We start from the raw sequence: 144,179 nt of genomic DNA, 5'->3' as shown, positions 1-144,179 counted from the left end.
CATTAACAGTGTGTTTATTATAACCCACCATATGGGTTGTCAGTTTGGTTTATATTCCATAATGAGGATGAGCCTGATTTTTGTTACCATGTTTGTCACAAGACTACCTGTAGATCTACAACTGAATGCCATATACTATATCACAATCTGGTGGCTAACAACATGTTAATTCAATCCATGATAATGTTCACACTTTTAAGAAAAAACATCTTACTTGTGCCAATAAGTGGTATTGGTTTGCTTAATCTGGAGAGATGCAGTCTAAAAATTCAAATGTTATTGACTTACAGCATTGTAACTACCAGTTTATCTTTAGACTGTTCAGTATTCCTTCCACAGTATCAGTTCAATGAGTACAATTAACCATTCTATCATGTCAACGAATTGTATACATTAGGCCTCTAACCTGTCTGCCTGGTTGAAAATGATTGTCTATTGAGATGTTGCCTTGGAAATAATTACAAGGGATGTGGTTTTAGAAAAATAGTCAGAAGGATGAGAAAAATAGTTGCGCCAAAGACCAACTCAGAAACATCACCCAATCCAAGTTCTGCAAAATATAGTGAAAGAAGTTTATTGACAGGTAATACTGGTATTTGACAGGTATACTGGTATATATTTCACATACATTTGTTAGACTCTTCTGTTTTACTTTATATAAGACTGTAAGTATGACGGTGTTTTGGGAAAGGAAAATGTAGAATCGCATAAAACGTAATAGTATTGTTCTGTAACAAGTCTGGATTCCGTATATACACTGTATTCTCCACCTCCAATAGACTCGTACTTATGCTATTGTAGCTTTGTATTGATTTCCACTGTTTGTCTTGCCGGTCACGCTTGATATATTGTGATGTCAGTGCGCTCGTGCCGAAGAACCAGTTTGCAGGCAACAAGGAGCCCAAAAAAAAAGAACACACGCCAGCCTGTGCCCACCGTCACAGTGACTAAACAATAACACACGGAGGGAGAGAGACTGTGGTGTCATGATCCCAAAGAGCGCCCACCATGACCCTATCAATCACTCATCCAAACCAGTCAAATAGTGACTGCTTTGAAGGGCAAAATGGTGCATGAAGCTATATACCAGCCAATGGTTGACAGTACATTTCAAACATGATATTGATGTAGCCCCTGGCTCCCTCCAATGCAGGGCCGTGTTCATTAAGCACCAAAAGAAGAAGAAAAACTGACTGAAACAGGGAGGGACTACCTCGACTTATGAAATACACGACCCTGGTGTCCATACAGAGCAGAGAAGGGGAACCGGAGATCTCTCTCTCCTATGGAGGAATATCTCTCTCACCAACCCCTCCCTTTACTTATATAGCCTGCACTGAAGTGGAACTCTGGATATACTTAGACATGTCGGTAGGCTATATTTTTACGCACTTAGTCAAAAAGCAATAACTAATGAATTATGTATGTCACTGAAAATGTTGAATTTCTGTACATAAATAATAACTTTACTGGTGAGCTTTTTGAGTTGTTTAGTTAGCCTTGGAGCCCAAAGATAAAACCCATGTTTTCATTGCTAAAGCAGAGTCATGTCACACTTTCAGACTTAGATCAAATATGGCAAAAACATGAAAGTATTTTGAGGTACACTTGATATAGCTTGATGTTTGCACTTTTGGGACAATTTCATTGGCTCTTCTGTACCAGGCAAACTAAATCAAGTGCAGCTTAAGTATTTAAACGTTTTTTACTTACATATTTCACCCAGGTCTGATCACTTTGACTGACGAGTTTGTTTCAGTCATTGGCGATAAACAGTATTAGTCTTTCACAGTCCTGGAAAGGATGAATATTTACTGTTAGGGTTTTTACTGTGCTTGTGTTTTTGTTTATTTTTTATAGACTGTCAGCTGCTTTCATTCTTTAACAGTTTTGTTTTGTTCTTTACTGTAAAATTGTGTATGTAAAAAACATGTACATGTGGAAAAAATATTGTATAATAAAAGCTAGAGGACAATACTATTATTACTATTATCATTACTACTGCTATTATCAACATTATTACAAATTATTCAACATTATTTTGGAACATTACATTCTATTTTCTCTATGAATCTGTTCAGGTTTCTATACTTGTGGATGGTATGTGAATTGTGAACAAACTGTATAATACACAAAGCCTCTTGCTTGTCTGGTTCCCACTTTATCTGCCCACATCTTTCCCTTCTAACACCCCATTCTTTCCTCTGCCTCTGGTTGGGCTGCTAATGGGCAAATAACCCCTCTCTCCAGATACGAGGTGTCATATTTCTATGCCATATCCCTTTCCCATCTATTGATCACTGGGCTTCAGATATCACCCTAGAGAAAATGGGAGAGAGAAATAGAGGCTTTGTCACTGTCCAGGGAGCACGTGGTGGGTCTATGTCATCATGTCAGACAGAGATAGTGTTTTCTACACTGGTCATAAGGACTCTCTCTTTCTCTGCCCTCTCTTATCGTTAATCCTGCATCCATCTGCCTGAGATTGAGCGAAAAGGAAGGGGGAAGGGAGAGACATTGGTAAGTGATATTTGATAATGGTATTATATTATGACACCTGATTTCTAGCTGTGCACTGTGCATTCTCTTGGCATTGTTCTGTGAGGGGGTGAAGGAGAGAGACAAGGAGGGAAGGAAGGAGGGAGGAAAGAGAAGCTGTCAGGTTAGCGGAAGTCTTTCTGACACACTTGGCTGGGCTGAGGAGTTTCCTGGTGGGAACAGCAGGTTCAGGTAATTATAGTCGAGATGGATGAGTGGAGTGCAGGAGGATTCCACCCCTCCTCCTCTGCCCGCCCTGGGACTCCTCCCACAGCTTCCCTCTTCTCTGACCACTCAAAAGTATTTCTTGGGTCAAAGATACTGGCTTCAATGTTGTAAAGACCAAGGTCCGTATTCACAAAGCGAGACGCTGATTTAGGATCAGTTTTGCCTTAGATCTTTATGAATAAGATTACATGGACAGAGGAACTTAGATCAGCAATCTTACTATAGGAGCGCTGTGTGAATACAGCCCCAGAACAGTAACCAGTTGTAGACAGTGTTAATTACCAATCCCTATGGTAATATGAAACCCTACTGCTCATTCTATTGTTCTCAGACCTCATTTTAATATAATTATTCCAGCACAGGGTGATCCCGCACCAAGCTACATCAAAGTGCAATGGTACAATAATACTGACTCAATCTGTGTCTGGTTGAGTGTGGGACCCAAACAACTGATTAAACTTTGAGTATTTTATTTTTATTTAAACCTTTATTTAACTAGGCAAGTCAGTTAAGAACAAATTCTTATTTACAATGACGGCCTACCCTGGCCAAACCCTCACGATGCTGGGCCAATTGTGTGTCGCTCTATGGGACTCCCAATCACACCGGTTGTGATACAGCCTGGAATTGAACCAGGGTCTGTAGTGATGCATCTAGCACTGATATGCAGTGCCTGAGACTGCTGCGCCACTCGGGAGCCCTAGTTTCCATAAAACAATTGATTATGCAAATACTTTATTTCAGCAAACTAAATGATCATAATGATAATACCCATATAACACTGCTGCCCACTATAACTAACATATATATTGTAGCGGTTTCAGGGGTTGTGTGGTGGATGGACGGTATATGCCTGCAATGTTTCTGTGTTTTCTGGCTGCCAGGACCACGGACAGCAATGGGAAGTATTCCCTAGAGCCAGGACCATGGATAGCTCAGGGGAAACTGCCAGATTACAGCAAAACAACCACACCTGTCTCCAGTTGTAATTAGGCTAAAAGGCAGACAGGTGAAACCAATCAGGGCCTCTACTTAACCGCTCCCTGGGTTTGCTTTCTTCGTCTTTCTTTGACCCTGGCAGGTGAACGAGGAGGAGGCTATTGGAGAGACGGAGAGAAGGAGGTTTACAGGAATAAAGGAACTGAAGATTTCAACATGGAGGGAACCCCGAAGACCAAGAGTGGAGGCTCTTCCACTGGCGACGACATATTTACTTTGTTTGTTTGAGTTTTGTATATCAGGAACACTGCCGGTACCAGATAAATAAATAAATAAATAAAGCGTGTTAACCCTTCACGTGGACTGGTGGTGGTGTGTGTTTGTATCTGTAAACCCTGCATTACCAAGATCATAGTGCCGAAACCGCCACAATATACAATTTGGAGTATTGCATTGAGATTTAATGTATATTAAACATATTGATATCTCAGTGCAGGCTCTGTATACAGTGCAGTTGGAAAATATTCAGACCCCTTGACTTTTTCCACATTGTTACATTACAGCCTTATTCTAAAATGGATTAAATAAACAAAAATCCTCATCAATCTACACACAACAGGTTACTTTTTTGTTGCAAATGTATTAAATAAACATACCTCATATACATAAGTATTCAGACTATTTGTTATGAGACTTGAAATTGAGCTCGGATGCATCCTGTTTCCATTGATCATCCTTGAGATGCTTCTACAACTTGATTGGAGTCCACCTGTGGTAAATTCAATTGATTGGACATGATTTGGAAAGGCGCGCACACCGGTCTATATAAAGGTCCCACAGTTGTCAGAGCAAAACCCAAGCCACGAGGTCGAAGGAATTGTTCGTAGAGCTCAGACAGGATTGTGTCAAGGCACAGATCTTGGCAAGGGTACCAAAAAAGATTCTGCAGAATTGAAGGTCCCCAAGAACACAGTGGCCTCCATCATTCTTAAATGGAAGAAGTTTGGAACCACCAAGACTCTTCCTAGAGTTGGCAGCCCTGCCAACCTGAGCAATCTGGGGAGAAAGGCCTTGGTCAGGGAGGTGACCAAGAATCTGTTGGTCACTCTGACAGCTCCACATAGGAACTCTGGAGATGGGAGAACCTTTCAGAAGGACAACAACCCTACGCACACAGCCAAGACAATACGGAGTGGCTTTGGGACAAGTCTCAATGTACTTGAGTGGCCCAGCCAGAGCCTGGTCTTGAACCCGATCTAACATTTCTAGAGAGACCTGAAAATAGCTGTGCAGCAACGCTCCCCATCCAACCTGACAGAGTTTGGAGGATCTGCAGAGATTAATGGGAGAAACTCCCCAAATACAGGTGTGCCAAGCTTGTAGCCCCATACCCACGTAGACTCGAGGCTGTAATCTTTGCCGAAGGTGCTTCAACAGAGTACTGAGTAAAGGGTCTGAATACTTAGGCAAATGTACATTTCAATTTCTGTAAAAATGTTTAAAAAACGTTTTGCTTTGTCATGAGGTATTGTGTGTAGATTGATTTATTTATTTTTTTATCCATTTTAGAATACGTCTAATGTAACATTAGAAAAATAAAAGTCAATGGGTCTGAATACTTTCCAAATGCACTGTAATTTGAACTTGATTGAAGGGGCAATCTGCAGTTTAAACACAAAGTGGCCAGCCAGCCACAGTTTTAGGTAAACAGCTTAGGGGTGGGACTGGAGAAATGTAACCAGTCAAATTCATTGACAGGACTAGATGCAATAACTGACCATCCATGAGATCAAAATTATAGTTTACATTTTTTTATTGCAATGTTAAACAATATAGTAAAACAAGCTTATATTTTTGGTTTCGATAGGGTTAAACAGTTGCGCTAAGCCCATGAGGCATTTCTAAGTTATATTCTTCAATAAGCCTCAGGGTGGAGGAGACTGATGGTATGAGGAGCTGAGAGAGAGGGAGAGTACGACACCCTGAACAGAACTCCAGCAGCAGCAGGAGGAGAGAGAACAGGGGGAGAGTACGAAGCGCTGAAGGTGAAGGAAGAGAGGTGTACGTCACCTTGGGTGACGAGGGGGCTAAAGATAGGGATGGGGAGATGAGGTTGTATGACGTTTTGAAAAAGTCAGAAGATGGGGGGGGGGGGGGGGGGCAGAATCTGTACCATACTTTGGGGGCAGAAGGGGGTAAAGAGTGAAAGAGGGTATGAAGCATTGAATAAGGCTTAAAAGGGGGAAGCTGACATACCAGAGAGCAGTAGGCCTACATCTGAGACAATAGAAAGTCATGTCAGGACAATCGGAATCACGCCTGAAACCCCACCTCTTTAAGGAATACCTAGGATAGGATAAAGTAATCCTTCTAACCCCCCCCCCCCCCCCCCCGTTAAAATATTTAGATGCACTATTGTAAAGTGGTTGTTCCACTGGATATCATAAGGTGAATGCACCAATTTGTAAGTCGCTCTGGATAAGAGCGTCTGCTAAATGACTTAAATGTAATGTAAATGTAGATGACATAGTGCCCACAAAATGTGATTTTTCACTTAAGTTTACATGTACCAAATAGAAATCTAAATTTCAATGTGTTTCCATCGCATTTTCAAATTGACCTATAGTTTTGCATTTCAATTGACCCGTTAGTTTTGTCACAAAAAATGTTGTGTTAAATAGCAAATCTGCCTACTCTGGTCTTGGCACGCACGCTCTAGACCAGCAGCTCGCAGATACAGTGCGGGTAGACTGTGCGGGTAGGGTAGTCTACATGATGAAATAATTGAGAGCGAAAATATTTTTATTTGTCAAACAGCAGTCAAGCATCGATCATCATGTCACCAGAATAAGACCCTCGATATAAACTGGAAAGGAGCATCAAGATCACCGTGCCCTTTCACCACCCTGTGAAGTTCATCATACCTTATTTCATCTGTAGCCTAATAAAATGCATGGTTTGCTGAGTCGTACTGGGAGCACCACACACCATATCATTGCGTAACTCCACATCTACTTCGATATGATGGTTATTATATCAATACTCCGTGTGTGTACAGTACCAGTTAAAAGTTTGGACACTCTACATTGTAGAATAATAGTGAAGACGACAAAACTATGAAATCACACATATGGAATCATGTAGTAAACAAAAAAGTGTTAAATCAAAATATATTTTTGATTTGAGATTCTTCAAAGAAGCCACCCTTTGCCTTGATGACAGCTTTGCACACTCTTGGCATTCTCTCATCCAGCTTCATGAGGTAGTCACCTGGAATGCATTTCAATTAACAGGTGTGCTTGTTAAAAGTTAGTGGAATTTCTTTCCTTCTTAATCCGTTTGAGCCAATCAGTTGTGTTGTGACAAGGTAGGGGTGGTATACATCGGGTGACATTTCAAGATGGCATAGCAGTGGGGATGTCTGTTTTGATTTTCTTGTCCCGTCCCTTGTATATATCGTTTTTCCTCGTGTATGTATATATATATATATTATTTTTTAATCTAATTTTCCATCTATGGACTGAACATACTCGCCTGCAACCCGCCTCACCCAATGTGGTATGGATCTACTATTTTTACACTTTTGAACCGGAACCCCGTTCAGAAGCTAGCCAGCTAACTAGCTACTAGCAAGTAGTCAGTTAGCCACCGTCAACCCGGACTGCCAGCATCCGCCCAGGCAACTCCTGCCAGCCTGCACAGCGTGATGTCTACCCAGAGCATATCAGGCTACTTTTCTCTACCACATCCCCGGATTCCTACCGCAAGCTCGGAAACCTTTACTCCGGATCATCGCAGCTAGCTAGCTGCTATCCGAGTGGCTACTCCTTTCTAACGTCTCTGTCCCGAAGCAAGCACCAGTTAGCCTGGAGCTAGCCTCGAACTAGGCCCATCTCCCAGCTAGCCGAAGAGATTCCATCAAGCAATTCCTGGGCTTCAATTACCTCTTTTGCCAATTGGCCTGGACCCTCTGCTGCCGACACGGAGCCCTAACGATCCATCACGACTGGTCTACTGATGAAACCGTCCGAGGAGGTTTCTGTCCCGAAGCAAGCACCAGTTAGCCTGGAGCTAGCCTCAAGCTTGGCCCTTCTCCCGGCTAGCTGAAGAATTCCATCAGATAATTCCTGGGCTTCAATACCTCTTCTGCCAATTGGCCTGGAACCTTTGCTGCCGACACGGAGCCCCGCCGATCCATCACGACTGGTCTGCCGACGTAACCGTCCGAGGGGCTTTCAACAGACTCTCCCGTTGCGACGTTCCCCTGAGGCCCATCTGCTAGCCTGCTGCTAGCTCCGGCCTGCTAGCTGTTTGAATCGCCGTGCCTCCAACTCGCCTAGCTACTCACTGGACCCTATGATCACTCGACTACACATGCCTCTCCCTAATGTCAATATGCCTTGTCTATTGCTGTTTTGGTCAGTAATGTTTTTCTTACTTCACTGTAGAGCCTCCAGCCCTGCTCAATATGCCTTAGCTAGCCCCTATGTTCCACCCCCACACATGCGGAGACAAAACCTCTCATCGTCACTCAATTCCTAGGCTTACCTCCACTGTACTCACATCCTACCATACCCTCATCTGTACATTATGCCTTGAATCTATACTTCCTCGCCCAGAAACCTGCTCCTTTAACTCTCTGTTCCAAACTCAATAGACGACCAGTTCTTTTAGCCTTTAGCCGCACTCTTATCTTACTCCTCCTATGTTCCTCTGGTGATGTAGAGGTTAACCCAGGCCCTGCAGCCCCCAGCATCACTCCCATTCCCCAGGCGCTCTCATTTGTTAACTTCCGTAACCGTAAAAGCATTGGTTTCATGCATGTTAACATTAGAAGCCTCCTCCCTAAGTTTGTTTTATTCACTGCTTTAGCACACTCCACCCACGTGTCTGAATCCTGGCTTAGGAAGGCCACCAAAAATCCTGTAATTTCTATCCCTAACTATAACATTTTCTGACAAGATAGAACTGCCAAAGGGGGTGGAGTTGCAATCTACTGCAGAGATAGCATGCAGAGTTCTGTCATACTATCCACGTCTGTGCCCAAACTCTGCCAATCACCGCATTCTTATCGGCAGACTCAACAGCCTTGGCTTTTCAAATGACCGCCTCACCTGGTTCACCAACTACTGCTCTGATAGAGTTCAGTGTGTCAAATCAGAGGGCTTGTTGTCCGGACCTCTGGCAGTCTCTGTGGGGGTGCCACAGGGTTCAATTCTTGGGCTGACTCTTTTCTCTGTATATACCAATGATGTCGCTCTTGCTGCTGGTGATTCTCTGATCCACTGTTAGGTGACACCATTCTGTTTACATCTGGACCTTCTTTGGACACTGTGCTAACAAACCTCCAAACAAGGTTCAATGCCATACAACACTCCTTCCGTTGCCTCCAACTGCTATTAAATGCTAGTAAAACTAAGTGCATGCTCTTCAACCGATTGCTCCCCGCACCCTCCCGCCCAACTAGCATCACTACTCCTGACAGTTCTGACCTAGAATATGTGGACAACTACAAATATCTAGGTGTCTGGTTAGACTGTAAACTCTCCTTCCAGACTCACATTAAGCATCTCCAATCCAAAATTTAATCTAGAATCGACTTCCTATTGAGCAACAAAGCCTCCTTCACTCATGCCACCAAACTTACCCTCGTAAAACTGACTATCCTACCGATCCTTGACTTCGGCGATGTCATTTACAAAATAGCCCCCAAAACTCTACTCAGCAAACTGGATATAGTCTATCACAGTGCCATCCGTTTTATCACCAAAGCCCCATATACTACCCACCACTGCGATCTGTATGCTCTCGTTGGCTGGCCCTAACTACATATCCACCGCCAAACCCACTGGCTCCAGTTCATCTATAAGTCTTTGCTAGGTAAAGGCACGCCTTATCTCAGTTCACTGGTCACCATAGCAACACCCACCCGTAGCACGCGCTTCAGCAGGTATATTGCACGGGTCATCCCCAAAGTCAACACTTCCTTTGGCCGCCTTTCCTTCCAGTTCTCTGCTGCCAATGACTGGAACGAATTGCAAAATCTCTTAAGCTGGAATCTTATATCTCCCTCTCTAACTTTAAGCATCAGCTGTCAGAGCAGCTTACCAATCACTGTATCTGTACACAGCCAATCTGTAAATAGCACACCCGACTACCTCATCCCCATATTATTACTTACCCTCTTGCTCTATTGCACCCCAGTATCTCTACTTGCACATCATCTTCTGCATGTCTATCACTCCAGTATTAATGCTATATTGGAATTATTTTCACCTCTAGGGCATATTTATTGCCTACCTCCCTACTCTTCTACATTTGCACACACTGTACATAGATTTTTCTATTTTTATTTTATTTTGTGTTATTGACTGTACGTTTGTTTATGTGTTGTTTTTGTCGCATTGCTTATCTTGATCAGGTCGCAGTTGTAAATGAGAACTTGTTCTCAACTAGCCTACCTGGTGAAATATATATATATATTTTTTAAATACAGAAAATATCAAATCAAAATCAAATCAAATTTATTTATATAGTCCTTCGTACATCAGCTGATATCTCAAAGTGCTGTACAGAAAACCAGCCTAAAACCCCAAACAGCAAGCAATGCATGTGAAAGAAGCACGGTGGCTAGGAAAAACTCCCTAGAAAGGCCAAAAACCTAGGAAGAAACCTAGAGAGGAACCAGGCTATGAGGGGTGGCCAGTCCTCTTCTGGCTGTGCAGGGTGGATATTATAACAGAACATGGTCAAGATGTTAAAATGTTCATATATGACCAGCATGGTCAAATAATAATAATCATAGTAGTTGTCGAGGGTGCAACAAGCACGTCCGGTGAACAGGTCAGGGTTCCATAGCCGCAGGCAGAACAGTTGAAACTGGAGCAGCAGCACGGCCAGGTGGACTGGGGACAGCAAGGAGTCATCATGCCAGGTACTCCTGAGGCATGGTCCTAGGGCGCAGGTCCTCCGAGAGAAAGACAGAAAGAGAGAAAGAGAGAATTAGAGAGAGCATATTTAAATTCACACAGGACACCGGATAAGACAAGAGAAATACTCCAGATGTAACAGACTGACCCTAGCCCCCCGACACAAACTACTGCAGCATAAATACTGGAGGCTGAGACAGGAGGGATCAGAAGACACTGTGGCCCCATCCGATGATACCCCCGGACAGGGCCAAACAGGCAGGATATAACCCCACCCACTTTGGCAAAGCACAGCCCCCACACCACTAGAGGGATGTCTCCAACCACCAACTTACCGTCCTAAGACAAGGCCGAGTATAGCCCACAACGATCTCCGCCATGGCACAACCCAAGGGGGGGGGGTGCGCCAACCCAGACAGGAAGACCACGTCAGTGACTCAACCCACTCAAGTGACGCACCCCTCCCATGGACGGCATGGAAGAACACCAGTAAGCCAGTGACTCAGCCCCTGTAATAGGGTTAGAGGGAGAGAATCCCAGTGGAAAGAGGGGAACCGGCAAGGCAGAGACAGCAAGGGCGGTTCGTTGCTCCAGCCTTTCCGTTCACCTTCACACTCCTGGGCCAGACTATACTTAATCATAGGACCTACTGAAGAGATAAGTCTTCAGTAAAGACTTAAAGGTTGAGACTGAGTCTGCGTCTCTCACATTGGTAGGCAGACCATTCCATAAAAATGGAGCTCTATAGGAGAAAGCCCTACCTCCAGCCGTTTGCTTAGAAATTCTAGGGACAATTAGGAGGCCTGCGTCTTGTGACCGTAGCGTACGTGTAGGTATGTCCGGCAGGACCAAATCGGAAAGATAGGTAGGAGCAAGCCCATGTAATGCTTTGTAGGTAGCAGTAAAACCTTGAAATCAGCCCTTGCCTTAACAGGAAGCCAGTGTAGGGAGGCTAGCACTGGAGTAATATGATCAAATTTTTTGGTTCTAGTCAGGATTCTAGCAGCCGTATTTAGCACTAACTGAAGTTTGTTTAGTGCTTTATCTGGGTAGCCGGAAAGTAGAGCATTGCAGTAGTCCAGCCTAGAAGTAACAAAAGCATGGATTAATTTTTCTGCATCATTTTTGGACAGAAAGTTTCTGATTTTTGCAATGTTACGTAGATGGAAAAAAGCTGTCCTTGAAACAGTCTTGATATGTTCTTCAAAAGAGAGATCAGGGTCCAGAGTAACGCCGAGGTCCTTCACAGTTTTATTTGAGACGACAGTACAAAAATCCAGATTAATTGTCAGATTCAACAGAAGATCTCTTTGTTTCTTGGGACCTAGAACAAGCATCTCTGTTTTGTCCGAGTTTAAAAGTAGAAAGTTTGCAGCCATCCACTTCTTTATGTCTGAAACACAGGCTTCTAGCGAGGGCAATTTTGGGGCCTCACCATGTTTCATTGAAATGTACAGCTGTGTGTCGTCCGCATAGCAGTAAAATTTAACATTATGTTTTCGAATGACATCCCCAAGAGGTAAAATACATAGTGAAAACAATAGTGGTCCTAAAATGGAACCTTGAGGAACACCGAAATTTACAATTGATTTGTCAGAGGACAAAGCATTCACAGAGACAAACTGATATCTTTCCGACAGATAAGATCTAAACCAGGCCAGAACTTGTCCATGTAGACCAATTTGGGTTTCCAATCTCTCCAAAAGAATGTGGTGATCGATGGTATCAAAAGCGGCACTAAGATCTAGGAGCACGAGGACAGATGCAGAGCCTCGGTCTGACGTCATTAAAAGGTCATTTACCACCTTCACAAGTGCAGTCTCAGTGCTATGATGGGGTCTAAAACCAGACTGAAGCGTTTCGTATACATTGTTTGTCTTCAGGAAGGCAGTGAGTTGTTGTGCAACAGCTTTTTCTAACATTTTTGAGAGGAATGGAAGATTCGATATAGGCCGATAGTTTTTTATAATTTCTGGGTCAAGATTCGGCTTTTTCAAGAGAGGCTTTATTACTGCCACTTTTAGTGAGCTTGGTACACATCCGGTGGATAGAGAGCCGTTTATTATGTTCAACATAGGAGGGCCAAGCACAGGAAGCAGCTCTTTCAGTAGTTTAGTTGGAATAGGGTCCAGTATGCAGCTTGAGGGTTTAGAGGCCATGATTATTTTCATCATTGTTTCAAGAGATATAGTACTAAAACACTTTAGTATCTCCCTTGATCCTAGGTCCTGGCAGAGTTGTGCAGACTCAGGACAATGGAGCTTTGGAGGAATACCCAGATTTAAAGAGGAGTCCGTAATTTCCTTTCTAATGATCATGATCTTTTCCTCAAAGAAGTTCATAAATGTATTACTGCTGAAGTGAAAGCCATCCTCCATTTGCGAATGCTGCTTTTTAGTTAGCTTTGCGACAGTATCAAAAAGAAATTTCGTATTGTTCTTATTTTCCTCAATTAAGTTGGAAAAATAGGATGATCGAGCAGCAGTGAGGGCTCTTCGATACTGCACAGTACTGTCTTTCCAAGCTAGTCGGAAGACTTCCAGTTTGGTGTGGCGCCATTTCCGTTCCAATTTTCTGGAAGCTTGCTTCAGAGCTCGTGTATTTTCTGTATACCAGGGAGCTAGTTTCTTATGACAGATGTTTTTAATTTTTAGGGGTGCAACTGCATCTAGGGTATTGCGCAAGGTTAAATTGAGTTCCTCGGTTAGGTGGTTAACTGAAAATAGCCCTATTTGGTAAAAGACCAAGTCCATATTATGGCAAGAACAGCTCAAATAAGCAAAGAGAAACGACAGTCCATCATTACTTTCAGACATGAAGGTCAGTCAATGCGAAAAAAATTCAAGAATGTTTCTTAAAGTGCAGTCGCAAAAACCATCAAGCGCTATGATGAAACTGGCTCTCATGAGGACCGCCACAGGAAAGGAAGACCCAGAGTTACCTCTTCTGCAGAGGATAAGGTCATTAGAATTACCAGCCTCAGAAATTGCAGCCCAAATCAATGCTTCACAGAGTTCAAGTAACGGACACATCTCAACATCACCTGTTCAGAGGAGACTGCGTGAATTTTTTAAATATTTTTTAATTGAACCTTTATTTAACTAGGCAAGTAAGTTAAGAACAAATTCTTATTAACAATGATGGCCTACACCGGCCAAACTCAGACGACGCTGGGCCAATTGTGCGCCGCCCTAAGGGACTCCCAATCACAGCCGGTTGTGATATAGTCTGGATTCGAACCAGGTTGTCTGTAGTGACGCCTCTAGCTGAGATGCAGTGCCTTAGACCACTGTGCCACTTGGGAGCCCAAGTGAATCAGGCCTTCATGGGTGAATTTCTGCAAAGAAACCACAACAAAAGGACATCAATAGGAAGAAGTGGCTTGTTTGGGCTAAGAAACACGAGCAATGGTCACTAGACCGGTGGAAATCCATCCTTTGGTCTGAAGAGTCCCAATTTGAGATTTTTGGTTCCAACCGCCGTGTCTTTGTGAGACGCAGAGTAGGTGAACGGATGATCTCCGCATGTGTGGTTCACACCGCGAAGCATGGAGGAGGTGTAATGGTGTGGGAGTGACACTGTCAGTGATTTATTTAGAATTCAAGGCACACTTAACCAGCATGGCTACCACGGCATTCTGCAGGGATCTGCCATCCCATCTAGTTTGCACTTAGTGGGACTATCATTTGTTTTTCAACAGGACAATAACTCAACACATCTCCAGGATGTGTAAGGGCTATTTTACCAAGGAGAGTGATGGAGTGCTGCATCAGATGACCTGTCCTCCACAATCACCCGACTTCAACCCAATTAAGATGGTTTGGGATGAGTTGGACCGCAGAGTGAAGAAAAATCAGCCAGCAAGTGCACAGCATATGTGGGAACTCCTTCAAGACTGTTGGATAAGCATTCCAGGTGAAGCTGGTTGAGAGAATGCCAAGTGTGCAAAGCTGTCATCAAGGTAAAGTGTGGCTACTTTGAAGAATCTCAAATATAAAACAACAATTCAAATGACATTGCAGCCACCAATGGTGTTGTTTTACCTGAGGTCCTGATGGTGATGTGGATGATCCTCTGGTTAGTCTCGTCATTACACCAGACCCAGACCATGGTGTCGCGCTGTCGATAGGTGTGAAAGGCCAGCTCTGCGAGGTTGTAGATGGAAAGCTTTCTGTGGAGTTTTTCCGCGTTCATAACAACTGGGAACTCTGAATCTCTGATGGATGTAACAGGAAACCTGTTAGATCACCATGCACTGCAAAATCACCATGGCTTTGGATACAGAGAACATCAATACATTAACATCAACACGCCAGAGGATATACCCATTGGACTTGTGGCTCTGCTGGGATGTTACCTCTTAGATTTTTTGATTCTGCTTTGCCACTAAAATCATAATAAACAATGAGAACTAAAATATTGTGTAATTGTTATTGTTATGCATATTATTATTATTATTAATAATATGAATAATAATAATAATAGGGGGTAGTTAACCGCAAATTAACCCCAAAAGGTTCTTCAAAAGGTTCTTCCAGGATCCATTAAAAGGAGTTCTTTGAAGAACCCTTTAAAAGGGTTTTTCGAAGAACTTATAGGGGTTCTCCCAGAGTTTCAATTTGAAGAACCCCTAAAGGATACTCCAGGAACCTTTTATCTTTTAGAGTGCATTAAATTCATACCCTCCTCCACCTGCAGCTCCAGAACTACTGAGCCCTCCCTGTTGATGACGGGCTGCCTCGACTTGGACACAATGGCAGGCTGAAGGTAGTCTGTGCTGCATTCTTTTTTGAGTCCAGAGTAGGTTGACATTGGGTGGAGGGTTCAAAAGTAAAGGAAGGGGAGAGGTTGAGCATGGAAACAATTAAAAATGTATATGTGACACCACTGCATTTAACACAGCAAAAGTATAGTGAATTGACCACCCACAAATATAGGCCTACCCACAAAAAAACCCACAAATATACTTTATATTAAAAGCATTTGCCATATATGTGAGTTTATGAATTCTCCTTTTTAATGAGAGATCTGACCTTCATAATCAAGTCTCTATAGCCACAGGTGTATGTCTACCTAAACCCCTTGATTTAAACTACCCACATTTTTTGCCACTAAGTTGAAATGATATGTCAATGAAGCTTATGCATTTGGAAATTGGCATGGTATATTTACCCAGAACTGAGATGGTGAAGCTGTTACTCTTCTGTCCATTGCTCTCACAGAGTCTCTACTCTGGGGATACACTTAAACTGAGCTGTGACAACAGCACAGGTACGATAAAATGGTTCTTCAACAACAATGGGGTTCAAGAGCAAGACAGCCAGACATGCTCCATGTCTGGCTGTCTTGCTCTTGAACCCCATTTTTGTTAAATAAATATTTCATAGTACCTGTGCTGTTGTCACCGCTCAGCTTAATTGTGTCCCCAGAGTAGACTAGCTTGACTGAGGGGGATATAGAAACTGAAAAGAGATAAAGAGGAGAGAGAACAATTAGAGGAGAGGCTTTTGTCTCTTCGTGCAAATAGGAATTCTCACAATATTTGGCAGATTACAGCTGGCTACTGTAAATTGGAGTTACAGTGAAGTGGCCAACTGCAGTCTCAGAGGTTAGGTTTATGCTGCCATCTAGCGGTATATTACAAACAGCGGCATTTGAGACGTCACACTTGAGAAGTGATATGAAAATTGCCATGGTGGTTAAATTATCTGTGGGATTTCACTTAGTGACAGGGAATCAACTAAGGAACTAATATCTCGTGGACAGACTACGTAAAGCATTTTAGTTCTGGGCTCACCAAGATTACTCAAGAAGTAGCCTAATTACAAGGCAATTTTAAAGATGCATTGTGAAGGCGAGAGAGGAACAGGGATATATGATTCATTCCGTAATTGGTTCAAGTCATGTATTGTCCCTCTGCGCAAAGAACTCTGTCCAACACTCTAGCGTTTATGTATTGTAAGGTTAAGAGTAGCTATGATTCCATTAACTTTTGCAGCGATTTTTTTGCTGTTGTTATTGACATTTAGAAAGTTCGCATAGAAAAGAGATGCGACATTTGCCTGCTAAGGTAGGTGCGTTTCCATGTAGATATCTTGTGTCGATAAAAACAGCTGGACGTAATGACGTCAAACCTGGTCTTCGCTGAAAAATAACTGATAAGCGCCAATAAAATAAAAAAAAATGATAAGCGCCACTGCACGGTAGGGAGATGATGAGGAGCAAGCAGTGTCAGTTTGCTCCTGGCTCTTATTTGATATAAACATTTGTTGTCAATTTGATTTTAAAGGGATAGTTCGAGATTTCTGTCAATTAAGTCCTTTTTCTTCTTAACTTTTCTACTCATTCGCTTCTGTTAAATTAATACAGGGGAAACACTGCAGACAACCAGAAATGCAAGGCGAAGCAATTCAGGCATTCTTGATAGTCAGGACAATCCTTGTCCTGCAGTACAGTAAGCAACTAGGCTTTTATGGTGCAGACATTCATATGGCCTATTGTTAGCTTCAGTCATGTCATGTGACCTGGCCAACATCCAAATGTGTTTGATGGATCAGTGGAAAAGAGCAGGAATAGGCTTTTGTAGGCTAGCTATATCTTCCACTGGTGTGACTGTAGTCGGCATTCAAAGATTATCCAACTTGAATAAACACTTGGAGGTAAGGATGACAGCAGTGGTGTAGCCTATGGGCGAGGCAATATAGCTATCACTTATTATTGATATCTATACTGAACAAAAATATAAATGCAACATGCAACAGTTTCAAAGATTTTACTGAGTAACAGTTCATATAAGGAAATCAGTCAATTTAAATTCATTAGGCCCTAATCTATGGAATTCACATAAAAAAGGTAGGGGTGTGGATCAGAAAAGCAGTCAGTGTCTGGTGTGACAACCATTTGCCTCATGCAGTGCAACTCATCTCCTTCGCCCAGAGTTGATCAGGCTGTTGATTGTGGCCTGTAGAATGTTGTCCCACTCATCTTCAATGGCTGTGAGAAGTTTCTGGATATTGGCGGGAACTAGAACACGCTGTCGTACACGTCGACCCAGAGCATCCCGAACATGTTCAGTGGGTGACATGTCTGGTGAGTATGCAGGCAATGGAAGAACTAAGACATTTTCAGCTTCCAGGAATTGTTTACAGATCCTTGCGACATGAGGCTGTGCATTATCAAATCAAATTAAATTGTATTTGTCACATGCAACGAATACAACCTTACCATAAAATGCTTACTTACAAGCCCTTAACCAATACTTAAGTTCAAGAAATAGAGCAAAAAAAAATATTTACGAAATAAACGAATGTATAAAATAAAAAGTAACACAATAAAATAACAATAACGAGGCTATAGACAGGGGTTGCCCATACCGAGTCAATGTGCGGGGTACAGGTTAGTCGAGGTAATTTGTACAGGTAGGGGTAGGTAGGGGTAAAGTGACTATGTATAGATAATAAACAAAATCATGCTGAAACATGAGGTGATGGCGGCGGATGAAAGGCATGGCAATGGGCTTCAGGATCTCGTCACGGTATCTCTGTGCATTCAAATGCAATTGTGTTTATTGTCCGTAGCTTATGCCTGCCCATACCATAACCCCACCGCCACCATGGGGCACTCTGTTTACAACATTGACACCAGCAAACCGCTCGCCCACACGACGCCATACATACACATGGTCTTCGGTTGTGAGGCCTGTTGGACGTACTGCCAAATTCTCTAAAACGAAGTTAGAGGTGGCTAGAGGTGGAACATTAAATTCTCTGGCAACAGCTCTGGTGGACATTCCTACAGTCAGCATGCCAATTGCACGCTCCCTCAACTTGAGACATCTGTGGCATTGTATTGTGTGACAAAACTGCACATTTTAGAGTGGCCTTTTATTGTCCCCAGCACATTGTCCCCAGCTCGTCTCTTACAAAAGCTTTCCAGAACTTGCAAACTGCTTTTTATACTGTTCAACATACCTTGTGTCAATTGAAGCTTATCCTCAATACTGACAAACTAAACTAATGGTGTTTTCTAAAGCAAGAAATTGACCTCTGAACCTTCCACCTATTACTACCTGTCAGGGCAATGAGATTGAGACTGTAACCTCACATAAATATCTTGGAATTTTAATTGATGACGGCCTCTCTTTTAAATTGCATATTCAACAACTTACAAAAGAATTGAAGCTGAAATTGGGATTTTATTTTAGGAATAAGGCCTGTTTTTCTTTTGAAGCCAGGAGGCTAGTATCAGCTACATTTATGCCTTTACTAGACTATGGGGATATTTGATATATTTTATATATGCTTCCTCTCAGTGTTTGAGATCAATTGACACCCTTTACCATGGCACTTTGAGATTTATTTTAAACTGCAAAACCCTTACGCACCACTGCACTTTGTATACCAGGGTTGGCTGGCCTTCTCTAGTCACTCATAGGCTCAGTCACTGGTATACTTTTATTTACAAAGCCATTTGGGGTTTACTACCTTTTTATTTGGGCATTTTTATTGTTCAGAAATGTGGTGGGTCGTCTCTTCATTCGCTGGACTTTATCCTGCTAACTGTTCCAAATATCCTAACTGAATTTGGTAAAAGGGCTTTTATGTACTCTGCTCCATCGTCTTGGAACGCCTTGCAAAACACTTTTAAACTGGAAGAACTTGTCCCGATTGGTATTTTTAAATCACTGATGAATGATCTTGAGACTGATTCCCTGACCTGTCAATGTTTTTAATTTGCTGTTTTTGATTTTGTTATGCTCTTGTGAATTCTATGGTTTTTACTAGATTACTTGTAGTTTTTCATGTTGTTTGTCTGTGATTTTTGTAATGACTTGGTGCTGCCTATCTTGGCCAGGACGCTCTTGAAAAATAGATTTTAAATCTCAATGAGCCCTACCTGGTTAAATAAAGGTTAAACATTTTTTTTTTTAAGTGCACCTGTGTAATGATCATTTCTTGGATATTTTATTTCAGTTCATGAAACATGGGACAAACACTTTATCTTGCTTTCATATTTTTGCTCAGTGTACATAACACATTGATGTGAATCACACTGCTGCTCTCTCATTTAAATATTTGCGCCTTATGGATTGTATTTGTTGTGGATGGCTTTTCACAAATGTATATGTATTTGAACCCAATAATGGTTGAATTGAAGTTTAAGCTGCCTATCAATCATTGCTTTTGCGACCATTGGACAGACAGTGAAAAATGTTCACTTGCAACAGCTGCATAGTGCGGACCCCAGCCTATTGAATACAAGTTTGAGGAACTTCCTCCATTCTAAACTTCTCTATGGTATTGTGCTCCATACTGTCAAAAACAAGTTTAATTTAAGAAGACCACAAGTGGGGCTTTTATTGCTTAATCGGGCTGATAAAATAAAAAATCAGAATGTTTAATGGACGCATGCTCAAATTTGCACACTTTTGATAGACTTAAACAGCTGCAAATGATCGAAATATGAAAGTGTCACCAGCAAAAAGGCAAACAATAGGCCTATAGCAAATGCAGCATATGGCAAACATTTTTCACATGCAAATAGCACGTTTTGGTAGTGCTCAAAGCATGCCATTCCATGAGAGCAGCATTTCTTTTTCAACTTGAAGCAATGAGTGTCACAGTTGTCGTTGGTAAAGGAGGACCAAAATGCAGCAGGTATGTGTATGCTCATCTTGACGTTTTAATAAACTCAGAATGAACGTACAAAAAGAACGAACGATCAACAAAACAGTCTGGCAAGGCACAAGGCTAAACACAGAACAATCTCCCACAAATGACAAACACACCCTAATATATGGGACTCTCAATCAAAGGCAAATAGACAACACCTGCCTTCAACTGAGAGTCCCAACCCCAATTAACCAAACATAGAAACAGACTCACTAGACTAAACATAGAATACATGAATATCAGACAGTGCCCAACAAACCCCGGAAAACTTAAATCAAATGCCCCTTCAACAAACACACCACCCCGAACCACATAAAACGAATACCCTCTGCTACGTCCTGACCAAACTACAATGACAATTAACCCTTATACTGGCCAGGACGTGACAATGAGCCCAATCAATCCTCCATGACAACAAGATAAACAACAGAGTAGCTAGGCTAACAAGTCCTTAGCTGACTAAACTCCACTCCATGTTAGTCAGCTAATAAGACCGTAGTTTTTAGGTTATGCTCAGGCAAAACATCTACACTATATTTCCAAGTCCTGTTCTTGAAGATCTAGGGGTATTAAATTAATCGGAATGACTGGAAATCTGACGGACTTTGGTTTTTAATGTAAAGATATAGCCTAATCATATTATTATCTGTAGTATAAAGCAATGGGTTAGAAGAAGCCTACATAACCAACCCATATAATGCATTTATGGCCAGCTATATAAACTCTTAACATTGATTTATCTTGCAATAGATGTTGTTAAATGGGTAGATTTGTGTCTTCTTCTAATGCCTCTTAAGGGGAAAGTCATCTAAAAGTAACAAAGTTATCAGATTACGTTACTGAGTTTGGGTAATCCAAAAATTACGTTAGTGATAACAATTTTGGCCAGGTAATTAGTAACTGCAATGGATTACATTTAGAAAGTAACTTACCCAACCTGCTGGTAATTTACCGAAGTTACCGGAATCTTTAGTAATTTAGGTAATTAACGGAAGATCTATCGTAAAGTTGGTAATTTATACTTGAATATAATTTTTTTCTTCTTATATAGTATTCATTTATTATATTAGTTTCCATATTTTCCATGCGTTTCTAGTAGATAGACCATATGGTCGGAAAGAAAATAGCCTAATTAATGAAAAAAGCGTCTAATGACATTATTTTCTCTGTAACTCTTCCAACTATTTACGTTTTTCACAACTGCCACCAGTTTGACGCCAAAACATTGAAAACAAATACATATTGAATAGTAAAATAAAGAAAAGTTTGTAAAAAAAATGTTATATAAAGGATTTTTAATGCTGAAACTCTCATATTAAACACCGGTAGTCACTAAGTTGTTGTTTAATTAGGATAATGTTTTACACGCTTGTCATTAATTATTATTATTTTTTAAATCATCTTATTGAATTATTTATATATTTTGCATGTGAAAAGCTTTAAGGGTCATCTTATCATCTGATGACCTACTGTAATCATTGATGGAAGTGATAGAAGATGATAGCTTTTCACAGCCATTCAGTGTAATTTATTTTAGGCAAAACGTGTCTTCATCTTCTGAAACTTTTGTGTTGGAGGGTTGCGAGACAACTGGTTAGTATAACCCAATGTCTTGGGGAGAAATAAAAATGCAGTCAATGAAAGATGTTGTCATGCCCTTAGTCCACTAGATGACAGGAATTGAGTAACTTAAGTGCCTGTAAGCAAGTTGTATGCTTCTCAGTTATTCAGTCTTGATAAATGATTACCCCGGTCCATTGGTGCACATGCAGCTAATCTTCTTTCAATTACTCATTCATCTTCTTTCAATTACTCATAAGTGTCACTAGAGTTCACTACTGTGTTATTTTTCACAAAATAAGTTGTATAGTTTCTTCCATAAACCAGATGGCACTGTGATTTGAGGTCAAGGCTGAGTGTAGAAATGATCAACCTGGACACATATATCCTTTCTGCTCTCCTTTGTCACTGAAGAAATGCAATTAAACCGTATGGTGGCAATTGCTTCCATGACATGTGTTTGTAATGATTGATTGATAAGTCAAAAGCACTTTTATATTATAACTTACTATGTATTGTCCCCACATAATGAATCCTATTCTTTCCATTTCGTTCCATGAACTATACAGTGCCTTCGGAAAGTATTCAGACCCCTTGATTTTTTCCACATTTTGTGAAGTTACAGCTTTATTCTAAAATTGATAAAATAGTTTTTTTTACTAATCAATCTACACACAATACCCCATAATGACAAAGCAAAAACTGAAATATCACATTTACATAAGAACTCAGACCCTTTACTCAGTACTTTGTTGAAGCACCTTTGGCAGCGATGATAGCCTCGAGTCTTCTTGGGTATGACGCAACAAGCTTGGCACACCTGTATTTGGCGAGTTTCTCCCATTCTCTACAGATCCTCTCAATCTCTGTCAGGTTGGATAGGGATCATTGCTGCACAGCTATTTTCAGGTCTCTCCAGAGATGTTCGATCGGGTTCATGTCCGGGCTCTGGCTGGGCCTCTCAATGACATTCAGAGACTTGTCCCGGAGCCACTCCTGCGTTGTCTTGGCTGTGTGCTTAGGGTCATTGTCCTGTTGGAAGGTAAACCTTCGCCCCAGTCTGAGGTCCTGATCGCTCTGGAGCAGGTTTTAATCAAGGATCTCTCTGTACTTTGCACAGCTCATCTTTCCCTCGATCCTGTCCCTGCCCCTGAAAAATATCCCCACAGCATGATGCTGCCACCACCATGCTTCACCTTAGGGATGGTGCCAGGTTTCCTCCAGACGTGATGCTTGGCGTTCAGGTCAAAAAGTTCAATCTTGGTTTCATCAAACCAGAGAATCTTGTTTCTCATGGTCTGAGTGTCTTTAGGTGCCGTTTGGCAAACTCCAAGCGGGCTGTCATTTGCCTTTTACCGAGGAGTGGCTTCCGTCTGGCCACTGTACCATAAAGGCCTGATTGTTGGAGTGCTGCTGAGATGGTTGTCGTTCTGGAAGGTTCTCCCATCTCCACAGAGGAACTCTAGAGCTCTGTCAGAGTGACCATCGGCTTCTTGGTCACCTCCCTGACCAAGGCCCTTCTCCCCCGATTGCTCAGGCTGGCCGGGCGGCCAGCTCTAGGAAGAGTCTTGGTGGTTCCAAACTTCTTCCATTTAAGAATGATGGAGGCCACTGTGTTCTTGGGGACCTTCAATGCTGCAAAAATGTTTTGGTACCCTTCTCCAGATCTGTGCCTTGACACAATTTTGTCTCTGAGCTCTATGGACAATTCCTTCGACCTCATGGCTTGGTTTTTGCTCTGACATGCACTGTCAACTGTAGTACCTTATATAGACAGGTGTGTGCCTTTCCAAATCATGTCCAATCAATTGAATTTATCACAGGTGGACTCCAATCAAGTTGTAGAAACATCTCAAGGATGATCAATGGAAAAAGTATGCACCAGAGCTCATTTTCGAGTCTCATAGCAAAGAGACTGAATACTTAAGTAAATAAGGTATTTCTGTTTTTTTTTTTTATTACATTTGCAAATAATTCAAAAAACCTGTTAACGCTTTGTCATTACTGGATATTGTCTGTAGATTGCTGAGGATTTTTTAAATATATATTTAATCCCTTTCAGAATAAGGGGTCTGAATACTTTCCAAATGCACTGTATATACAACAGTATATAAGCTCACTCTTCCTTTCATCCCATTCATTAAATAATTTTCTCCTCTCCCTTTACACACACACACACACACACACACACACACACACACACACACACACACACACACACACACACACACACACACACACACACACACACACACACACACACACACACACACACACACACACAATCCCTACTCTCTCCTCCATCTGCCCATGACCCACTTTTTCTCCTTCCCATTGGGATGTGAATGGTTAACTCAGAAGGCAAGAGGAAAGCTTGTCTTTCAGTATCAGGACATAGAACAGCAAAACCAGAGAGCGCACCAATGTAGGACTGGAGTGTAGTGTATTAAAGAGAAGCAGTGTGCCATCGCAGTATGTGGGTAAAAAAGCTAAATATGATGTGGCTGTCCATGGTTCTGATTTCTGTGTTCGTGTGTGCGCATTTGTGCAAGTAGAAAAACATCTTGACTCACCTGTTAATTGAAATGCATTCCAGGTGACTACCTCATGAAGCTGGTTGAGAGAATGCCAAGAGTGTGCAAAGCTGTCATCAAGGCAAAGGGTGGCTACTTTGAAGAATCTCAAATATTAAATATATTTTGATTTGTTTAACACTTTTGGTTACTAAATGATTCCATATGTGTGTTTTCATAGTTTTGATGTCTTAACTATTATTCTACAATGTAGAAAATAGAAAAAATGAAGAAAAACCCTTGAATGAGTAGGTGTGTCCAAACTTTTGACTGTACATATTGAGCTTCCATCCTCTCAGGTGACAGGCACAACAATGTATAAATGAATGGTTGGATTAGAATCGCGGTTATAATCGTTGGCCAGTACAGAGAATTAAGTAAAACCACAAGTCCAAATCACTATCTCCATCCATGGATAATTTAGGAAAGGTCCAATTATAGCTAGCTGGCTAGCTAGCCACCGGAGGACAACGACACAATGAGATGCAACAATTCAAGTTTTCCTGTCAATGACGTATGCTCTCACGCCAAATCCATGCTGGCTTCCCTTGCCACTTTTTTTTGGAGTGCCAGGCAGGACCCTTCAGAGTTGAGCTCGCTCAATTTAGCTCAATGTTGATTGGCACATTTTTTTATACTTTTTTGTCAAGGGAGGCCAGATGCCTGCTGGCTTTCCTTGCCTTCAATGCTACCGGCGGCAAAATGTCCTACTCGTTTGGACCAGACAGTATCAGATAGATGGCCTGCACGTAGAGAGAGAGAGAGGAGCTCCTTTCTCCTGTGAGATACATTCAGCCTCTTGAGAATTGAAGGACAATTATGAAACACAGAGATGAAAGATACATTCATTATTGTTATTTATTTTCTTTTTACATTTTTGGGGGAAGCCTGGCTTCCATTGGCGTCAATGAATACACGCCACTGCCTGTAAGTAGGCTACCAGTGCGGCAAGTGCCACTGGCTGCTGGTAAGCTTTCTTGACTATATTTATTTTTGCCAACATATGGTAAACCTTTGTTTAACCAGCTAAACAGCTGCTCTTAGCGAACATGTTTGGAATGACCTTTCTAGCTAATAGGCTATGGTACACTTCCTCTTCCAATTATAATGTGGGGAGGTCAAAGTAATGAAAAACTATCTACCAAATCGATTTATTTCAAAATGTTGATTACTTCTCCATGCCACAATCATCCACCTGATGATAAGACAAGACTTGTCCATTTTTTTGCTAACGTATGATGGTGGAGTTAGTACTGAATATTGAATTACTTTGGAAGCCGGGTTGTGTCTGTAAGAACCACAAATGCCATGTTTAGAGTCTTAATAAGAGGTCAATGTATTTCTTGTTTAAACAGAACTCCAGCAGGACTTAATTACTGCATTTTTTTCTTTGATCTTGAGAAAGAGGGCCTGTCCAAAGGAAGCTGGACAACAGACCATGAACAGCACACTAACGAGTAGGCTGGATCTGCGTTGGATGTGTTTCCATTAACATGAAAGGAAAGATTCACCCATTTTGAATGTTATATCATATCACTGTGCGATGTTCTATCGATTCCCAGGGTCATTTCATGTTTATCTGAGCTAGTCCCTAGATCGCTGGTTTTTGTAGGAGGGGGTCCCTGGGCAAGAAAAGATTGAAGACCCCTCCTATATTGTATTTGTGCATCTCTGAGTGATGTTCTGTCGATTCTCCGGGGTCATTTAATGTTTTCATGTGTATCTGAGCTATTCACCGTACTACCACAATCAATCATATTGAGGGTAATCAATTATAAATTGTTTATCTGGTGTCGCTTGTGGCTTGAAGGCCAATCATGCAGATGATTTACATTTACATGTAGGATACATCAGTAAATTGGTACCTGCTTTTTCCAGCTACCTTTCTTTCAGCTGCCAGCCTGTCTTACACTCTGGGTCAACACAAATAGGAAGTGGAGATCAGCAGTATGTGACACATCCTTACCTCCATAAACCCTGTCCCATTGAGATGTGAACGTTAGTTACGACAGTGTACCTCTCCCAACACCTTGCACTGCAGCGATCACTTGAAGCTTCCGATTCCTCACCAATGTGATGAGAGAGGGTGAGAGAGAATAACCTTTGAATTTGGTCATTAGAGAGAGTCTTGGAGGCTGTGATTCTGATCCCCACTGAACATCAAAGAGACCAGGAGAGAGATGACCTGAATCTGGCTGCTGTCAGTGTTAGACGGTGTCAGTGGTAGATAGACCACAGGAGGGGAGAAGGGTGGCATAATAATAATATCATGAGAGAAGAATGTGTGTGAGAGAGGGGTGGAGGCAGGGAGGGAGAATGGCAAGCGACAAGGAGAAGGAGAGCGTGTTAAGAGGGAGGTTGAATATTGGGGGACGAGGGAATATGAGAGCGTATGTGAGTGAGAGGGAGTGGGATAAAAAGACAGAAAAGAGAGTAACAGGAGTAGCTAGAGTAAGTAAGTGGAACATAAAGAGAAAGGGAGGAGAGTGATGGAGTGAGATCAACCTACCAGCTGTAGAGAGAGCGAGCAGGGCTGTTTGAATGAGCCACGGTGGTGAGGGAGAGTGTGTGTGTGTGTGTGTGCGAGGGAGAGATAGATAGAGCTATTGAGGGGGTAGGGTAGGTGAAAGGGTGTGTGTTTGAGAGAGAGAGAGGTTGTCAGACCCCCCTCGAAGTAGAGGCTGCTGCTCAGTGCAGTTGCTCTGGGTCCCATTGATACCCATTTGTAGAGTGCGAAGAGCTGAAAATGTAATTTTGAAAGGAGAAAAAAACATGTTTTCTTTTTTTTCTCTTTCCTTATTTTTCCTTCTGGATCTTTACTCATCTCCAATCTGGTCCTCCTTGCTCTCTTTGTGGTTGTATGAAGGAGGTCACTGCGGATACAAAGTAACGGATCGCAGTCCAAACAATACTGTAAAAGGTATTTATGCTTTAGTTTTTTTGTTTGTTATATACTGATGTATTGTTTTAAAGAATGTTTAATAGAGTAACGTTAGGAGTTAACTCAGAAGAGTAACTGAATGGAGAGCAGGTTTTGGTGATTGGGGACCGACCAAGATAAGTGACAGAAAAGGTGTCTGAAAGTCAAAGGCACAGTAATCAATAGGAAAGGGGCGATCATTTGGTGACAGAGACCCACTGTGCAAAAAGACAAACATAAGATAACATTTAGAAGCAAGCTTGGATATACACGAGTGGTGTAGTCTCGGCGATCAAATCAAATCAGTCTCAGTAGTCTCAGTGATTGCATGTTTCAAACAGAGAGGGGTGTGAGCTGGAAAGTCGCAGTGTTCTTCAGAGAAGAAAGTGAGAGAGAACAGCGCTGGTATCCGTGTTGTAGAGAGCAGAGGGGTGTGTATTACAGAGTGATGGTGAAGAGGTCTAATTCACATGTTTTATGGAGATAGGGAGTGGGATAGGTGCAAAGTGGGACAGTACAGGGATTACATGATCACAGAGGCTTCTTCAAAGCCAACACTCGTGTAATTGGGCGTATCACTTAAGAGTAGATTAGTATTACTCAAGAAATAGATGATAGAACAGATTTGTCATAGATAAATTGTGCCTTCTATACACTGTTTCCATGTGATTTCCATGAAATTATTGTACAGTATGTAGCCAAAAGCTTGTACAGTTGTTAGGTAGTCTAGTTCAACCCCTGAGGTATTCAATAGAAGAAGCTTAAGGTGCCTACAACTTGAATTGAGTTGCGTTTCTGTGAATAATTGCTCGATACGTATGAACGTCGAGCATGAACAAACGGAGAACGAATCACCACAAGGTAGAGTCAGACGAATGGGCAATGATTGTCAGAAGTTTATTCTGAAAGGGGCTTTTATCACCTGAGGACACATTGAAGCGTGATTACAACAATATTAGGCCTATGTATTTTTGTTTTAATCGCATGCAGTACCATAGTCAGACCATGTTGCATGCGCTACCTACTTCTTACAGAGCAATAGAGAGAGGGTGGGGGGAGAGTGAGTGCATACACATTTCGGGAAGGCAATCTGCAAAGCTGCCCCTGTTGATTTCACGGGTGTATGAACTATTATGTAACAAAGTTATAAAATGTGTTGCATCTTGCTGGGCGAGTTCAGTAGCCTGACCACCTATCCACATCGCTCCAGCCAAATGCCACGCCCACTAGCGTTTCTTCTCAATGTCTGGGTTTGCTTTCTTCCCTGACGTCTTGTAGAATGTGAACATATTCTTACCGTTCGGATATGTCCCAGACACCGACGTGTTGGGCCAGAGCCGGCGCCAGAGCCATCATTGGCTTTGCTTAATCCAATTGGCTAGAGACAATCCCATCGCAGTCAAATTTGTTTTGTACAACGCCCCTGATTTTGACGTCAGCACAAATGACTTCTAGGATGGCAGTTTCCGACTGAATGTATGGAGCAATCTATAGAGCAGCGGAATTACATTCATGTGAGTCGCCAGGCAAAGAGTTCAGAGTGAGGAAATAGAAAGGTGAGGAGAATCATCGCAGAGCTCAACACCCAATATCACACACTTCCTGTTCTGATGCTTGTCAACAAAGTTGAGTTTTATTTCTAACTCGAGTTCTTACTATGCTATAAGCTGTCTCCAGACAGCACCACTGAATGAAGTCAAGTCATATGCGAGTGGCACAGGTTATTATATGATAGAAGATGTGCTATGCATCAATGTTGTAAGACATGCTCATGAGCTGAGCAGAAGACTTTGATCTTATAGATAAGGAAAGTAATTGGCTGTGCCTGCCTCCCTCTAGACTTACAGTGAACATTATACCGGTACATGGTATAATGCACAACTAGCAGTCTTGCTATTGACGCGAATAGCATATTTTTCTATGGAAAAACTGGACCCCAGGGAATTAATTTACAGAACAAAAAATGCAGTTTGGAGGAGAATGATTACACCAAGATTAATGACTTCCTTACAATCACAGAACAATTTATCAACATGAATTTGAATGCAACAAAGACAGTGACATGATCAAACCCGTAATGAGATGAAATGAACATAAATAATGTGTGCGTGTTCAAAGAAAATAGGATTCATGTAAAGCATGACAATGAAAGAAAGCATTCATGTAAGCCACAATGCTTGGAGGTTCATTGGGTGCTTTTCTACTCAACAGAACTGGGAGATGTCCCTTTGTATCCCTACTATCATCTCTGGATAAAGGAGAGGAATGGAGAGGTCACTGTGTAGCAGATTTAACTCTGGTGTTTGCTGCAGTATCTCTCCAGGGTTTAGTATGGAGAGTTTGGAAGACAAGAGGGAGACATGTTGAGAATGGTTTTGTGGCAGCGATTCTCCTACAAGATATAAAGAGGGCGAATTGCAAGCTACTGCACAGTAAGATGCAGCATTTACAATACAATATAGGTTAATTCGCACCCATGTGGAAATCATAACTGGGCTGCAGCAGATGGGACACACACACACACACACACACACACACACACACACACACACACACACACACACACACACACACACACACACCACACACACAGTAGTTGTGTACATAACTAGAGAAACACATTATTAGAGTGAAACACTTATGATGACTCAAGTTAAACGTCCTATATGCTCTGTTGGTTAAGTGCCATCAATTAAAAGCCTTGAGAAATACTTTTTTAGATAAAAAAAGAAAAGCTATCCTTAGATAAAAATGTTTAATGAGCTTTCGATTGTTGCTTACTGTAGCGAGCATAACAGCCTCCCAGAACGACACTCATTAAGAAGGTGGAACACAACAAAATAGCTGTTCCACCTGACTCAGCAATGCTTTCATATTACATAGGACAGCCCCTAGAGTAAAGATGTAGACTAGAGGACAAGCCAGCAAAGCTGGAGCTGGTAAACTGCTACATAACCATCATAATAGAGCACTCTGAAAAATGTATTTTCTTCAAAAACTGACTCATACAATATCAGTTTAAAATGCTGTTATATTCCAATAACAAAGCCATAATGTAGGTTTAATGATACCAGAGTATTATTCTCTAGTAATTTTGTTCCCCTTCGGCTAAAACACCACAATTCCTAGCTAATGATTCCACTGTAATAACAGCCTTTAAAAACTAGTCAAACACAGAGCCAGATGAAAAGCAATCATTGGTGGCCTATACTCCATGTATCGAACATTTGCCTCATAGTCAATAAATACAGAAGTGACCGTCTCCAAAACTAATCCAGTGTTTTCCTTATAATTCTTTTCAACAGTGGTGGCAAAGTTAGCGTGAGGTGGTGGGCTTGGCAATTGGCGCAGTCTCCAACCAACATTTTTAAAGGCCCTCCTCTTGGCCGCAGATGTTTTTGAAATATGTATTTTTAAGCTAATTTCCTGCAATTCGACACAATTCTTCACATTTTGCCATTGGCCTGAGAGAATATTTGCAGTTTTAATGCTAATTTCCTACACATTTCCTAATTTCCTGCTATCTGAGCAGGACGGTAACCAGGGTTTGAGTCTTAGTGAGTACCAGAAGGAGCTTTGAGAGTTCAACTCATTTACATTTCTATACAATTAACAAACTTTAAAATGCTATTTGGAGAACAGCAAAGATGACCCCAGCCATTATCACCTTGGCTCCTGTAGGTTCATTCACCTCAGTCGTTCTACGAACACATAGCCTATTAGTTATACAATTGTAATATTATGCCCCTGAAAGTGAGGAAATATGAGAAATGATTCACACGGACATGTAGCATCAGCGACGAAACAAAAACGTATTACATTTTTAGAACTGTATTGTTTGCGTTTCAATTTTTTAAGTTCCTAACTTGTTTGTTAAGATTTGTACAGATTTTCTAAGGGGACCCGACCCCAAGTTTGGGAACCGCTGTACTAACCTCTCCCTCTGCTTGTTTTCTTTCTCTCTTGCTCTGCTCTGCTTCCTTCTGCATGCAATGCAACCTGCCTCAGCTTCACCGCTGAGCGCCACGTCACTGTCTGTCTCAGACTCTCAGTAGGCTACTCTCTGTAAAACAAAGTTATTATCGGAACTTAGTAGCATATTTTTTTTCTCCTGCTGAGGTAGGCTCCGTTTAACATTAGCTTCTAACTTCATCCTTATAACTGGCTAAGTAATACTATCCAGAGCCCTTCAATGTTACTGCAATCCTTTGGGTGGTGGACCATTCTTGATACAAACCGGAAACTGTGGAGCATGGAAAAAACTCAGCAGTATTGCAGTTCTTGACACACTCGAACCGGTGTGCCTGGCACCTACTACCATACACCGTTCCAAGGCACTTCAATCTTTTGTCCTGCCCATTCAACCTCTGAATGGCACATATACACAATCCATGTCTCAATTGTCTCAAGGCTTATAAAACCTTCTTTAACCTGTCTCCTCCCCTTCATCTACACTGATTGAAGTGACATCAATAAGGGATCATAGCATTCACCTAGATTTGCCTGGTCAGTCTATTTCATGGAAAGACCAGGTGTTCCTAATGTTCAACATTTTTTTCAATTACCAAACCTCCAGACCTCTGTGTCCTCATACAGTGAGGGAAAAAAGTATTTGATCCCCTGCTGATTTTGTACGTTTGCCCACTGACAAAGAAATTATCAGTCTATAATTTTAATGGTAGGTTTATTTGAACAGTGAGAGACAGAATAACAAACAAAAAAATCCAGAAAAACGCATGTCAAAAATGTTATAAATTGATTTGCATTTTAATGAGGGAAATAAGTATTTGACCCCCTCTCAATCAGAAAGATTTCTGGCTCCCAGGTGTCTTTTATACAGGTAACGAGCTGAGATTAGGAGCACACTCTTAAAGGGAGTGATCCTAATCTCAGCTTGTTACCTGTATAAAAGACACCTGTCCACAGAAGCAATCAATCAATCAGATTCCAAACTCTCCACCATGGCCATGACCAAAGAGCTCTCCAAGGATGTCAGGGACAAGATTGTAGACCTACACAAGGCTGGAATGGGCTACAAGACCGTGAAGGACTGAAATCCTGCAGCGCCCGCAAGGTCCCCCTGCTCAAGAAAGCACATATACATGCCCGTCTGAAGTTTGCCAATGAACATCTGCATGATTCAGAGGACAACTGGTGAAAGTGTTGTGGTCAGATGAGACCAAAATGGAGCTCTTTGGCATCAACTCAACTCGTCGTGTTTGGAGGAGGAGGAATGCTGCCTATGACCCCAAGAACACCATCCCCACTGTCAAACATGGAGGTGGAAACATTATGCTTTGGGGGTGTTTTTCTGCTAAGGGGGCAGGACAACTTCACCGCATCAAAGGGACGATGGACGGGGCCATGTACCGTCAAATCTTGGGTGAGAACCTCCTTCCCTCAGCCAGGGCATTGAAAATGGGTCGTGGATGGGTATTCCAGCATGACAATGACCCAAAACACATGGCCAAGGCAACAAAGGAGTGGCTCAAGAAGAAGCACATTAAGGTCCTGGAGTGGCCTAGCCAGTCTCCAGACCATAATCCCATAGAAAATTTGTGGAGGGAGCGGAAGATTCGAGTTGCCAAACGTCAGCCTCGAAACCTTAATGACTTGGAGAAGATCTGCAAAGAGGAGTGGGACAAAATCCCTCCTGAGATGTGTGCAAACCTGGTGGCCAACTACAAGAAACGTCTGACCTCTGTGATTGCCAACAAGGGTTTTGCCACCAAGTACTAAGTCATGTTTTGCAGAGGGGTCAAATACTTATTTCCCTCATTAAAATGCAAATCATTTTATAACATTTTTGACATGCGATTTTCTGGATTTTTGTTGTTGTTATTCTGTCTCTCACTGTTCAAATAAACCTAACCATTAAAATTATAGACTGATAATTTCTTTGTCAGTGGGCAAACGTACAAAATCAGCAGGGGATCAAATATTTTTTTCCCTCACTGTATGTAGTAACAGCCATGATCAGGCCCTGGGGCTGTGCCGCAAGAGGGCAGAGTTAGCCGTTTGAGAGAGTGGTGAATGTGCTACTAAAAAGGCAAATCTGGGAGGCAAATCCGGAGGACGCCGGCGAACATAATGAACAAACCACTGTTCATGATTCCACTCGTTCGCAAAGAGGCAGGCTTGATTAGAACTGTTAGATAAAGAATATTAAGCATTCTAAACTTTGATCAACGCAGGGAGCACTATTTAGATGTTGACCCGTAATTCATTTTCTTTATGTGTACAAAGTATATATTTGTGTTATATTTTTTTTAAATCAAATTAGAAACAATTACCAAGGTCTGGACCTTGTTGTCCTCATACTGTCTTTATATCTGGTTTAAATCGTTTAAGTTTAGGGAAAGGAAAGGGGGATACCTAGTCAGTTGTACTGAATGCATTCAACTGAAATGTCTCTTCTGCGTTTAACCCAACCCCTCTGAATCAGAGAGGTGCGGGGTACTGCCGTAATCGACATGACACTGAAAACATTTCATATAAAAAAGGTGATCATTTTTTGGGGAGTGGCCTGCTTTCCCCTAAATGATTATAAGGGAAACACTGTAATTGTGTTACATTAGTGAGTTACAGAACAAACCTTAACAAGAGCCGATAATCACGTCTCACACTCATACCTCTCTCTGGCATCATCATAGTCCCCCTGTTTTAAGCTATATCTGACAACATTTATTAGGATCTTGTATGCCTCAGTTCCTCAAAAATGCATACAGAACCCTTTGTGCTAACAGGCAGAGGCTACATACAGTTGAAGTCGGAAGTTTACATACACCTTAGCCAAATACATTTAAACTGAGTTTTTCAACATTTCTGACATTTAGTCCTAGTAAAAATCCCCTGTCTTAGGTCAGTTAGGATCACCACTTTATTTTAAGAATGTGAAATGTCAGAATAATAGTAGAGATAATGATTTATTTCAGCTTTTATTTCTTTCATCACAGTCTCAGGGGGTCAGAAGTTTACATACACTCAATTAGTATTTGGTAGCATTGCCTTTAAATTGCTTAACTTGGGTCAAACGTTTCGCGTAGCCTTCCACATGCTTCCCACAATAAGTTGGGTGAATTTTGGCCCATTCCTCCTGACAGAGCTGGTGTAACTGAGTCAGGTTTGTAGGCCTCCTTGCTCGCACACGCTTTTTCACTTCTGCCCACACATTTTCTATAGGATTGAGGTCAGGGCTTTGTGATGGCCTCTCCAATTCCTTGACTTTGTTGTCCTTAAGCCATTTTGACACAATTTTGGAAGCATGCTTGGGGCCATTCTCCATTTGAAAGACCCATTAGCTGTCACAATCATCGAAAGGATTGGACCAAGGCGCAGCGTGTAGAGTGCTCATCTTCTTTTATTTTTTTAAAGAGAACACTTAAACAAACGACAAACGACAGCTCCATAAGGTACTAACTATACGAAAAATAACCACCCACAAAACCCAAAGGAAAACAGGCTGCCTAAGTATGGCTTCCAATCAGAGACAACGAAAGACACCTGCCTCTGATTGGAAACCATACTCGGCCAAACCTGGAAAACGAAATATAGAAAATGAAAACTAGAACACATTCCCCTGGAAACAAACAAACCCCAAACACACAAAACAACCCCCCTGCCACGCCCTGACCATTCTACTATGGCAAATGACCCTTTTCACTGATCAGGACGTGACATTTGCGACCAAGCTTTAACTTCCTGGCTGATGTTGCTTCAATATATCCACATCATTTTCCTCCCTCATGATGCCATCTATTTTGTGAAGTGTACCAGTCCCTCCTGCAGCAAACCACCCCCACAACATGATGCTGCCACCTCCGTGCTTCACAGTTGGGATGGTGTTCTTCGGCTTGCAAGCCTCCCCCTTTTTCCTCCAAACGTGAAGATTGTCATTATGGCCAAATAGTTATATTTTTGTTTCACCAGACCAGAGGACATTTCTCCAAAAAGTACAATCTTTGTCCCCATGTGCAGTTGCAAACCGTAGTCTGCCTTTTTTATGGCGGTTTTGGAGCAGTGGCTTCTTCCTTGCTGAGCAGCCTTTCAGGTTATGTCGATATAGGACTCGTTTCACTGTGGATATAGATAATTTTGTACCCGTTTCCTCCAGCATCTTCACAAGGTCCTTTGCTGTTGTTCTGGGATTGATTTGCACTTTTCGCACCAAAGTACGTTCATCTCTAGGGGACAGAACGCGTCTCCTTCCTGAGCGGTATGGCGGCTGCGTGGTCCCATGGTGTTTATACTTTCATACTATTGTTTGTACAGATGAACGTGGTACCTTCAGGCGTTTGGAAATTGCTCCCAAGGAGGTCTTGGCTTATTTCTTTTGATTTTCCCATGATGTCAAGCAAAGAGGCACTGAGTTTGAAAGTAGTTCTTGAAATACATCCACAGGTACACCTCCAATTGACTGAAATTATGTCAATTAGCCTATCAGAAGCTTCTAAAGCCAGGACATCATTTTCTGGAATTTTTCAAGCTGTTTAATGGCACAGTCAACTTAGTGTATGTAAACTTCTGACCCACTGGAATTGTGATACAGTGAATTACAAGTGAAATAATCTGTCTGTAAACAATTTTTGGAAAAATGACTTGTGTCATGCACAAAGTAGACGTCCTAACCGACTTGCCAAAACTATAGTTTGTTAACAAGAAATTTGTGGTGGTTGAAAAACTCGTTTTAATGACTCCAACCTAAGTGTATGTAACCTTTTGACTTCAACTGTACACTATATACACAAAAGTATGTGGACACCCCTTCAAATTAGTGGTTTCTGCCATTTCAGCCACACCCGTTGCTGACAAGTATATAAAATCAAGCACACAGCCATGCAATCTCCATAGTCACATTGGTAGTACTGTAGAATGGCCTTATTGAAGACCTCAGTGACTTTCAACTTGGCACTGTCATAGAATGCCACCTTTCCAACAAGTCACTTCGTCAAATTTCTGCCCTGCTAGAGCTAGCACGGTCAATTTTAAGTGCTGTAATAGTGATGTGGAAATGTCTAGGAGCAACACCGTCTCAGCCGCAAAGCAGTAGGCCACACAAGCTCACAGAACGGGAACGCCGAGTGCTGAAGCATGTAGCGTGTAAAAATCAACTGTTCTCAGTTGCAACACTCACTACTGAGTTCCAAACTGCCTCTGGAAGCAACACCAGCACAATAACTGTTCGTTGGGAGCTTCATGATGGGTTTCCATGGCCGAGCAGCCGCACACAAGATCAAAATGCGATTGCCAGCGCCAGCTGTAGGGGTGTAAAGCTTGCCGCCATTGAACTCTGGGGCAATGGAAAGGCCTTCTCTGGAGTGATGAATCACGCTTCACCATCTGGCAGTCCGATGGACGAATCTGGGTTTGGCGGATGCCAGGAGAATGCTACCTGCCCAAATGCATAGTGCCAGCTGTAAAGTTTGGTGGAGTAGGAATAATGGTCTGGGGGTGTTTTTCATGGTTCTGGCTATGCCCCTTAATTCCAGTGAAGGGAAATCTTAACGCTACAACATACAGTGACATTCTAGATGATTCTGTACTTCCAACTTTGTGGCAACAGTTTGTGGAAGGCTCTTTCCTGTTTCAGCATGACAATTACCCCATACACAAAGCGAGGTCCATACAGAAATGGTTTGTCAAGATCAGTGTGGAAGAACTTGACTGGCCTGTACAGAGCCCTGACCTCAACCTCATCGAACACCTTTGAGATGAATTGGAACACTGACTGCGAGTCAGGCCTAATCGCTCAACATCAGTGCCCAACCTCACTAATGCTCTTGTGGCTGAATGGAAACAAGTCCCCACAACAATGTTCCAACAGTGTAAAGCCTTCCCAGGAGAGTGGAGGCTGTTATAGCAGCAAACAGGGGACCAACTCCATATTAATGCCCATGATTTTGGAATGAGATGTTCAACGAGCAGGTGTCCACATGCTTTTTGTCATGTGGTGTATTAAGTGAGTCTGTCACTCAGATTCATTGAATATATGGCCATGATGATCCATAATCAAAACGAACCGGATAAGGGTTATTTTCTTTCCTTTCTCTCAACCTGAGTTTTTTTTTCATGCTGCTATTGTCCATTGCCTGCTTTTCTAGGGCTTTAGGCCTCGGATCTTTAGTGAAGAATATGCGATGATGTCTGAAGAGTAAAACGTGCCCTTGGAATATACACATGATAATGGGTACACTGGGATGAACTGTTGTGTAGAGACATATATATTTCCACTGCCCCTCTGTGTTTCTGTGTTTCCGCTGTGGATGTGAAACAGTAGGAATCCTGCAGCAGAGATCCCTTTGATGTTCAAATGCTCTTTCATGGCATTTTAATGCACTCTGTCAAAGCGTGCCAGCCATGTGTATATACTGTATATACTACCACCCCACCCAACAAATGTTTTTCATTGGAAAATAATGGATTTTTCCAAATGGAAAGCCCCAGAGATTGATTCGTTCATCTAATTTCTTGAGGGAACATTTGATGACGGCATTGGTTTGTTATAAGATCACATTACAGCGTCTGCAGTCTGCACAATATTACTAGAAAAATGTATGCTATGCATTTTATTTAAAAGTTGTAATTATAAATGTAACAAAGTAATCAGCTGGAAAGCTCAAGAACAACATTTTGGTAGAAAAAGAGCTTTCAACAATATCACTGGGGACATTACAGCTAAAATGTGCCCTGCACAGTAGGCTACCCACCCTCCCCACCAAGTATAGCCTAGCCCGGGCAGGCAAGGCACTCAACACACATTCCACCTGACCCATTTATACCCAGTCTGGTGGGGAAGGAGAGAGCGCCGCTTTTGATCTGCACCAGACCACTGCCAGCCAGATTAAGTGGTCTGACACCTTAGCTGCTTTCTAGCTACACTCAGGACAGAGGAGTCTGTCTGTGAGTGTGATTCTGAGCTATCTGTATTTGAAACCTTGTCAGCCTTTCTCTAACCTTTTGAGGATAGCTAGATGTTTCCAGAAAAGGATGGCCCTTGGTGAAGTGGAGTTGGAGGATGGGGAGGCTTCAGAGTAGATCAAAGAGTTGGGAATTGTTTACCGAGGAGTGTAGGCTCGGGATAATTATTTTAATCAACCACTTAATTAATGATAAGATGTCTGTTTGAGTAACAGTTTGATTATCATCTAACATTCTGTTTGATTAATGAAACACAATTGTTTTGGAGAGGCGATCATTTAATTTTCCTGTGAAATGACGGTAAGCGAATCATGGTAGAGGATGGTGAATTATACTATTATTATGTGTTCTTATCTAATTTGAAAATTAATTAAGGCAGCAGAAATTTATTTTTGACCAACATTTAATTGTATTTACCTGCAAAACCTGAAAATTGATACATTTTAGACGGTTGACTGTCTCACATCTCAACAATAATATAATTTTTGCATCAAGTGCTTCTTTGGTTTATTAGGAACCAGAAGTCAGAAACATAGCTAGCATACAACATGGCCCTCAAGGAGTTAAAATTTACTTCCCTGAGTGTTTGCGGTCTTCCTGTATTGAGTACCGCCCTTTAGAAATGATCTACTGAAGTTTAGCTCCTCCTCCCCATCTTCTCTCATGGGAGTAGCTATATAGGTAAGCGCTCTGATAACTCTGACCACTCCCCACTTCAATGGCCAATGATCCACTCGTAGGTACCTCCCATATAACTTATCAAAGCCCCCTTTCTCATTAGAAGTGTTAATTCTGTCAGTCTCTCTGATGTGGTAATAGACCTACGGCACATTCCTAAATGTCTCATGCTTAAGTAGAGGGGACTATCAGAGTGAAAGAGGTTGAAGGATGGAGATCTAGTGAAAGAGAGGGATATGGAGGACAGAACTTGGCCGCTCTACTTTCGTAGGACTCAAAAGTGGGACAATCTGTTCCTTGGATACTCTCCAATTCTAGTTTCTGGGGACCAATACACTGAAAATATATCTATACTCACGCTCTGTCCTACATAGAGAGAGAGTGAGGGAGAGGAGAGAGAGAGAGCGAGAGCGCGAGTGTGAGAGAGAGTGGAACGCGTCTTTAAGGCCTAAAAAATGCTCTGCGCTGTGACCGTATTTATGACCATTCCCTTGAGATCGACCCAAAAAAGGAGAAAACCCTAGATCTAGACTTAGACTTAACTCAAATGTGACATGCCAGTTACTGATCGACCATCTGTCTATGTAGAGAGGAGTGTTGCTAACAGGTGTAAGATATAATGTCTGACAGCACACATGTGCATGATATAGCATGTAGTTGTGGTGTATTCTGGTGTTGACTTGTAAGGCAATGTTAAACTATCTTTCAAGATTTGTTTTATTTATCATGTATTGTACAATTTTTTTACACAGCTACTGAGGGGGGGGGGTCAGATGTCAATGCCAGCCCAAAGTCATGGTGACTTTGTTGCAAGTGATGAGATCTAGATCCTATCCTCCAACGCAAAGAGGAAAAGAAAGATGGAAGAAAAAGATATCATTAAACCTTTCTCGAAATCTATCCATCCATCCATCTTTGCTTCCTGGGCACTGAAAGAGGGCAATTTATCTCTGTCCTCGTTATCATGATTAATCCTCCTCTGATCTTCCTCTTATTTTCAACTCCTTCTCTCTCCTCTTGGCTTCTACACACCTCAGTGAACCCATATGTTCAGTTCCCCCATATCACAGTCAAATACCCTGTTTCGGCCCCATGCCCTTTCTCCAGGTTTCCACCAGGGTTTCTGGTGCTGATCTGAGTTCAGACCTGTAGGCCCTAATTTTCAGATCATTCAGCTTTTCCTCTCCCCAACTTCAGTGTCTGTCTTTCAAAAACACCATCTTCAGATGGTGCTAAGCTCTCACTGTTTTCAATCCATTGGGGCCCTCCACGTACTATTAGTCATGCAAGCCAACAAGTGTGATGTCAGTTTTTTAAATCAGAAGGGAGCTTTATCCTTGTATTGGGAGGTTCATGAGGCTTCAGTAGCTATTGTGGTGTAAATGTAGCTCAAACCTGTGATATAGGCCTATTTCACTTACCAACTCTTACGTTCCTTGGTTGCTAACCAGTTCTTTCTCTCACACCCTGCTCATCCAAACACTCTTATATCCCAGGGCTCTTCAACTGTCTTTTGACACCTTTCCAATCCCCCCAATTGTTCTCTCTCTCTTTCTCCCTCTATCTGATTACTCTGCTTTATGCTAAATACATCTCTTTCTCTTTCTCTCTCATGTATTCCCCCTGTGCTTTCTCTCCCCAATTAGTTTGTTCTTTGACGCTCCATTGGCCTGTCTACCCTCTGCCTGTCCTTCTTCTCTTATCTCTTCCAGTGCAGACTCGCAAGTTCTTAAATATTTAATGAGACAATGTACATAAATCAGCCCTCTCCGTCCACCCTGGTTAATTGTGTGATGGTGTTAACCTCCTAAAGCCTTGTAAGCGTTAGGCTAACATGCTGCGGTTTAGCAACGTGCGAATTATAGAAGCCATCACCGTTAATACGAGGCTTGGTTCGGGAATGGCGGATCTAATGCCGCCAACAACAACTAGAGTTTACGATGAACGGTAGCTTAATATTGCATGAGAGTTAGTTTGGGTTGGATTGTTTTGGTTCATTTCATAGGTAGTTTCCTGCATTTCTAAGCTACTGGTACAGGTTATTTGCCTGGAGTGTACACTTTTATTCAACATTTTTGTTGAATAAAATATAAATGCAACCTGTGTTAAACCCATGTTTCATGAGCTGAAATAAAAGATCCTAGAAATGTTCCATACACACAAAAAACGCATTTCTCTCAAATTTTGTGCACAAATTTGTTTACTGTCAATCCCTGTTAGTGAGCATTTGCCGTTTGCCAAGATAATCCATCCATATCAAGAAGCTAATTAAAAAGCATGATCATTACACAGGTGCACCTTGTGATGGGGACAATAAAAAGGCCACTCTAAAATGTGCAGTTTTGGCACACAACATAATGCCACAGATGTGTCAAGTTTTGAGGGAGCGGGCAATTGGCATGCTGACTGCAGGAATGTCCAACAGAGCTGTTGCCAGATAATTGAATGTTAATTTCTCTATCATAAGCCGCCTACTTCGTTATAGAAAATTTGGCAGTACGTCCAACCGGCCTGACATCCGCAGACCACATGTAACCATGCCAGCGAAGGACCTCCACATCCGGCTTCTTCATCTGTGGGATCGTTTAAGACCAGCCACCCGGACAGCTGATGAAACTGAGGAGTATTTCTATCTGTCATTAAGCCATTTTGTGGGGAAATCTCATTCTGATTGGCTGGGCCTGGCTCCCCACTGGGTGGGCCTATGCCCTCCAATGCCCACCCATGGCTGTGAGCCTGCCCAGTCATGTGAAATCCATAGATTAGGGCCTAATTTATTTATTTAAAATTACTGATTTCCTTATATGAACTGTAACTCAGTAAAACCGTTGAAATTGTTGCATGTTGCGTTAATATTTTTGATCAGTATACATACAGTGGGTATAGAAAGTCACCACCCCCTTTCAAAATGTTCACATTTTCTTGCCTTACAGCCTGAAATGAAAACACATCAAATCATTTATTTTCCAGCTTTATTTACACACATTAACCCACAATATCAAAGTAAAAAAATACAAATAAAAAAACTGAAAATGAATTACAATTAAAACAGTAAAATACCCTATTTGGATAAGTGAACACCCCCCTGAGTTAATTCTTGGTGGAAGCACTTTTGCTTGAATTACAGACATGAGTCTCTTTGAAAACGCGTCTACTAAATTTGCACACCTAGACTGTGCAATATTTGCCCATTCTTCCTTGCAGAATTGTTCAAGCTGAGTCAAAATGCATGGTGACCGCTCATGGACTGCACTCTTCAAGTCATTCTCTATGGGATTTAGTTCGGGGCTCTGACTAGGCCACTGAAGGACATTCACCTTCTTGTCCTTCAGCCTCTGTACGGTTGCTTTGGCGTTGTGCTTTGGGTCATTGTCATGTTGAAACGTGAACCATCTTCCCATTTTCAACTTCCTGGCAGAGAGTTGCAGGTTCTCTTCAAGAATCTGGCGATATTTTGCACTGTCCATTTTCCCTTCTATCCTGACAAGTGCTCCAGTCCCTGCTGAAGAGAAACACCCCACAACAGGATGCTGCCACTGCCGTGCTTTACAGTAGGCTTGGTGTTCTTTGGGTGGAAAGATGTATTGGATTGTCGCCAGACATGTGGTTTTGTGTTCAGGCCAAAAAGTTCAATTTTGACCACAGCACCTTTTGACACATTGCCTCAGAATCTACAATGTGCTTTTTGGCAAAGCTCAAACAAGACTTGATGTGGCTTTTTTTGAGGAGTGTTTTTTTTTCTTACCACCCTCCCATAGAGGTCAGATTTGTGGAGCGCTTGTGATATTGTGGTCACATGCACACATTGACCAGTCTTTGCCATAAAGGCCTGAAGCTCCTTCAAAGTCACTTGGCTTCTTGGTAGCCTCTGATCAGTCTCCTCCTTGCCCGGTCATCCAGTTTGGAGGGGCGGCCTGATCTATGCAGGTTCTGGGTGGTGCCATACGCCTTCCACTAATTAATAATGGTCTTAACTGTGCTCCAAGGGATAGACAAAGGCTTTGAAATGTTTTTATATCCATCCCCTAACTTTTGCCTTTCCACAACTTTATCTCGTACTGTAGATCTTTTGAAAGTACCTTTCTGCCCATAGTGGATTCTTTGCTTTGAATTGCACTACCAAGCAGAAGACTCCTCTATGAACAACTGCTTTTATTCTGAACTAATCAAAGTCACTACAATGGATCACAGATGGAATACAATTAGCTTGTTTTGTGATCTGGAAGGTGGTTGGTTATACCTCAGCAAGTTTGCAATTGCAATTTTAAGGGGCACTTATCCAAATAGGGTATTTTACAGTTTTAATTTGAATACATTTTCAGATATTATTATATATATTTTTTTACTTGGATATTGTGGGATACTGTGTGTAAATAAAGCCAGAATAGGTGAATATTTTGAAAGTGGGTGGTGACCCACTGTATTTGATAGATTATTTATTTGATTTAGTACATATACTGTGGCCCTTGCAATGTTTTTCATTGAGCCCCCCTCTCTAGTGTACACTCAACAAAAATATAAACGCAACAATTTCAAAGATTTTACTGAGTTACATTTGATATAAGGAAATCAGTCAATTGAAATAAATTCATTAGTCCTTAATCTATGGATTTCAAATGACTGGGAATACAGATAAGCATACGTTGGTCACAGATACCATAAGAAAACCAGTCAGTATCTGGTGCGATCACCATTTGCGTCATGCAGTGCAACACATCTCTTTCGCATAGAGTTGATCAGGCTGTTGATTCTGGCCTGTGGAATGTTGTCCCACTCCTCTTCAATGGCTGTGTGAAATTGCTGGATATTGGCGGGAACTGGAAAACACGCTGTCGTACATGTCGATCCAGAGCATCCCAAACATGCTCAATGGGTGACATGTCTGGTAAGTATGCAGGCCATAGAAGAACTGGGACATTTTCAGCTTCCAGGGATTGTGTACAGATCTTTGCAACATGGGGCGCTGCATTATCATGAGGTGATGGCGGCAGATGAATGGCACGATAATGGGCCTCAGGTTCTCATCGCGGAATCTCTGTGCATTACATTTTCCATAGATAAAATCCAATAGTTTTTGTTGTCCGTAGCTTATGCCTGCCCACCGCCACCATGGGGAACTCTGTTCACAACATTGACATCAGCAAACCACTCGCCCACAGTACACCATACATGCTGTCTGCCATCTGCCAGTTGAAACCAGGATTAATCCGCGAAGAGCACACTTCTCCAGCATGCCAGTGGCCATCAAAAGTGAGCATTTGCCCACTGAAGTCGGTTACGACGCCGAACTGCAGTCAGGGCAAGACCCTGGTGAGGACGACAAGCACCCAGATGAGCTTCTCTGAGATGGTTTCAGACAGTTTTTGCAGAAATTATTTGGTTGTGCAAACCCACAGTTTCATCAGCTGTCTGGGTGGCTGGTCTCAGATGATCCCACAGGTGAAGAAGCCAGATGTGGAGGTCCTGGGCTTGCGAGGTTACACGTGGTCTGTGGTTGTGACGCCGGTTGGATGTACTGCCAAATTCTCTAAAACGACATTGGAGGCGGCTAATGGTAGAGAAATCAACATTCAATTTTCTGGCTACAGCTCTGGTGGACATTCCTGCAGTCAGCATGCCAAATATACGCTCCCTCAAAACTTGACACATCTGTGGCATTGTGTTGTGTGAAAAAACTGCACATTTTAGAGTGACCTTTTATTGTCCCTACACAAGGTGCACCTGTGCAAGGATCATGCTGTTTAATCAGCTTCTTGAAAAGCCACATGTGTCAGGTGGATGGATTATCTTGGCAAAGGAGAAATGCTTAAAAACAGGGATGTAAACAAATTTGTGCACAAAGTTTGAGAGAAATAAGCTTTTTGTGCGCATGGAACATTTCTGGGATATTTTATTTCAGCTCGTGAAACATGGGACCAACACCTTACATGTTGCGTTTATATTTTTGTTCAGTGCATTCGGAAAGTATTCAGTATTGACTTTTTCCATATTTTGTTACGTTACAGCCTTATTCTAAAATTGATGGAATTATTTATTTTCCTCATCAATCTACACACAATACCCCATAATGACAAAGCGAAAACAGGTTTTTAGAAATGTTTGCAAATTTAAAAAAAATTAAGAATATAAATACTTTATTTACATAAGTATTCAGACCCTTTGCTATGAGATTCGAAAAGTTTTACTCCGGTGCATCTTGTTTCCATTGATCATCCTTGAGATGTTTCTTGATTCACCTAAGTCCACCTGTGGAAAATTCGACATGATTTGGAAAGGCACACACCTGTCTATAGAAGGTCCCACAGTTGACAGTGCATGTCAGAGCAAAAACCAAGCTATGAGGTCGAAGGTATTGTCCGTAGAGCTCTGAGACTGGATTGTGTCGAGGCACAGATCTGGGGAAGAGTATCAAAACATTTATGCAGCACTGAAGGTCCCCCAAGAACACAGTGGCCTCCATCATTCTTAAATGAAAGAAGTTTGGAACCACCCATACTCTTCCTAGAGCTGGCCGCCTTGTCAAACTGAGCAATCGGGGGAGAAGGGCCTTGGTCAGGGAGGTGACCAAGAACCCAATGGTCACTTTGATAGATCTCCAAAGTTCCTCTGTGGAGATGGGACAAACTTCCAGAGGGACAACAATCTCTGCAGTACTCCACCAATCAGGCCTTTATGGTAGAGTGGCCAGATGGAAGCCACTCCTCAGTAAAAATTATAGCCTGCTTGGAGTTTTCCAAAGGGCACCTAAAGGACTCTCAGACCAACGAAGATTGAACTCCTTGTCCTGAATGCCAAGCGTCATGTCTGGAGGAAAACTGGCACCATCCCTACGGTGAAGCATGGTGGTGGCAGCATCATGCTGTGGGGAGGGACTGGGAGACCAGTCAGGATCGAGGGAACGGAGCAAAGTACAGAGAGATCCTTGCTGAAAACCTGCTCCAGAGCGCTCAGGACCTCAGACTGGGGCGAAGGTTCACCTTCTAACAGGACAAACGACCCTAAGCACCAAATAAAGACAACACAGGAGTGGCTTCGGGACAAGTCTCTGAATGTCCTTGAGTGGCCCAGCCAGAGCCCGGACTTGAACACGATTCAACATCTCTGGAGAGACCTGAAAATAGCTGTGAGCGACGTTCCCCGTCCAACCTGACAGAGCTTGAGAGGATCTGCAAAGAATGGGATAAACTCCGAAATACAGGTGTGCCAAGCTTGTAGCGGCATACCCAAGAAGACTGAAGGCTGTAATCGCTGCCAAAAGTGCTTCAACAAAGTACTAAGTAAAGGGTCTGGATACTTAGGTAAATGTGATATTTCAGTTTTTTATTTATAATAAATTTGCAAAAAATGTCTCATCTTGTTTTTGCTTTGTCATTATGGGGTATTGTGTGTAGATTCATGAGGAAAAAAAAAAATAATTTAATCCATTTTAGAGTAAGGCTGTAACGTAACAAAATGTGGAAAACGTCAAGGGGTCTTACCACCTCCCGAATGCACTGTATGTGTGCTTACTGAAGTGGTTTGTGACACATTTCCTTCTGCCCCTCACCACCATTCTCCAGCCGGCCGCTCATCTCCCTGGCATGCCAGCCTCACTTCCTCTGACAGACCGTTGCTCATGGTGAAGTGGCCATCCTTGTCACTTACTGGCTCCTTGGGAATCACTTTCCCCACATGCTCAACCCTCTTTTTCACTCGCTTACTTTACACCACAACTGTTCAATGGGCGTGCTTCCTGTTTGGGCTCTGAGACATGAACAGACCTTATTGATTTGCATGCATCAAACATACTTCCAGCAACTGGCATTCAATGGTGCTGACACACAAACCCTAGACCCTATTTACCCTATTCATCAAATCAAATCAAATGTATTTATATAGCCCTTCTTACATGTACAGAAACCCAGCCTAAAACCCCAAACAGCAAGCAATGCAGGTGTAGAAGCATGGTGGCTAGGAAAAACTCCCTAGAAAGGCCAAAACCTAAGAAGAAACCTAGAGAGGAACCAGGCTATGAGGGGTGGCCAGTCCTCTTCTGGCTGTGCCGGGTGGAGATTATAACAGCACATGGCCAAGATGTTCAAATGTTCATAAATGACCAGCATGGTCAAATAATAATATTCACAGTTGTCGAGGGTGTAACAAGTCAGCACCTCAAGAGTAAATGTCAGTTAGCTTTTCATAGCTGATCATTGAGAGTATCTCTACCGCTCCTGCTGTCTCTAGAGAGTTGAAAACAGCAGTTCTGGGACAGGTAGCACGTCCGGTGAACAGGTCAGGTTTCCATAGCCGCAGGCAGAGCAGTTGAAAATGGAGCAGCAGCACGGCCAGGTGGACTGGGGACAGCAAGGAGTCATCATGTCAGGTAGTCCTGAGGCATGGTCCTAGGGCTCAGGTCCTCCGAGAGAGAGAAAGAGAGAAAGAGAGAATTAGAGAGAGCATACTTAAATTCACACAGGACACCGGATAAGACAGGAGAAATACTCCAGATATAACAGACTGACCCTAGCCCCCGACACATAAACTACTGCAGCATAAATACTGGAGGCTGAGACAGGAGGGGTCAGGAGACACTGTGGCCCCATCCAATGATACCCCCGGACAGGGCCAAACAGGAAGGATATAACCCCACCCACTTTGCCAGAGCACAGCCCCCCACACCACTAGAGGGATATATTCAACCACCAACTTACCGTCCTGAGACAAGGCCGAGTATAGCCCACAACGATCTCCGCCATGGCACAACCCAAGGGGGGGCGCCAACCAAGACAGGAAGACCACGTCAGTGACTCAACCCACTCAAGTGACGCACCCCTCCGAGGGACGGCATGGAAGAGCACCAGTAAGCCAGTGACTCAGCCCCTGTAATAGGGTTAGAGGCAGAGAATCCCAGTGGAGAGAGGGGAACCGGCCAGGCAGAGACAGCAAGGGCGGTTCGTTGCTCCAGAGCCTTTCCGTTCACCTTCACACTCCTGGGCCTGACTACACTCAATCATAGGACCCACTGAAGAGATGAGTCTTCAGTAAAGACTTAAAGGTTGAGACTGAGTCTGCATCTCTCACATGGGTAGGCAGACTATTCCAGCTCTATAGGAGAAAGCCCTGCCTCCAGCTGTTTGCTTAGAAATTCTAGGGACAATTAGGAGGCCTGCGTCTTGTGACCGTAGCGTACGTGTAGGTATGTACGGCAGGACCAAATCGGAAAGATAGGTAGGAGCAAGCCCATGTAATGCTTTGTAAGTTAGCAGTAAGACCTTGAAATCAGCCCTTGCCTTAACAGGAAGCCAGTGTAGCGAGGCTAACACTGGAGTAATATGAATAGATCTTTTGGTTCTAGTCAGGATTCTAGCAGCCGTATTTAGCACTAACTGAAGTTTATTTAGTGCTTTATCCGGGTAGCCGGAAAGTAGAGCATTGCAGTAGTCCAACCTAGAAGTAACGTAAGTAAGGATGGATTCATTTTTCTGCATCGTTTGTGGACAGAAAGTTTCTGATTTTTGCAATGTTACGTAGATGGAAAAAAGCTGCCCTTGAAACAGTCTTGATATGTTCTTCAAAAGAGAGATCAGGGTCCAGAGTAACGCCGAGGTCCTTCACAGTTTTATTTGAGACGACTGTACAACCATCAAGATTAATTGTCAGATTTAACAGAAGATCTCTTTGTTTCTTGGGACCTAGAACAAGCACTCTGTTTTGTCCGAGTTTAAAAGTAGAACATTTGCAGCCTTCCACTTCCTTATGTCTGAAACACAGGCTTCTAGCGAGGGCAATTTTGGAGCTTCACCATGTTTCATTGAAATGTACAGCTGTGTGTCATCTGCATAGCAGTAAAATTTAACATTATGTTTTCGAATGACATCCCCAAGAGGTAAAATTTATAGTGAAAACAATAGTGGTCCTAAAACGGAACCTTGAGGAACACCGAAATTTACAGTTGATTTGTCAGAGGACAAACCATTCACAGAGACAAACTGATATCTTTCCGACAGATAAGATCTAAACCAGGCCAGAACTTGTCCGTGTAGAGCAATTTGGGTTTCCAATCTCTCCAAAAGAATGTGGTGATTGATGGTATCAAAAGCAGCACTAAGATCTAGGAGCACGAGGACAGATGCAGAGCCTCGGTCTGACATCATTAAAAGGTCATTTACCACCTTCAGAAGTGCAGTCTCAGTGCTATGATGGGGTCTAAAACCAGACTGAAGCGTTTCGTATACATTGTTTATCTTCAGGAAGGAAGTGAGTTGCTGCGCAACAGCTTTTTCTAAAATTTTTGAGAGGAATGGAAGATTATAGGCCGATTAGTTTTTTTATATTTTCTGGGTCAAGGTTTGGCTTTTTCAAGAGAGGCTTTATTACTGCCACTTTTAGTGAGTTTGGCACACATCCGGTGGATAGAGAGCCATTTATTATGTTCAACATAGGAGGGCCAAGCACAGGAAGCAGCTCTTTCAGTAGTTTAGTTGGAATAGGGTCCAGTATGCAGCTTGAAGGTTTAGAGGCCATGATTATTTTCATCATTGTGTCAAGAGATATAGTACTAAAACACTTGAGTGTCTCCCTTGATCCTAGGTCCTGGCAGAGTTGTGCAGACTCAGGACAACGGAGCTTTGGAGGAATACGCAGATTTAAAGAGGAGTCCGTAATTTGCTTTCTAATGATCATGATCTTTTCCTCAAAGAAGTTCATGAATTTATTACTGCTGAAGTGAAAGCCATCCTCTCTTGGGGAATGCTGCTTTTTAGTTAACTTTGCAACAGTATCAAAAATAAATTTTGGATTGTTCTTATTTTCCTCAATTAAGTTGGAAAAATAGGATGATCGAGCAGCAGTGAGGGCTCTTCGATACTGCACGGTACTGTCTTTCCAAGCTAATCGGAAGACTTCCAGTTTGGTGTGGCGCCATTTCCGTTCCAATTTTCTGGAAGCTTGCTTCAGAGTTCATGTATTTTCTGTATACCAGGGAGCTAGTTTCTTATGACAAATGTTTTTAGTTTTTAGGGGTGCAACTGCATCTAGGGTATTGCGCAAAGTTAAATTGAGTTCCTCAGTTAGGTGGTTAACTGATTTTTGTCCTCTGATGTCCTTGGGAAGGCAGAGGGAGTCTGGAAGGGCATCAAGGAATCTTTGGGTTGTCTGAGAATTTATAGCATGACTTTTGATGCTCCTTGGTTGGGGTCTGAGCAGATTATTTGTTGCGATTGCAAACGTAATAAAATGGTGGTCCGATAGTCCAGGATTATGAGGAAAAACATTAAGATCCACAACATTTATTCCATCGTAAATAAATCGTAAATGTTAGCAACACCTCCACCTTTGCGGGATGCACGATTATGCTTGCCATTTTCCCTATGTGAGTGATGTGTCTGCACTTTTGTCATGTCTGTAATTCTTTCAAAATCCTGTGTATTTCCAGAAGCAGGTTGTCTATCCTTGTTGTGCCTGCTACTAGAGTCTAAAATGAATACTATCTCTGTGGTCTCGTGATGTTTTATTGAGCTCTGTCTGTCGGTCTGGATCTACAAATTTACATCTATGTAGGTTTCACCGCCTTCATTTTCATAATTTTTTTATTTTATACATTTTTACAAAAGTGAAGCCGCTCCAAAAACACAAACCAATTCCAACCACAAAACTGCCAATGGGGCAGTGGGGAATCCCAACGTCATCCACCATCATTCAGACAGTTTTTGGACATGATCTAACTCTGCATGATGTCAGGCCCTGTAGCCAGACTATGCCACGTAGAGAAACCAGAACAAAGCATATGGAGAAAACCAGAACATTGCATTTCTCAGTCAAATGCTCATGAAAGGGAAGCCATATTAAATTGTGCAAGTCTTGCTGTTATCATTTTGTTTTACCAGAGAAAACAGTGCTACTTTAACAATGGTGCTCAATGCTCTTGACCATTTGGGATAGTAAATGGCATGTCCTCTCTCTCCTGCAATGAACTTGCAAATATTCATAGAGTTGATATATAGGCCGTCTTTCATCAGCCCTATTCCATATATTTCCGGCAGCACATGGACGATGTGTACCAGCACTCACAGGCTATGTGAGAAACCAATGTCACCAATAAGTTATTACTTCTATTGCATAAGGCTACACTACTGTTCATATGGCTATGCTACTGTTATTATTGCTATGCTACTGTTCATATGGCTACGCTACTGTTCATGCCAAATGCTAAATATTTTTATATTTTTGACTTATTTCTCACAGTTTGAGAAATGTGTTAATTTGCTATTTAGTTAACCCCTTTCTCTCCCTCTCTCCTCCACAGCATGTTTTTGGGGGTGAAAACGATGTCGCACGGGACAACCATGTCACGTTGCAACAATAGCAGTGTCACCCGGCCCTCTCTGCAGTGACCCTGCACAGCAAACGATGCTGGGAAATAACAAACACTATTATCCTGGGGAGGACGACAAGGATGGGGAGGATGAGGAAGAGGAAGAGGAGCAGGGACAAGATAACAAAAAGGGGGATGGTAGAGAGAAGGAGAACGGAGGGATGGAAGGGCTCGCGGAGATTGAGATGAAGGGAGGCAGACAATCACGCGAAGGTAAAGGGGAGGGAGGTAAACCCTCAGCCATTGTGGTTGGAAGGCAGAGAGGAGACCGGACACTGAGGCCAGACAATCCAGGAAATAGAGGCATCCCTTATACGTCCAATCAGGCCCCTCATAAGCAGCAGCAGCAGTATCACCCAGCCCCATCCACTCAGACCCAGAAAAGACGTGCTCACATGGAGCGCAGTATGACCACAGTGGCACCCATAGAGGACACTCGACTGACCATGATGGTGTTCCGCATTGGAATCCCTGACATCAAACAGACAGTAGGTGCATGTTTCACGGTACTGCTAAGTACAAGTATGTCAAGCTGCTATTATATACTTCTTACGTTACTATCATAACATACATTCAGTGTAACAGCCAAGCCCAGGCTAGAGATAAACCCTGAGAGGGAACCATACTCAATTCAGAACAACCATCTCTGTCACATACAGTGCCTTCAGAAGGTACTCATACCTCTTGACTTCCACATTCCACATTTTGTTGTGTTATAACCTGAATTCAAAATGGATTAAATATGTTTTTGTTCTCACACAAAATACCCCATAACGCCAAAGTGAAAAATGTATTGATAATGAAATACATAAATATCTAATTAGAGTCAATACTTTGTGGAAGCACCTTTGGCAGCAATTACAGCTGTGCACACCTGGATTGATCAATATTTGCTCAATATTCTTTAAAACATTCTTCCAGCTCTGTCAAGTTGACTGTTGATCATTGCTAGACAGATATTTTCAAGTCTTGCCATAGATTTTCAAGCCGATTTAAGTCAAAACTGTAACCAGGCCACTCAGGAATATTCAATGTCCTCTTGGTAAGCAACTCCAGTGTAGATTTGGCCTTGTGATTTAGTTTATTGTCTTGCTGAAAGGTAAATTAATCTCCCAAGCAGTGTTCGAATAATACTAACCGCACTAACTGTACTGTTGTGATGTAAATTGAGTATGTAGTATATTTATTGGTCATAGTATGGATATAGTTAGTTTGCCAAAAGTTACTGGATGTTGTACAAAATTTTCCAAAATATGAAGTATACAAGCAGTGGACACTATTGCTGTGCTTTTAGAGCACAAAATGCAATTCTTCAGAAAATGGGCATGGCTTCACAACATTATCAAATTTGAATAAAATGGTGGAAAATATGCAGCGAGAGCGGATACAAATTCGTTGCTTTAACTAATTATGACAAATGTTAAGAAAATGTTGAGCCATGTAATAAAGTAATGACTTTCAAATAAGTTTAATTGCATGTTATGTTGGCTGACAATTTGTTAGCTACGCTATCCTTACGAACCGCATAGCATATTTGTCACGATTCCCACCGACGGTGGCGCCCCCTCCTGCTTGGGTGGCGCTCGGCGGTCGTCGTCACCGGCCTATTAGCTGCCACCGATTCCCTTTTGCTTTTCCCTTTTTTTATTTTGTGACACCTGTGGTCAATTAGCCATTAGAGGGGCTATTTAGTTTAGCTGGCCCGTGTCACGTCCTGGCCAGTATAAGGTTAATTGTTTTTGTAGTTTGGTCAGGACGTGGCAGAGGGTATTTGTTTTATGTGGTTCGGGGTGGTGTGTTTGTGTAAAGGGTGTTTGATTTAGTATTTCTGGGTTTTTGGTTGATGGTCTATGTGGTTGTATTCTATGGTTAGTCTGGTGTGTGTGTTTCTATGTTTGGTTAATTGGGGTTGGGACTCTCAGTTGAAGGCAGGTGTTGTCTATCTGCCTTTGATTGAGAGTCCCATATATTAGGGTGTGTTTGTGTGTGTGATTTGTGGGTGATTATTCTGTGTATAGCCTTGTGCCTTACCAGACTGTTTATTTGTCGAGTGTTCGTTTTTTGTGTTTTGTTATTTTGTATGTTCATTTTTGAGATTAATTAAAAATCAAGATGAGCATTCACCGACAACAACCGTGACAGAATCACCCACCACTCAAGGACCAAGCAGCAGAAGAAGGAGCAGAGGGAATTCGAGTTGGACTGGCGGGAGAAATGGACCTGGGAGGAAGTTCTGGACGGGGCCGGACCTTGGCACCAGGCTGGGGATTATCGACGCCCGCAGTGGGAAATTGAGGCAGCCAAGGCGGAGAGGCGGTGGTACGAGGCCAAGTACGCGCTGAAGGAGAAGCACGAGAGGCACCCCCAAGAAATTTTTTTGGGGGGGCACACGGGTAGTTTGGCTAGGCGTAAGAAGAGCCGGAAGCCAGCTACCCGTGGTTATATGGAGGAGCGTATGGGGTGGAGAGCGCTATGTTTCGCTGAGGAGCGCACTATCTCACCCATACGCACGCACAGTCCGGTGCGCGTTATTCCAGCCCCTCGCAGGTGCCGTGCTAGAGCGGGCATCCAGCCTGGTAGGAGGATGCCTGCGCAGCGCATCTGGTCGCCGGTACGCCTCCGAGGACCAGGCTACCCAACTCCCGCTCTACGCACGGCTACCATCAGGCCCCTGCACAGCCCAGTCTGCCCTGTACGAGCACCCCGCTCGTACAGGGCTACTAGTTCCATCCAGCCAAGACGGGTTGTGCAGGAGGTAAGATCGAGACCGACTGTGCGCCTCCATAGCCCTGGGTTTCCAGCTCCTGTCTCTCGTGCGGACCCGGAAGTGCGTCAACCCAGTCCGACTCGTCCTGTTCCCGCTCCCCGCACTAGCCTGGAGGTGCGTGTACATAATCTGGTAAGCCCAGTACCAGCACCACGCACCAGGCTACAAGTGCGTCAACCCAGCCTCGCCAGTCAACAGTCATCGTCAGAGCTGCCCGCCAGTCAACAGTCATCGTCAGAGCTGCCCGCCAGTCAACAGTCATCGTCAGAGCTGCCCGCCAGTCAACAGTCATCGTCAGAGCTGCCCGCCAGTCAACAGTCATCGTCAGAGCTGCCCGCCAGTCAACAGTCATCGTCAGAGCTGCCCGCCAGTCAACAGTCATCGTCAGAGCTGCCCGCCAGTCAACAGTCATCGTCAGAGCTGCCCGCCAGTCAACAGTCGCCAGAGAGGTCAGACTGCGCTGAACTGCCGGAGTGGCCAGACTGCGCTGAACTGCCGGAGTGGCCAGACTGCGCTGAACTGCCGGAGTGGCCAGACTGCGCTGAACTGCCGGAGTGGTCAGACTGCGCTGAACTGCCGGAGTGGTCAGACTGCGCTGAACTGCCGGAGTGGCCAGACTGCGCTGAACTGCCGGAGTGGCCAGACTGCGCTGAACTGCCGGAGTGGCCAGACTGCCCTGAACTGCCGGAGTGGCTAGACTGCCCTGAACTGCCGGAGTGGCCAGACTGCCCTGAACTGCCGGAGTGGCCAGACTGCCCTGAACTGCCGGAGTGGCCAGACTGCCCTGAACTGCCGGAGTGGCCAGACTGCCCTGAACTGCCGGAGTGGCCCGAGTGGCCAGACTGTCCCGAATTGCCAGACTGCCCAGACTGTCCCGAATTGCCAGACTGCCCAGACTGTCCCGAATTGCCAGACTGCCCAGACTGTCCCGAATTGCCAGACTGCCCAGACTGTCCCGAATTGCCAGACTGCCCAGACTGTCCCGAACTGCCAGACTGCCCCGACTGCCCCCCGGCGATGCCAGACTGGTCCGACTTCCCCTCGGCGATGCCAGAGTGGCCCGACAGCCTGGAACGGCCGGAACCAGAGCCACCTCCAGAAATAGGTGGGTTGGGGAGGGGGGGTGTAGCACAGTGCCGTCGTTGACGGCAGCCACCCTCCCTTCCCTCCCTTTAGAAAAGGGGAATTTTTTTTTTGGTGTTGCTTGGGGTTATTTTTTAAGGTGCTTCTGGGGTAGCACCTTTAAGGGGGGGGTACTGTCACGTCCTGGCCAGTATAAGGTTAATTGTTTTTGTAGTTTGGTCAGGACGTGGCAGAGGGTATTTGTTTTATGTGGTTCGGGGTGGTGTGTTTGTGTAAAGGGTGTTTGATTTAGTATTTCTGGGTTTTTGGTTGATGGTCTATGTGGTTGTATTCTATGGTTAGTCTGGTGTGTGTGTTTCTATGTTTGGTTAATTGGGGTTGGGACTCTCAGTTGAAGGCAGGTGTTGTCTATCTGCCTTTGATTGAGAGTCCCATATATTAGGGTGTGTTTGTGTGTGTGATTTGTGGGTGATTATTCTGTGTATAGCCTTGTGCCTTACCAGACTGTTTATTTGTCGAGTGTTCGTTTTTTGTGTTTTGTTATTTTGTATGTTCATTTTTGAGATTAATTAAAAATCAAGATGAGCATTCACGTACCTGCTGCGTTTTGGTCCACATTTTCTGATGACGATTTCGCATTATCGTCAGAAGACGAAGACAACTGTGACAGCCCGCTCCTGTTCGTGCGGGATTAATGATTGTTTCTTGTCAGACGGCTTATGTTCGTGTCGACGTTGTTTGACGCCGTATGTATTTTCTCCCCTGTGTGTGGGAACATTTGTTTTTTTGTGTGAGTGTATAGTAAAAACACCACTACCCTGTGTTCGCTGCTTCCTGCGCCTCATTCCTCCTCCACGATTACCAAGCCGTAACAATATTATTACAGCAGTATGTACCAATATGTTAGCTAGCTACCTAACGTTAGTTGGCTACTGATACTTGCCAATCGAACTTGCCAGTATATTAACTATATACTATCTAACCTACTACCCAACGTTTATTGACTTATTAGTGATTATTTGTGCGTTCTCAATGGACATAGACAGAATTAACAATCTACTCCGATTTCAGAGCACTCTCTTCTGAGTGTGCCAGAGCGCATAATAACTGATGAATTTACGAACGCTCAATATGAATATGGCCTGAGTCAGTAAACGTCAGCAAAAAGCAAAAAGCGTTATTAAGTTGTTGCCAGCAGCACAGGTACAGTCACCAAAGCTCTGGATAACATGAAAACAGACTAACCACCTCTGCTAGGGCGAGTAAAATGATCAGTGAGGTGTTTTCTTATTTGTGTCTGGAAGTATCTTGCAAGTTAGCCAGTTAGCTTGGGTGCTTGACTGCCATTGTGAAGTCAGAGCGCTTTGATCAACCCTACTCCTCGGCCAGACTGTCCAGTATGTGCTCTGAATGCTCTAAGAGCGAAACGCTCTGAATTTACAAATGGACAATCTGACAACGCTCTGGATTTACGAGCGCACTCTGGCACTCCAGATAGGATTTACGAACACCCCGAAATCATAAGATGTCTAGCTAGTAATTTGTTATGCTAACAAGCCAGCAACAGCATCAACTTCTGGTAGACAGGCGAAGCTCAAGTAAGCTCAACTGAAAGGATACCGTTTGTTTGCAGTATACTAAAATGAACTAATAGTATACAGAATGTAAACTCAGCAAAAAAAGAAACGTCCTCTCACTGTAAACTGCATTTATTTTCAGAAAACTTAACATGTGTAAATATTTGTATGAACATAACAAGATTCAACAACTGAGACATAATCTGAACCAGTTCCACAGACATGTGACTAACAGAAATGGAATAATGTGTCCCTGAACAAAGAGGGGTCAAAATCAAAAGTAACAGTCAGTATCTGGTGTAGCCACCAGCTGCATTAAGTACTGCAGTGCATCTCCTCCTCATGGACTGCACCAGATTTGCCAGTTCTTGCTGTAAGATGTTATGCCACTCTTCCACCAAGGCACCTGCAAGTTCCCGGACATTTCTGGGGGGAATGGCCCTAGCCCTCACCCTCCGATCCAACAGGTCCCAGACGTGCTCAATGGGATTGAGATCCGGGCTCTTCGCTGGCCATGGCAGAACACTGACATTCCTGTCTTGCAGGAAATCACGCACAGAATGAGCAGTATGGCTGATGGCATTGTCATGCTGGAGGGTCATGTCAGGATGAGCCTTCAGGAAGGGTACCACATGAGGGAGGAGGATGTCTTCCCTGTAGCACACAGCGTTGAGATTGCCTGCAATGACAACAAGCTCAGTCCGATGATGCTGTGACACACCGCCCCAGACCACCCTCCACCTCCAAATCGATCCCGCTCCAGAGTACAGGCCTCGGTGTAATGCTCACTCCTTCGACAATAAACACGAATCCGACCATCACCCCTGGTGAGACAAAACCGCGACTCGTCAGTGAAGAGCACTTTTTGCCAGTCCTGTTTGGTCCAATGACGGTGGGTTTGTGCCCATAGGCAACGTTGTTGCTGGTGAGGTCTGGTGAGGACCTGCCTTACAACAGGCCTACAAGCCCTCAGTCCAGCCTCTCTCCTCCTATTGCGGACAGTGTGAGCACTGATGGAGGGATTGTGCGTTCCTGGTGTAACTCGGGCAGTTGTTGTTGCCATCCTGTACCTGTCCCGCAGGTGTGCTGTTCAGATGTACCGATCCTGTGCAGGTGTTGTTACACATGGTCTGCCACTGCGAGGACGATCAGCTGTCCGTCCTGTCTCCCTGTAGCGCTGTCTTAGGCGTCTCACAGTAAGGACATTGCAATTTATTGCCCTGGCCACATCTGCAGTCCTCATGCCTCCTTGCAGCATGCTTAAGGCACATTCACGCAGATGAGCAGGGACACTGGGCATCTTTCTTTTGCTGTTTTTCAGAGTCAGTTGAAAGGCCTCTTAGTGTCCTAAGTTTTCATAACTGTGACCTTATTTGCCTACCGTCTGTAAGCTGTTAGTGTCTTAACGACCATTCCACAGGTGCATGTTCATTAATTGTTTATGGTTCATTGAACAAGCATGGGAAACAGAGTTTAAACCCTTTACAATGAAGATGTGTGAAATTATTTGGATTTTTATGAGTTATCTTTGAAAGACAGGGTCCTGAAAAACAGGGTCCTGTTTCTTTTTTTGTTGAGTTTAGTATATACTCATTAAGTATGTAGTATACAGTATGTTAGTATGGGTATTTGAACACAGCTCCAGTGTCTGTTGGGAACAAACTGAGCCAAGTTTTCTTCTAGGATTTGCCTGTGCTTATAGCTGTATTGTGTTTATTTTTATCCTAAAAGAAACCTCCCTAGTCCTTGCCGATGACAAGCATACCCATAACATGATGCAGCCACTGCAATGCTTGGAAATATGAAAAGTGCTACTCAGTGATGTGTTGTGTTGGATTTTCCCCAAACATGACGCTTTGTATTCTGGACAAAAAGTGAATTTCTTTTCCACATTTTTTGCAGTGTTACTTAAGTGTCTTGTTGCAAACAGGCTTCCGTCTTTTCACTCTGTCATTTAGGTTAGTATTGTTGAATAACTACAATGTTATTGATCCATCCTCAGTTTTCTCATATCACAACCATTGAACTCTGTAACTGTTTTAAAATCACCATTGGCAACATGGTGAAATCCCTGAGCAGTTTCCTTCCTCTCCGGCAACTGAGTTAGGAAAGACGCCTGTATCTTTGTAGTGACTGGGTGTATTAATACACCATCCAAAGTGTAATTATTAATTTCACCATGCTCAAAATGATATTCTATGTCTGCTTTTAAAATGTTTACCCATCTACCAATAGTTGCCCTTCTTTGCGAGGCACTTGATTACCTCCCTGGTCTTTGTGGTTTAATTTGTGTTTGAAAATTCACTGCTCAACTGAGAGACCTTACAGTTAATTGTATACTGCTCAAGAAAATAAAGGGAACACTTAAACAACACATCCTAGATCTGAATGAAAGAAATAATCTTATTAAATACTTTTTTCTTTACATAGTTGAATGTGCTGACAACAAAATCACACAAAAATAATCAATGGAAATCCAATTTATCAACCCATGGAGGTCTGGATTTACATTTACATTTACATTTAAGTCATTTAGCAGATGCTCTTATCCAGAGCGACTCACAAATTGGTGCATTCACCTTATGATATCCAGTGGAACAACCATTTTACAATAGTGCATCTAAATATTTTAAGGGGGGGGGGGGGGGGGGGTTAGAAGGATTACTTTATCCTATCCTAGGTATTCCTTAAAGAGGTGGGGTTTCAGGTGTCTCCGGAAGGTGGTGATTGACTCCGCTGTCCTGGCATCGTGAGGGAGCTTGTTCCACCATAGGTGTGCCAGAGCAGCGAACAGTTTTGACTGGGCTGAGCGGGAACTGTGCTTCCGCAGAGGTAGGGGGGGCAGCAGGCCAGAGGTGGATGAACGCAGTGCCCTTGTTTGGATGTAGGGCCTGATCAGAGCCAGAAGGTACGGAGGTGCCGTTCCCCTCACAGCTCCGTAGGCAAGCACCATGGTCTTGTAGCGGATGCGAGCTTCAACTGGAAGCCAGTGGAGAGAGCGGAGGAGCGGGGTGACATGAGAGAACTTGGGAAGGTTGAACACCAGACGGGCTGCGGCGTTCTGGATGAGTTGTAGGGGTTTAATGGCACAGGCAGGGAGCCCAGCCAACAGCGAGTTGCAGTAATCCAGACGGGAGATGACAAGTGCCTGGATTAGGACCTGCGCCGCTTCCTGTGTGAGGCAGGGTCGTACTCTGCGAATGTTGTAGAGCATGAACCTACAGGATCGGGTCACCACCTTGATGTTAGTGGAGAACGACAGGGTGTTGTCCAGGGTCACGCCAAGGTTCTTAGCACTCTGGGAGGAGGACACAATGGAGTTGTCAACCGTGATGGCGAGATCATGGAACGGGCAGTCCTTCCCCGGGAGGAAGAGCAGCTCCGTCTTGCCGAGGTTCAGCTTGAGGTGGTGATCCGTCATCCACACTGATATGTCTGCCAGACATGCAGAGATGCAATTCGCCACCTGGTTATCAGAAGGGGTAAAGGAGAAGATTAATTGTATGTCGTCTGCATAGCAATGATAGGAGAGACCATGTGAGGATATGACAGAGCCAAGTGACTTGTTGTATTGTGAGAATAGGAGAGGGCCTAGAACAGAGCCCTGGGGGACACCAGTGGTGAGAGCACGTGGTGCGGAGACAGATTCTCGCCACGCCACCTGATAGGAGCGACCTGTCACGTAGGACGCAATCCAAGCGTGGGCCGCGCCGGAGATGCCCAACTCGGAGAGGGTGGAGAGGAGGATCTGATGGTTCACAGTATCAAAGGCAGCAGATAGGTCTAGAAGGATGAGAGCAGAGGAGAGAGAGTTACCTTTAGCAGTGCGGAGATCCTCCGTGACACAGAGAAGAGCAGTCTCAGTTGAATGACCAGTCTTGAAACCTGACTGATTTGGATCAAGAAGGTCATTCTAAGAGAGATAGCAGGAGAGCTGGCCAAGGACGGCACGTTCAAGAGTTTTGGAGAGAAAAGAAAGAAGGGATACTGGTCTGTAGTTGTTGACATCGGAGGGATCGAGTATAGGTTTATTCAGAAGGGGTGCAACTCTCGCTCTCTTGAAGACGGAAGGGACGTAGCCAGCGGTCAAGGATGAGTTGATGAGCGAGGTGAGGTAAGGGAGAAGGTCTCCGGAAATGGTCTGGAGAAGAGAGGAGGGGATAGGGTCAAAAGGGCAGGTTGTTGGGCGGCCGGCCGTCACAAGACGTGAGATTTCATCTGGAGAGAGAGGGGAGAAAGAGGTCAAAGCACAGGGTAGGGCAGTGTGAGCAGGACCAGCGGTGTCGTTTGTTATAGCAAACGAGGATCGGATGTCGCCGACCTTCTTTTCAAAATGGTTGACGAAGTCATCCGCAGAGAGGGAGGAGGGGGGGAGGGGGGGAGGATTCAGGAGGGAGGAGAAGGTGGCAAAGAGCTTCCTAGGGTTAGAGGCAGATGCTTGGAATTTAGAGTGGTAGAAAGTGGCTTTAGCAGCAGAGACAGAAGAGGAGAATGTAGAGAGGAGGGAGTGAAAGGATGCCAGGTCTGCAGGGAGGCGAGTTTGCCTCCATTTCCGCTCGGCTGCCCGGAGCCCTGTTCTGTGAGTTCGCAATGAGTCGTCGAGCCACGGAGCAGGAGGGGAGGACCGAGCCGGCCTGGAGGATAGGGGACATAGAGAGTCAAAGGATGCAGAAAGGGAGGAGAGGAGGGTTTAGGAGGCAGAATCAGGAGATAGGTTGGAGAAGGTTTGAGCAGAGGGAAGAGATGATAGGATGGAAGAGGAGAGAGTAGCGGGAGAGAGAGAGCGAAGGTTGCGACGGCGCAATACCATCTGAGTAGGGGCAGAGTGAGAAGTGTTGGATGAGAGCGAGAGGGAAAAGGATACAAGGTAGTGGTCAGAGACTTGGAGGGGAGTTGCAATGAGATTAGTGGAAGAACAGCATCTAGTGAAGATGAGGTCAAGCGTATTGCCTGCCTTGTGAGTAGGGGGGGACGGTGAGAGGGTGAGGTCAAAAGAGGAGAGGAGTGGAAAGAAGGAGGCAGAGAGGAATGAGTCAAAGGTTGACGTGGGGAGGTTAATGTCACCCAGAATTGTGAGAGGTGAGCCATCCTCAGGAAAGGAACTTATCAAGGCGTCAAGCTCATTGATGAACTCTCCAAGGGAACCTGGAGGGCGATAAATGATAAGGATGTTAAGCTTGAAAGGGCTGGTAACTGTGACAGCATGGAATTCAAAGGAGGCGATAGACAGATGGGTCAGGGGAGAAAGAGAGAATGTCCACTTGGGAGAGATGAGGATTCCAGTGCCACCACCCCGCTGGCCAGATGCTCTCGGGGTATGCGAGAACACGTGGGCAGACGAGGAGAGAGCAGTAGGAGTAGCAGTGTTATCTGTGGTAATCCATGTTTCCGTCAGCGCCAAGAAGTCGAGGGACTGGAGGGTAGCATAGGCTGAGATGAACTCTGCCTTGTTGGCCGCACACCGGCAGTTCCAGAGGCTGCTGGAGACCTGGAACTCCACGTGGGTCGTGCGCGCTGGGACCACCAGGTTAGAGTGGCAGCGGCCACGCGGTGTGAAGTGTTTGTATGGCCTGTGCAGAGGGGAGAGAACAGGGATAGACAGACACATAGTTGACAGGCTACAGAAGAGGCTACGCTAATGCAAAGGAGATTGGAATGACAAGTGGACTACACGTCTCGAATGTTCAGAAAGTTAAGCTTACGTTGCAAAAATCTTATTGACTAAAATGATTAAAATGATACAGTACTGCTGGCTGGTGAAGTAGACTAGCTAGCAGTGGCTGCGTTGTTGACTTTGTTTGAAAGTGTAGCTGGCTAGGTAACCTCGATAGTTTCAGTGCTACACCTTATCGTGATACAAAGGCAACTATGTAGCTAGCTAACATAACACTAATCACGACGTTCCTTTGTAATGTATTTAGTTTCTACAATGCTGCTCGTCGGTAATAGTTGGCTAGCCTCTCTAGGGTAGGGGGCAGTATTTGCACGGCCGGATAAAAAACGTACCCGATTTAATCTGGTTATTACTACTGCCCAGAAACTAGAATATGCATATAATTGTTTGATTTGGATAGAAAACACCCTAAAGTTTCTAAAACAGTTTGAATGGTGTCTGTGAGTATAACAGAACTCATATGGCAGGCAAAAACCTGAGAAGATTCCTTACAGGAAGTGCCCTCTCTGACCATTTCTTGGCCTTCTACACTCTCTTTATTGAAAACTGAGGATCTCTGCTGTAACGTGACACTTCCTACGGCTCCCATAGGCTCTCAGAAGGCGGCAGAACGTTGAATGATGACTTTGCAGCCCATTGCTGAAAAACAGTAGCGCATTTGGTAAGTGGTCGATCAGAGAACAATGAGACTGGTGCGCGCGTGCACGAGAAGAGTCCATTTTAGATTTTTAGTCTTTGAACGAAAACAGGGTTTCCCGGTCGGAATATTATCGCTTTTTTACGAGAAAAATGGCATAAAAATTGATTTTAAACAGCGGTTGACATGCTTCGAAGTACGGTAATGGAATATTTAGAATTTTTTTGTCACGAAACGCGCCGGGCGCGTCACCCTTCGTCACCCTTCGGATAGTGTCTTGAACGCACGAACAAAACAGAGGATATTTGAACATAACTATGGATTATTTTGAACCAAACCAACATTTGTTATTGAAGTAGAAGTCCTGGGAGTGCATTCTGACGAAGAACAGCAAAGGTAATCCAATTTTTCTTATAGTAAATCTGAGTTTGGTGAGTGCCAAACTTGGTGGGTGTCAAAATAGCTAGCCCGTGATGGCGAGCTATCTACTCAGAATATTGCAAAATGTGCTTTTGCCGAAAAGCTATTTTAAAATCGGACATAGCAATTGCATAAAGGAGTTCTGTATCTATAATTCTTAAAATAATTGTTATGTTTTTTGTGAACGTTTATCGTGAGTAATTTAGTAAATTCACCGGAAGTTTGCGGTGGGTATGCTAGTTCTGAACGTCACATGCTAATGTAAAAAGCTGGTTTTTGATATAAATATGAACTTGATTGAACAAAACATGCATGTATTGCTTTCGTTGTAAAGCCTTTTTGAAATCGGACAGTGTGGTTAGATTAACGAGAGTCTTGTCTTTAAAATGGTGTAAAATAGTCATATGTTTGAGAAATTGAAGTAATAGCATTTCTAAGGTATTTGAATATCGCGCCACGGGATTCCACTGGCTGTTGAGTAGGTGGGACGATTTCGTCCCACATACACTAGAGAGGCTAGGTTTGGAAATGGCGTCGCGGGGGACGAAAATAGCTGGCTAGCTAACCTCGATAATTACTCTAAACTACACAATTATCAAACTATGACAAAGACAACTTATTGACTAAAATGACTAAAATGATACAGTACTGCTGGCTGGTGAAGTAGGCTAGCTAGCAGTGGCTGCGTTGTTGACTTTGTTTGAGAGTGTAGCTGGCTAGGTAACCTCGGTAGTTTCAGTGCTACACCTTATCATGATACAAAGGCAACAAAGGCAACTATGTAGCTAGCTAACACACTCAAAATTAAAGTGGAAAACCACACTACAGGCTGATCCAACTTTGATGTAATGTCCTTAAAACAAGCCAAAATGAGTCTCAGTAGTGTGTGTGGCCTCCACGTGCCTGTATGACCTCCCTACAACGCCTGGGCATGCTCCTGATGAGGTGGCGGATGGTCTCCTGAGGGATCTCCTCCCAGACCTGGACTAAAGCATCCGCCAACTCCTGGACAGTCTGTGTTGCAACGTGGCGTTGGTGGATGGAGCGAGACATGATGTCCCAGATGTGCTCAATTGGATTCAGGTCTGGGGAACGGGCGGGCCAGTCCATAGCATCAATGCCTTCCTCTTGCAGGAACTGCTGACACACTCCAGCCACATGAGGTCTAGCATTGTCTTGCATTAGGAGGAACCCAGGGCCAACCGCACCAGCATATGGTCTCACAAGGGGTCTGAGGATCTCATCTCGGTACCTAATGGCAGTCAGGCTACCTCTGGCGAGCACATGGAGGGCTGTGCGGCCCCCCAAAGAAATGCCACCCCACACCATGACTGACCCACCGCCAAACCGGTCATGCTGGAGGATGTTGCAGGCAGCAGAACGTTCTCCACGGCGTCTCCAGACTCTGTCACGTCTGTCACATGTGCTCAGTGTGAATTCAATTCAATCAAGTTCATATTTATATCAAAAACCAGCTTTTTACATTTGCATGTGACTAGCATGTGACTAGCATTCCGACCGAACACTGCCGGTGAATTTACTAAATTACTCACGATAAACGTTCACAAAAAACATAACAATTATTTTAAGAATTATAGATACAGAACTCGTCTATGCACTCGATATGTCCGATTTTAAAATAGCTTTTCGGTGAAAGCACATTTTGCAATATTCTAAGTAGATAGCCCGGTATCACAGGGCTAGCTATTTAGACACCCAGCAAGTTTAGCACTCACCAAAGTCAGATTTACTATAAGAAAAATGTTATTACCTTTGCTGTTCTTCGTCAGAATGCACTCCCAGGACTTCTACTTCAATAACAAATGTTGGTTTGGTCCCAAATAATCCATTGTTATATCCAAATAGCGGCGTTTTGTTCGTGCGTTCAAGACACTATCCGAAAGGGTAAATAAGGGTGACGAGCATGGCGCATTTCGTGACAAAAAGATTCTAAATATTCCATTACCGTACTTCGAAGCATGTCAACCGCTGTTTAAAATCAATTTTTATGCCATTTTTCTCGTAAAAAAGCGATAATATTCCGACCGGGAAAGCGTGTATATGTACAAAGAGAGAGAAAATAAAAACATCTCGTGCCCTCGTGCACGAGCCTGAGTCTCAGAGTACTCTGACCAGCCACTATCCAAACGCGATAATGTGTTTCAGCCTGGGGCTGCCTCGATATCATTCAGCTTTTTCCCGGCCTTTGAGAGCCTATGGGAGCCGTAGGAAGTGTCACGTTACAGCAAAGATCCTCAGTCTTCAATAAAAAGAGCCAAGATGAACAACAACTTGTCAGACAGGCCACTTCCTGTTTAGAATCTTCTCAGGTTTTTGCCTGCCATATGAGTTCTGTTATACTCACAGACACCATTCAAACAGTTTTAGAAATTTCAGGGTGTTTTCTATCCAAAGCCAATAATTATATGCATATTCTAGTTACTGGGCAGGAGTAGTAACCAGATTAAATCGGGTACGTTTTTTTATCCGGCCGTGTCAATACTGCCCCCTAGCCCTAACAGGTTAAGTGTTCCCTTTATTTTTTTGAGCAGTATATATATATATGTATATGTGTGGGGTACAGAGATGAGGTAGTTATTCAAAAATAATGTTAAACACTATTATTGCACACAAAGTGAGTCCATGCAACTTATTATGTAACGTGTTCAGCATATTTTAACTCCTGAACTTATTTAGGCTTGCCATAAAAAAGGGTTTGAATACTTAATGAATCAAGACATTTCAGCTTTTAATTGTTTATTCATTTCTAAATGTTTCTACTAACAAAATTCCACTTTGACATCATGGGGCATTCCGTGTAGATCAGTGACATAAAATCTCAATTTAATCAATCTTAAATTCAAGCTGTAACAATAAAACGTGGAAAAAGTAAAAGGGTGTGAATACTTTCTGAAGGCACTTTAAGTTATCTATACATGAAGAACAAAAATCTATGGAGACTTAACTCACTTAATAATCCAACGTAATTGACAGCCTAAAGCCATTCATTATGATCAAAATTACAGTGTTCTCTCTTCTCACTAAAGTTAGCAATGATTTGCCCTTTCAGATGCTTTCTTGGTATTGCATAGGTAGGTGACATTGTGGGTGAGAATTGGCTAACCAATCAGTCCGTATAGCGGCATTTCAGTTGAAAATGTGTGCCCTATGCTAACCCTTCTCCTGTTATGAATCTTCTCTGTACTCCAATTCCCAGAACATTCCCAACTGTTCTACATGTCAGCTAATCTGCCCTCAATATAACAGTAATTGTTAATTATCTAATAGGGTTTTAATGAGTTTGGAGAGGACTGGGAAGTGAGCAGCAGTGTGAAAGGCGTAAACACCAAGAGGGCATTTGGTGTCTTGGTCTGAGAGCACTTTCACCAACGGGTACCTAGACCGCCCACTACCCACCCCAACAAACACTTACAGTACCTCGCACAGGATGTATAATTGTTTGAAATGAAAGGAGGATGGAGAGAATGAGGGAGTGTAGTGCATACTGTAGGCTGAAAGCGCGAGAGAGAGGAGAGAGGGAGAGAGAGAAGCACAGGATATTAGAAAGGGAGAGGCAAATACAGGGGGATCGAGATCAGGTCACACACAAAATACATCTGTCCATTGATCAGTATGGTCATTGAACAATGCTATGTTCAATGTAATGAGGACAGCTGCTGAGAGCATCCCAGAAAATCCTGTAGGAAACCACAGAATGATCGGGAGGAAGTGTCACACTCATACAGTGCCTTTCAGAAAGTATTCATACTTATTACATATTTTGTTGTGTTACAGCCTGAATTCAAAATGGATTAAATAGATGTTTGTCTCACCCATCTACACACAATTCCTAATAATGACAAAGTGAAAACATGTTTTTATAATTTTTTGCTAAATAAATGCAAAAATATGAAAGTTACATAACTATTCACACCCCTGAATCAATACTTTGTAGAAGCAACTTTGGCAGCGATTACAGCTGTGAGTCTTTTGGGGTAAGTCTCTAAGAGCTTTACACACCTGGATTGTACAATATTTGCCCATTAATCTTTAGAAAACTATTCAAGCTCTGTCAAGTTGATTGTTGATCATTGCTAGACAGCCATTTTCAAGTCTTGCCATAGATTTTCATTCCGATTTAAGTCAAAACTGTAACTCGGCCACTCATGAACATTCAATGTTGTCTTGGTAAGCAACTCCAGTGTAGATTTGTACTTGTTTTTTTACATTATTGTCCTGCTGAAAGGTGAATTCATCTCCCAGTGTCTGTAGGAAAGCAAACTGAACTAGCTTTTCCTCTAGGAATTTACCTGTGCTTATAGCTGTATTCCATTTATTTTTATCCTAAAAAACTCCCAACTCCTTGCCGATGACAAGCATACCCATAACATGATGCAGCCACCACCATGCTTGAAAATATGAAGTGGTACTCCGTGATGTTTTGGATTGGCCCAAACGTGACGCTTTGTATTCTGGACAAAAAGTAAAACAAATTGCCACATTTTATGCAGTATTACTTACGTGCCTTTTTGCAAATAGGATGCATGTTTTGGAATGATTTTATTCTGTACAGGCTTTCTTCTTTTCACTCTGTCATTTGGGTTAGTATTGTGGGATAACTACAATATTGTTGATCCATCCTCAGTTTTCTCATATCACAACCATTCAACTCTGTAACTGTTTTAAAATCACCATCGGCCTCATGGTGAAATCTCTGAGCAGTTAACTTCCTCTCTGGCAACTGAATTAGGAAGGACACCTGTATCTTTTGTAATGACTGGGAGTATTGATATACCATCTAAAGTGTAATTAATAACTTCACCATGCTCAAACGGATATTCAGAGTCTGCTTATTTTATTTTTACACATACCAATCGGTGCCCTTCTTTGCGAGCCATTAAAAACCCTCCCTGGTCTTTGTGGTTGAATCTGTGCTTGAAATTCACTACTCGTTTCACTACTAAGATCCCTATCTTACAGATAATTGTACATATGGGTTATAGAGATGGAGTTGTCATTCAAAAGTCATGTTAACCACTATTAATGAACACGGAATGAGTCCATGCAACTTATTATGTGATTTGTTAAACACATTTTTACTCCTGAACTTATTTAGGATTGCCATAACAAAGGGGTTGAATACTTATTGACTCAAGACATTTCAGCTTTTAATTGTTTATTCATTTGAAAAATGTTATACAAATAAAATTCCAGTTTGATATTATGGGGTATTGTGTGTAGATCAGTGGCACAACATGTCTATTTAATCCATTTTAAATTCAGGCTGTAACACAACAAAATGTGGAAAAAGTAAAGGGGTGTGAATACTTTCTGAAGGCACTGTATATTACATTAGGACGACTCTCTCCAAGGGATTACACACACACACACACACACACACACACACACACACACACACACACACACACACACACACACACACACACACACACACACACACACACACACACACACACACACACACACACACACACACACCCCCCCCTCATATGGTTTGCCTCCCAGGGAATACCAAGGCATTGCTACGGCAACGGGTGCCTTGCTCCTCTAATGAACTGGTTGCCATGCCAATGCTGTTGGCTACAGTATCAAATGTAGAAGCAGAGGGGGAGAGGAGGGAGACAAGGAACTATGCTGAACTATACAATTTTATTTACAGATCATAAGCATGGGACAATAGCTCTGTGTGTATCTCACTAACCCCCTACTACTATACACACATGAAATTCCAAGACAAACATTGCAAAGGAATTGTCGTTCCAAGAAAAAAAACGACATTGGGAATAAATAATATAGAAGTGCTGCATATAAAAACATTAAAGACATTGTCCATTGTGACCAGAAAGCCTCTAGTGTATCAAGCACAGACATGTGTGGGGGGAAAAGCTCTTTATCCTCCAAAGAAGTTTAAAAAGAAAATCTCTATTTCTCATTGATTGCAATGCAGGTCTAGGCTTATGGCATAGGCAGATAATTGGTTTAGATGAGAGAGCGAGTGTTGAGTATTTTGTGTCTTGAGTCTTGTTAACGACACTGAAGAAAAATAGCAAATCAGTCATTTTAAATAAATTCATTAGGCCCTAATCTATGGATTTCACATGACTAGGAATACAGATATGCATCTGTTGGTCACAGATGGCACGACAATGGGACTCAGGATCTCATCACAGTATCTCTGTGCAATGAAATGGTCATCAATAAAATGCAATTGTGTTCATTGTCCGTAGCTTATGCCTGCCCATACCATAAACCCACCACCACCATGGGGAACTCTGTTCATAATATTGACATCAGCAAACAACTCGCCCACATGACTTCATACTGCCATCACCGGGATTCATCTCTAAAGAGCACACTTCTCCAACATGCCATCGAAGGTGAGCATATGCCCACTGAAATTGGTTTCGACGCCGAACTGCAGTCAGGTCAAGACCCAGGTGAGGACGACGAGCATGCAGAAGAGCTTTCCTGAGATGCTTTCTGACAGTTTGTGCAGAAATTCTTCGGTTGTGCAAACCCACAGTTCCACCAGCTGTCCTGGTGGCTGGTCTCAGATGATCCCACAAAAGAAGAATCCGGATGTGGAGGTCCTGGGCTGGCGTGGTTACACGTGGTGTGCGATTCGAGGCCGGTTGGACGTACTGCCAAATTCTCCAAAACAACGTTGGAGGCGGCTTATGGTAGACAAATTAACTTTCAATTCTCTGGCAGCAAGTCTGGTGGACATTCCTGCAGTCAGCATGCCAATTGCACGCTCCCTCAAAACTTGAGACGTCTGTGGCATTGTGTTGCGTGACAAAACTGCACATTTTAGAGTGGTCTTTTATTGTTCCAGCACAAGGTGCACCTGTGTAATGATCATGCCGTTTAATCAGCTTCTTGATATGCCACACCTGTCAGGTGGATGGATTATCTTGGCAAAAGAGAAATGCTCACTAACAGGCATGGGAAAAGATTATTGCACAACATTTGAGAGAAATAAGCTTTTTGTGTATATGGAACATTTCTGGGATCTCTTAGTTCAGCTCAAGAAATGTTCAGTGTTCATAGTTAATTCAATGTATTCAAATGAGTCGGAATGGTGATAGCGAATCAGTAGCTTTACAGTTAATGAGCACAGTTTGATGTTCAAAAGTTAGTAGGCCTATGCTAGCTCAGTTAGATTATACATTTATTTCAAGAAGCATATGCATGATTATTGTCAGCTTTAAATGAGACCAGTAAAGTGCCATCGATAGAAAGGTGAAACCAGTTTTCATAAAGTACTACCTCTACTTTTAATACAAAAACTTGTCAATCATGAGCCATAAATACAGCCTCAATGTCACCACATTTTAGTTAATTAACTGTAATTATGCTTTAGATTTGGATCACAAATTGTTTGCCAAGCTAATTATACACCTTTCAGTAAAATCAAATGGCATTTAAAATGTAGAACACACCTTTCACCCACTCCTTACTTCCATCCAACACACACACACACACACACACACACACACACACACACACACACACACACACACACACACACACACACACACACACACACACACACACACACACACACACACACACACACACACACACACACACACACACACACACACACACACACACACACACCAACTTGAAAACAATACATTCATGATCTCCCTCTTATCAACTGTTCACTGTGCTGTCTTGTCTCTCGTCTCCTCCCTCTGTCAGAGGTGTCTGCAGTTTGACCCTGACTTCACAGTTTGGAGCGCCAAGCAGGAGGTCATCTGTTCGCTGAGCGAGCCACTGTGGGACGTCTATAACTATGGCCTCTTTCAGCCCGCCGGAGACGGATGCGATGCCATGTTCCTGGAGGAGGAGCGCTGCCTCCGAAACTACCCACAGTCCTTTGAGAAAGGGGTGCCTTACCTGGAGGTATTTTGATGGAAGACACTGGGAAAACGTTTTTAGATAGTGATGCAGTAAAAATATGTTTATCCCATTTAGCCTTTTCAGGAAGATCATTTAAAAAGTCACTTTGACTAATGGGCTGCCCACAAGTCTGATTTCCATTTTTTTTTTAATGCGTGTTTTTGACCTCCACCATAACCACAACCACCTTGTAGGAGCAAAACAGATTTCTTATATATTTAACATACATCTCGTTTTTAGTGGGTTTGCAGTGCATGGATGTGACTTAGATTTTTCACTGTGGAGCTTCACATACTATAAAAGTCATATACAGCAGAGTGATACCCATACGCTGATATTATGATGCCCTCTGGTGGTGCATCTTTTGCAAGTGTTCAGGGTGGGGTTCCAAATATGCAACAGATCAGGGTTAGGGTTGATTCCAGAGGCACTACAGTGTTTAGATTAGGCCAAGTTGGTGCCAGGAATATGAAAATAAATGTGGTTCTTATCCTTCAGATGGTTTTAAAGATTTAAATAAATGTTTTACCATGAATCTTTTCTGTTTTACAGTTTAGGTACAAGACCAGGGTATACAAACAGACAAACCTGGATGAAAAACTACTTACAAAATTGCACACCAAGGTACTTCCTATTTTGTTATAACATTCTTATGTCCCTTTTGTAGGTGAAACATATTTGTACAACTATACTAATTCATTTTCCTAGCTAACAACAAACGTTACCACAACATTAGAGAACGATCCCTTAAGAGTCTCATTAGGTCATTAACTTACGTTTTCATAGGAATCTTCCTGTGATGTGCAAGGAATGTTTCCAAGGGACCATTCCCTTAATGTCAATTTGAACCAGAATGTGGTTACCATGTTCTCAGAACTTAAGATATGAATGTTCTAGAAACGTTTCATTGGAACGTTGCAAGAACATTCGTGTCCAGTTTTCTGTGGTTTAGGAGAATATTCCATCAACGTTGCACCAAACATACACAGAACATGGTTTCCATGTTCTCAGAACATAAGATGTTAATGTTCTAGACACGTTTTATGGGAACGTTGCAAATTCCATCAACGTCCTACCAAACATACACAAAAAATAAGCACATGGCCTAGAGATATCCCTTATTGGGACAGTATTTAGGGAATTCGTCATTGATGCTGGTGTCCTGGGTTTGAGACCTGCTAGGGGATTCACCCTACTCTCACATTCTTCGCAATGCAAATGTTAATGTCATTATTGCTGTTTTGAATTGCATTTATCAGACATTTTGATTGTTTGTATGGACATTTTGTTACACTTGGACATATTATTTATGTATCTTTGTTGATTATCATAATGTGTATAGATTTCTCCTCTTTCACTAATTTCTGGAACTTTGGCTACCAGCTCTGTCAGGTTTGATGTGATGTTTCTAGATGAAGAGATCAATGCTGCCTTTTCAGAGTTAGCATTTTACTAAAATGTTGTTCTCTTTCTCCTCGATTTAACTCAAAATAATGGGTGCATTTGCACAAGGAAAACGTTAAGCAGGGTAACAACACAGCTGCCATCATTCTTTGATTTTCGGCTTTACAATAGTCTATTGGAAACGAGTTAGCCTACAGCATTAATTCCAATTCCAAGGCTTTAAAAAATATAACACACCGGCAAAGGGGGATACCTAGTCAGTTGTCCAACTGAATGTATTCAAATGAAATGTGTCTTCCGCATTTAACCCAACCCCTCTGAATCAGAGAGGTGCAGGGGGCTGCCTTAATCCACATCCATGACTTTGGCACCCTGGGAACAGTGTTTTGCTCTGGGGAATTGCCTTGCTCTGGGGCAGAATGACTGATTTTTACCTTGTCAGCTCAGGGGTTCGATCCAGCAACCTTCCGGTTACTGGCCCAACGCTCTAACCACTAGGCTACCAAAAGATATGCTTCTGAAAGTAATATACGGGTTACTTGAAAACATAACTGTAATACTATTACAATATTTGAAACCAGTAACTCATTATTTTACTCCGTTAATCATACAAGTAAGTAAGTAATATATTACCCTAACACAGTTCCCAAGTGATTCTGTTGCAATTTGTCTATTTTTCCACATTAAAACCTGGAGATAGAACTTTGTGTTGTGTATTGTTTTGGTATAACTGACATCATCATTGCTTAGCTGGCAAATGTGAGAAAGTACAGACAGGCTACTGTAAATATGCACATTTCTCATATTCTGAGAATATGACAGCCATGTACTAGGTATGTTTCTATCAGCGGCAACACCGCTTTTTTGGCTGGAGGGTTGATGCAAAAGCATCCTTGGTTGACAACCTTTGAAGTTGTTTTGGGGGGGGGGGGGGGGGGGGGTGGGGGCTTAGGGGATAAGTGGTGGGGGGTGGGAAAATGATAAGCAACCTCGGTTGGGAGCCATGCTTTTTCGGGTGGGGGGCAGATAGAGATGTGGGGGGCAAGAGGATGGAGGGCGGGTGGGGGAATTGAAAACATGGTTTGGGGGGTACAACAGAAAAATATATTTGGAAATTAATATGTGATATTTTTTTATTTAACCTTTATTGAACTAGGCAAGTCAGTTAAGAACAAATTCTTATTTACAATGACAGCCTACTCCAGCCCAATTGTGCACCGCCCTATGGGACTCCCAATCACAGCCAGATGTGATGCAGCCTGGATTTAAACCAGGTACTGCAGTGACTCCTCTTGCACTGAGGTGCAATGTCTTAGACCACTGCACCACTCAGGAGCCCAAATGAAATTGAATGAATCTTGAAAATATATTAATTTGAAGATTGTACCTGTAAAACCACCCAACAAAAAATATGACAAAATAAATATACATTTGGTCACAAAAAAAGAAACAACACTACGACCTGGGCCGTGTTTCAGCAACAAATTAGCAATGTTCCAGATACACACATTTGTTCTACATGGAATATGGGATGAGATTTCAACAATGTCATAGCTCAGCATCTCAAAGAGAATCTATGTAGAATTTTCAATGAGAAACACATTTTAATTAGATCCTTATAGGTGTGTTGTAACTGTTGCCAAATAATGACATTAACATATTGCTAAGAACGTGAGAGTAGGGTGACTCCCCTAGCGGGTTTTTAACATAGGCCACCAGCACCAATGACAAACACCCTAACCACTGTCCCAATAAGGGATTTATTGGGCATGTGCTTATTGATCCAGTATAGTTAAGCCCTGTCCAGAGGAAACCCTAAACCCTCCTCCTTAGGCATTTGTGTAGATCTAAAACAACTTGATAGGTGTGAGCAATATGGTGAATGCACTTTGAAGTAAATTGCAGCTCTGTTAAAAGTACAAACAAAATACATTTGTATTGATCATAGTGATTCAGGAGTGTAATTAAAACAGGTTAATATGCCCCACCAACAATATACAACTATACAGAAAGCCCTTAAATTGTTAAAATAATTAAATAAAATCAAAGAAGAGAGAATAGTCAAATTAACTGAAAACTGACACAGACATGGTGGCATAGCAGTAAGTGCTGAATGCCGTGAACCAAGAGGCTGTGAGTTCAGAGCCCAGATTGAGGACATGTTGTATAATAATGACTGTATAAATAAACATCCAAAATGTAATCATGTGTGTTAAAAATGTAAGTCGAAAGCAGTATGTTAAAAGCACTGTGTGTGTATTCCGAACCTTGCCAATAGACAAAAAGAGCTGTGAATGGATCAGGGGTTCACTAGTCAGGGCCTTGATGGGCTTGGCAATAGTAACAAAGCAATGCTAATGAAAAATGTTTTTTTGGAGAACATTTCTTTGGGACTATCAGGCGGTGTCCTGACAACTGATACACGTTCCTATGAAACGTGTCTAGTACATTAATATGTTATGCAGTTTCTAAACGGTTCACCAGATACGGAGGAAAATACCCTCAAATTAAATCTGACCGTCTACACTTTAATCCAGGGGTTAGAACTCGTTCAGGGAACAGAACTGAAAAACGTAAAATAACAACATGTTTCAAGGAACAGAAACAGAACCTGCAACAAAAGTGATCCATACTGTTCTGGAACAGCACCATTCTTTAAAAAGCATGGGAACCAGTTAATAATGTTATTTTACATTTTTTGTAGTCACACAACAAAACACAATAAAGTGCCTATGCAAAGCCCTCACTCTGTCACTCAAACTTATTCCAGTGTCTGCCTGCAAGCTGAAAATCTTTCAGCTTCTCCCCCCCCCAAACCATAGTCTACTGTACTGACATTAAAAGCTTGATTCAGAAGATAGGGAGAGCGATTTTTAATTAGCTAGAAAATAATATGCTAGTTATCACGTTTCACATTGGATTTATTAACTACAAAAAGGTAAGACGTGTTTTTAATTCTGGTGTCGCTCTGCACACACAAGCTTCTTAGCTAGTTAGCTCAAGCTTGTTAGCTAGCTAGCTCAAAGGACATTCAAAATTCCTACATTAGAAGCCGCTCCTCCTACGTATAATTCTGTGGACCTAATTCAGATAATGCATGTCATAACAAGATGCCCACCTGCAAAATTTCAGTCACATCTTGCACCATAGGCTACACTTGTCTGTCCATCACGCATTTAAGCAACTAGTTTGCCTGCTCTATCCACACTGATTGGTTAAGTAATTTAGTGAGGTAAATGTAAAAAATGGTTGATTTCACAGGTTAAAAAAGGAACAGAAAGGAACGAAATAAACCGGTACTGTCTTGAAGTTCCAACCGGTTCAGAACTTTATTTTGTTGGTCGGAACAGTAGAACGAAACAAAAAAATAGTGGTTCTGTTCAGATCTAAATTATTGGAAAATAATTAAACCCCTGCTTTAACCTCATTGTCATTGTATCATTTCAAATCCAAAGTGTTGGAGTACAGAGCCAAAACGACAATAATTGTCACTGTCCCAATACTTTTAGATCTCACTGTACTGTAGATATAACGTTCCCCTAACTAATAGAAAACTTGACACTCAAACATTAGGGGAACATTACAGTTAACATTACAAAAACGTTCTCTCTCCCTAGATTTGTTAGTTGGGTTTATGACAGACAAATGTTTATATTGGCCAGTAAACCTCTTACCTTCCAGGTGAGTCTGAAAAAGTTCATGGACTACATTGCAAGTGGATCAATAGATAAGATGTCAAAAGTCCTGGAAAAAGGTCTCGACCCAAACTACCATGACCCTGACAACGGAGGTGAGTTGAACACTAGCTTGATAGGGTTGCCACTGCATGACTTTGACACTGTTTTCAGTCAAATGTCAAATTATAATTTCAGATATTGACAGCCCCCTTGATCTCAAACACTTTCTCTGCTCCCCCCCTTTCTCCTTGTTCCTCCATTTCCCGCCTCCTTCCTCTCTCTCTCTCCATCTTCTTCAGAATCCCCACTGTCTGTGGCGGTGCAGTCTGGAATGACAGTGGAGGGGATCAGGGTGCTCGTTCAGGGTGGGGCCCATGTGGACTTTAGAACCAGAGATGGACTGACAGCTGTACACAAGGCTGTCAGGGTACACAATCACGTTGCACTGCTGGTAACTAGGACTCCACACACACACGCACACACACACACACACACAAAATAAACATGCATTTAATAAACATGTCTTTTCCCCCTCCTTGCTAGGCTCTTCTGTCCCTGGGAGCATCTCCTAACTATAAAGACCGATGTAGCCTGACCCCGCTGTACCACTCAGTGCTGATAGGTGGCGACACCTCCTGCTGCGAGACCCTACTTTATTACAGGGCCAGACTGGGAGTGAGGGATGAGAATGGCTGGGAGGAGTCTCACCAGGTATCCGTCTGGCTGTCTGTCCGGCTGCCTATCTCAAGGGCGGGGGTTGATATTGTTTTGGACTGTGTGTTGTAAATATGTCAGTGTTTGACTTTGACTTCAATCATATCTGAAATATCATATTTTTATGTGTATTTATCATTTTTGTGTATTTTTGTCTTCTGTGTATTATCATACGTTGGTATAGTACATTAGGTTTTTAGCATACTTTCAGTCTCCTGTCCTGTCCATGTCTTAAACATTTCACCCCTCGTTTTGCACTCTCCTTTCTCCTCCATTGAGAGACACCTTCTCGCTGGTCTCTTTCCATTATTTCCCTTTCTTCCTCTCTTCCTTTCTCTCCATAGCTCAGGGATGAAGAGGAATTTGGAATGCAAGAAATACACAAGGTACTGATCATCTAATCCATGAATAGTTCCATTCAAGTTGTGAAGTTGGGGGAAGAGTGACTCTTAGGATCATGACCTTGCATGACCTTCCATGGTCTCAAAGGGGTAAAAAAAAGGAAGAAAGCAGAGTTGAGTTATTTCTTCCTGAAACGGTGATCCTTCACAATTCAGTACATTCATCTCATGTAACTGTTGAGTCCAATGCGGATAAACATTAGACACCATCTCGTGCTGACATCTTCTATCTCTGCGTCATTCACTCACTATCTCAGTGCGCTGCTGTACACCAGTGTGGTGTGATTCTATTTTACTTTAGTTCATGTTAACTTATGTAGTGTCCTGTGTTTTGTTACTTCTCAAATTTTTTGTTGTGTTATTTTAAGTGCAAATAAAGAAAGCGGAAACCGTTAAGGGGAAGGTCAAAAGCTTATTTTTATTGTTTTAATTTCTTACTTTGATCTTTATTTCGCAATGGTTCAGAAATTCATCACTTCTATCTTTTATTCTGTTTATCTTTTAATGTGTCACAATTTTATGAATAAGCACAGTAATTGCATATTTTCAATTGATTGTGAAGTGATGACCCTTTTATAGCCCCTCAGATTCTCCTTTGCTAATAATTTTAATCTTTAGATACTTTCTTTACACCCCCTCCTCCCAAGGCCTGCCAGAATGGTTTTGCCCAGCACTTGGAGCACCTTCTGTTCTATGGGGCAGATACCACTTCTCAGAATGCCTCAGGGAACACTGCACTTCATATATGTGCCCTGTATAATAAGGTAAGTACCATTTTTTAAATACAGGGACAACACAATAATCAGTGTTCGTGTCCATTCAAAGTTGAACTTAAAGTAACTGTTTTTTGAGTTCCAAATGTCTGTGTAACATTTTAGTCCTGAATTAAGTTAAACAGTGGCTGTCTTTCTGGCCTATCAGGAAAGCTGTGTTCGTGTTCTGCTCTACAGAGGGGCCAATAAGGAAATTAAGAACAAGCATGGACAAACCCCCTTTCAGGTATCAATAACAACTTAATGTTTTCGGTTTTCTTTAGTTATTTATTCTGCTGACTAGCCCTAATGTAATCAGGTTTGTTATACGTCGATAAACCATTGAGTTGAAAATCAGTTAGTTGTTTTAAATGTATTATTTGCTAAGCGTTTATTAAATTGGGCATTTGCTGTTTTGGAGGGACTCTTCCTTTACCTGATGCATGTGTTACAGTGTTGCATGTAATTGTATGTGTGCGTACATGTGTCTGTATTTTGAAGGTAGCAGTAATGTCGGGCCATTTTGAACTTGGGGAAATCCTCAAAAACCACAGAGATGCAGATGTAGGTAAGTCTTGGTCCTCCACTTAGGTCTTTTCAGATTAGGAAGTGATTGATAGTGAGTTTTGGTGCATGAGTGTATGTTAGCGTTGAATGGCGGGAACCCGGTTACCGAGATTTACCACCCAAAACCACTCCCTTTTCCCAGGATAAATAACTGCGAGAAACTGATCAATTATAATAAATTATTTATATCAACAACATGATGTGAAATGGAACTGTTACATTATATGCTATGTTTAAATCTTGCTTCTCTGCGGTCTTCTCTCTGCTCTCTGCATGATCAATCATCAACACTCATGTTGTGGACAGACAGCCCATCTCAGTATGGAGTGCAGTTCACATTGCATGTAGACCTATCATCTCATCATGGTAACTTTTTTTCTTGTTGACAGGTAGGCCTACGTTTACTGCAGCATTGCCTATGCTACGATATAAGGACAAATGCATGTATCATTTATCATCTCCATCTGGCTTTCGGGGGTCACCTTATTTTTTTATTTTAAAGATTTGTTATTTTTTTATTGTAGCTGCAGAGTTTTAAAACGGCCTATCACTTGAATATTGTTGCGTTAAATTAGAGCAGGCGCGAGCAGTCTTCATTTCAAATTGCATCCAAAATAGATAATCCTGTTCAACATTGATATATACAGTATACGTACAGTATATATACAGTACCAGTCAAAAGTTTGGACACACCTACTCATTCAAGGGTTTTTCTTTATTTTTACTATTTTCTACATTGTAGAATAATAGTGAAGACATCAAAACTATGAAATAACACATATGGAATAATGTAGTAACCAAACAAGTGTTAAACAAATCAAAATATATTTTAGATTTCTTAAAGTAGCCACCCTTTGCCTTGATGACATTGGCATTCTCTCAATCAGCTTCACCTGGAAGGCTTTTCCAACAGTCTTGAAGGAGTTCCTACATATGCTAAGCACTTGTTGGCTGATTTTCCTTCATTCTGCGGTCCAACTCATCCCAAACCATCTCATTTGGGTTGAGATTGTGTGATTGTGGAGGCCAGGCCATCTGATGCAGCACTCCATCACCCTCCTTCTTGGTCAAATAGCCCTTACACAGCCTGGAAGTGTGTTGGGTCATTGTCCTGTTAAAAAACAAATGATAGTCCCACTAAGCGCAAACCAGATGGGATGGCGTAACACTGCAGAATGATGCGGTAGCCATGCTGGTTAAATGTGCCTTGAATTCTAAATAAATCACTGACAGTGTCACTCAAAGACCATTACACCTCCTCCTCCATGCTTCACAGTGGGAACCGCACATGCGGAGATCATCCGTTCACCTACTCTGCGTCTCACAAAGACATGGTGGTTGGAACCAAAAATCTCAAATTCATTCAGACCAAAGTATAGATTTCCACATGTCTAATGCTCGTGTTTTTTGGCCCAATGAATTCACTTATTATTGGTAGTTGTTTCTTTGCCAGAATTTGACCATGAAGCCCTGATTCAGGCAGTCTCCTCTGAACAGTTTACATTTTAGTAGACACTCTTATCCAGAGCAACTTACAGTAGTGAATGCATACATTTCATAGATTTTTTTTCTTCTTCCCGTACTGGTCCCCCGTGGGAATCAAACCCACAACCCTGGCGTTGCAAACACCATGCTCTACCAACTGAGCCACATGGGACAGTTGATGTTGAGATGTGTCTGCTTCTTGAACTCTGAAGCATTTATTTGGGCTGCAATTTCTGAGGCTGGTAACTCTAATAAACGTATCATAACTCTGGGTCCTCCTTTCCTGTGGCCAGTTTCATCATAGCGATTTATGGTTTTTGAGACTGCACTTGAAGAAACTTTCAAAGTTCTTGAAAGGTTCCGGAATGACTGACCTTCACTTTGCTAATTTGAGCAGTTCTTGACATAATATGGACTTGGTCTTTTACCAAATAGAGCTATCTTCTGTATCAAATCAAATTTTATTGTTCACCCAAATGTTATTGCGAGTGGAACAAAAATGCTTGTGCTTCTAGTTCCGACAGTGCAGCAATATCTAACATGTAATCTAACAATTCCACAACAACTACCTAATACACACACACACATCTAAGTAAAGGAATGGAATAAGAATATATGCATATATGTATGAGTAATGACAGAGTGGCATAGGCAAGATGCAATAGTTGGTATAAAATACTGTATATACATGTGAGATGAGTGATGTCAGATATGTAAACATTATTAAAGTGACTAGTGATACATTTATTAAAGTGGCCAATGATTTCAAGTCTGTATGTAGGCAGCAGCCTCTGTGTTAGGGATGGCTGTTTAACAGGATGATAGTGGGGTGAACAGGCAGTGGCTTGGGTGGTTGTTGTCCTTGATGATTTTTTTGGCCTTCCTGTGACATCGGGTGTTGTAGGTGTCCTGGAGGGCAGGAAGTTTGCCCCTCTATACCACCCCTACCTTGTCACAACACAAATGATTGGCTCAAACTCATTAAGACGACAAGGCACACCTGTTAATTTAAATTCATTCCAGATGACTACCTCATGAAGCTGGTTGAGAGAATGCCAAGAGTGTGCAAAATTGTCATCAAGGAAAAGGGTGGCTAATTTGAAGAATCTCAAATATAAAATATATTTTGATTTGTTTAACATTCCATATGTGTTATTTTATAGTTTTGATGTCTTCACTATTATTCTACAATGTAGAAAATAGTAAAACTGAAGAAAAACCCTTGAATGAGTAGGTGTGTCCAAACTTTTGACTGGTACTGTATATCCTAGCCTACCTTTTTCAGGTAATACATTCAATGTAGTATTAGCCAAATCATTTATCTAATGAATGTTGGGTTATGCATAATACGCTTCTAACTTAAAGCCTCAGTGTCTTGCACAAGACGCACGCACCTGTGTTCCGCTGGCCTCACCTTAAAAAACGTTCCTTAGATCTTGGAGTCTCATGCAGGAAAAGCTAGACTAGAATAGCTTGCCGGACATTTTTTGTTGTTGCACTTTTTATACCAATAGACTAATCGAAGAGGGACGCTTGCTCTTATTTGCTTAAATGTTAAATATAGCAACCAATAGAACTCAGGGGTAGTTTGAAAGAAGAGCGAACGCGCGATGGCGGTAGACTATAGCAGTTATTTATTCAGACCCATAACCATTCAATCCTCGTGAAGAGAAGTGAAAGCCGTCTGCATCTAATTCTAGTCCTTTATTATTCAAGCATGTCTGTCACAAGCGTCGTTAAAGGTAGACCAAAACGCAGCGGGTATGTGAATGCTCATCTTCATATTTATTAAGAGTAATCAAAACACTAAAACAAAACAACGACAAAAAAACAGTCCTGTAAGGTACTATGACTATACATGGAAACAACCACCCACAAAACACAAGCTGAAAACCCCTACTTAAATATGGCCTCCAATTAGAGACAATGAAGAACAGCTGCCTCCAATTGAAGGACAAACCAAAACCCTGAACATAGAAATAGAACTAGAAATACAAACATAGAAATTCATGACATAGAATACTACCCAAAAATCCCAACAACACAAAACAAACACACCCCTGCCACGTCCTGACCATACTACAATAACAAAATGACCCCTTTACTGGTCAGGACGTGACAGTCAGACTAGGGACACGCACCTCATGGCTAGTGCGAGGAGCAGGACGTACTGGACTGGGCAGGCGCACTGGAGGCCTGATGCGTGGGGCTGGCTTTGGAGGCGCCAGACTAGGGACACGCACCTCATGGCTAGTGTGAGGAGCAGGAACAGGACGTACTGGACTGGGCAGGCGCACTGAAGGCCTGATGCGTGGGGCTGGCTTTGGAGGCGCCAGCCTAGTAACACGCACCTCAGGGCTAGTGCGGGAAGCAGGAACAGGGTACACTGGGTCCTGGAGACGCACTGGAGGTCTGGAGCATACAGCCTGCACAACCCTTCCTGGCTGAGTGCTCAACCTAGCCTATGCAACGCTGAGGAGCTTTCACCGATCGCACCGGCCTTTGAATGCGTCTGGGCAATACAGTGCGCATTTTCGCATAGCTCGGTGCTTTCTTGTTCCGTCGCTCCCCACAATAACCACGGAAAGTTGGCTCAGGACTCCGACCTGACTTAACCACACTACCCGTGTGCCCCCCAAAAAACATTTTTGGGGCTGCCTCTCGCACTTGCCACTCGTAATGGCGCCGTTCCGCCTTGGCTGCCTCCAGCTCCTCCTTAGGGCGCCGGTATTCCCCAGCCTGGTGCCATGGTTCTGCCCCATCCAGGATCTCCTCCCAGGTCCATGACTCCTTATAGCTCCTCTGCTGCTCCTTCCTCCGCTGCTTGGTCCTCTTTTGGAGGGTGGTTCTGTCACAAGCGTTGTTAAAGATAGACCAAAACGCAGCGGGTATGTGAATGGTCATCTTCTTATTTATTAAGAGGAAACAAAACACTGGACCAAAACAACGACGAAAAACAGTCCTGTAAGGTACTATGACTATACATGGAAACAACCACCCACAAAACACAAGCTGAAAATCCCTACTTAAATATGGCCTCCAATTAGAGGCAACGAAGAACAGCTGCCTCCAATTGAAGGCCAAACCAAAACCTTGAACACATAAATAGAACTAGAAATACAAACATAGAAATACATGACATAAAATACTACCCAAAAATCCCAACAACACAAAACAAACACACCCCTGCCACATCCTGAGCATACTACAATAACAAAATGACCCCTTTACTGGTCAGGACGTGATAATGTCATTGCAATGATGAAGACAACAAAACTTATTTCATTTAACTGAAGAAGAAATGAACGACTGAAGCAACAATAGAGAGAGAAAGAGGTAGGCAGGCTAATAACATTAGGGAAAATATTATGAAGCGCATATTATTATATGCGGCTGCTAATTATACAACTATAGGCCCTATTTCAAAATTAAAATACAATTTTTAGAGTAACTTTTACAACTTTGTTAAAGTAACTTTTTAGGCAGCATGTGCTGCACCAGAATCGCATGTTCTCTCAGCTTTATCATGGTTTTAAACAATGTGCGCAAATCCAGTCATATAATACAATACAGTACAGTAAGACAATACAGTACAGTGTTACAGTCCACACTCAAAAAGATCAGCCTACTGGAGCTTGTTTCATTTCTTTACCCAAGAGAGCATATAGCTAGCTACTTCTATATTGGGGAGGCAGGGTAGCTTAGTGGTTAGAGTGTTGGACTAGTAACCAAAAGGTTGCAAGTTCAAATCCCTGAGCTGATAAGGTACAAATTTGGTGTTCTGCCCCTGAACAGGCAGTTAACTCACTGTTCCTAGGCTGTCATTGAAAATAAGAATTTGTTCTTAACTGACTTACCTAGTTAAGTAATATAAGCTTTTCTGTCGTGCAAAATGCGCAGTAGCCTATATATCATATATGTATTGGATAATGACACAATCATTTGGGCTTTTTTGGGTTTGGGATTATAAAATTACTTTTTAATGTAGGGCTCATAAAATGTATTTACTGTATGGCTCATCAGGCTCAGGTAGCATCAGCCTTGAATTTTAGATCAAAGCTCTAATCTAATCCAGACATAGGCCTATTTATATGCTTTATAATGCTTTTAAATGACACTTCCGGGTTTTTTTTCGGGAAAGACCGGGTTATCCGGGAGAAAAGTGATTTATTCTCGGGATGGAACATTTCTAAAATAACGGTAAAATGTTCTTCCTTAGTGTCTGTACTGTATGTCTGTCATGCTATCTGCTATAAATTACTTTGCAGTGCATTGTTTGGTATAAATGTTCTGCTTCATCAATCAACATGTGACTCAGAAGAGCTGTTATCTTTCGCCATCATATTAGGTTGTTTTATCCCACTGGTAGATGGTGTTTCATGTGGTGCACTGGATCAGCATACAGAGGCTAATCCCAAGACATTTTACAAACTATTTTGTTTCTAAAAACACTATTGGTTCAGAGGTGGCCGGTTGACCTCAACTGATGCTATTGATTATTGCTTGCCCAGTTTGAGGGTTGTGTGTGGTGTTCAAGTCCATCTGTGTTACTTGTCGATTGTCTTTGCATCCGAATCACTTGAGTCGGGTTGTTACTTGTTCACACTCTCACAATATTCCCTCCCTCTTTCTCTCACCTCTTGCACTAACCTCATTGTTTTTCCACCTACCTGTGACTTCCACCTATTCCACCTACCTGTGACTCTCTTTTCTCAGTGCCCTTTCTGGAATCCCCAAAGTATGCTCTCAAAAGAGGAGAGAGTGCACGCACGCTCCCTCTCCTCATGGCTCACCCCTACCCCCTCCTGCGTGCTAACAGTGATAACAGCATGACCCTGCCTGACCCTATGGCCCTATCCAACAAGGCTGCTGGAGCCAATCCCATCCCTAGACAGGTACTGAGAGACACAGTATGCAGATGTAGTAGGAGATTGCAACTGTATGGTTTATTGCCCTTAGTTACTTTGGGATGTTAACCAATGAATTGTGAGTTTGGGTCTGTGTAAGTCTCAACACAATTCTATATTTCACCCTGCGTGTGTGTGTGTTCCCTCTTTGTCTAGGGTCGCAGGGCCTCTGTGGGTGTGAGGAGCTCCAGCAGTCCCAGGGCCCGTACCCGCTCCCCGTCGCGAGGAGGAGGGCAGAGCGACACAGAGGAGAGGCATCAAAGCAAACCACAGCGCGGCAGACAGGGGTGAGAACATATTGGAGGGAGAGACTGTAGATACTTAAATCTATTTATAAATAATGTGCATATCCAAAAAGTGATGTTTTTACATGCCTTTCGGTTGTATACAGCCAATGGGGCTGTTACCAGCTTTAAAGTTTCCAAAAATGTTGTTCTCATAGTGTAAACCACTGTCATGAGCCATTTCTTGTCCCTCTATCTCCACTACTGGTATCCCCAGGTGTTGTTCCATGATACACAAACTCTTCCTCTGTCTTTCCTCTTGCAGTGCGACATCAGCGGGTAGTGGCGGGTGGTCAGCTGGGGGTCAGATGAGGCATATGTACAGTGCGGTCCCAGGGCGAGTGTACATGGCCATGAGGGCCTACACTGCCCATGGAGAGAAAGAGCTCAGCATCAGCAAAGGAGACAAAGTCAAAGGTAAGAGAGATTCAGAGAGGAGTGGGTTTTTGGAGTGCCACTGTGTTGATTGTAAGGTTGTGATGCACCTCTCTCTCTCTCTCTCGCTCTCTCTCTCTCTCTCTCTCTCTCTCTCTCTCTCTCTCTCTCTCTCTCTCTCTCTCTCTCTCTCTCTCTCTCTCTCTCTCTCTCTCTCCTTCCTTCTCTCAGTGTTGAGTGTTGGAGAGGGGGGGTTCTGGGAGGGCACAGTGAAAGGTCGTACAGGCTGGTTCCCCTCAGATTGTGTGGAGGAGGTGGGTGCTCCCAGTAAGGACAATCGATCAGGTGAGACAACACCACCAACCTTATAGAAACCAAATACAATATGTGCTCAGACAAAGACACAATCCTCACTCGCATTGCATCAGCTCAGACAAACACCAACCAAAATCCCTCTACAGATGCTAACCCCGCATTTACTGAATGACTCATTTTATCTTCATTCAGTTGCCAACATTCTATTGACTGCAGGACATCCTCACAATGTTACATGCAGTAGGGCATGTATCACACCCACCCAGTAACATTAATAGCACACCACCACAACAACCAACTTGATCATTGTGTGTTTCAGAGATGATGCAGTGGAATACAAAGACACACTGAGTACACAAATAGTGGAACACAAAGACACAAAAAAACACATTAATATAAATGTAACACATTAACTTTTTTTGGTTCCAGAGACGCGCAGTGAGAAAGCCAAGAGGAAGCTGTTTCGTAATGTCACCATGGGAGCATATGATGGCGTGGATGGCCCCAGGTAAGACTGGACTTGATAGAAACTTGTCATCTGCTGGCCCTCAGGGACTAGACGTATCGATGAATGACCTCACGCAAAGTCATTTTTACCCCTGGGACACATGGCCACCATGGTCACCAAGTTCTAAGGGTGGAGCAATAGTGAAGTAATGAAGGAACAGAAGACAATGGGCTAGGGGAAATCACTAGCTAACTGTGCTAAGATTGAATACCCAGTACTAATCGTGCTCTGCAGCCCTTATGATTCTCAGTAGAACACATACAGTAAGATTAGACATGATTTACTTTAATGTTTTAGCTGTGTTTTGTCACTTGTGTAGGTGGACAGCTAGAATCGGCTAATTTGTTTGTGTTTCTGATGGGTGTGTTTCTGGGTTGAGAATTGGAGGAAAGTGTGTGTGTGTGTAGGGTGAAGCTGAAGTGATTGCTTGTTTATGCTATTGTTCAGCTGTATTAAGACCATGCTAGCGCTAAAAGCACTGAAGTCAACACGTCAGTTCAATTCTACTTCTTGTACATCTAGCAGACAAAGTTGCTTGACTTTTGCTAGTTCATCTGGCCAAAATCAAATCAAATCCAATTGTATTTGTCACATTTCACATTACAGTGAAATGCTTACTTACCAAGCCCTAACCAACAATGCAGTTTAAAAAATAAAATAAAAAAATACCTTAAAAAAAAGAAGAAGAAGAAATAAAAGTAACACATAATTAAAGAGCAGCAGAGGCAATGTGCGGGGGCACCGGTTAGTAATATGAGGTAATATGTACATGTAGGTAGAGTTATTAAAGTGACTATGCATAGATAGTAACAGAGAGTAGCAGCAGTGTAAAGGGGGGCAATACAAATAGTCTGGGTAGCCTTTTGATTAGATGTAATTGATTTGATTAAAAATAATGCCATAAATGTTGACGATGGATTCCTTCTCCTCCATTGCATCTGTCTAATCCGCTAGCGTCAAACTGCAGTCCAGCCCCAGACAGCTGCAGTTGTGGTGTGCATCATGAGTGCTAACAGTGGTGTGTGTGTGTGTGTGTGTGTGTGTGTGTGTGTGTGTGTGTGTGTGTGTGTGTGTGTGTGTGTGTGTGTGTGTGTGTGTGTGTGTGTGTGTGTGTGTGTGTGTGTGTGTGTGTGTGTGTGTGTGTGTCTCTACGCGTGTGTGAGCGTGCGGCACAACATCCTGATGATGAGTCTTGGGGATTTGGAGGTGATGAGCGTTCATTCGGTCAATCGGGAAGTGTGAGGAGGGACTCCACGCCCCCAGGGTTTTGGGCTTACAACGTGTAGCTGACATTAGCCATGTGCTAAGAAGCTCTTATTATCAGTCACAATGTCACTGAGCTTAATACAGGTTCACTGGTATTTGGCTATGTGAATAATGGCCAGTGACTCAGAATGACTCAGAATGACGTCTGTGTGAAGAGAGAGTGCATGTAGAAATGTGTGTAGTACAGTGGTGGTTATGTTGCCGATTTGTAATACAGTAGCATTTTGAACCGGATCCAGCTCCAGATGTACGGCTGCTGCTACCCACTGCATTTGTGTGTTTGGGAGAATGTCAATGAGAATTTTGAGTGGGTTTTGTTCGAATTTGAATGTTGCAAGTGCTGTTATGTGCATGTGTGTGTCTGTATTTGCAGATTAGGAAATCTCTCTGGAGTGGAAATCAGCTGTTTGTGAATCTGCCAGAAACCAGTCAGTGGATGTTCAAGTAAACACACCATCCCTGCTGCCTGCTACCCCACCCCCCCTTCCCCCACCTGCAAAAGCATCTCTTTTCTCTACCTCTTTTATGCTAAACCACCACTCTCTCTTTCCCTCCCCCTTCCCTTTTTCACATCCAGCGTTCTCTCACTCCTCTCTCTTGCGCTCTCTCTCCTTGTCGCAGAGAACCATCTCTGTAGCTTTCCCTTTCTTTCTTTCACTCTCCCTCCCTCCCTCCTCCTCCTCTCTCTCTCTACTCTCTCTCTCTCTTTCGCACTGTCTTAAGCATGCAGGGTGTAGATGTGCTAGGCCAGCGCTCGCTCTCTCCTCTCTCTCTTCTCATCTCTCTCTCCTCCTCTCCTCCACTCTCGCGGCTCTCTCTGGCTGTGCTCTCGCTGGTAGAGCGAGAGGCGGAGGGAGAGGAGGGGGTGGAGGAGAGGAGGGGGGAAATGGCAATGGGGGGATGCGGAGAGAGAGATCTGTCTCTCTCTCTCTCCCTCTCTTCTTCGTGGCCGTCACTGGGCCCCAGAAACAGGAGCGTGTGGTTCATTTACAGGTAGCCGCTGTTTCCTCATTCATTGCCTGGCTATGGATGTGAGGAGAGGACAATGGAGAGAGGGGAGAGGTAGATGCAACAGAGAGGCCGTGGATTTGAAAGGCGGATTAATAAGCTATGTATTGTGTGTGTGTGTGTGTGTGTGTGTGTGTGTGTGTGTGTGTGTGTGTGTGTGTGTGTGTGTGTGTGTGTGTGTGTGTGTGTGTGTGTGTGTGTGTGTGTGTGTGTGTGTGTGTGTGTGTGTGTGTGTGTGTGTGTGTGTGTGTGTGTGTGTTTGTTAAATCATCTTTTTCCAGTGTGTGTGTGAACATTTGCGTGTGACGGAAGTGGCTATTGAATGGAGGCTCTGACTGCAGCATGTTTATCTCTGTTACTCCCCTCTGATGTATTTCTGAGTGTAATCTGAGAGCACGCTGCAATGTCAGCTATATATTGCCATATCTCATAAATTGTGTGTTCCATCTGTGTTTGTACCATTAACATAGAGGATGATAATTGTTTTATAGAAAGGGCGAGAGTGGACACACTAAGTGGTTTGTTTGTGATTTCCTTCATGTGAGTGTGTAAGTGGGTGTGAGCGCAGTCACAGTGTGTGTCACTGTGGTTGAGTGTCGTTGTGAGAGTAGTTCATCTGTGTCGGTGTCCCTGGATTGTGTCTGCATGTATGTGTCATTGTGTCTCATGGTTTAATTGTATGTATGTAAATGTAGAAGATGAGTATGTAAGTATGTATGCCTACAATGCTGCTTATTCTGTACAATCCTGGAAGCTACAGAGGATGATTCAGAAATCAGGAGGGAGGGTACATGTAGGCTACTGTAAAACTGTAGGCTACTGTAATATGTGAGTGTATACTGTGACCACTGTGAGTGTCACACTGGCCAATGGTGAATTCATGTAACGTAGAAGCAGTCAATATGCACATATAACAGGAACGACGGGGGTTAAATGGTACAGATTTTTTCAAAGAACCACAGTGTCACACCTACACCTCTGTTGCCTTGGGGATAAAATGATACAAACCAGCCATTTGAGCACACTGCTACATGTAGATTTGTATCCTTTGAGAGGGAATGCACGATGGAGACGGGATGAGAGAAAAGGAATGAAGTGTGAACAGCAGATGGATGGAAGGCGGCTTTTTGCGTTGGCGTAACTTTGACAGTGTGGCGACACACAAGGGAAGGATGCAAGGGACAGTACAAACTGTAGACCTCAGTATGAGAAGTTAACAGTGGTTCCTTCAGCTTTGTAATGGATCCCATGTACTGCCTGCTCACACCAAGTTCAGCAACTCCCAGAAAAGCAAAGACTCTCATCCTCAGCCGTGTTGTACCTTGGTGGATTTGCACAGTCGATTGGAGGCCGCGTCAGTTTGAGTTTATCCGAGCATCTAATGCAGAAAAACGAAGCTCCGGAATAAAATACTGGGATTTCAACCTAATGGATTCAACCACAAGTCATACAGTGACCGAAGGGCCAGACATCCTAATGGAGTTGCAAAACAACATGAATTGAGATCGGCCAGCTGTGTAAAATTGAGACCTTTAAATGAATGGAGATGGAGACCCTGTTGTTGTATATGGCAGTTAAGTCTGAGGTTACAGTATGCACTGAGCTCGTAAAACAGTGTGAATTGAGACCCGGCCGGCTTTACAACGTGAATTGGAGACCCTGTTGTTGTATATGGCAGTTAAGTCTGAGGTTACAGTATGCACTGAGCTCGTAAACCAGTGTGAATTGAGACCCGGCAGGCTTTACAGCGTGAATTGGAGACACTGTTGTTGTAGTACAGTATATGGCTACTGTGGAGTGAGGCTCCTGTATTCACTGAGCTCTACATGAGGGAAAACCGCTGTAAGGCAGCCATAAATCTGACAAGCAACAGAAGTCCCAGACATGGCAATGGAGCAATGACCAACTCGTAACCCTGTGCCGTAAAACTAATCCTACCATATCATAACAAATGTCAACCATCGATGAAAAACAGCAAATGTCATTATGAGGAGCGATGACTAACTGCTACTCAAACATAGATCCCTACCTGTACATCATAGATCCCTACCTGAACATCATCAAATGGAGAAGTAGGATGAGAGGTAACCAAGTTAGCTAGTGCAGTGAAAGCTTGAAGAAAGCTAATGCAGTATTACAGGTGTGTTTATAAGTTCCCATTGACAATGAAGTGTCTATGCAGCGTTTTTTATGTACATTCTCACGTGCTTCCTGGTGCTAGTCAGCATTATGCTGGATTATGGAGAGGTCTCTCCAGTACACTCCTCCTCGCCCATCATGACACCGACTCTACCCTGGTTTGACAAGTGTCTTTGTATGGTGGTGCTCTTTGTATGACATGCCTCAAGCCCCCCCATCTTTTGGTGCAGTGTGATTTCATAATGTGATGCAGTATAGCTGTCTCCCAGATTCAGAAATGCTTTATTTGCATGACAATGAGGCTTTCTGTTACTAAAGAAGTCATATAGCTTGCTCTCTCTTGCTCGTTGCCCCCCCCTCCTCCCCTTCCTCCTTATTCTCTCTAAGTGACTACATCATTAAGGAGAAGACAGTGCTCCTGCAGAAGAAAGACAATGAGGGCTTTGGCTTTGTGCTTCGGGGAGCCAAAGGTGAGTGAGTGCCTCTCCTCCGAAATACCCCTGGGTGTCTCCTATCTCCAGCTTCCACAGTCCTCTACTCTTTTATATATTTAACTTTCACCTCTCGCATTTCCTCTTACCCATTTCTTCCATCCTATCTCCCTGCCTCCCCTTTAACACTATTTTATTACTTCTCTCCCTTATCCTCTTGTTCTTGACTTGTCTCTTTGCAGCCCAGACTCCTATAGAGGAGTTCACGCCGACCCCAGCATTCCCCGCGCTGCAGTACCTGGAGTCTGTGGATGAGGGCGGTGTGGCCTGGAGGGCTGGCCTAAGGATGGGGGACTTCCTTATTGAGGTATGGATCCCTGGAAAGAGTTTATGCAGGACTGGAAATCAACATGGGATCAACTTTTGTACTGACTATCAAATTGTAGATTTTTTTATTTGTTTTGAGTTTGAACTCAAACAGTGCAGTATGACAGTTTAGTCTTGTTGCCAGCCAGTGTTCTCTCTCTCTCTCTCTCTCTCTCTCTCTCTCTCCTCTCTCTCTCTCTCTCTCTCTCTGTGTGTGTAGGTCAATGGTCACAATGTCGTGAAGGTGGGCCACAGGCAGGTGGTCAACATGATCAGACAAGGTGGCAACACTCTGATGGTCAAGGTTGTCATGGTGGCCCGCAACCCGGAGATGGAGGAGACCAACCCCAGGAAGAAAGGTATACTTTTTAGTTTGTTCTGTGTAATTTATACAATTCATGTTTATAGCATAGTAGTAAACAGTAATTATTGTTTGCAATGAGTGTATGTTAATAACACACTAGTCAGAAAGTAAGTGCATGTTTGGTCCTTCTCCTTTGGCAGTCCCCCAGCAGGCTAAGAGGCTGACTCCTCCTGCCATTGCCCTGCGCTCCAAATCAATGACATTAGAGCTGGAAGACATGGGTAAGACAATTGAAGAAGGAGGGTTGGGAAGCATGAAAACCATGGAGAAAAGGAAAAGAAAAGGATTGTTCACATTCTGACCCATAGAAAAAAAATGATTGAAAAAGTCCATTAAATATTAAGTGAGTTGATGCAGAGAGCCTTGGGGATTTAACTGGTATAGGTAAGGAGTGTTTTTCTATTTACCAATGGCTTAATGAGGAGATAAATGTCCTCTTTCAAGTGAATGTATGGAAATTTGCTCTGTATGGGAAAGATGGAGAGTCGTTCACATTCTGGAAACGCTACGTTATGCAATGGCATATAACCTCTGCTCCATTTCTTCTTTTTCGGCTAAATCAAATGGATGACTAACAGTGGAGAAAGGTGGGAAAAGGTTGAGTTGTGTATCATCATTGTCATCATCAGTGTTAAAGTATGTACTGTATTCATTCATGTTATTTTGTGATATTACAGAGATGGCTATAATAGCAGTCTCGGTATACTGTCATAGCATAATATGATTACCTTCTTTTCTCTAATATGCTGCAGCTGCCTCTCCATGGAAAAAGAAAGCAGGTGAATATCTTGCTTATCATTACCTTCATCAGCCCTTAAGCCTGCATTCAAAATCAGTCTGCTCAGGTCCTATGAATACACTGCCTCTGCTTTTCAGAGTACGAGTCCTCCCAGGTGCCTGATAAGAAGAGGACAGTCTATCAAATGGCACTAAGTAAGATCTGACCCCTGTCCCCTTTTGTGTTTCAAGAGGCCATCTTCGCTTTTAATTGTCTTATGCTTTTGATCTCTCTCTCTCTCTCTCTCTCTCTCTCTCTCTCTCTCTCTCTCTCACACACACACACACACACACACACACTATCTCTCTCCCCCCATTTTTCCCTCTCTCTCACACATACATACGCGCAAACTCTCTCTCTGTCTGTCAGATAAACTGGATGAGATCCTGGCAGCAGCTCAGCACACGATTGCGTCAGACGGACAGGGGCAGCGGGGTCACGGGGGGAAAAGAGAACGAACCAAGAGCATCGCCCCCAATGAGGTACTGCATCATTCTCAGCATTGTTAGTGCCACTAACAATGTTAGCGCCACTAACGAAGGTATTTTTCTTAAAACTGCATTGTTAGTTAAGGGTTTGTAAGTAAGCATTTCACTGTAAGGTCTGCACCTGTTTTATTCGTCGCATGTGACAAATGCAATTTGATTTGATTTGATTTTAATAAATTACATTTTTGATGAGAGACTGTTGCAGAGGAGTGTAAATGCTTATTTTAGGCTGGATCATGTTGTATTGTATTGGTGTATGTTTTAATTCTGTAATGTATTGATTGTTGCTGCCTTCTTAGCCAGGTCTCCCTTGAAAAAGAGACTCTGGGTCTCAATGGGCTTTTCCTGGTTAAATAAAGGTTAAATAGAAAATATAAAAAAATACTCTACCATCAAATCAAATCAAATTTTATTGGTCACATAAACATGGTTAGCAGATGTTATTGCGAGTGTAGCGAAATGCTTGTGCTTCTAGTTCTGACAGTGCAGCAATATCTAACATGTAATCTAACAATTCCACAACTACCTAATACACACAAGTCTAAGTGAGGAATGGAATACGAATATATACATATAAATATGTGGATGAGCAATGACAGAGCGGCATAGGCAAGATGCAATAGATGGTATAAAATACAGTATATACATATGAGATGAGTAATGCAAGATATGTAAACATTATAAAGTGGCATTATTTAAAGTGACTAGTGACCCATTTATTAAAGTGGCCAATGATTTCAAGTTGGTATGTAGGCAGCAGCCTCTCTGTGTTAGTGATGGCTGTTTAACAGTCTGATGGCCTTGAGATAGAAGCTGTTTTTCAATCTCTCTGTCCCAGCTTTGATGCACCGGTACTGACCTCACCTTCTGGATGGTAGCGGGATGAACAGGTAGTGGCTCGGGGGGTTATTGTCCTTGAAGATCTTTTTGGCCTTCCTGTTACATCGGGTGTTGTAGGTGTCCTGGAGGGCAGGTAGTTTGCCCCCGTGATGCGTTGTACAGACCGCACCACCCTCTGGTGAGCCTTGCGGTTGTGGAGGCTGCAGTTGCCGTACCAGGCGGTGATACAGCCCGACAGGATGCTCTCAATTGTGTGTCTGTAAAAGTTTGTGAGGCTTTTAGGTGACAAGCCAAATTTCTTCAGCCTCCTGAGGTTGAAGAGGCGCTATTGCGCCTTCACCACACTGTCTGTGTGGGTGGACCATTTCAGTTTGTCCATCCATGTCGATCGGGGGGTGCTCCCTCTGCTGTTTCCTGAAGTCCACGATCATCTCCTTTGTTTTGTTGACATTGAGTGAGAGGTTGTTTTGCTACACCACACTCTGAGTGCCCTCACCTCCTCCCTGTAAGCTGTCTCGTCGATGTTGGTAGTCAAGCCTACTACTGTTGTGTCGTTTGCAAACTTGATGATTGATTTGGAGGCGTGCATGGCCACGCAGTCATGGGTGAATAGGGAGTACAGGAGGGGGCGTAGCACGCGCCCTTGTGGGGCCCCAGTGTTGAGGATCTGCGAAGTGATGTTGTTACCTACCTTCACCACCTGGGGGCGGCCAGTCAGGAAGTTCAGGACCCAATTGCACAGAGTGAGGTTGAGACCCAGGGCCTCAAGCTTAATGATGAGCTTGGAGGGTACTAATATGTTGAATTCTGAGCTATAGTCAATGAACAGCATTCCTACATAGGTATTCCTCTTGTCCAGATGGGATAGGGCAGTGTGCAGTGTTATGGCGATTGCATCGTCTGTGGACCTATTGGGGCGGTAAGCAAATTGAAGTGGGTCTAGGGTGACAGGTAAGGTGGAGGTGATATGATCCTTGACTAGCCTCTCGAAGCACTTCATGATGACAGAAGTGAGTGCTACAGGGCGATAGTAATTTAGTTCAGTTACCTTTGCCTTCTTGGGTACAGGAACAGTGGTGGCTATCTTGAAGCACGTAGGGACAGCAGACTGGGATACGGAGAGATTGAAACTGTCCGTAAACACACCAGCCAGCTGGTCTGCGGATGCTCTGAGGTCACGGCTAGAGATACCGTCTGGGCCGGCAGCCATGTGAGGGTTAACACCTTTAAATGTCTTACCCACTTCGGTCACAGAGAAGGAGAGCCCACAGTCCTCGGTAGCGGGCCACGTACCATGACTGTACTTGCAGGACCTACTGACCCTAAGGATCATACCCTCAATTCAGTGACTGTGTCTGCAATGCTGGATGTGAAATAGACCTCACAGCCTAGGATATTAACTTATTGTTTTCTCCATATTGCACTATATCACTTTTACTTTCAATGCAAGTGTAATGCGACGTCACTTTTTCCCGTTCTCCGCATCTCTCTGTGTGTCTTTCTTCTTTGTGTCTTGCAACACATTAAGCCAAGTCATGACCAGTTGGTCGGTGTAATGCCGCCTGGGTTTGGCTACAACCAGGGTCAGTATCCCCCCGGCCATCCGCATGGAGTAATGCTACGACAGAAATCTATTGGTAAGTCCTACCGATACAATTACTATGAAGGTTACTGTCAAAAAGCCACATTCTGACTGTTGTAAATGAACTTCGTTTTCCAACCAGATAGTCTGTGTAACTGTGTGCCTGTTTCAGGTGTGACGGAGGAGGAGAGGCAGGCCCTCCACACCCCGGCTATGAAACTGGCCCGTAGCCTGTCGGAGGACATCCCCCCTCCCCCCAGCACATCTGCCCCAGAACCCCCCTTGTCTGCTGGACCCCACACTGCTCGGAGGGGGGAGCAGTCTGCCCCCCAGCCACTGTCCTCCCAGGCCCACTACCAGGCCCTCTCCACCCAGCAACAAGCAGCGCACGATGCCCAGGCAGGTTGGGACAATCAACAGCACGGCATGACCACTACCCTCCAGAGAGGAGGAGGACAATACACAGGGGAGCCCACGGAGGGGACGAGGAGAGGCGGGGGCAAAATGGGGGCATTGAGGAGGGGCTACAGTAGTGCTACTCCACCTACAAGCGCAGCTCCCAAAACTCAACAGCAACCCCAGCAGCAACAGCAACAGCAGCCCCAGCAACAGCAAGTGGCGGCCCGGGAGAGGATCGGAGGGGCAAGCAGGGGCGGGGGAGTCAGGAAGGGCGGGAGGGGCCCTCTAGTGAAGCAGCCCACAGTGGAAGGCGGGCTCAGCAGGCACCACAGAGGGGGGCAAGGCCAGGGGGGTAAAATCTCAGGGGCCAAAGAGAAGAGCTCCATCCCCATCCCCACCATCATCGTCAAGGCTCCATCCACCAGCAGTGGCAGTGGCCGCAGCAGCCAGGGCAGCAGCATGGACGCCGAGCAACCGCCTCCCGACATAGACAACCCTACCTCCCCCCCTGCATCTCCCGACACCCCCACCACCCCCGGCCCACGCTCCACCATGGCCGCCTCACCATCCCAGCCCCCTGTCTCCTCCCCCATGACCCCTTCGACTGTCGCCCCCCAGCTGCCCCCTAACCTGGAGAACCTGGACTTCACCACCCAGTTCGAGGGGGCCTTCGTCGGGGCAGCGCGCCGTGACCGGGAACGTTTCCGTGACATGAGGAGGAAGAGTGCTTCCTTCTTCCTCTCCTCTGAAGAGGATGTCCAAGGGGAGGCGGGGGGAGGTGGAGGGGTATGGACCCAGCCCCTACAGGGGATAGGGATTGATGTCCCCAACCCCCGCCTCCGCCCCTCCAAGTCCATTGACGAGGGCATGTTCTCTAGGGACAATTACATCCACTATGCCAGCAGTATGCCCCCTGCCTTTGGGCTGCCTGAGTACCACTCCCCTGTGATGGGCCAGGATGGCCAGCCCAAGTCCGCTCCCTCCAACTACGGCCCAGGCTCTTCAGCCACCACCTTCATCCACCCTCTGACTGGGAAAGTCCTGGACCCCTCGTCCCCCCTGGGCCTGGCGCTGGCTGCACGAGAGAGGGCCCTCAAGGACGACCGGAGGACCCGACGGGAGGAGCGGCACTTTGGCCGGCAGATGTCCAGCGTGGGGGTGTTCCCTACATCTCTACCATCTCCCACGCCATCCCTGTTCTCCACATCCACCACCACCACCTCACACGCCTCCCTAAACCGCCCACAGTCACCCAGGATATTACGCTTGGGAGGGGGAGGAGAGAGAGTGGAGAGGGACCAGGCGGCTGGAGCCAGAGAGGGCCTCAGAGTTCGCTTTTCAGAGGACAGAACCAATCAGTACCAGACCCAATATTACCAACAGAGTTCTAGAGACAGGGAGCCACCTGGCCCGCCCATGCAGCCGCCCGGCCTGCCGCCTCAGCCTGCACCCCGCAGACCCTCGTTCCTGCAGATGGAGAGCAGTGCAAACGCTAGCTACATCCCCCAGTACACCCTCACCGCAGCCCCAGCACACCCACATGAAGGTGGGGGAGAGGGAGGAGTTGGAGGGGGACTGGGGCTCATGGTTCTTCCCCCGCCTGCACCCTCGATCGATTTGGATGATGAGTTTGTCTTTGTTGACCCCCTGCCCCCTCCCTTGCAGTTCGCCAACGGCCAAGGCCAGCGAGAAATGCAGACGGGATACCCTCAACAGCATCAACACTCAGCTCAACACGTCTCTTCCGCCATGCCACCCCCACCGCCCCCCCTCCCCTCTCCTAAAGTACCTCCACCAGGAGGCTTCCCCTCCAACGCCCCCCTCCCCTCCCCCCAGGCCGGGGACTCTGCCGCCTCCAGCCTCACATCCTACGACAGCGAGGTGGCCAACCTCACCCAGTCAGGTCTATCTCCCTCCCTCCCCTCGCCCCAGATATTCCCCCCTTCCTCCACCACTACAGCCGCATCCATTTTACCTGCAACCGCACCCGCACTCCACAGACCCCAGCCCATGTCACATACACACCCCTTCTTCAGTGACCCCACCCTACCAGTTAACCCCGCTAATATGGGTTCCCCTGCTCCCCAAATGACCTTAGCACGGTACCGCGGCCCAGCCACCCTCACTACAACTATGACCTACGCCACAACAATGACCATGACCGCCGCCGCCACTGCTACCACAGCCTCTGCGGTGTCGTCAGACTACAACGTGTCTCTGAAAGCCCCCAGAACCGCCATCAACACTGCAGGCAAGGCAGGAGACCACCACCCCTCCATGATGAAGACTGGAGACTGGCAGACAGAGACGGTGGTGGACTCTGGGATCGAGGAGCTGGACAGCCACAGCAGCGGCGACCAGCACCTGGAAATATTGGGAGTGAGTGAACTGACGGGTGAGAGAGGAGGAGGAGTGGAAGGGGACGGATGGGGTGGCGAGCACTCAGATCCTTATATGACATACTCAGGCGGGCAAGCATTTGAAGCACACCACGCCAAACACACGACCAAACCCACCGTGTATCCAAAGACGATGCAGTACAAAGAGGGCGGTATCAAGGACACAAGGGAAGCGTTGCGTCGACAGGTGAGCACCAACCCGCCCTATCAGAGCACCCCACCACACCCCCAGAGACAGGCTAACCCAGAGGAGGAGGCCAGGAGAGGAGAGGGAGGAGCAGCGGACGAGAGGAAACAACGTAGACAGAGTCGACCCAAGATGGAGGACGGCTTCGGTTCCACCCTGGCTGCCTGTCTGGAGCGGCCCAACACCCTGGAGCCAAGGGGGTCAACCGAGGGGGTCAACCCGGGACAGGGCCTGGAGCGAGGAGAGGCCCAGAGGGACGGGATGTCTATTGAGGGGCGAAGGCTGCACTCGCCGCTCTCGGGGGTGAAGGCCAGCATCATCAACGAGCTGAGCTCCAAGCTGCAGCAGATGAGCAATAAGAGCACAGACGACTGGGGTCAGTCTGAGATGCGAGGTCAGAGCCCCATTAGTCTGAGGTCGCCCACAAAGCACAGGTGAGGCTGCTGAGGTTTAGTCAATTCGAACTGTTTCACTAAGTGTCTCCACGGCATTGTGTACTGAGCACAGTAACCCCTTTTACTTTTCTTATCTTTCAGATATTCTGGGGATTTCTCCGCCTCGTTTCAGAGCCCCCCCACAGCCCGCTCCACTTCCCCCTTACCCACCTCCTCCCCGCAGCATCACCCGCCAATCCTCACCCCCAATCTAACCGCCACCCCCTCCGGCTCGCCCTCCCACCAGCCCACGCTGCAGCCCAACTGGACCCGCTCCCCCTCTCCCCAGATACCCACTTCCCCCTCTCACTTCTCCCACCCTCCTCTCTCCCCCACCTACTCACCCTATCCCACGTCACCCAAACATCGCACTAAGTATCGTGGAGCCAAGATTTTTGACTTCCAGTGTACCCCTGGTCCAGAGCTGAGGTCGTCTGTGTCCCGCCGGCGCGCCCCCAGCCCCCTCATATACTCCACAGACTGCCCCAGCCCCGCCCCTCCCAGACCCTCCTCCCTCCCCATCCTCCCCAGCACCCATATCTACAACACCCCCTTTGATTTCCTCAATCCCCTCACCCCTTCATCCCCAGGCCACACCCTAGGAGATGCTTACAACCCCTCCACCCCGCCTCTCTTCCCCACATCCCCACAACCTCCCAGTGCCCTCCTGGTCTCCCGCTCCCTTTCACCCACCCAGTTCCTCTCCGGCGCCTCCTCGCCCTCCATGCACCTGCCCCCCTCTCCGTCCTGCCTCAGCTACCCCCACCACACCCCTCCTCCCCCAGCCAAACCCTTTACCATCAAGCCCCTGTCCTACTGGACTAAGTGGGACGTGGCCGACTGGCTGGCCTACCTAAACCTGGGGGAGCACCGGGAGCGCTTTCTGGACAACGAGATTGACGGCTCCCACCTGCCCTCCCTCACCAAGGACGACTTCCTGGACCTGGGGGTGACGCGCGTCGGCCACCGCATGAACATCGAAAGAGCGCTGAAGACACTAACTGACAGGTGAGGAAGGAGCGGCATGGACAGAGTCAACGCACAGACAGAGGCTACATGTCAGCCATGTGGCGAGTGGAAATAAAGAGATAGAAAAAGAAGGAACAGATGGAGAAGGAAAGACAAGTGCCTCTTTCCTTCCCTGCAAGCCAGATGATTCCATCCCCTTCCCTTTTAGTCATAAAGCATTTTTCCTTTGTTCATTTGATAAGTTATTCCATCTCTCTCTCTCTCGCTCTCTCTCTCTCTCATATTTAATTTACTACATTCACTCATTCATTTTCCATTCATTCTTATTTCTGGATTTACCCTCCTCCCTCTTTCCTCAGGCTCTTCTCTCCCATGCATGAGCCTAGCCCCTCCCCTGTGCCACAGACTGAGAGAGTGAAAGATGAGGTGACTCAGAGCTCAGAGAAAGACAGAGAAACAAACTGACTGAGATGAAAGCTAAAGAAGAGCATCGGACACAAACAGACTGAGTTGGACCTCAGACGGGAAGCGATCGTGATGGACAAGGCTTAATCACGCCAAGAGAGATTTGGTATGAGTGGAATACAATTGTTTGGAATCTTTCTTGAGATGAACATTGATTGTACGTGTTGGTCAAAAGAGGGTAGAAACACTTACGACACACAATCATGTCTAAAACTATACAATTTACACACACTGTACAACTACTGATGAATAGGCTTTTAATTAACACATGGACACACACATATTTGACTGGTGATTCTCACACTCCATTTGCTGCCTGAGTTACAGTAAAAGGAGAAATGCTAACAAGAATCTTGAGATTGGAATGCTGCTACCCATACAGAGAGGGTAAGCCCATGGATATACTAAAGGTGGTGGTGAAGTTCCTCTAATAAACAGTAAGGGCCATATTCTAACTTGTCCTGAGATTCATGCGCAAACTTTGACTTTACGCGTATTACATCATGGGATTGGAAGCTATGGTTGGAATGTATAAACTCCAGAATATGGTCCTAAAATGGAAAGGTACATGAATTGGTTTTGTACCAAGTGCTGATTGCAATCATTCATTTCAAATAGGTCAGGGTGTTATTGATATTTAATCATTCAAATGTGTGTTTAATGACAAATATTCTACAAATATACAAAACATATAGTCATAAAATGACATCATTATTATCATGGTTATTATCTTTACAAAGGCTGGCTGGAGTATGTCAGAGAGGGGCAAAGGAGAGTAAAATATGGGTTTGTTTTTCCCTGAGACATGGCTATAAGGTGTCCACAGCTATGTTTCAGAGTTTGCTATGAACTCATGTCATTTTACACTACACAGCTACTTGTCATTCATTCATGATGTTGATGTTTACGAGCATAGCACATGTCCAGGGATGTGAGTGTCTTTTATCCCATCTTCACTCACACACAGGTGCAACAATCAAAAAGGGCTTATACTGTGCGTCTGTCAGTCTTTATGGTGTCCGGCTATCTTGGCCTTTTTCCTCTGAGTGTTGGTCTGTGTATGACGATCTGTTTGTCAGCCTGCCTTGTTACCCATGATCCTTTACCCACCCTCTGCCCTTCTCTTATGCCTTCTCCACAACTCAACGGCAGTTTTCAAAAAATTTGAAAACGTAGAGATGTATATTTTGCACCAGTTGACAATCCTAACTTTGCCCTATTTCATAAACTTCTCTTCGAAATCTGAAAACTTTTTCATATCCACATATTTCTGAAAAAGACACACACACACACACACACACACACACACACACACACACACACACACACACACACACACACACACACACACACACACACACACACACACACACACACACACACACACAGGCTCTTTTAGATACCTATTTGCTATTGCCTTCGGTGAAATGTATTGTAAGGTGAGGAATACACAAAAACTTTGTACACATAATTTATAGGTGTATATCAGTGATGGGCAACTTTGATGGGGGTGGGGGCCACAAAATCTGAACTCATCATGAGGGGCTGCAGTGGCTTACGGGTCTGCGTACCCACATCCATACCTACACATGCAGTCAGAGCTAGCCCTAGCCTTTTCGGGACCTAAGTGACAAGTTTGCTGTAATTCTACACATTCGGCCATGGGGTGGAGAGAAAATGTAGCAATTGTATAACACATTTCATGCAATTCTACTCATTTTGCCATAGGGTTGAAAGAAATGTTTGCAGTTTTTACTATAATATCTGCGTGAGAGTAACTAAGAAAATCAATAGAAAATCAGTAATTCAAACATCATTACCACAAGTTTAGATATCTGGCTGGACTAACTTACCAATCTAAAACAATTTAGCTGACATGGGCTAATTGAGTGACTGTCAGTGACTGACCTAACAAGAGCAAAACCCTAACTCAGTCCCCCCCAATTCTTTTCTTTTTTTTAGATATATACAGTGCCAGACAAAAGTTTGGACACACCTACTCATTCATGGGTTTTTCTTCTTTAAAAAAAAAACTATTTTCTACATTGTAGAATTATAGTGAAGACATCAAATGTAAACCAATAACGCATATGGAATAATGTAGTAACCAAAAAAGTGTTAAACAAATCAAAATATATTTTAGATTTTAGATTCTTCAAAGTAGCCACCCTTTGCCTTGATGACAGTTCTGCACAGTCTTGGAATTCTCTCAACCCGCTTCACCTGGTATGCTTTTCCAACAGTCTTTAACCTCTTAGGGCTAGGGGGCAGTATTTACACGGCCGGATAAAAAACGTACCCGATTTAATCTGGTTACTACTCCTACCCAGTAACTAGAATATGCATATACTTATTAGATATGGATAGAAAACACCCTAAAGTTTCTAAAACTGTTTGAATGGTGTCTGTGGTTTTCTTTGACAACTCTTTCCAAAACAAAGGATCTCTGCGGTAACGTGACACTTCCCACGGCTCCCATAGGCTCTCAGAGCCCGGGAAAAAGCTGAATGTCGTCATTCCAGCCCCAGGCTGAAACACATTATCGCCTTTGTCAAGTGGCCGATCAGGGGACAGTGGGCTTAGGCGCGTGCACTGGTCGACCCCGTCTTTCTTTTTTTTCCTCTATTTATCGAAACGCAGATTCCCGGTCGGAATATTATCGCTTTTTTACGAGATAAATTGCATAAAAATTGATTTTAAACAGCGGTTGACATGCTTCGAAGTACGGTAATGTAATAATTAGAATTTTTTGGTCACGAAATGCGCCATGCTCGTAACCCTGATTTACCATTTCAGATAGTTTCTTGAACGCACGAACAAAACGCCGCTGTTTGGATATAACGATGGATTATTTGGGACCAAACCAACATTTGTTATTGAAGTAGAAGTCCTGGGAGTGCATTCTGACGAAGAACATCAAAGGTAATCAAACTTTTGTAATAGTAAATCTGATTTTGGTGAAGGCTAAACTTGCTGGGTGTCTAAATAGCTAGCCCGTGATGGCTGGGCTATGTACTTAGAATATTGCAAAATGTGCTTTCACCAAAAAGCTATTTTAAAATCGGACATATCGAGTGCATAGAGGAGTTCTGTATCTATAATTCTTTAAATAATTGTTATGCTTTTTGTGAACGTTTATCGTGAGTAATTTAGTAAATTGTTAGTAAATTCCCCGGAAGTTTGCGGGGGGTATGCTAGTTCTGAACGTCACATGCTAATGTAAAAAGCTGGTTTTTGATATAAATATGAACTTGATTGAACAAAACATGCATGTATTGTATAACATAATGTCCTAGGGTTGTCATCTGATGAAGATCATCAAAGGTTAGTGCTACATTTAGCTGTGGTTTGGGTTTATGTGACATTATATGCTAGCTTGAAAAATGGGTGTCTGATTATTTTTGGCTGGGTACTCTGCTGACATAATCTAATGTTTTGCTTTCGTTGTAAAGCCTTTTTGAAATCGGACAGTGTGGTTAGATTAACAAGAGTCTTGTCTTTAAATAGCTGTAAAATAGTCATATGTTTGAGAAATTGAAGTAATAGCATTTCTAAGGTATTTGAAAATCGCGCCACAGGATTCAACTGGCTGTTACGTAGGTGGGACGATTTGGTGCCACCTAGCCCAGAGAGGTTAAGGAGTTCCCACATATGCTGAGCACTTGTTGGCTGCTTTTCCTTCACTATGCGGTCCAACTCATCCCAAACCATCTCAATTGGGTTGAGGTTGGGTGATTGTGGTCAGGTTATCTGATGCAGCACTCCATCACTCTCCTTCTTAGTCAAATAGTTAATTGTCCTGTTGAAAAACAAATGATTGTCCCACTAAGCGCAAACCAGATGGAATGGTGTATCGCTGTAGAATGCTTTGGTAGCCATGCTGGTTAAGTGTGCCTTGAATTCTAAACAAATCATTGACAGTGTCACCAGCAAAGCACCCCCACACCATTACACCTCCTCTTCCATGCTTCATGGTGGGAACAACACATGTGGAGATCATCCGTTCAACTACTCTGCATCTCACAAAGACACCCCGGTTGGAACCAAAAATCTAAAATTTTGGACCAAAGCACAGATTTCCAAAGGTCTAATGTCCATTGCTCGTTTCTTGTCCCAAGCAAGTCTCTTCTTCTTATTGGTGTCCTTTAGTAGTGGTTTCTTTGCAGCAATTCGACCATGAAGGCCTGATTCACACAGTCTCCGCTGAACAGTTGATGTTGAGATGTGTCTGTTACTTGAACTCTGTGAAGCATTTATTTGGGCTGCAATTTCTGAGGCTGGTAACTCTAATGAACTTACCTTCTGCAGCAGAGGTAACTCTGGGTCTTCCTTTCCTGTGGCGGTCCTCATGAGAGCCAGTTTCATCATAGCGCTTGATGGTTTTGCGACTGCACTTGAAGAAACTTTCAAAGTTCTTCAAATGTTCCGGATTGACTGACCTTCATGTCTTAAAGTAATGATGGACAATCGTTTCTCTTTGCTTATTTGAGCTGTTCTTGCCATCATATGGACTTGATATTTTACCAAATAGGGCTGTCTTCTGTATACCACCCCTACCTTGTCACAACACAACTGAATGGCTCAAACACGTTAAGAAGGAAAGAAATTCCACAAATTAACTTTTAGCAAGGCACACCTGTTAATTGAAATGCATTCCAGGTGACTATCTCCTGAAGCTGGTTGAGAGAATTCTGAGAGTGTGCAAAGCTGTCATCAAGGCAAAGGGTGGCTACTTTGAAGAATCTCAAATATAATTTGATTTGATTAACACTTTTTTGGTTACTACATTATTCCGTATGTGTTATTTCATAGTTTTGATGTCTTCACTATTATTCTACAATGTAGAAAATAGTAAAATAAAGAAAAACCCTTGAATGAGTAGGTGTGTCTAAACTTTTGACTGGTGTGTGTATGTATGTATGTGTATATATATATATATATATGATATATATATATATATATATATATATATATAAATAATGATATCATTATTTATATCATTATTCATTATTTATATATCATTATTTATATATATTTTTTGCATTGATCCGCGGCCCTGTAAAAGGGGGCAGCCCGCAGATTGAGCCCTCCCTGGCCTATATAATATATTGATTATGATGATGACAACAATAACATAAATTATAGTATAATTTAACAATAATTATTATATCAATGATTAGGTATATGTAAACATTTTAAACACTACAGAATCTCTGTCTTCCAAATAGTGTGAGAAATTATTCGAAGCTACTTGTTTTGTTTCGTTCTCTTTATTTATTATTTCCGGTAAATGCTTTCTATACTGCTCTACTTGTCCGACCATTACCTACTTTATCATTCCTGTGAAACTAATGCACAACAACACACATTCTTTAGGGTTGTTGCCATTAAAGAACCTTCTGATGGAAATGATTGAGTGGTAGTGTAGAAAGCATTATGTTCTATGATTTAAAGAGTATTTTAGGACTAGTAATATAAACATATGATTATGATGAATATATACAGTATGAGCAAATGTATGCAGAAATAAGATGTATTTATGAAGTTTTGTTTAAAATGAAATACAGAAATATACTGATAAAATATGATAAGAGTTATAACTAAGGTGTTGAAATAAATGCTGAATAAACTATTGAACTGTTTTGATATTTTTTCCCTCTCTGAATCAAAGGTATCTACAGTGGCAAGAAAAAGTATCTGAACCCTTTGCAATTACCTGGATTTCTGCATAAATTGGTCATAACATTTGATCTGATCTTCATCTAAGTCACAACAATAGACAAACACAGTCTGCTTAAACTAATAACACACAAACAATTATACGTTTTCATGTCTGTATTGAACACAATGTGTAAACATTCACAGTGTAGGGTGGAAAAAGTATGTGAACCCTTGGCAGCAATAAACTCAACCAAATGTTTTCTGTATTTGCGGATCAGACCTGCACAATGATCAGGAGGAATTTTGGACCATTCATCTTTAAAAAACTGTTTCAGTTCAGCAATATTCTTGGGATGTCTGGTGTGAACCACTCTCGAGATCATGACACAGCATCTCAATCGGGTTGAGGTCAGGACTCTGACTGGGCAACTCCAGAAGGCATATTTTCTTCTGTTGAAGCCATTCTGTTGTTGATTTACCTCTGTGTTTTGGGTTGGTGTCCTATTGCATCACCATACTTCTGTTGAGCTTCAATTGGCGGACAGATAGCCTTACATTCTCCTGCAAAATGTCTTGATAAACTTGGGAATTCATTTTTCCGTTGATGATACAAGCTGTCCAGGGCCTGAGGCAGCAAAGCAGCCCCAAACCATGATGCTCCCTCCACCATACTTTACTGTTGGGATGAGGTTTTGATGTTGGTGTGCTGTGCCTTTTTTTCTCCACACATAGTGTTGTGTGTTCCTTCCAAACAACTCAAATTTTGTTTCATCTGCCCACAGAATATTTTGGAACATCCAGGTGCTCTCTTACGAACTTCAGACGTGCAGCAATGTTTTTTTTGGACAGCAGTGGCTTCTTCCATGGTGTCCTCCCATGAACACCATTCTTGTTTAGTGTTTTACATATCATAGACTCGTCAACAGAGATGTTAGCATGTTCCAGAGATTTCTGTATGTCTTTAGCTGACACTCTAGGATTCTTCATTGAGCATTCTGCACTGTGCTCTTGCAGTCATCTTTGCAGGACAGTCACTTTTAGGGAGAGTAGCAACAGTGCTGAACTTTCTGCATTTATAGACAATTTGTCTTATCGTGGACTAATGAACATCAAGGCTTTTAGAGATACTTTTGTAACCCTTTCCAGCTTTATGCAAGTCAACAATTCTTAATCTTAGGTCTTCTGAGATCTCTTTTGTTCAAGGTATGGATCACATCAGGTAATGCTTCTTGTGAATAGCAAACTCAAATTTTGTGAGTGTTTTTTATAGGGTGGGCAGCTCTTACCAAAATCTACAATCTCGTCTCATTGATTCGACTCCAGGTTAGCTGACTCTTGACTCCAATTAGCTTTTGGAGAAGTCATTAGCCTAGGGGTTCACATACTTTTTCCAACCTACACTGTGAATGTTTAAATTATGTATTCAATATAGACAATAAAAATGCAATAATTTGTGTGTTATTAGTTTAAGCACGCTATGTTTGTCTATTGTTGTGACTAAGATGAAGCGCAGATCAAATTGTATGACTAATTTATGCAGAAATCCAGGTAATTCCAAAGGGCTCACATACTTTTTCTTGCAACTGTAGGTTCACATAAAGATAGATAGTTAGGTTCACTGTTTGTTCTGTTATGATTGACTCATTTGGCAGCTTCTCCTCCTCCCAGCCCACCAGCGGCCTTACACCATATTGTTCTCATGTTCAGGATTACTTCAGATCTGGTCGAATGAGGAAAATGGCCACTAAGTACTTGAATTCATCTGCTGTAATCATACACTGTAGGAGGTAAGGTGGGACTTTAAGAAGTGGGAAGTCAAGGAGAAAAACTGAGAAACCAGCTAACCGTCAATGAGAAGTCATTCCTTGACACACTTGGACAGGTTCTGATGCAGTCGGTTTCCAGGACCCACTGTATCAGGGAAACCCCAAACCTCACTTTGCATGCAAGCAGTGTGGCAGCATGCACACTATGTGGTGTGGGAGTATGCGGCATAGTCTCTTTGGCAGTTTTGACAAATTCCGTCACATCAGAGAATGGAGTGTTGCAAAGGAATGGGGGATACCTAGTCGGTTGTACAACTGCAGGCATTCAAAGGTGCCCAGGGTGAATGTGACAGTTCACAGGGCCGCTCCCTACACACACACACTAATAAGCTCACATGATGCGATGCCACATTGACACAACGCTGTGCAGAGGGTTGAAATAAACTTTGCATGCACTCATGTCAACACTACAGTTCTTCAGCACCATATTGAGAGAGGGAGGGAGGGATGGAAAGGAGGAGGAGGAAGTTTCTTCCAGCTGTTTTTGTAATAGACTATACAGTAGCAGTTGTAGAGAGCGCGAGAGAGAGGGACAGTGAGAGAGCAAGAAGGGGTAGACGAAACAAATCATCTGACACTGAGAGTTTCAAGGAAACTACGAGAAGAAAAAAGAGGGATAGGGAGAGAGTGAGTAAATAGAGGAAGACTTGAATAACAACTTCAGAAAACAGCGAGAAAGTTGACCAACAGTGGAATGAGTATTAGGATAGAACAGCACTGCTAACAGCGGAGGAGTGAAAGGTAAGAATGATCTTTATTTTCCTCTTGCCTACCAATCATTGTATGATTTTCATGCAAATTCACTGTCTTTGTCTTACATTTGTTGGCTCTGACTTGGTGACTCACTCTTTCAGATCACACTGGTGTGTGTAACTTTAAGTGCCAGGGGAAATTGTGTCAGTGAGTGAAGAGCATGTTTTGTGGAAGAGACACAGAGAGAAAAAGAGACAGAGAGAAAGTCTGAATGGCCCAAGAACTAACAAGTGGTCACTTGAGTAATCACTAGTGATTCAGAGAGACATTTAAGTGATGATTTCTCCCAGACATAGTTTTAATTTTTGTCATGTTTGAATGAGGACTTTATTATTTCAATGACTTTAACACAACTTGAATGTATTTTTATTGGAATTATAGTCTAACTGTTCAGTGTTAGGAAACTGAGCAAAGACAAACTAGCCAATTGATACTCATAAAACCTAGACCCCTACCCACCTTACCTCAGCATGCTGATATAATATTATATATATATATTATATTATATATATATAAGACAAAGTGGATATAGTGGGACTATATTTAAAACAACAATTCTGTGACATTTATCAACAGTAGGCCTACTGTACTATTATGTCATGACATACAAGACCAGCTGAGAGAGGGACAGGCTAGATAAACACAGCAGCAAGGGGGAGGACTTGTGATGAAGTACGGTTATTCAGTTTCACACAAAGTTTCACTCCGACAATAAAGTGCCAATGTGTTATGGAGACAATAATAGGCCTGTAAGTGTCTGAGTGCTTGTGTGTTTGTGTATGGATCTGTATTATCTTGTACTGATCAGAAACTTCTTATACTGACATAACCTTGTGTTCATTTTAAATAAAGCTTTGACTTAGAATTACAGTAGGCCTATTAATTGTTTTCCAAATGCAAACTTTCTCCCCTCGCACTTTGTTGTCATGTTTTCCATGTTAAAGGGGCATTCTGTAAGTGAAGATGAGAGAAGATGGTTCAGCTAATAGGGAGGCTGTTAGTCAGAGCCAGGGAAAGATGACCTTTCGCTCCTTTTATTTCTGGACAGCAGCAGGAAGAATGTTGGAGCTGGGGTGTTCTATTCTTGCTGTTAGATTCCAGCCTATGAATTTGTAACTGACAGTTAATCTGTAAGTCTATGTCGTTGTTTTTTTGTTTGAATTGTTTACGTGTTCGCTATGCGGGGGAAATGATAAGACAGGTGGAACTACGTGGCTAATAACTGTTGTAACAGGGATCATTATCGTAGCAACACATCTTTGGGGGTGAAGGTTTTCCCGCGCGATGTTAGCTAAGTTTTCATGTTACCGGGTGTAGTTCGTAAAGGTTGATATGTGTATGTTAGGATGAAGCGTGAATTCATGCCAGGAATAATAAGTGTGAAGTTTGATTTCCTCCCTTCTGTAATAAGCAGCCAATGAGGTATTTGTTCCTTTATTCGTGTGTTCAATCTGATACTGTTATAGCTCCGGCTAAACTGTTTATGTATGTAATTACTTCAGAGTTATACCAAGCTAATAAGTCACTCATAAGACAAGAAGGTGTAAGAGTGTGCTTAAACTGTATTTTCATTTACTTTATAGTTCTCACGGAAGGTGATAATTCTGACTAAACTACAGAATAAAGCCGCCAGTAAAAATCAAGGAACGGTTGTGCTCGTGGTTACTGGAGGGAGTTACAGAATTCCAGTCTCGGAATGGTACTCCCCTTACTCACGATAGGTTCCGCCTTAGCATAGACGTCAGCAATGTAATGTATAAATTATAGCTGCGAGCAGCAATGAATTGGGTTCACAGGATGACAGAAAATACACCATATCAGTTGGATAACAGAGCAAGCACTCTGTCATTTAGGAACTCTCTTCCTGTATGTGCAATCAGCAAAAGCATTACCATGTTTATCTCTCAATACCACAAGAATGACGCAAGTGAAGTCTAGTCTAGTGCTGTAGGTTGGTTATCTTTCAATGCAGCAGGTAATCATTCTCAAATTCATGACTTAATGTATTGAGTTTATACACAGTACCAGTCAAAAGTTTGGACATACCTACTCATTCAAGGGTTTTTCTTTATTTTTACTATTTTCTACATTGTAGAATAATAGTGAAGACATCAAAACTATGACATAACACATATGGAATCATGTAGTAACCAGAAAAGTGTTAATTAAATCAAAATATATTTTATATTTGAGATTCTTCAAAGTAGCCACCCTATGCCTTGATGGCAGCTTTGCACACTCTTGGCATTCTGTCAAACTGCTTCATGAGGTAGGCACCTGGAATGCTTTTCCAACAGTCTTGAAGGAAAATAGTAAAAATAAAGAAAAACCCTGGAATGAGTAGGTGTTTGGCCGCCCAGCCAAACTGAGCAATTTGGGGAGAAGGGCCTTGGTCAGTGGTGGCCTGACGGAAGCCACTCCTCAGTAAAATTAATCTTCTCCTTTCCCCCTTCTGATAACCAGGCGGCGAATCGCATCTCTGCTAACATCAAGGCGGTGACCCGATCCTGTAGGTTCATGCTCTACAACATTCGCAGAGTACGACCCTGCCTCACACAGGAAGCGGCGCAGGTCCTAATCCAGGCACTTGTCATCTCCCGTCTGGATTACTGCAACTCGCTGTTGGCTGGGCTCCCTGCCTGTGCCATTAAACCCCTACAACTCATCCAGAATGCCGCAGCCCGTCTGGTGTTCAACCTTCCCAAGTTCTCTCACGTCACCCCGCTCCTCCGCTCTCTCCACTGGCTTCCAGTTGAAGCTCGCATCCACTACAAGACCATGGTGATTGCCTACGGAGCTGTGAAGGGAACGGCACCTCCATACCTTCAGGCTCTGATCAGGCCCTACACCCAAACAAGGGCACTGCGTTCATCCACCTCTGACCTGCTGGCCCCCCTACCTCTGAGGAAGCACAGTTCCCGCTCAGCCCAGTCAAAACTGTTCGCTGCTCTGGCACCTCAATGGTGGAACAAGCTCCCTCACGACGCCGGGACAGCGGAGACAATCACCACCTTCCGGAGACACCTGAAACCCCACCTCTTTAAGGAATACCTAGGATAGGATAAAGTAATCCTTCTAACCCCCCCCCCCCCCCCTTAAAAGATTTAGATGCACTATTGTAAAGTGGTTGTTCCACTGGATATCATAAGGTGAATGCACCAATTTGTAAGTCGCTCTGGATAAGAGCGTCTGCTAAATGACTTAAATGTAAATGTAAATGTAAAAGGCACATGACAGCCTGCATGGAGTTTGCCAAAAGGCACCTAAAGGACTCTCAGACCATGAGAAACAAGATTATCTTTGGTCTGAATACCAAGTGTCACGCCTCGAGGAAACCTGGCACCATCTCTACGGTGAAGCATGGTGGTGGCAGCATCATGCTGTGGGGATGTTTTTCAGTGGCAGGGACTGGGAAACTGATCAGGATCAAGGGAAAGATGAACGGAGCAAAGTACAGAGAGATCCTTGATGAAAACCTGCTCCAGAGTGCTCAGAACCTCAGATTGGGTTGAAGGTTCACCTTCCAACAGGACAACGACCCTAAGCACACAGCCAAGACAAAGCAGGAGTGGATTCGGGACAAGTCTCTGAATGTCCTTGAGTGGCCCAGCCAGAGCCCGGAATTGAACCCAATCGAACATCTCTGGAGAGACCTGAAAATAGCTGTGCAGCGACACTCCAAATCCAAGCTGACAGAACTTGAGAGGATCTGCAGAGAATGAAGTACAGGTGTGCCAAGCTTGTAGCGTCATACCTAAGAAGACTCGAGGCTGTAATCGCTGCCAAAGGTGCTTCAACAAAATACTGAGTAAGGGGTCTGAATACCTATATAAATGTGATATGAATGTTTTAATTTGTACATTTGCAAAAAAAAAAAAAATGTTTTTACTTTGTTATTATGGGGTATTGTGTGTAGACTGATGAATAAGGCTGTAACGTAACACAATGTTGACAAAGGGAAGGGGTCTGAATACTTTCCGATTGCACTGTATATGTTATTGGTCCTTGAGGCAAATTTGTTCAACATGAGAAAAAACACCTACATACAAAGTTTAAAGTCTCTATGTCAAACGGGGTGCCGGATTTGAGGGTTTAACTAAGACTGCTTATAACAGCGTCACCTATAGGCCAACCGGTGCCATTATTTAGACAAAGTTTCTGTGTGCCAAATTAGAAAAAAAGTTACCAATCTAGGCTTATTTGACCATGTAAAGGAAAGAATAATTGGAATCCAGTGAATAACAATGGGTTTCACGGTTTCGCTGTGAACCCCTAATAATGTTTCATCAAGTCGCAGCTGGTTCCAGCACTGTAGGCTCACTGTAAGAGTTGGATGTTTTTTGTTCCATTTCACTGAGATTCTGTATATTCCTAATCATATTTAATCATTTTTAATTTGAGTAAATTCTGTACAAATCTTTACTAATTATGTCATCAAGCCAAAAATGTTAAACATTTAATTAAGTATGGTCACTGGCATGCACATTTCAGATTTATGAGCTAAGACAGATTTCAATTGTGTAATAATATATTTGATGATATACTTCATGTAATGATGCAATCTCTGTGAAAGCACTGTAAGGAGGTTGTTCTTGATCTTTCCCTTTCTTCTTCGAAGATGTCCCCAAAAATGTCGACGCTCCCCAGAGAACCCCCTGAGGACACCAGGATGCAGAGTTTCTGGATGGTGAGGAGGAAGTTACAGATGAAAAGATCAATATAACATTTTACAATAGTTTGAGGCTACCATTAACGGATTATCTACACTACATGACCAAAAGTATGTGGACACCTGCTCGTCAAACATCTCATTCCAAAATCATAGGCATCTATATGGAGTTGGTCCGTCATTTGCTGCTATAACAGCCTCCTGGGAAGGCTTTCCACTAGATGTTGGAACATCGCTGCTCGGACTTGATTGGGCGAGTAGGCCTGGCTCGCAGTCAGCATTCCAATTCATCCCAAAGGTGTTCGATGGGGTTGAGGTCTGGGCTCTGTGCAGGCCAGTCAAGTTCTTCCACACCGATCGACAAACCATTTCTGTATGGACCTCGCTTTGTGCACAGGGGCATTGTCATGCTGAAACAGGAAAGGACCTCCCCAAACTGTTGCCGTAAAGTTGAAAGCACAGAATTGTCTAGAATGTAATTGTATGCTGTAGCGTAAAGATTTCCCTTCACTGGAACTAAGGGGCCTAGCCGAACCATGAAAAATAGCCCCAGACCAAAAACTGTCATGGTCCAAACACACCAAGAAAGTTGTGAAGAGGGCACGACAATGCCTTTTCCCCCTCGGCATCCCCTTTTCCCATTGCTCAGCATCCAACCGTAAGGTGCTACAGAGGGTAGTGCGTACATACCATAAGGCATGTTATAAGGAACAGGTAGCCATAGACAGAGAGACGCAGGCCAAGGAGAACACAGAGCTGAGTCCTGAGAAACTGAAGAAGATCCAAGACGCTCGGGAGAACGCCAGTGAGAAGAAAGACAAAGTGAGGAAAGCGCAAAGGCTACATACTCACAACTGCTAAATGTATATTCATTCATCTGAAAGTGTGGGATGCTCAACTAGCCAGATATGGATGTTTTGCACTTTCTTAATCCCATGCCCCCATATGTTTTACTACATTTTTCCCCACATACTGTTTCCTTTTATAGCAGGGTCAAAAATGGGTTATTGTAAACACCATAGTAACCACCTTCCATGTTATTGGTACACGCCATCTTTGTTTATCCAGTAGTAAATCATTTGAATGTATATAAGAACACTGACTAAACCAGAAGGGCCCATTCATTTACATCTGTCTCATAACCACCATAAATGACACATTCCATCACTTTAAGATGGTTTTCAGGCCAGGGACTGCATATGGCAAGCTTACGCAGTCTTTGTTGGCAAGACGTGTTTTGATGGTATGATATTACTGCTCTGATGAAAGGTCTGCAAGAAATATGAGAAGGTGTTGGAGGATCTCACGTCCTACACGCCTCACTACATGGAGGAGATGGAGGCCATTTTTGATCAATCGCAGGAGGAGAAGAAGAAGAGGATCAGCTTCCTCAAACAGGCCTTCATGTCCATCCACAGACACTTGGACATCACCAACAATGAGAGGTACAGGAGCCCCCTTCCTTCTCTTGTCTCTCTCCTCAATTGTGTGGGCGTGTGTGTGCATGCATGTGTGTGTTTGTGAAATGACTGTGATCTATGTGTACTGGGCTGTTGCGGCGACTGTATTATTGCCACACTGTCAGTCATGAGTCATGACCACAGTAAAATGGTAATCTCCTGTTATGCATGTCAGAGTGGTTAGAGGGACAATAGAGCCCTGAGTACCAGTCCATTAGGACCTTATGGTAGTTAGCAAGTTGGGCACTAAGTTGGGCACTAAAGTTCCTAATGGACTGGTACTCAGGGCTCTATTGTCCCTCTAACCACTCTGACATCAATGCAAATGCAATCTAAAATCACATCAAGTACTTATCATTAAAACACTATCATTCTATTAAAACTCACCTCACTGTAATTATCAATTTGAAGAAAGAAGTTCAACAGCAGGTTGCAAATGAGTGTAATGTAATATGGTCATTGTAGATGTTTCAAAGCCTAACACAACAAAATTGACAGCTTTCTATAGCGAAGATTAATGAGAAAAAAAACACATTCATATGCATATTAGAGCGTATGCATATGCATAGGCGTATGAGCCTTGCAGGCCAGTCAAGTTCTTCCACACCGAACTCACCAAACCATTTCTGTATGGACCTCACTTTGTGCATGGGGGTATTGTCATGCTGAAACAGGAAAGGGCCTTCCGCAAACTGCTGCCACAAAGTTGGAAGCACAGACTCGTCTAAAATGTAATTGTATGCTGTCGCGTTAAGATTTCCTATTCACTGGAACTAATGGGCCTAGCTCGAACCATGAAAATTAACCCCAGACCATTATTCCTCCTCCACCAAACTTTACAGTTGGCACTATGCATTGGGGCAGGTAGCATTCTCCTGGCATCCGCCAAACCCAGATTCGTCTGTCGGACTGCCAGATGATGAAGCGTGATTCATCCCTCCAGAGAACACATTTCCACTGCTCCAGAGTCCAATGGCAGCAAGCTTTACACCACTGCAGCCGACGCTTGGCATTGCGCCTGGGGATCTTAGGCTTGTGTGCGGCTGCTTGGCCATGGAAACCCATTTCCTGAAGCTCCAGACGAACAGTTCTTGTGCTGATTTTGCTTCCAGAGGCAGTCTGGAACTCGGTAGTGAGTGCTGCAACCGAGGACAGATGATTCTTACGCGCTTCAGCAGTCGGCAGTCCCATTCTGTGAGCTTGTGTGGCTTACCACTTCGTGGCTGAGCTGTTGTTGCTCCTAGACGTTTCCACTTCACAATAACAGCTCTTACAGTTAACCAGGGCAACTTTACCAGGGCAACAATTTGATGAACTGACTTGTTGGAAAGGTGACATCATATGACGGTGCCACGTTAAAAGTCACTGAACTCTTCCGTAAGGTCATTCTACTGCCAATGTTTGTCTGCTCGATTTTATACACCTGTCAGCAACGGGTGTGGCTGAAATAGCCGAATCCACTAATTTGAAGGGGTGTCCTCATACTTTTGTATAACTAGTGTATGTTTTGATTTCTAAGACTTTGTAAGTTTTATATCATTCACAACTAAAGTTGTCAAATAACTCTAAATCTAGCATATAGGACCTGTTTCAAATGATCATGTTTATGCTCATATGTGCATTTGGTCTGGAATAGAAAAAAATATAATTTCTGTTTTATTCATCTAAGTTCAATTATATTCTTCTACTATAAAACCATATCATAGAAATAATGTTGTTGGACTTATAAGCATATCTTGTCAGCTAAACAAACAAGCCTACAGCCTACGGCATGGAGCATAGCAAGATACCATACAGTAGACCATCTCATATTCTGTTCTTCTGAAATACATTCTCTTCATATCGTAATGTATTTAGACCGGACTAAATGGATTTAATGTGATGGTGTATATTCAATTGATTTATTCAATTGTTTTGATGGGTTCTGACTTCTAAACTTGAAAATATGAAATATCCTTATTCATGTCACTGAGGGAGAGAAGGGAAAGTAGAATGCTTACATTCTGTCAGAATATGTTATTGTTAGACATCAGAGATCCTATGGAAAGGAGAAGAGCCACAGTCTGGTACAAGTCAACAGGACAGCCATGAGTTGGGGAGGAATGAGGAATTTGGGCCAAGGTCAGGTCAGATGAAGTGAGGAAGAACAGATATCACTAAAGTTCTGTCTGGCAACAGAGGTGTATTGGCTGTTCAGATGTGTAAGGAGGAGACTTAAATAGGAGGAAGGGTTGAATTCCAGTGCTTGTGTTAACATGTCTTTGTCTGTTCAGCTGTCTGACCCTTTGGGTGAATAAACTTGGTTTGAGCTCTTCACAGTTGTCAGTCAGTTTTTACCCAGTTATTTAGAACCTAAAACTAAAATGTAGCTGTTGCAAAGGCACGAATCAACGACTTGTATGCAGCTTGTATGCGTGGAGGCCTGGAGATACTAAACGTGTTCATCTTAATTAATGGGCATTCCTGTGAGACCGGCAGCCTTTTGCATGACAATAACCGGCTGACAAAAGTTCATGACCACCACAGCCCTATCTACAGCGCATTCGTAAAGTATTCAGACCCCTTGAATTTTTCCACATTTTGGAAATGTTACAACCTTATTCTAAAATGTATTAAGTTGTTTTTTTCCTCATAAATCTACACACAATACACCATAATGACAACGTTTAAAGTATTCAGACCCTTTACTCAGTACTTTGTTGAAGCATCTTTGGCAGCGATTACAGCATCGAGTCTTCTTGGGTATGACGCTACAAGTTTGGCACACCTGTATTTGGGGACTTTCTCCCATTCCTCTCTGCAGATCCTCTCAATCTCTGTCATGTTAGATGGGGAGCATTACTGCACAGCTATTTTCAGGTCTCTAGAGATCTGTCAGCGACCATCAGGTTCTTGGTCACCTACCTGACCAAGGCCCTTCTTCCCCGATTGCTCAGTTTGGCCAGGCGGCCAGCTCTGGGAAGAGTCTTGGTGGTTCCAAACATATTCCATTTAAGAATGATGGAGTCCACTGTGTTCTTGGGGACCTTCAATGCTGCAGATATTTTTTGGCACCCTTCCCCATTTCTGTGCCTCGACACAATCCTGTCTCGTCGCTCTACGGGCAATTCTTTTGACCTCATGGCTTGGTTTTTGCTCTGACATGCATTGTCAACTGTTGGACCTTATACTATAGACAAGTGTTTGCCTTTTCAAATCATATCCAATCAATTGAATTTACCACAGGTGGACTCCACCTGGAAACAGCATATACCTGAGCTCAATTTCAAGTCTCATAGCAAAGGGTCTGAAGACTTACGTAAATAAGGTATTTCTGTTTTTTATTTTTAATAAATTAGCAAAATATCTAAAACCTGTTTTCGCTTTGTCATTATGGGGTATTGTGTGTAGATTGCTGAGGATTTGTATTTATTTAATACATTTCAGAATAGGGCTGTCACGTAAGAAAATGTGAAGAAAGTCAAAGGGTCTGAATACTTTCCGAATGCACTGTACATATAGGGGTAAAGTGACTAAGCAACAAGGTAATAGGCTGAGCTGTAGCTGTAGCGTATGTGGAGCAGTAGCAGCAGCCTATGTGGTGACTAATGTGTGTGAAAGTGTGTGTGTGTGTGTGTGTGTGTGTGTGTGTGTGTGTGTGTGTGTGTGTGTGTGTGTGTGTGTGTGTGTGTGTGTGTGTGTGTGTGGTGTAAGTATGTGTGTGTGTGTGGTGTAAGTATGTGTGAGAGAGGGGGTAGAGTCCAATGTGTGTTCATAGAGTCTGTGCAAGGGTCAATGCAGGTAGTCATTTGATCAGCTATTTAGCAGCATTGCTGAGCAGTTCATGGCTTGGAGGTACAGTGAGGGAAAAAAGTATTTGATCCCCTGCTGATTTTGTACGTTTACCCAACGACAAAGAAATGATCAGTCTATAATTTTAATGGTAGGTTTATTTGAACAGTGAGAGGCAGAAACAGGAGAGGGGAGAGTGAGCAACCCTCCCTTGTGCCTCTAGAAAGACAAAAAAAATAGACATAATTCCATTCGTCAGTACTGTTGCTTTAGGATTGGAATAGAGGACCCCTATCCATTTACAAAAGTCAGGTCCAAACAGGGGCGGAAATCCCGGGGGGGACGGGGGGGACACGACCCCCCCATCCTGGGGAAAATATGATTTGTCCCCCCAATATATCACTGAAACATAACTATGTAATTTCAATAATATTACTAATACGCAATGAAAGCAATTGTGCTGATTATAGACACTTAATAGCGCGTTTTTAAGTTTCAAAAGATTGCGACCCCCCCCACCATTTGCCTCACAATGGTTTGATCCACTGTCAGTTCCTTAGTTGGCAAGGTAACAGAGGGGTCGTATCTACTGTCTGAAAGGCACTCAATGAACGTAACTGACGTGAGGTTAATCCAGTCAATCGCACACACACACTAGCTGAATATGCAGAGCTAGTGCGCAAATATGAACTATTAAGCTAGCTAGTACCTATTTCATTTATGTGGCCTCGTCAAAGATGGAATCTTTGCTATCGTCAATTTATTCCAAGATCAGCATGCAGATGATGTAAATTAGTGCTTCAAAGTCCCTGTGATAAGGTTAGCGATAAACTGAAGTCCAAACTGAACAGAACTACACTCTCTTCTACCATTGTCTTAAATATATTTAATGGTCTCGTTACAAAAGCTAAATTGTCGCAAGGGAACTTTTATTTATTTATTTTATTTCACCTTTATTTAACCCGGGTAGCAAAGATTATAGCAAACACCACTGAAACGGAATTGGTGCTCACTAGCTTTGCAAATTCAGCTATTGTTGGAAGCTAGCCAATATGAAACAAACTATTAAAATTACAAAAGGTTGCAGCATATGTTGTGTAAATGGTGAACTCATACAGCTGTCAACTCTTGTCATTTTAATCCGTTTCACATTTGCTAGCTACCTTTTAGATTGAAGCCCAAATAGAATGATAAAAGATAAGATGATAGAAGCCCATCTCCCACTGTAAATAACCTACACACTGTGTGTGTGTGTAGCCAGCCAGCCAGGTAGAAAAATGCCAGAAAAATTAAAGACGGACATCAGAGTATTTTTCAGTGCACCAAAACACAAAGTATGAACCCTAGTAGCCTAATATTTCAAAGACTAGTTGATAAAATGTTCATAAGAAAGAAATGAAATTCTAATAGAAATGTTTGACAATGATGTCATTAGGCAGAGCAGGCAACAGATGGCACACAGAAAGCAGAGTTGGGGACAGATATGCAGGGACAGACTGGCAGAGACAGGGAGTCTCCGGTACGTTTGTTGAGTCTTTGGCAACATTATGAAAGGTTCTCAATTTTTTTTACTTGTAAAATAGGAACATAATTGGAAAATGCCATGGATACCCCCACTCTCAACTTAAACTGGTGACTGAACTAAGATTTGTTAAAGGCAATGGTATTGCTGTTGTGATTAGTTGTGTAGTTTTGGGTACCGGTAGTTAGGAGTACGGCAAACACCTTATTTCTTTGGTTCCTCAATATACATTTACCATATTACAATGTAGGCTATGTGTTACAGCACTACTTTTGGTGTCCCCCTCAGGAATTGCTCTTGAGAAAATTTAATGTGATTGTCCCCTCCAAAGTTGATATCAGATTTTCACCCCTGGGTCCAAACCACATTTTTCTAGGGTTCTTAAGAGAAAAGCCCACTCTACCCTATCAAATGCCTTCTCAGCATCTGTAATAATGGAGCTGTGAGTCGGGAAGCAGGTGTAAGTGAAATGTTTAATAAAACAACAAAACCAGGAACGAGACAATTCCTTTTGGCTACAAGCCGGTACACAAGAACAATACCAACTGGTGAGTGAACATAAGAGAGTGACATATAAATGGGAGAAAATGATGAAGGTAATGAAGTCCAGGTGTGAATCATAATGATTAACGATCATAATGATGAGTGCCAGGTGTGCGTAATGATGAATACCAGGACCGGTGGTTAGTATTCTGGCAACGTCGTACGCCGGAGGGGAGGAGCAAGAGAAGATGTGACAGCATCTAAGGAGGCAGCAGTGGTAGGAACTATATTTGAGCTGTTTAACGAGATGAGATGTAAGAGTCTCCTCATATCAGTTGGGGTCCTGTTCTTTATAATTCCTACTTGGTCACTATGTATGATATTATGTAGTGCCTTCTCTAAGCGTATCACAAGGGTCTTAGTAAGAATCTTACCATCCACATTAAGGAGGCTGATAACACAGAACCTGGACATTTTAGAGCTATCTCTATCCTTTTTAGGAATGAGCGATATCAAAGCCTCATTAAAAGGTGTCCGGAAGGGAGCCATTTTTAAATGCCTCCTGGTAAACCACTGTCAATACAGGTACAAGAATGTCAGTATACTTTTCATAATATTCTACAGAAAGGCAATCCAGACCAGGTGATTTCCCTGCTTTCATAGACAAAATGTTGACTCTAACTTCTTCTGTTATAGTATAGTCCAGGTCCTCTACCTGGCTATCTGATAATCTAGGTAATTCTATACCAGACAAGAAAGTATCCATATCTATAGGGCTCGCTGAACAGGAGGATGTATATAAATCTTCATAAAAACATATATTTGGATGAGGTCACCATCTTATTGCCCTTCTTAATTTCTGGAATTACTTTAGAAGTGTTCTGCATTTTTAGTTGTGTTTCTAGTAGCCTGCCTGTCTTATCACCTGCCTCATAAAAACCGGGTGACGTCTAAACAGTGCATAATCTGCCTTTTTGTTATACATTTCGTGCAACTGAAATGTAAATTTGCAGAAAGTTTGAAATGTGCTATCTGTGAAATGTCTTGTCAAATCCCTTTCCAAGACACATAGCTCTGTTTCTAATCTTTTTACTGCTTCAGCCCCTTCACTCTTCTTTTTGGGCGCATGTGCTATTATTTTCCCTCTAATATATGCTTTAGAGGTTTCCCATATTGTGGAAATATTTTCAGTTGAGACTATGTTGATCTCAAAAAAAAGGATCTAAGATCATCTGCTAGTGATTGGCTAAATATCTCATCTTGTACCAGCATGGTGTCGTCTAAATTTACCCTTCACATGTAACTCTACTATAGCATGATCTGTGAGGGCAATGGGCCCAATTTTGTAATCAATCACATTATTAACCATAAAATGAGATATCAAGAAGAAATCTATTCTGGAGTGTGTATTAAGACAGTGGGAGAGAATATACTTTTTTCTATCATTAGGATGGACTAATCTCCATATGTCTGTAAGGCCCATATCTTCTACTGCAAGTCTATTCTTTGGCGTGGAGCTACCTGTAAATTTACTTCTATCAATCATATTGTCCCTTGGTTAAAGTCTCCAGCAAGGACAATCTGCCCCTCCATATTTCCAAGTAGAATGTTGACGTCATTCAAAAAATCAGGGTCCTCCTTGTTGGGTGCATATATGTTGCATAACACAACTTTAATCCCATGTATAAGAGCCTCAATGCAGATAAGCCTGCCAAACTCATCAGTGTTGCTTCAACATTACAAAATTAAGTATTTTGCTTATCAGAATAATCACCCCATTTTGTTTGGAATTAAATGAGCTAAACTTCTGCAGCCCAGCCTCCTCTAAACTTCATTGCCTCTGTATCTGTTAAATGTGATTCCAGTATGAACACAATATCCGCCTGTTTTGATTTTTAATGTCAAAATCTTTTTCCTCTTCACTTGGTTACCACAACAATTTATGTTCCAAGAGATTATTTTTACATAACCATTAGCCATGTTTGCGCGGAGTAGTTATAGCCTGTGAGCGTGAAGTGTCCCATTTAACACACATGATGAACATTATTATTTAACATTTCACAAAATACTGTGCCTTCAGAAAGTATTAAGACCCCTTGACTTTTTCCACATTTTGTTACGTTACAGCCTTATTCTAAAAATGATTAAATAAAACAAATTCCTCAGCAATCTACACACAATACCCTATAATGACAAAGCAAAAACAGGTTTTTAGACATTTTGCAAATGTATTCAAATAAAAAACAGATACCTTATTTACATAAGTATTCCCATCCAACCTGACAGAGCTTGAGAGGATCTGCAGAGAAGAATGGGAGAAACTCCCCAAATACAGGTGTGCCAAGCTTGTAGCGTCATACCCAAGAAGACTAGATGCTGTAATCAATGCCAAAGGTGCTTCAACAAAGTACTGATTAAAGGGTCTGAATTACTTATGTAAATGATATTTCAGTTTTTTGTGTGTAGATTGATTAAAAATAATTGAATCAATTTTAGAATAAGACTGTAACGTAACAAAATGTGGAAAAGGCAAGGGGTCTGAATACTTTCCGAAGGCACCGTGTGCTCCAGCTGTACAATAATACTGTGAAAATAAACATAGAAAGCCAAAATAAAACAAAGCAATACCATGAGTTAATCATCACAGAATTCTCTTTGATGCTGCAGAGGATAACCTGCAGTCTCAACTCACAATTCCTTATGGTCCATGAGGCGCTTGAAAGGCTAAATTAGCAACACTCTCCCACAAACACATAGGCTACCTTCATTTGTATAGTAAACTGCATACCATTGCATTTTAACTTGTCTCATGTTCTTTATCTAGGCTAAACGCCTTGCTCTAGCAGGAATCTCTCTGCTTCCACAATGTCCTTAAATCTTTTTCTTTCCCTTCCAAGTAGAGGGGTCGCTGGGAATGCAAGTGTGTGCCTGACATTCTTCTTGTGTAGTTGTTTCTTTGCCGTTGCAAACTTCTTCATTGCCAGTTCCTTGGACAGGTTCAGGAAAAAGACAGCCAACAGTCTTCTCACTGAACATCACCCTTTTCTTTCGCCTCTAAGTATCTTGTCCCGGGCTTTAGATCTTAGGAAGCAGATGAGAACCGTTCTCCGGGGGCCCATTCTTGTCAGGCATGGTTAAACTGCGATGGGTTCGCTCAATTTCGAATTCATGCCTGTCGTCAAATCCAAATCCTTCTGCGATGATTTTCGGCACACACGAGATTGGTCCAGCACCAGCCTCACTCCCTCTTTCAGATTAACCAATCTCACCGTATTTCTCCTACTTTTGTTCTCAAGTTCGTCGACACGCTTCCACAATATGTCCAGCTTTTTCTCGTGATTCTCATTACCCTTCTCCAGAAGGGAGATGGCATCCTCCACTGTTGAAATCCGTCCCTCTGCCCCATCATCCTCTCTTGTATCGCATCAACTCTTTCCTTTAGCTCGGTAGTAGTTTTTATCGTGGAGACATCAGACCGACCATGAGAAACGCTGCAACTGAATATGCATTTTCTTGTTTACTTATGGCCCTATAAACCCCTTTCTGTGCCAAGAGTGTGCAAAGCTGTCATCAAGGCAAAGGGTGGCTACTTTGAATAATCTAAAATATCAGATGTTTTTATTTGTTGAACACTTTTTTTGGTTACTACATGATTCCATGTGTGTTATTTGATAGTTTTGATGAGAAAATAATAAAAATAAAGAACCCCTGGAATGAGGAGGTGTGTCCAAACATTTGACTGGTACTGTATATGTATATTAAAATAGTCTAAATTGTAGTATTTGGTCCCATATTCTTAGCACGCAATGATTACATCAAGCTTGTGACTCTACAAACTTGTTGGATGCATTTGCTGTTTGTTTTACTTGTGATTATTTTGTGCCCAATAAAAACGAATGCATTGTGTCATTAGAGTCACATTTCTTGTAAATAAGAATATGTTTCTAAACACTTCTAAATGAATGTGGATGTTACCATAATTACAGATAATCCTGAAGGAATCGTGAATAATGATGAGTGAGAAAGTTATGGTTGCACAAATATCATACCCCCAAGACACTCTAGGTTAGCATTTTTTTAAGGGGGGTGGGGGGGATGATATATATGCCGCTGTAACTTTCTCACTGATTATTATTTACAAACGTTTGACTACTTTATTACACACATAAGTGAATTTGTCTCCCGATATGGATGAAAATACCCCCAACTTAAAGCTGACAGTCTGCACTTTAACCTCAGTCATTGTATCATTTCAAATCCAAAGTGCTAGAGTACAGAGCCAAAAGTGTGTCACTGTCCCAATACTTTTGGAGCTCACTGTAGATGAAAACTCTCTTGGTAAATAGTTTGGTCTGCAGCTTATCATGAGGTATTCTAACTAAGGCGAACAAAAACTCAAGACTTCCTTAACATTAGAGATCACGCACCAGCTGTTAACAAAGTGACACACCCCTCCTCCCTCGCCTTACCCGAGTCTGCCGTTGAGACAATTGACATATGTATGTGAATGGTCAAGACAAAAGATTTAAGAGTGGGCTCCCGTGTGGCGCAGCAGTCTAAGTCAGTGCTAGAGGCATCACTACAGACCCTGGTTTGATTCCAGGATGTATCACAACCGGTCATGATTGGGAGTTCCATACGGCGGTGCACAATTGGCCCAGCGTTGTCCGGGTTTGGCCGGGGTAGGCAGTCATTGAAAATAAGAATAAACTGACTTGTCTAGTTAAATAAATAGTGTCTTTGAACCAGTTTGAGTGTTTCACACTCAAAAGATTTCTGTGTGTATTAATAATGGTCTACCACCCAAAGGACATCCAGCCAACTTGACACATCTGTGGGAAGCATCGGAGTCCACATGGGCCAGCATCCCTGTGGAACGATTGACACTTTGTAGAGTCCATGCCATGATGAACTGTTCTGAGGGCAAAAGAGGGTGCAACTCAGTGTATATCCATGTACTTATTCAGCAAAGACTTTGAGAAACATAGTGTTTTTCAGGTCCCGTTGATAGGATAGACCCGAATGGAGGTCATCCAGTTTGTTCTCCAGTGATTGTACTGTTCTGGAAAAATTCTTACACAGGGACACTCGAAGTCAATCTTAAATGAATCATTGTTTATTGTCAGCGCGCTGGAGAGGTTCCAACCAACTAAATTCACCATAGTACACGTCAATCAGGAGCTCTTCTGGGCAGTCCCAGCAGTTGTCTTATATACGGCTATACACAGACAAGTTATAGTTGCATGATTTAGCATAATTAATTCATTATTGTTTTGTTTCATTCATATGACCGACCACTACTGTTTCATAACATGTGACAGACCAACGCCTTACGCGGCTTCTCCTCTCTCAGCTGAGACCTTAACTGGGATATATTTCATTTGTTCTCAAAACAAGGTCTGGGCGTACTGCCATATTTCAGCTACTGATAAGAGGATTTGTTTAGTCATCCACTTGCATGAACACATTGTTTTTTTAGAACAGCACATGAAGAGAACACAGAAATGAGTTAAGAAAAGCACAAACATTATTCCCATTACAGTACATTCGCCAATGGTGGTGTATTTGCTTGCCGACGTAGTCTCGTCAGGGTGCTGGGTCGCATGCCTCTCTTTCGACTGTAACGTTTTGTTTTGGGTCCCAGGGATAAAGGCCTGGTCTGGAGTAAGAAGAACGTCCAGAGCTGCCAACTGGTTGAAGTATGTTTGTCCAAATTGAGGTTAGTGATCGCTGTTCTGATGTCTAGAAGCTGTTTTCGGTCATAAGAAATGGAGGCATTATGGTTAGCAGATGTTATTGCGAGTGTAGCGAAATGCTTGTCATAGCTGGCATCAGCTGTAATAAATCAAGATGTATTCACAATCACAATGACATAAGGCTTAGAAATAAGAGTTTGGCATTTTGATAGAAATGTCTACGTCAGGGTGACTGTCCTTACCTTAAGTGGTATGGTACTTGTTTACTTGTTTACATTTTAGCAGACGCTCTTATCCAGAGCGACTTACAGTAGTGAATGCATACATTTCATTTCATGCATTTTTTTTTTGTACTGGCCCCCCGTGGGAATCGAACCCACAACCCTGGCGTTGCACACACCATGCTGGCGTTGAAAACACCATGCTCTACCAACTGAGCCACCAATGGAGTTTGCCTATGGATTTGTCTTCATCCCTCCATCAACCTATCAGGGGGAAGTCAAAAGGAAATCACCAATTGCAATTAAACGTTCAGGTAAGTTATGATTTTTCCGGCACACTTCAAATGAAGTCTTGCTAACATTGTTCACTGCTACCACCCTTACCCTAGATGCTGTGTACAAAAAGACCACCAAACTCTTGTCAGTAAACCAACTAATGTTTTCCAGTTCATTAATGAATCTTGTGTAGTCCACATTAACAATGCTCTCTCTCATCTCTCCCAGCTCCCCTCCCTCCCCCAAACAGAGGGTGTCCCTGCTGTCCTACCCCTCCAGCACCCTCCTCAGAATCTCAAAAACAGCCCCCTTTCCAGAGCAGAAAATCACATTTAAAAATGGTGAGGTGAAGAGAGCTCCCAACTCCTCGCCACTGTTTGAGAATGCAGCCTTCCATCTTAGATGAGGTGATGTTCCAGGCTCGCTCAAACAGCTCACATCTCAAACAGCTCAGAGGAAGGCCCCAAAAATTGTCAAAGACTCCAGTTACCCAAGTCATAGACTGTTCTCTCTGCTACCGCACGGCAAGCGGTACCAGAGCGCCAAGTCGAGGTCCAAAAAGCTCCTGAACAGTTTATACCCCAAAACCATAAGACTGCTGAACAATTAATCAAATGGCCATCCGGACTATTTACATTGACGACCCCCCCCCTTTGTTTTTACACCGCTGCTACTCGCTGTTTTATCGATGCATAGTCACTTTACAAATTACCTTGACTAACCTGTACCCTGCACATTGACTCGGTACCGGTACCCCCTGTATATAGCCTCGTTATTTTTATGTCATTGTCTTGTGTTACTTCTTGATTATTTTTTTATTTTAGTTTATTTAGTAAATATTTTCTTAACTCCATTTCTTGAACTGCATTGTTGGTTCCTCTCTGGGATAGGCGTCCCACTAGCAGGACAACTTCCGGTGAAACTGGAGGGCGCGCAATTCAAATAAATAATCATAAAAATTATGGATATTAAACATTTAGGGACATACAAGTGTCATATCGGTTAAAAGCTTAAATTCTTGTTAATCTAACTGCACTGTCCGATTTACAATAGGCTTTACAGCAAAAGCATGCCATGCGATTGTTTGAGGACGGCGGCCCACATCAAAATATTTTTCCACCAGTACAGGTTTCATAAATTCACAAATAGCGATTAAATATTCACTTACTTAAAAAAAAATCTTCCACTGATTTGTCATCCAAAGGGTCCCATTTACAACATGTGTCGTTTTTGTTAGATAAAATCCTTCTTTATATCCCAAAAAGTCAGTTTAGTTGGCGCCATCGATTTGAGTAAACCACTCATTCAACATGCAGAGAAAGGAATCCAAAAAGCTACCACTAAACTTTGTTAAAACAAGTCAAAATACGTTTCTATTTAACCCTCAGATACTCTAAAATGTAATTAAACTATAATATTTCATATGGAAAGAAGTATGTTCAATAGGAAAACGATATTAGCAGGTGCTCCCTCTTCGTCGCGTGCGCATAGACTAATTTCTAAGTCTGTATCCTAGTACTAAAACTCATTCTTCCTCGTTTGGGAAGAAACAAGCCTAAAACCTTGAACAAAAGTCACTGACATCCAGTGGAAGCCATAGGAATTGCATACTGGGAGCTAGATTACATTTTTTCCCAATACATTCTAATGGAAGAGCATTGGCTCTCCAAAAAAAAATTCTGGTTGGTTTTTCTTTGGATTGTCTCCTACCATATCTATTGTGTTAGTCTCCTACATTATTTTAACATTTCTACAAACTTCAGAATGTTTTCTTTCCAATGGTACCAATTATATGCATATCCTGGCTTCAGGGCCTGAGCAACAGGCAGTTTACTTTGGGCACGTCAGTCAGGCGGAAATGGAGAATAGACCCTAGCCTGAAGAAGTATTAAAGGCTTGTAAAGTAAGCATTTCATGGTAAGGTCTACACCTGCTGTATTTGGCACATGTGACAAATACAACTTGATTTGTTTTGACAGGTTTGCCTAGCAATAATGTCATTTTTATATACAGTTCAATTGGAGTCTCAAAAATCATGAGTAAACTCTTGACATTGTCTCAGTATTGTGGCTAACATTGTGTCCATCTCTACCTTCCTCAGCTCTACTTCCTCCATCCATGCGATCTCAATCACCTGCTTACATCCAGCCAATCCCAGGCACCCCTTCCCTTCCAATAACCAGAGGCTGACCTTTCGAAGGAAGAACCAGACATTGGGGATCATCCATGGGATCCAGACTACTCATACCATATCCCAGAAGGCAGTGGGGAAGGGATGAAGCATTTAAACACCACCGTCAGTGGAGTCAGATGACTGGTCAATGTGCTTTAAAGAGATATTCTTTGGTAGGCTTAAAGCTATTATAGTCAGACAATACTGGCATTCATGCTATCCACATATTAAGATGTCAACAAAACAAAGAGTCTTGCATGTGATGACAGATGAAGATATGGCAAAGATTATAATGACAACCAGAGCGTGAATTACACCGTGACATTCGAAGTGGTCTCTATTGAGTGCAAAAAAATGTATGGGCCTAATAAAGACAATTTAACGGTACAAATTATTTACCATTTTAATGTAGCATGAACAGCCATGATACTTTCATCTGATTGTCAAACAAATCACTTCAAAAATAATCCAAACAGTGCAATGGATGTACACTTGTGCCATTAGATTAATGGAAATAGATATCTGTTCACAAAACACCAAAAAGTGTGCCTAATGACATTGGGTGATTGTCATTGATTAGGCCTACGTTAATTGATGCAGCTTACTGACAAACTCAGCCTGAAGTCGGGACACCCCCCAAATGGGTCTGAAACTGTCCAGGGAAAAATGGGATGGTCACCCTAAAACACACAGCCAATTTACTAGACTAGGCTACAATGTGTAGGCCTATTAGCATGAACTTCAACTGGGGCTACCGGTAGCCATTAATGTGGTTTAAAAAAAAATAAAAAAAAATAGGTGGCCATTTTTCTGAAAAATCTGAGTAAACTGCGTTTAGTTGCGTTCACCCTCCACTAGACCTACACCACTGCCGGTAGCCTACCCTCTCAGCAGAGGCAATTTTACACACATGAACTTGTGTGGAACAGGTACCCTACATTCAATATAATACACCAGTTGAATCAAAACATGTTTACCATAGTTCATGTGTAATGGCCGTCTGAAAGAGTAGACCAAGGCGCAGCGTGGATAGTGCTCATCATGTATTTATTTCTAGTGAACACTTAAACAAAATAACAAAAACGACAGCCAAACAGTTCTGTCAGGTAATACTCACAAAACAGAAAATAATCACCCACAAAACCCAAAGGAAAACAGGCTACCTAAGTATGGCTCCCAATCAACGACAACGATGTACAGCTGTCCCTGATTGAGAGCCATACCAGGCCAAAACAAAGAAATACATAAACATAGAAAAAAGGACAGAATGCCCACCCTAGTCACACCCTGGCCTAACCAAAATAGAGAATAAAAACCTCTATGGCCAGGGCGTGACATCATGAGTTGTCCATAATTCATGAATTGTCCATAATTCATGAATTGAATGCTTGGAGTCTTCAGATCGTGTGACACAAAACACTACTTTCCTTTCCTTACATTGACATTCATGACAGTGTTATTTGTAATTATTACAACATCAGAACATTGAACTTAAATCCTGTATGATTCCTGGATATTGGAAATCTCTGAAAATTCACTGTACTGTAAGTGTAACTATGCCTATGTAACATTTCATTACATTTGGATGTAAAAACAGTTCTCATGGGCAACACAAATCCCAAATAATGTAGGCATATGCCTTTGCAAAATCGAATGCTTCTTACCGAAAGAGTCAACTATAGGCCTACTGTCATTGATGTTGGATGGATTGGATGCACATTGGTGTGTAGCTGTAGGATAGTTGTCTAGTGATATTGGAGGCCATCATCAGCTGATCCAGAAAATAAAATATTGATAGAAAATAATAAAGCAAAATAAATGGTATACTTCTTATGGCCACGGACAGCATAGAGAACACCGATACCCGCGCGCACCTGAAAAACAAATCAATGAGCGCTCTAAACAACTGACTGACAAAAGCAAACAATGATAAATCAACAGATACATCTAATGCATTGGAATAAAGGCTATTTTTATCAAGGGCTCATGGCAAACAAACGGCGAAAATGAGCAAGTACAAAGAAAAAGCCATGCATTTAAAGGAACTCAGCTGAGGTCAAATTTGACGCTACTAAGTGGTTAGCTCAGTGGACATGGAGACGGTATATACAGCCACATAGAAGTAAATGGTTTAAACCATGACAGAGTTGGGGGTGTTTGTTTCATTTGGAAGCTTTTAGTTTCATATTTACCACTGTAAAACATATTTGCATTTAGGGGAGCTAATGTCTCATTCAGGGGAGCTGAGCCTCCTCCGGCTCCCCGTAATTCGCACTCTGAAGACAACCAGCGTTGACATTTGATTCTCTATACTTCTAGCTCCAGCCTTGCCACCAAGACCTTACTTTGAGGTCCTGTCCAGAATCCCTAGTCTTGTTGCTTGATTCTTACGCCTCTTCAATGTTTTCTTCCTCATTCCCCAATAAATCCCCCTCAGTTCCTTCCTGTGACCTGGCTACAGGTTTGTATTCATTAATTTGTTCATTATGGACATGCATTAGAATATCTTCACAGTTAATTAGGTAATTACTCATTGACAATTTAAATTTTAAGTGCAACTGGAACTACTTGTGACCATTTACTACACAGGATCAGGGGAGCCATTGCCGGGGAGTCCAAATCTGATCCTAGTCAGTCTGTGAACAAATGGTTAGTGGAATATTCCTGCTATCATTCTGGAATAATGTTTTGTGTATGATACCCAATGTCTTTGACCTGACTTTTCACTGTCTCTCAGTATGTCACAGTCTAACATGCTTGTCTGTGTTGACCAACTTGTGTCTAATTACAGTGCTCACCATAAAGGGCCGCATAGAAGGCTGCACGATTAATCGAATTCAGATTGAAATTGAGATATTGGCATGTGCAATATCCATATCGCAAGCGGCTGCAATTTTCTCCTTTCTATGACACTCTATTAATACAACAAAAACTAGACTATGGTACCTACCCCAATGAGAGGCGCTTGAAGTCCATTCATTGACTCTACATGCACAGAAGATGCTGGCCAATCACAAGCGGGCTCTCTCACTCTGCATGGCATGCACATGCTGGCCAATCACACACGTCCCCGCTTAGAGCATGCAGTCAGATGCTGGTGAGGAGAGAAAAGGCTGTATCTCAGCATGTGTATCGGAAACATGAGTGTGGTAAGGCTAGATTAAAAGAATGTGATAGGGATACCTCCATAATAAATGTTGTTCTGTATAATCAATATTGTTTTGTTTTATGTAGTTTCACATTCAATGCTGGTTGAAGCTGTATATACACTGACCCAGACCCGGCGCCAGGATAAAGTGACTAAGGGGGCAGTTGAAATCGGCGTTCTTGCATTGGAATTATACTTATATCACGCCATACGACAATAAACAAAGTTTAAATGCCGAGAACCATTGAGTGCTTTTAAAGTGACGGAGAGTTTGACGCAAAATCTGCAGCCTATCTCCATTGCCGTAGTATCATCACACTGTGTGCCTTACACACTAAAGCAAGGCTGTTTTGGTAATGAACATAGGCTACAAGATAGATGGGGTTGTTCACCAATTACAAACCGACAACTGCGAATGTGAACAGAAGAAAACAGTGGTACCAAGTAGTAGGCATAGTTAACAAAATATCAGATTGATAAGGCATGACAATCTATATTTAGGCTAGTTACATTAGCAGTAAACAAAAGGCGAACGGAGATCCAAATGACCAAAACAATGAGATGCAGCAATGCACAGTTGTCTTGCCAAAAACACTGCCCCCTTCAAACATGGAAAATTAGCCACTCATGAGTTCAGCAACACGTTGTGTTACGGCATTATACATTTCTGTGGATCAAATTCGAGTAATCAATTAAGCCAGCCTACCATAAACACGTTTCCAATATGTACAGTTCCATTCACAACCACGAAAACAAAGAGGCTACCAAGAAAACCATAATAGAATGTATCTATTTCTATGATGAAACATACTGATATGTAGCTACACCCAGTGGTGTTATTTGAGTTCTTGCATTGGAATTATATTGAGTTCTGCTTATATCATGCTATATCACAATAAAAGGAATATATCACAATGGAAAATGAGTTCTCTCATGTGGCTGTGGACGCCCAAAAAGTCAATACCTGTTTCAATGTAGTAAGCATAGCAGAGAGAGGCCTAGAGAATCATTGCAGGATATCAAGTGGGGTCCATTTGGAGCAGGCGATTTCAGTCTGCAAAAACTGGCGAGCGACACTAAACTCAGCTTCCACCAAATTTGTTTTGCATAGATCCAGCAGTGATTTCACCTCTTTCACATCTAGAAAGTCATGGCTCTCTGGGTCAAGGGCACACAAGGACTACACCAGTTGGCTGTTGCGTTCGCTGAATCTGTCACGGGTGTCGTAGGAATTAGACCAAAATGCAGCGGGAATGTGTATACGCATCTTTTATTCAGCAGAAAGAAGGAAAAACAAAATAAACGTATACAAAAAACAACGACGATAACAGTCCTGTCAGGCACACAGCTAAACAAGAAACAACTACCCACAAAACCCATAGAAAAAAACACCCCTCTTAAATAGGACCTTCAATTAGAAGCAACGAGGAGCAGCTGCTTCCAATTGAAGGTCAACCCCATTAACTAAACATAGAAATAGAAAGACTAGAACGAACATAGAAATATACTAACATACAACATTAACCACAAACCCCGGAACACATAAAACAAACACCACTCTTACATAAGAACATAGCCCAACAAACCCTGAAACACTCTAAACAAACACCCCCTGCCACGTCCTGACCAAACTACAATAACAAATAACCCCTTTACTGGTCAGGACGAGACAGAATCGTTCTGACATTCTCACCAATGACAGCATTCAACGTGCTGAAGTACAGTCTTTTACACTCGGTCTCTTCTCCTCTGTCCTGCTGGCCTACTGTACTGTCCACCATATAGCTGGAGATTTGTACTCGCATAACATCATCGTTTACTTGGAGCTGGTGGCCCAAACGGCTTCGAACTCACTGTCACACCTCAGCTTTTCGACGCACTCCAACCCACTTTGGACCACTTTGACTCCAGTGTAAAGATCCGTTGCTTTTGCCTGGTGTAATTTGTTTGGAGGATGGAACGAGAAGACTGAGGATTCTGTGCACCATGTTGGCGATAAACTTAAACCCGGGGTCCGTCATTGCCTTAAGCAGCGCTGTAGTCTCGAGTCTTACATCTGTGTTGTACGAACACGTGCATTCGATGTCAGAGAGGAACTTCACAATGCTGTCACAACTTTAACAACCACTGATACAGTTGTGCAAGATGTGTCTTCTTTTCCCCCTAGGTGGTGATAGCAAGTCCACATGAACTACACACTGAATTTGAGATTATAGAGAACAGGACGATAGCTACACATTGTAGTGTCAATTTGCTGCTCCCCACAACTCTGTAAGTGTTGAATTACACATCGGTATATTCATCGTGTATTTACAAATATAGTATATGTATGTGTGTGGTCAGGGGCGGACTGGGACAAGAATCCTGGCATTTTATCCAAACCAGCCCACATCATTGTGCAGGCCACCAGCCATACACACATAACCCAGCCCCACACATACACCCTGACTCTACACAGCCTACTTAGACACAGGCACTAGTGCTGACACATAACATTGGCAGAACAGTAAAGTGTTTCTCAATCATTTCTGCACCAGTGACTGATGAGACATGGTCCTCTTACTCTTTTTTAACCAGCTAATGTAAAAACACCACTGGAAGTACAACTCAACACTATAACTGTGTTTTTATTTTTTACTATGTTCTACTTTGTAGAATAATAGTGAAGACACCAAAACTATGAAATAACACATATGGAATCATGTGCTAACCAAAAAAGTGTTAAACAAAGTAGCCACCATTTGCTTTGATGACAGCTTTGCGCACTCTTGGCATTCTCTCAACCAGCTTCACCTGGAATGCTTTTCCAACAGTCTTGAAGAAGTTCCCACTTATGCTGAGCACTTGTTGGCTGCTTTTCCTTCACTGTGCGGACCAACTCATCCTAAACCATCTCAATTGGGTTGAGGTCGGGTGGTTTTGGAGGCCAGGTCATCTGATGCAGCACTCCATCACTCTCCTTCTTGGTCAAATAGCCCTTACACAACCTAGAGGTGTGTTGGGTCATTGTCCTGTTGAAAAACAAATGATAGTCCCACTAAGCGCAAACCAGATGGAATGGCATATCGCTGCAGAATGCTGTGGTAGCCATGCTGGTTAAGTGTGCCTTGAATTCTAAATAAATTACAGACAGTGTCACTAGCAAAGCACCCCCACACCTCCTCCTCCATGCTTCATGGTGGAAACCACACATGCAGAGATCATCCGTTCACCTACTCTGCTTCTCACAAAGACACAGCGGTTGGAACTAAAAATCTCAAATTTGGACTCATCAGACCAAAGACAGATTTCCACCGGTCTAATTTCCATTGCTTGTGTTTCTTGGCCCAAGCAAGTCTCTTCTTCATATTGGTGTCCTTTAGTAATGGTTTATTTGCAGTAATTTGACCATGAAGGCCTGATTCACACTGTCTCCTCTGAACAGTTGATGTTGAGATGTGTCTGTTACTTGAACTCTGTGAAGCATTTATTTGGGCTGCAATCTGAGGTGCAGTTAACTCTAATGAACGTATCCTCTGCAGCAGAGGTAACTCTGGGTCTTCCTCGGTGGTGGAAAAAGTACCCAATTGTCATACTTGATCAAAAGTAAAGATACCTTAATAGACAATGACTCAAGTAAAAGTGACAGTCACCCAGTAATATACTACTTGAGTAAAAGTCTAAAATTATTTAGCTTAATATTTACGCTTAAGTATCAAAAGTAAATGTAATCGCTAAAATATACTTAAGTATCGAAAGTAAAAGTACAAGTATGAATCATTTCAAATGTCTTATATTAAGCAAAGCAGATGGACACATTTTCTTGTTATTTTTATTTACAGATAGCCAGGGGCACACTCCGACACTAAGACAGAATTGACAAAGAAGCATGTGTTTAGTGGGTCCGCCAGAGCAGAGGTAGTAGGGATGACTAGAGATGTTCTCTTGAAAAGTATGTGAATTAGACCACATTTTCCTGTCCTGCTAAGCATTCAAAATGTAACAAGTGTCAGGGAAAATATATGTAGTAAAAAATACATGATTGTTTTTAGGAATGTAGCAAAGTAAAAGTTGTCAAAAATATCAATAGGAAAGTAAAGTGCAGATACCCCCAAAAATTACTTAAGTAGTACTTTAAAGTATTTTTACTTAAGTACTTTACACCACCTTCCTGTGGCGGTCCTCATGGGAGCCAGTTTCATCATAGCGCTTGAAGGTTTTTGCGACTGTACTTGAAGAAACTTTCAAAGTTCTTGAAATTCTCCAGATTGACTGACCTTCATGTCTTAAAGTAATGATGGACTGTCGTATCTCCTTGCTTATTGGAGCTGTTCTTGCCATAATATAGACTTGGTCTTTTACCAAATAGGGCTATTTTCTGTATACCCCCCCCTAACTTGTCACAACACAAATGATTGGCTCAAACGCATTAAGAAGGAAAGAAATTCCACAAATGAACTTTTAACAAGGCACACCTGTTAATTGAAATGCATTCCAGGTGACTACCTCATGAAGCTGGTTGAGAGAATGCCAAGAGTGTGCAAAGCTGTCCTCAAGGCAAAGGGTGTTACAACATGATTCCATATGTGTTACATAGTTTTGATGTCTTCACTATTATTCTACAAGAAAATATTATAAATAAATAAAAACCCTGGAATGAGTAGGTGTGTCCAAACCTTGGACTGGTACTGTACGTTATAAAATCCAAGCTAACAATTTAGGCTATATTGCAAATTAGTGTTCCCTTGAATCAACACCTACCCTAAGTGTTAATTACTATTACAGTGCTCCAGACTAACATTTCCCCTGGTGTCACAAACTTTTACAGTTGGTGGCACCAGCCCATGATTTGGTCAGACTCAAATCATGAGTAATCATCTTATACAGTCATTCATAGTGAGCTATAATAACTAGAACACTGAGGTATTCAAGAAATAAGTTGTTTAATCAAACACATCCTTGCAGGAATGCATGATTATAGATATTTTTATGTGCACCTAATCCAGATTGTCATGAATTTTGGGTTGACAATTACACTATGGTAATATAGCGTAATATAGACTTTTTTTGTTTAATAGAGTTTAATTGCATACATCTTTATGTGCACTAACTAATATCATAGGCTAATAAATTTGGGGTTCAGCATCTGAGGAAGTTAAAACTCAAAACACATCAACTAGATTGCTAATGCAAAAAAAATAATACCCACTGCTAGAAGCCATGTATTCAGTCAACAGTAAACTTGATGTCCTAAAAAACTTTGCAGTTGTAGGCTACTACCCATGAGAACTATAGGCCTATGTCCTTGTAATGGCAGGTGCGTACTGAATCTGTCTAATACATACATGTTTCAAGAAGACCACCACTATGTTTCAAGCAGACCACCCTGTCCAAGAACGCCAAGGTAACCTGTCTAAATGACTATCGCCCCGTAGCACTCACATCTGTAGCCATGAAATGCTTTGAAATGCACACATCAACACCATCATCCCAGACACCCTGGACCCACTCCAATTAGCATACCTCCCCAACAGATCCACAGATGACGCAATCAGATCCCCAGATGACGCAATCAGATCCACAGATGATGAAATCATATCCACAGATGCCGCAATCTCTATTGGACTTCACGCTGCCCTTTCCCACCTGGACAAAAGGAACACCTTCGTGAGAATGCTGTTCATTGACTACAGCTCAGCGTTCAACACCATAGTGTCCTCTAAGCTCATCACTAAGCTAAGGACCCTGTGATTAAACAACTCCCTCTGCAACTGGATCCTGAACTTCCTGACTGGCTGCCCGCAGGTGGTGAGGGTAAGCAACATGGGGGCCCCTCAGTTGTGCATGCTTAGTCCCCTCTGGTACTCCCTGATCACCCACGACTGCACAACTACAACACCATCATTAAGTTTGCTGACGACACGACGGTGGTAAGCCTGATCACCGACGACAATGAGACAGCCTACACGGTGGAGGTCAGAGACCTGGCCGTGTGGTGCCAGGACAACAATCTCTCCCTCAACATCAGCATGACGAAGGAGCTGATCATGGACTACAGGAAACAGAGGGCCAAGCACTCCCTCATTCACATTGACAGAGCTGTAGTGGAGCGGTCGAGAGCTTCACGTTCCTCAGTGTCCACAACACTAAGGACTTATCATGGTCCAAACACACCAACACAGTCGTGAAGAGGGCACGACAACACCTCTTCCCCTCAGGAGGCTGAAAAGATTTGGCATGGGTCCTCAGATCCTCAAAAGATTATACAGCTGCACTATTGAGAGCATCTTGACTTTCTGCATCATTGCCTGGTATGGCAACTGCTTGGCATCCAATCATAAGGCGATACAGAGGGTAGTCTTAACTACCCAATTTGTCATTATTTGAGCATTGTTTGGATGACATCACTGAGTACATCACTGGGGCCGAGCTCCCTGCCATCCAGGACCACCATACAAGGGGGTGTCAGAGGAAGGCCCTAAAAATTGTAAAAGACACCAGCCACCCAAGTCATGGACTGTTCTGTTACCGCACGGCAAGCGGTACCGGAGCGCCAAATCTGGGTCCAAAAGGCTCCTGAACAGCTTCTACCCCCAAGCCATAAGACAGATGAACAGTTAATCATATGGCTATCCGTACTATTTGCATTGGCATTCTTGCACTGACTCTCCTTTGTCTTGAGGCTCCCGAGTGGCGCAGCGGTCTAAGGCACTGCCTCTCAATGCTAGAGGCGTCACTACAGACCCTGGTTCGATCACAACCTACCGTGATCGGGAGTCCCATAGGGCGGCACACAATTGGCCCAGTGTCGTCCGGGTTAAGGGAGGGTTTGGCCGTGGTAGGCAGTCATTGTAAAATAAGAATTTGTTCTTAACTGACTTGCCTAGTTAAATAAAAATAATATGCACACTCACTGGACTCTACCCACACACTCACACATACTACACTGACACTGCAACACACATTCAGTATACAAACACACTCCCACCTTACATACGCTCACACACAAAACACACAGACACACTCTACCCATACGCTGCTTCTACTCTGTTTATTATATATCCTGGTTGCCTAGTCACTTTTACCCCTACCTATACATACATAATACCTCAATTACCCCAACTACCTCGTACCCCTGCACATTGACTCGGTACCGGTACTCCTTGTATATAGCCTCGTTATTATTTTATTGTGTTACTATTTTCTTTCCTTTAAAAAAAAGTATATTTGCTCATCTTTTCTTACTTTTTAACTCTGCATTGTTGGGAAAGAGCTTGTAAGTAAGCATTTCACGGAAGAGTCTACACCTATTGTGTTCAGCGTATGTGACAAATACAATTGTATTTTTATTTTATTTGATCCTCAAGAAATGTTTTTGTGAATTGACAATCAAATTGTAAATGGCAAATCTAGCACTCTCACACCAGCGATACATTTGAACAGAGAAACATGACTTGACTGGAAAAGGCCCTAATTCTTCCTTCCACTAGGTGTGTGAAAGGAGAGAGAGAGGCTGGGAAAAGTGGGACTAGAGAGGTGGGCAATGTGGCATCAGACACGGAAATCACCTTCCAGTTTGGAGTGAAGGAACACGATTCACAGGGAGAGGGTGGGAACAGAGGGATGATGAGGAGGAAGTCAAAGAATTAAGGGATTGTGTACCAGATTCACCAGAGGATGAAAGTATAACTATCTTTCGCTGATATTTAGTGACAGCCCATTGGAAGGTGGCTGTGTATCTGTCCAGCTGCAGCTGAGATACAGACAGAAGGACGGATGCAGTGTGCTCAGAGTACTGATTGCAGACAGGCAATAATGTGATACTCCCAGAACTCATGACAGTATGTTCAAAATACCTTTTGTTGGTAGTTTGTCTACCAGAAAGACTAGACCATCAGCCTTGGTTAAAGTCAAAGAACATTTTAAACATCACAATCCAGTTTTTGGAGGGACTAAAGCAATGTGATAAGGAGAATGATGATGAGAACCACCATGTTGTTTGTCACAATAGTAAAGCTGTAACTCTCCTCTCTCAGCTCATTGGTCCCTTCTCGCTGTTTCTGGCCATCATTCAGCTCAACTCATCCCAGGCCAGCACCATTCTTGCTGTCAGGGGTCGCTTCCGAGACACCAGGAGAGAGTGGGAGATGCAGAGGAAACTGATAAAGAGAGCCCTGTGAGTGATTATTTAGTGAGAAGGCTGACAGACAGCAGCAAGTTTATGTCTATGTGTTTTTGAAGAGAGAGTGCCTCAGAATGGGAGCTAATTATTGAGTGAGACTGACAGCAGGATTCCCATTAGTGAACAAGGTCTGTTTTTTTATTTGTGTGTGCGTATGTGTGTGCCTGCGTGTCTTGGCCGGTCAATTTTGCAGTACATAGACATTTGTCAACTTGGGTTCTATTATAACAAACCTAATGCAATGGTGAATCTAAGCGTTGTGGTAGCTTTAGAGGTCCGTAGGTGTGTCAGAAATATTATGGGCGCAATAGCTGGCGGGGCGGTGGCACGAAACGGCTGGGTTTGAATTAATAAACAAGTTGTAGGTATGATGAGGGCTTAGCCATTCACTGGCAAATCAAAGCCTTCCATGGCTTAATATTGCATGTGTTTGTCTCAAGTTCTATAGGTTAATGATGGTCTTGCGTTGGAAAATTCTCATCCTAGTCCATTGTGGATTGACACTACAGTTTATTAAATCGCATAGGCTACAGTAAAGAGTGAGAGCAACAGTAAAAAAAAACAAAAAACATCCAGTGTTTGCTCAATATGTTTAGACATTTTAGCAGTTGGCTTCAATTAGGCCTTTATGCATCACACTTCTCCTCAAATAAAAAATACTAGGCTCCTTCCTGTAAATTGTATTGTATGCGTGAGGCACGTTCTCAAAAAGCAAGATATAACCTAGGCCAACCATTGATTAGGCCTGAACATTTTGAATATGTTTGCAGGAGCGCTTCTTTGGTAACTGGAATAGAGGTTCTCTTTGGAAATGGAAAGGATACAAGCCGAATGGAGTAGACCAACGCACTGCAGGTAGGCCTATGTGAATTGTGAATAACGCAAAAGCATGATTGCAGAAGCCTCACAAGTAGACCATTTAGAAATATTTTATGGATAGGCTACGTGGGTAATGCATGGCCAGGATAAGAAAGACATCAGATGCATTGTTGTTAAACCAGCTTTCGTTATAGTATGGTAAGGGTGGCTTACAAAGTGTTGTTTTTTTTAATCAAATGAAACAGAAAACAAGCAATTGTTACAGGAACAGAATTGAAATATTTCTAAATACCAGTGTCACATCTTATCTCTAGTTCATATGGGGAATTAAACCTACATGGAGGAGGTTTTATGCACATCCAAAATAATAACAGGAGCTGGCTAAAATAATGTACAATAGCCTACATGGATAAAAGCTCACATGCAAATTGGGGGGGAGAGATATTGTTAAACCATGGGGGCAGCCTGCATTTCAAATTAGGGAGGTGTTAACCCTTTCACAGTACCATCACACATGGTGTGATCATTCTACAGTGGTCCCCAAACGACCACACCCGTTTGATTAGAACACTCATTTCGAACGCTCATTTAGAACGGCCAGTTTCGAATGACGCAACAATCAACATTTGAGCTGGCCACACTTTTTTCAGAAACTATTTACACAAGCACAGTCCTTACAAAGTTATGTCCAGAATGTGAGCAGTTTATTTTTGGATGCAATGTTCAGATATTCACAGAAGTATCTATAGCATAACACAATCATCCTAACCGGAAAAATGTAGGCTACATTTGTCCTAGCGCTGAGGAAAGATTTACGCAACACAAGCGGTCATATTTTTAGACACCTGAAACCCCACCTCTTTAAGGAATACCTAGGATAGGATAAAGTAATCCTTCTAACTCCCCCCCCCCCCTTAAAAGATTTAGATGCACTATTGTAAAGTGGTTGTTCCACTGGATATCATAAGGTGAATGCACCAATTTGTAAGTCGCTCTGGATAAGAGCGTCTGCTAAATGACTTAAATGTAAATGTAAAATATTTTCTAACTCTCGAGTGACATAAACTACACTATGAATTAGCTAATAGCAATTACTATGTACAATTAATCACATCACGGGTGAACTCACCGTTGATCAAAATAATTGAGTAAAACACTTTCTAGAAGTCGAAAGTAATCCGACGATTAGTTTCAGTGCGCAGCCATGCTTTTTTACCTCACAGAAACAGGGGGATGGAGGGGGGATGGAGCATTGGAAGTTAAGACCAGGTTTAGCCATTGTTCTGTCTCTTACGTCTGGGCTTCACAAGAGGTCACGGTATCTTTCATTTAGTTGGCGTAGGCTACAGCCAAACAGTAGCCTGTGTAAAGTTGAGTTAATAAACCGTCAATTCGTAAACGCAATCCTCTGTCTGGACAATTGTTTCTTTATGATCTAGTCAGGTCATTACAATATGTAGCCTTATTGCTGAAGCAGCACTACACTCTTTGTGCTCTAACTTTGACGTTCTGACGCTTACTTGTGTAAAACAAGGCTGTGTTCGAATACCCATATTAACATACTGTATACTACATACTTAATGAGTATATACTATAAGTTCATTTTAGTATACTGTAAACGAACGGTATACTTTCAGTTGAGCATACTAGCGCTACGTCTGTCTACCGTAAATTGATGCTGTTGCTATGCAACCTCTCGCTAGCATAACAAATTACTAGCTAGTTATTTTACGACTTCGGGTGTGTTCGTAAATTCAACCTGGAGTGCCAGTGTGTGCTCTGGGCGTTTGTAAATTCAGAGCATTGTCAGATTGTCAGTTCTCTCTCGGAGCGTTCAAAGCGCACACTGAACGCTCTGGCCGAGGAGTAGGGTTGATCCCAGCGTTCTGACTATAACAACGGCAGTCAAGCACACAAGCTAACTGGCTAGCTACTTCGACACAAATGAGAGAACACCTCACTCTGACCATTTTACTCAGCAGAGCTGGTTAGGCTGTTTTCATGTTATCCAGAGTGTTAGTGACTGTAACTGTGCTGCTGGCAACCATTTCAATTTAAAAGAATTGCTGACATCGGCCATATTCAACAGCTGTTGAGTGTTCATAAATGTATCAGTTATTTTGCTCTCTGGCACACTCAAAAGAGTGGATAGCTAAGAGGGAATTTATGTCCATATGTCCGAAGTAGATAGCACAACGACTATACCACTTAGCTAAGAATGACGTGAATAATCAAGTCAATAAACGTTGGGTAGTTAGTTAGATAGCATATAGTTAATATACTGGCTAGCTAACATACCGGTACCTACTGCTGAAATGATATGTTATGCGTTTTGTAAGGATAGCATAGCCAACAAATTGTCAGCCAACATAACGTGTAGCGTAACTTATTTGAAAAGTCATTACACTATTACATTGCTCAACATTTTCTTAACATTTGTCAGAATTAGTTAAAGCAATGAATTTGTATTCGCTGTATTTTCTGCCATTTTCTGAAGAATTGCATTACGGGCCCTAAAAGCACAGAAATAGTGTCCACTGCTTGTATACTTCGTATTTTGGCGAATGTAGTACGACATCCGGGAACTTTAGGCATACTAACTCTATCCATATTATGACCAATAAGCATACTACATACTCAATTT

At 42.9% G+C, this 144,179-nt stretch overlaps 3 protein-coding genes across 12 annotated transcripts in view; all 3 read left to right on the top strand.

Annotated features, from left to right (window-relative positions):
• Positions 1-1,980, top strand: part of LOC106578273 (vesicular glutamate transporter 1) — a 31,851-nt gene extending 29,871 nt beyond the window's left edge. For both annotated transcript variants that reach the window (XM_014156941.3, XM_082965561.1), the window contains exon 13: positions 1-1,980. This exon is cut by the window's left edge and continues 655 nt beyond it. The gene's annotated coding sequence lies outside the window, so the exon portion shown is untranslated.
• A 49,360-nt stretch (positions 1,981-51,340) lies between these two features.
• Positions 51,341-101,343, top strand: LOC106578272 (SH3 and multiple ankyrin repeat domains protein 1). The gene is made up of 23 exons (XM_082966034.1): positions 51,341-51,793; positions 71,192-71,395; positions 71,945-72,016; positions 76,478-76,586; positions 76,773-76,924; positions 77,017-77,184; positions 78,236-78,352; positions 78,510-78,587; positions 78,842-78,908; positions 85,109-85,287; positions 85,456-85,586; positions 85,849-86,000; positions 86,190-86,303; positions 86,703-86,781; positions 91,513-91,664; positions 91,868-91,992; positions 92,212-92,350; positions 92,496-92,576; positions 93,232-93,288; positions 93,503-93,615; positions 95,840-96,098; positions 96,216-99,462; positions 99,565-101,343. The coding sequence occupies exons 1-23, from the start codon at positions 51,341-51,343 to the stop codon at positions 100,472-100,474; spliced, it is 7,158 nt and encodes a 2,385-aa protein (XP_082822160.1). The 3' UTR covers positions 100,475-101,343.
• A 7,555-nt stretch (positions 101,344-108,898) lies between these two features.
• Positions 108,899-129,798, top strand: LOC106578271 (protein kinase C and casein kinase II substrate protein 3). Of its 9 annotated transcripts, none has more exons than XR_014381579.1 (7): positions 110,208-110,558; positions 111,600-112,944; positions 113,755-114,627; positions 115,075-115,250; positions 126,686-127,272; positions 127,463-129,151; positions 129,336-129,798. XR_014381579.1 is itself a non-coding variant. In XM_082965559.1 (7 exons), exons 3-5 carry the CDS (start codon positions 113,755-113,757, stop codon positions 126,804-126,806), a joined length of 366 nt encoding a protein of 121 aa, XP_082821685.1. In that variant the 5' UTR covers positions 110,214-110,558; positions 111,600-112,944; the 3' UTR covers positions 126,807-127,272; positions 127,463-129,151; positions 129,336-129,798. The 9 variants fall into 9 exon arrangements, 2 of the variants coding, with proteins under 2 accessions (XP_045557914.1, XP_082821685.1); XR_014381581.1 differs by having other exon boundaries at positions 110,213-110,558; positions 113,755-115,250; positions 127,463-127,641; positions 129,046-129,151; XM_082965559.1 differs by having other exon boundaries at positions 110,214-110,558; positions 113,755-113,823.
• The last annotated feature ends 14,381 nt before the right edge of the window (positions 129,799-144,179 follow it).

Source organism: Salmo salar, chromosome 19 (assembly GCF_965601325.2).
Source record: "Salmo salar chromosome 19, fSalSal1, whole genome shotgun sequence".
Taxonomy (NCBI): domain Eukaryota; kingdom Metazoa; phylum Chordata; class Actinopteri; order Salmoniformes; family Salmonidae; genus Salmo; species Salmo salar.
Note: the sequence above shows the minus strand (reverse complement) of the source record. Positions and strands in the feature narration are given on the sequence as shown.

What these genes read in the sequence shown, in the direction of transcription:
- LOC106578272 (XM_082966034.1), top strand. Translation starts at nt 51,341, where the DNA reads ATGCTGGGAAATAACAAACACTATTATCCTGGGGAGGACGACAAGGAT. An exon ending in CCACAGCGCGGCAGACAGGG is followed by an intron (nt 85,587 to 85,848) that starts GTGAGAACATAT and finishes TTCCTCTTGCAG; the next exon opens with TGCGACATCAGCGGGTAGTG. An exon ending in TGTGCTTCGGGGAGCCAAAG is followed by an intron (nt 91,665 to 91,867) that starts GTGAGTGAGTGC and finishes GTCTCTTTGCAG; the next exon opens with CCCAGACTCCTATAGAGGAG.
- LOC106578271 (XM_082965559.1), top strand. Translation starts at nt 113,755, where the DNA reads ATGTCCCCAAAAATGTCGACGCTCCCCAGAGAACCCCCTGAGGACACC. An exon ending in GGATGCAGAGTTTCTGGATG is followed by an intron (nt 113,824 to 115,074) that starts GTGAGGAGGAAG and finishes CTCTGATGAAAG; the next exon opens with GTCTGCAAGAAATATGAGAA. An exon ending in GACATCACCAACAATGAGAG is followed by an intron (nt 115,251 to 126,685) that starts GTACAGGAGCCC and finishes TTTGGGTCCCAG; the next exon opens with GGATAAAGGCCTGGTCTGGA.